General features: G+C 35.6%; 13 protein-coding genes and 3 pseudogenes across 36 annotated transcripts in view; 11 read left to right on the top strand and 5 right to left on the bottom strand.

The window, feature by feature from the left end:
- The window catches only part of LOC122289043 (BES1/BZR1 homolog protein 4-like), a 10124-nt gene extending 177 nt beyond the window's left edge, over positions 1-9947 (bottom strand). Inside the window, exons 1-3 of one of the 3 annotated variants that reach the window (XM_043095948.1) lie at positions 9085-9947; positions 514-1294; positions 1-105 (exon numbers count right to left, since the gene is read on the bottom strand). The exon at positions 1-105 is cut by the window's left edge and continues 177 nt beyond it. In XM_043095948.1, coding sequence (XP_042951882.1) covers positions 518-1294; positions 9085-9300 — 993 coding nt within the window. In that variant the 5' untranslated portion in view covers positions 9301-9947 and the 3' untranslated portion in view covers positions 1-105; positions 514-517. Of the gene's footprint in view, positions 106-141; positions 454-513; positions 1295-9084 lie in introns of those variants that run through there. The other 2 variants (XM_043095947.1, XM_043095949.1) reach the window with 2 other exon arrangements.
- A 15758-nt stretch (positions 9948-25705) lies between these two features.
- LOC122289041 (trifunctional UDP-glucose 4,6-dehydratase/UDP-4-keto-6-deoxy-D-glucose 3,5-epimerase/UDP-4-keto-L-rhamnose-reductase RHM1-like) lies at positions 25706-29314 on the top strand. Of its 2 annotated transcripts, none has more exons than XM_043095942.1 (3): positions 25706-25854; positions 26876-28468; positions 28556-29314. In XM_043095942.1, exons 2-3 carry the CDS (start codon positions 26900-26902, stop codon positions 29006-29008), a joined length of 2022 nt encoding a protein of 673 aa, XP_042951876.1. In that variant the 5' UTR covers positions 25706-25854; positions 26876-26899; the 3' UTR covers positions 29009-29314. The 2 variants fall into 2 exon arrangements, with proteins under 2 accessions (XP_042951876.1, XP_042951877.1); XM_043095943.1 differs by having other exon boundaries at positions 25714-25854; positions 26880-28468.
- Positions 29315-45054: 15740 nt separating this feature from the next.
- On the top strand, positions 45055-57550 carry LOC122289044 (bifunctional dTDP-4-dehydrorhamnose 3,5-epimerase/dTDP-4-dehydrorhamnose reductase-like). 2 transcript variants are annotated; one of them, XM_043095950.1, is made up of 4 exons: positions 45055-45203; positions 45911-46043; positions 55322-55847; positions 55936-57550. In XM_043095950.1, the coding sequence occupies exons 3-4, from the start codon at positions 55335-55337 to the stop codon at positions 56386-56388; spliced, it is 966 nt and encodes a 321-aa protein (XP_042951884.1). In that variant the 5' UTR covers positions 45055-45203; positions 45911-46043; positions 55322-55334; the 3' UTR covers positions 56389-57550. The 2 variants fall into 2 exon arrangements, with proteins under 2 accessions (XP_042951884.1, XP_042951885.1); XM_043095951.1 differs by lacking the exon at positions 45911-46043 and having other exon boundaries at positions 45058-45203.
- Positions 57551-57843: 293 nt separating this feature from the next.
- LOC122289040 (zinc finger BED domain-containing protein RICESLEEPER 1-like) lies at positions 57844-63055 on the bottom strand. 4 transcript variants are annotated; one of them, XM_043095938.1, is made up of 5 exons: positions 62894-63055; positions 62521-62740; positions 58430-60432; positions 58269-58331; positions 57844-58148 (listed from the first exon to the last, which is right to left on the bottom strand). In XM_043095938.1, exons 2-4 carry the CDS (start codon positions 62565-62567, stop codon positions 58279-58281), a joined length of 2103 nt encoding a protein of 700 aa, XP_042951872.1. In that variant the 5' UTR covers positions 62568-62740; positions 62894-63055; the 3' UTR covers positions 57844-58148; positions 58269-58278. The 4 variants fall into 4 exon arrangements, with proteins under 4 accessions (XP_042951872.1, XP_042951875.1, XP_042951874.1 ...); XM_043095941.1 differs by lacking the exon at positions 62894-63055 and having other exon boundaries at positions 58430-60427; positions 62521-62656; XM_043095940.1 differs by lacking the exons at positions 62521-62740; positions 62894-63055 and adding an exon at positions 61992-62328 and having other exon boundaries at positions 58430-60427.
- LOC122289045 (E3 ubiquitin-protein ligase CCNB1IP1 homolog) lies at positions 62853-66745 on the bottom strand. Of its 12 annotated transcripts, XM_043095953.1 has the most exons (11): positions 66539-66743; positions 66246-66374; positions 66053-66129; positions 65213-65336; positions 65046-65118; positions 64602-64647; positions 64394-64424; positions 63973-64228; positions 63703-63866; positions 63233-63518; positions 62853-63085 (listed from the first exon to the last, which is right to left on the bottom strand). In XM_043095953.1, the coding sequence occupies exons 4-11, from the start codon at positions 65280-65282 to the stop codon at positions 63079-63081; spliced, it is 933 nt and encodes a 310-aa protein (XP_042951887.1). In that variant the 5' UTR covers positions 65283-65336; positions 66053-66129; positions 66246-66374; positions 66539-66743; the 3' UTR covers positions 62853-63078. The 12 variants fall into 12 exon arrangements, with proteins under 12 accessions (XP_042951887.1, XP_042951889.1, XP_042951886.1 ...); XM_043095955.1 differs by having other exon boundaries at positions 65046-65112; positions 66246-66744; XM_043095952.1 differs by having other exon boundaries at positions 66246-66743.
- Positions 66746-67924: 1179 nt separating this feature from the next.
- LOC122290385 (B-box zinc finger protein 22-like) lies at positions 67925-70754 on the top strand. The gene is made up of 3 exons (XM_043098032.1): positions 67925-68334; positions 68878-69306; positions 70150-70754. Exons 1-3 carry the CDS (start codon positions 68152-68154, stop codon positions 70402-70404), a joined length of 867 nt encoding a protein of 288 aa, XP_042953966.1. The 5' UTR covers positions 67925-68151; the 3' UTR covers positions 70405-70754.
- A 6606-nt stretch (positions 70755-77360) lies between these two features.
- Positions 77361-80497, bottom strand: LOC122290388 (protein VTE6, chloroplastic-like). 2 transcript variants are annotated; one of them, XM_043098034.1, is made up of 5 exons: positions 80014-80495; positions 79589-79842; positions 79264-79387; positions 78246-78350; positions 77361-78032 (listed from the first exon to the last, which is right to left on the bottom strand). In XM_043098034.1, the coding sequence occupies exons 1-5, from the start codon at positions 80410-80412 to the stop codon at positions 77946-77948; spliced, it is 969 nt and encodes a 322-aa protein (XP_042953968.1). In that variant the 5' UTR covers positions 80413-80495; the 3' UTR covers positions 77361-77945. The 2 variants fall into 2 exon arrangements, 1 of the variants encoding a protein (XP_042953968.1); XR_006236373.1 differs by having other exon boundaries at positions 78008-78032; positions 79269-79387; positions 80014-80497.
- A 7206-nt stretch (positions 80498-87703) lies between these two features.
- LOC122290291 (50S ribosomal protein L13, chloroplastic-like) lies at positions 87704-91802 on the top strand. The gene is made up of 4 exons (XM_043097921.1): positions 87704-88057; positions 88602-88787; positions 90075-90245; positions 91331-91802. Exons 1-4 carry the CDS (start codon positions 87797-87799, stop codon positions 91445-91447), a joined length of 735 nt encoding a protein of 244 aa, XP_042953855.1. The 5' UTR covers positions 87704-87796; the 3' UTR covers positions 91448-91802.
- A 3314-nt stretch (positions 91803-95116) lies between these two features.
- Positions 95117-98472, top strand: LOC122290316 (bidirectional sugar transporter SWEET2). Of its 2 annotated transcripts, XM_043097950.1 has the most exons (7): positions 95124-95485; positions 96646-96682; positions 96813-97029; positions 97122-97280; positions 97364-97483; positions 97827-97962; positions 98259-98472. In XM_043097950.1, exons 1-6 carry the CDS (start codon positions 95425-95427, stop codon positions 97938-97940), a joined length of 708 nt encoding a protein of 235 aa, XP_042953884.1. In that variant the 5' UTR covers positions 95124-95424; the 3' UTR covers positions 97941-97962; positions 98259-98472. The 2 variants fall into 2 exon arrangements, with proteins under 2 accessions (XP_042953885.1, XP_042953884.1); XM_043097951.1 differs by lacking the exon at positions 97364-97483 and having other exon boundaries at positions 95117-95485.
- Positions 98473-98744: 272 nt separating this feature from the next.
- LOC122290317 lies at positions 98745-100064 on the bottom strand. Its single transcript, XM_043097952.1, has 2 exons — positions 99421-100064; positions 98745-98919 (listed from the first exon to the last, which is right to left on the bottom strand). The coding sequence occupies exons 1-2, from the start codon at positions 99952-99954 to the stop codon at positions 98872-98874; spliced, it is 582 nt and encodes a 193-aa protein (XP_042953886.1). The 5' UTR covers positions 99955-100064; the 3' UTR covers positions 98745-98871.
- A 1099-nt stretch (positions 100065-101163) lies between these two features.
- LOC122289958 (protein FLX-like 1) lies at positions 101164-104810 on the top strand. Of its 4 annotated transcripts, none has more exons than XM_043097422.1 (6): positions 101164-101322; positions 101846-102468; positions 102582-102745; positions 103051-103127; positions 103285-103408; positions 104363-104810. In XM_043097422.1, the coding sequence occupies exons 2-5, from the start codon at positions 101867-101869 to the stop codon at positions 103369-103371; spliced, it is 930 nt and encodes a 309-aa protein (XP_042953356.1). In that variant the 5' UTR covers positions 101164-101322; positions 101846-101866; the 3' UTR covers positions 103372-103408; positions 104363-104810. The 4 variants fall into 4 exon arrangements, with proteins under 4 accessions (XP_042953356.1, XP_042953354.1, XP_042953357.1 ...); XM_043097420.1 differs by having other exon boundaries at positions 103045-103127; XM_043097421.1 differs by having other exon boundaries at positions 101183-102468; positions 103045-103127.
- A 205-nt stretch (positions 104811-105015) lies between these two features.
- Positions 105016-108999, top strand: LOC122289389 (annotated as a pseudogene).
- Positions 109000-109589: 590 nt separating this feature from the next.
- Positions 109590-111698, top strand: LOC122289126 (annotated as a pseudogene).
- A 935-nt stretch (positions 111699-112633) lies between these two features.
- LOC122289127 lies at positions 112634-113854 on the top strand (annotated as a pseudogene).
- A 13887-nt stretch (positions 113855-127741) lies between these two features.
- Positions 127742-130889, top strand: LOC122290044 (bifunctional adenosine 5'-phosphosulfate phosphorylase/adenylylsulfatase HINT4-like). Its single transcript, XM_043097561.1, has 6 exons — positions 127742-127963; positions 128070-128116; positions 129356-129432; positions 129552-129618; positions 130304-130381; positions 130486-130889. The coding sequence occupies exons 1-6, from the start codon at positions 127886-127888 to the stop codon at positions 130589-130591; spliced, it is 453 nt and encodes a 150-aa protein (XP_042953495.1). The 5' UTR covers positions 127742-127885; the 3' UTR covers positions 130592-130889.
- Positions 130890-132469: 1580 nt separating this feature from the next.
- On the top strand, positions 132470-134491 carry LOC122290043 (probable aspartyl protease At4g16563). The gene has a single exon (XM_043097560.1). It carries the CDS (start codon positions 132761-132763, stop codon positions 134207-134209), a length of 1449 nt encoding a protein of 482 aa, XP_042953494.1. The 5' UTR covers positions 132470-132760; the 3' UTR covers positions 134210-134491.
- The last annotated feature ends 6839 nt before the right edge of the window (positions 134492-141330 follow it).

Below are 141330 nucleotides of genomic sequence, written 5' to 3'. Positions count from 1 at the left end.
ATATTTGATCCTTTCAATGGTATCAGTTTAAACAGAGAATCACCACATCGAAGGGTTGTAAAAGCACCCGACACTTCTAAGAACTGCCTATATATAGAACAATATCTGAAAGGAAAAGGAAATAATAGTAACTCATCCAAGTGCAAACCAAATCAATAGCAACTCATCCATACATGTATATCGATCATTTCAACGGCATCAGTTTAAACAGAGAACCACCACATTGAAGGGTTGTAAAAGCACCCGACACTTCGAAGAACTACCTATATGTAAATGACAAAAAAATAATATCTGAAAAGAAATGAAATAAACAATATAAAAACACCTACTGTTGTGCTCGCTTAGATCTTAGAAAAAAGAAAAGAAAAAGGGGAAAAAAAAAAAAACATTTTCTTAAACAGCTCAGAGTTTATACAAGCGACCGCTGATTGTTTCACTTGTGCAATCATTTACCTGCAATATAACATGTTTGAAGTAAGTAACGAAAGAGTCCAAGCAATCCAATTAACGTACCTTATCACATGTCCACGGCAACACACCTGGTCTTTGAGCTTCCAAGAGTGAGCTCCAGATCATCTCCACATTCTTCATGAATCCTCTCTCCTTCCCATGGCTTCACCAGCCCTGTTGTGTGGCTCCCAAATGCAAACTCGTCTGAAACTGCCTCAGACATAGGAATATCAGCAGTGTGATCATACCCTGCAGCCATGGCAGGAGAGCATGTCCCACTTTGTCCAGGAGTCCACATACGAGATCCACCACCAGCTAAAGCCTCTTCCTTGAAGCCAAATGGATTTGAAGAGACAAGGCTGAATGTTGGAGAATTTGGCCCACCCTGGGGGATTTGAATTCCAGCAAACCATTCTGGATCAGGAAGAATTTGGCGTCCAGGGCTTGGTGGAGTGGAAGATGGAAGGAATGAGTAATGCTGCCCAACCCAGCCTGGACGGGCAGATTGGTCATCCCAATCAGATCTGAATCGGGGTGTACAAGCAGGTGGGGAGCTCAATGGAGGGGTAACAGGAGCACTAATTGAACCACTATGAATGTAGAGATGAGGGAACTTGGAAGAGGAGGCTGAAGGTGATGCAGAAGAGAGATTTTTCAGCCATGGGATGAGCGAACTGCCATCAGCATTCGGATTAGCAGCATAGGAAGAGGATGATGGGCTCGGGAAAGAAGAGGAGCCTGGGCTTGGGTTGAATGAAGCACGGGGACTTGGTTGGTAAGACGAACATGGGCTTGATGCCGCAGATCCAACAATCACGTCCATGCGATCAACAGGCTTGCATCCCTACATGTATTTAACATGATTAGTGGCAATAAAGTATCAAAGATAATTGAAGGATAAACCCGAATACTTGATTGGCATTTCACATGAAGCCATGAAAAAAGAACAAACATTAAAGCAATCAGAATGATTATACACAAGGACAAAAGAGCCATGACTTTCAGCCTTGTAAGTATGACAACTCTCAGTTGACCCGACTCATCCTGACTTTGTAAAACTAGTATGTGTTTACTACAAAGTCTTGGCTCTTACTCTGCTAACCTCCTTGATAGCTGTCCTGTAAATATTGTGGGTTCTTATAAGATTTGGACAATAATCACGGAAGTCCAGTATAAGGCCAACAATTTCCTTAGCCACTAGTCTTTTTTTTTTTTTTTTTTAATTGGCACCGGGAATCCAGAAACAACAACCTGACTAATCTTGGGAGTGCACAGGCCCTCGGTAAGAAGTTTCCTGCAAGTGTACTTCAGGTAATTCAATGAGAAAATCCTTCAATCCGATGGCCCCTAGAGATTGTATGAACCCAAGGGGATTTGAACCTTAGACTTGGGGGAAGCATACCCCCAAGCCCTTGAGCCAACCCCTAGGGGTTAATCAGCCATTTGTCTTAAAAAGATAGCGATCAAGATTTTTCTATTTACAATGATGAGATTATGTTAATATAAAACTACAAAAAGAATTCATCCATGAGTTTTTTTTTTATAAGTAGAATTTATCCATGAGTTATCCATTACTATCCTTACAATTACATAAAAGAGGTTCAAAATAGTTGGTAGCAACGAGGGCAAATGGCAAACAATTACCGTCAATTGCTCAATATTTTAGCGGCAACCAAAACAGCTCAGTTGCCAATCCCGTTCTAGCATGAGCCAAAAAGACATTTATATCCTAAACGAAGAACCAGGTCCCTGGGGCGGGGAAAAAAGAAATATATGAAAATATCAAGAACCCTTTAAAACTTCCCACAGCCGGTAGTAATGGATGATTTGTTAGTTGAGTTAAACTGCTTAAGCTACAATAAAAACGTAAAAAGGGCTCAAGGGAAGTCCAGGGACAGACATGTCCAAAGTACATTAATGAGCAGATACTGCACAAAAGGTTCACTTTTATTGCAATTGCATAGAGTGGACAATGGCCAGTAGGAACTTTAGGAAGCCGAGTGCTACGAAAACCGCTAAAAAAGACTACGAAAACCGAAAGTGCAAGTGCTTGCTCGTTACCTCGAGATCTATGCAGCTCCAGAGTCTCTCAGGTATTAGTCATCAAAAGCCCAGGGAAGCAGAGAGAATCTAATGGCTCTATACACCGCTTCACGCGTAAAAGTGATTAGGAAGAAAAAGAGCAAAAAAAACACTCCCCTGCCCACTGCTAACGTGCGCCACCGACCCTGTTAGACTGTTAGTCCCACTGGTAACGCGAGCCGCTGACACAAGCACAGTTGGTAAAATCCCGAAGAAATGGTTTTGCTACCGTTCCACATGTCATATATATATACATATATATATTTTTTTTTAAATTTGCTTTTATTAATTTTAAATAAATTAAAATTTTCTATTAATCATCTATATAATATATATTTAGCAATAGGAAAGAATAAAAAATTAAAAAATTAATTGTGAATTGCGGAGATGATTCTCTCCTAAAATGTGCTCTAGGTGGTCCAGTGCGACGCAAACAACACGAGACGTGAACTCCGGTCCGACCAGTTCATGTCTGTTAAACAATAAACGCACGACCCGGTTAGGCGACACGCCTGTTAGGGGTGTGCATCCGGACCGGTTTTTTTCCGGATCCGGTCCGGAAATCCGGATCCGGGTGAATCCGGGCGGTTATCCGCCCGGATTACACCCGGGCGGTTGTTATAAATCCGGATCCGGTTACGGATCCGGTTTTATAACCCGGTAATCCGTAACCGGGTTATAGACCCGGTTACTATGTTTTTTCCCCGAAACGACACCGTTTCTCCTTACCATTTAGATTTTCCGGAAACGTAACCCGGTCTCTCACTCGTCTCATCGTCTGAATCTCTCACTCGTCTTCTCTCACGCTCGTCTCTCAAGAACCCTAGGGCCCGTGGCGATTGCATAGCAAATCTTCTCTCTGTGTAATCTAGCTAAGGTATGTTAATCTCTCTCTCTCTCTCTCTCTCTCTCCCTCTCTCTCTCGATTTGGGTGGATTCCTTTTTCTGGTTTATGTTTGATTTTCGCGTGATTTTGCATTTGGGTTTACATTTGTGTAATCTGTTTAGGGTTTGCCATTTGGGTTTGCGATTTTGCATTTGTATTTTTGATTTTGCTGGTTGTGAGTTTTCTGATTCTTTTTGATTCTGTTGGTCTAGGGTTTTAATTTGATTTCACATTGATGCATTCATTATTTGGGTCTGTGAGTTTGCACTTGAAATTTTCATGCTTCCATTTTCACATTGATTTCACATTGATGCATTCATCATTTTTCATGCTTTCATTTTCACTTGAAATACTTCATATTTGGGTCTGTGAGTTTGCATTTGTACTTGTGAGTTTGCAGGCTATGATTTTGCATTTGTCTTTGTGATTCTGGTAATGTATTTGTTTTTTTGAATAATGGTAGATAGAGTTGGTAGCTAGCCTGAAATTCTCCATGCACAACCCACAAAAAAAAGGTCATTTTATTAGACTCTTGTTAATTAGGGGGGTCATTTCTGGATTTTCCTTTCAGAATTGATAGAGTTTCAATTCAAAAAATCTGTCATGATGTTTTCTTATATAAACATCATGACATATGATAAAGGGAATGAAACCTACCTACCTACCTTAATATATAATAAAATTCCAAGTATGTTACAAGTCAAGGTTGATGCATAAATCAGTGGGAACCATTATGTTGATTAATTTGAACTTGGGAAAAATTTCGTAATCAACTGATTCCAATACCCCAAAACAATCAGATGGATCAATTTGAAGTAAATGTGGTGTATGATAGTGATATTTGAAGAGAACATAAAATAAGTTGCATTTGGATACAAGAGCTAGAGGGAGGAGATTTGAATCTAAATGATTATCAAAACACATCCATATTAGTTACTAATTCCCTCTCAATTTAAAACCTCTATTGTGATGGGAGACTAATCCAATTACAAAACCACTAACAACTCACACTCACACATACTACCTTGTTACAGTTCAGCCGTATTGTTGTTTCAAAATAGTGATGACTGCACATAAATTCTGAGAATAAGCACTTGAGAAGGGTTAGTAATTACAATTTTCACATAAATTCTTTTTTGAAATTTATGTTTGTCATCTTTTCTTTCTTGCTTTTGCAATTAAAAATTCTGTAATCTATTTTTATTTTCAAATCTCTTTCTTTCCCATCGATTTGCATTTGCATTTGGAAAGTTGACTTCTCTCATCGACTTGAGCCACAAACTAAATACAAATCGGAATATTTTGACTGAAAAAATATTTTTGACCAATAGTACAGTTTGACCAAAAGTAAGCACATTGTGCAGTAAAAAGTTAAAAATGCTTGAGATAATGTTTGCTTGTAATTATTTCCATGCATGCATGCACATTCCCATGCCCTGCATATATATATTTGTATTGTTGCTGATTTGATTTTTATTATATTTCCTTTTCTTTTCTTATGCTTAAAACAGATGGAAGGTAGTTTAAGTGATAGTATTGGTGGTTCTAGTTCAGTTCATATTTCATTAGACATGGAGGAAGACACTAGTCCTTTAGTGCCTTCCTCCATAAATACCCCAAACCCCGGGCCCGCACCATCTCTCCCCCCAAAGCCAAAAAGAGCCAAGAAGGCTACCAACCAATCTCATGTATGGGATCATTTTACAAAGATTGAACCCGTTGATCCCATTGCACCAAAAGCTCAATGCAATTATTGTTTCAAGATTTATGGATGCCATTATAAAAATGGTACTTCATCAATGTCGCACCACCTAGGATATTCTTGTCCGGCGTCTCCCATTAGACGGGATAAAAATCTTGAGAAGGATAAATCACCATCACACACTGGAGTTAGAATGGATGGTAGAGGATCTAGTCCTCAAATGTTAGGACAATATGACCGTGAAAAATTAAAGGGGATGATTTCTAATTTGTTTATCCAGTGTGAATTGCCATTCAAGGTTATAGAGCATCCGGCATTTGTTAAACTCTTGGGTTATTTAGAGCCTAGACACAACTTGCCATCCCGAACCACTTTCCAAAAAGAGTGTATTGGTTTATATAAGGAGGAGAAGCAAAAGTTGAAGGCTTTGTTGAGTAATCAAAGAGTTTGTTTGACCACCGATATATGGACATCGGTGCAAAACAAGAATTATATTTGTGTCACATGTCATTATGTTGATCAAAATTGGGTACTACACAAGAAAATCATAATGTTTTTCAAGATTCCTAATCATAGAGGTGAGACCATTGCTTGGATGTTAGAGTCTTGCTTAATGGATTGGGAGATTAACCGCCTTTGTACGATCACTGTGGATAATGCCACATCTAATGATGTCGCTATTGATCATGTGAGGAGGAGCATAAGAGAGAAGGAGTTTACAATTTTGGAAGGCGAGTTTATACATGTGCGATGTGCTGCACATATTTTAAACCTCATTGTTTGTGATGGTTTAAAAATTATATATGATGCTATAAATAATATTAGAGAAGCAGTAAGATTTGTGAGGTCCTCACCGGCAAGGCTTGATATGTTTAGAGCATGTGCAAAGGAGCTGAATATTGTGTGTGGAAAAATGGTGTGTCTAGATGTTCCCACTAGATGGAACTCCACATACCTAATGCTTAGTATTGCTGAAAAATATGAAAAAGCTTTTGTGCTAATGAGAATGAGGGAGTCACAGCTTGCAGCACCTCCATTTGAAGATTGGCAAAGGGCTCGTGTTTTTATTAAGTTTCTTAAAGTTTTTTATGATGCCACTTTGAAAATATCCGGCTCATCTTACGTGACATCTAATATGTTATTTCAACAAATTTCTACAATTGAGCATAATTTGAACAAAATGGGTCAGAGTGAGGATGATTTGTTGAGGAAGATGGCGTCTAATATGAAACTTAAGTTTGATAAATATTGGGGGAATATGAATAAAATGAACATGATTGTTTATGTAGCTTTTGTCCTTGACCCTCGATATAAGATCACAGCCTTGTCATATTGGTTAAAAAAGTGCAAAGGGGATGAATGTGGAGATAGAATTGAGGCCAATGTAAGATTGCTCATGAATCGTTTGATTGAGCAATATCACAAGCTTTATGGGCTAGATAGTGGAAGATCAAATATGGCACAAGTTTCAAGTTCCTCAAGTATCATTGGTGACGACTTGGAATATGAAGATTTTGATACATCTCTAGATCAATATCTTGAGGGGCAAAACAGTTCGGTATTTAGCTCAGACTTAGAGAGGTATTTGTCGGATGTGATTGAACCAAAAGTACTTGAATTTGATATTTTGGATTGGTGGAAGAGGAACTCATTTAGATATCCCATCCTTGCGGAGATTGCACGTGATATATTGGTCATCCCTATTTCGACCGTCGCATCCGAGTCCGCATTTAGCACTGGTGGACGTGTAATAGACCCATACCGAAGCTCATTAGCGCCGGAAACTGTCCAAGCACTAATTTGCACACAAAATTGGTTGAGTTGTGAACCACTTAGTTCTTGGGAGGTGGAGGAACATGTAGAAGACGTTGCCATCGAAGGTAAATGCTTTTATTTGTTAATTTTGATTTTTTATTGCTAGTTTATCCATTTAACTTAACCTCTAAATTCTTTTCTTCTTAAGGTAACCCTCTTCCTTCAACTTCAGCAACTTAATTTTTTGTTATTGATGGTGTGAACTTTGGAGCTTCTTTGCATACACTGCATATTTAATCATGGTATGAGACTTTACTTTGTATACTTTTTTTTCTTGCGGGATTTTAATTTATATAAGTTGACTGATCATGTACACTGCATTTTCCTACATATGCAGTGTTTATTGTGCTTCCACTTAGAAAATAAAGAAACAACAAGAGGGCATTGTTAATTTGGGTGAAAGTAAGGTTTCTTTTAGAATTCATTAATTTGGATACTACTGTTAGACTCATAGCAGTCCAATAAGAGAAAAAGTAAATAGAAGGCATTTCAGTAACTTCTTCTTGTTTCTAGAGCAGGCATCATTTGGTTACACGAGGAAGGATGTTTTACTAATTGGACTTGGAGTTATTGTCCTAGGCATTGGCTTGAAAACTGGATTGGAGGTATTAGCCTCTCTTATGTAATCATTTAAACTTTTTGGTACACTTGATATGCCTATTTCTTTTTGTTTTACACTTTCTGATGGAGGGATTCGACCTCTTTCCTGTTTTTAATTTGCCTTTTTTCCACTTACAAATGTTTGCTGGAAATAGAGACTTCAAACTTGCCAATATTTAATATACTTATGTCAGTTCAAAGGTGGTACTATTTCATCTACCTTGTTGCTTCATCTAGTGTTTAAGAAGCATGCCACATCCTTGCATTTGAAGCTTAGTTGGAATTTTTAGTAGTAGAATTAATACTGCCCATCACAAAAGTCATGATTTCATGTGCAGTTTATAGGAGTTGATCCTCTGCAAGCGGGGAATGTAGTTCAGCTGGTACTGGTTTTGGGCCTAACAGTTGGTTGGATTTCAACATATATATTTAGAGTTTCAAACAAAGAAATGACATATAATTCTGTGCTTAAGCCCTTGACAAAGTCATGTATCGCAGCAATTGATGGAGCTTGATGGATATTTGGAAGATTTTAATTAGCTGAATGCTCAGTAGGGACATTGATGGAGCTTTTATGATATTTGGAGCTTTTCCCCCAAATTCAAGATTCAAGATTCAATATTTGGAGTTTTTATGTATTATTATTTATTTTATTCTTTGTAAATTTATGTTTTGCATTGTGATGTAAATTATGTAATAACAATATTATCTAGTTTGTATTTTTATTTTTTTTTTGTTCGATTAATTTTTTTAGAAAATTCTTTTAAAGTGTTTTGATTATTTTTTTAAAAAAATCTGGGCAATTTAGATATGAGATCATATTTTATTTTTTTTTTTAAAAAGTGTTATAATTCTTTTTAAAGTTATAAAGATTTTTATAGAATTTTTTTTTTTTTCAAAACCCGGATTGAACCCGGGTATAACCCGGATAGAACCCCCGGGTATAACCCGGATATCCGGGATCAAAGCCAAAAAAAAAAAATTCCGGATATCCGGTTACAATCCGGGTATCCGGATTGAATCCGGTTATCCGCCCGGATTGAGTCCGGATTCAATCCGGGCGGATAACCGCCCGGATTTTGAAACACGGATCCGGATCCGGTTATGGCCGGATATCCGGATCCGGATCCGGATGCACACTCCTAACGCCTGTTATAATAAGTATTGCCCACATGAGCCGCAAATGTGGCGCATGGTAGCAGACACCAACGAATCAAAATTTTTCCTCATTCCTATCTCTATTGACGGACTACTAATGATAAGGTGCACCCCCCCGGGACAGTGCACGTTAGCATAAATCAACCGAAAAAAAAAAAAAAAAAAGGTTCAGGCTCAACCGATCTATGGTGCTAAGTCAAGTTTTAGAGATCTACGGAGCCTCGTGATTCTGTAAATCTATAGTTCCACTCCTATCCTACCAGGCACAAGACAACACAAGCAAAAGCAGTAACTACTGCTGGAAGCATTTCATTTGCTTTGACAATAAAGAAAAAGATGACCATTATTTTGGCTCCCAAAAAGAATTGTAAAGAAATAACAGTAATATTACCTTACGGTAGGTGGTGCCGTCGGTTTCGACGGTCCAGCCGGCCTCGTTGCAGAGGGCCTTGAGGACCTCGTTGTTGTCACAGTGTTTAGGGAGCTTGTAGTTTCCGTACATTCTCAACCCGGAGAAGATCTTCGCCGCAATAGCCCGTCGCCGCCTCTCTCTCCTCTTGTTGTTCTCCCTCTCCTTCCATGTAGGCAGCCGGCTGCCTGACGTCATCTCTCTCCCTCTCTCTTCTCTAACAATGAATGTGGGAATCAAAAAGCTATTAAACTCAGAAGCAATTTTCAGTACAACTGATTTCGGAAGAGATTAAGTAAACCCGCTTTTCGCTTCTGACTTGATGAAGGAGAAGAAGCCTTGATACTCCACCTCTCAGCTCCAGACCCCGATCGCGACTGCGCTGTTTCGGATAGAATGGGTATTAATCTGACAAAAAATGATCGAGGAAAACTGGTTTTCAGCCCTGGGCCGATGAATCGGTGTGAATCGAGTGAAGGACTTAGGAAATGAGGGAAAATACGACGTTTAGGAATAAATTTGAGCTAAGAGCCAGCTCTGAAAAAAGAATCGCAGAATGAATCGGAGACGGAGACTGATTGTTTCATTTTGACTTGAGGCTTTGGGTCAGTGCTCAGATCGGATCTGAGAGAGTAGGCTTTAGATTTGGCCAGTATATACCAGAAACTGGCTCGATCAGAGGGGCCGGTTAGCCGGGAAACCGCAAGCTGAATCGAAAGTGTTGTTCAGCTGGATGAATGGGCGTGTGAATGGAAGGAGGTTTTGGGGGAGATGGGCTAAAAATGCGTTTGCAGGCTTCAGCTGGCCAAGATTTTCATCCAATTTACTATTTTGCCACTATGTTTTTTTTTCGGCGATGGGAAATAATCAAATAAGAATTCGAAAAATTTTACTTTTATTTTAAAATTAATTTATTGGCAAACTCCCTCTTTTAACTAGAGAAAATCTCCGGACAGGTCGGGTGTTAAACCTCAAATAACACCTTCCAATGAGGTGGTGCCACGCCGTCATCCCATTTGGACTAAGAATGGATTGCACATACACTGAATTGCAGCATAAAAACTCTCTCCCAAGACCATCGTCCAAGACCCTTCCATCTCCAAGACCCTCTCTACCAAGACCTTCAAAACCCCTCAAAGCCGAATCCGCAATGGTCCAAATCCACATTAATTTGCAATGAATGCTCAAATTTGCAATGTCCAAATTCAGAATAAAAATTGAATAGATTAAATTACAATTCCGTTACATCGACAAACCCATTAGCCAAAAATAAAAATAAAAATCATACAAAAAAATTGTATTGTAGGGATTTTTGAATCATTGTAACTTGTTGATAACATTTGCAAGGGCCAGATTTTCGGCATGGAATTCGAAATAGCAGCGCTACTTCCCAAACACAACGTTTAAAAATATTCAGATCTTGAGATAAATGCCCATATCTCTTTTCGTTAAATGCTCACAGATAAAATCAGAGAAAACATACAAAAATTTCTAGACACGTACGTTTTTCTATGCTATTTTTATACGTTGTGTAAATAATGCCTTGAGAGTGTAAGACACTGCTTGTCTCCTTCCACCAAATGCCCAGATCTTAATTTGCAAGGAAATAAATAAAAAAACACATTTTCTTGCACACATTTGCAATAGAAAGTCTGTCAAATTTAACCGTTTTATTTTTTTGAAAGGCCGAACAGGCTTGAGTAGAGAGAGAGAGAGGGGCTAGAGGAGAGAGAGAGTGTGAGGAGAGATATATAGAGAGTGAAGGAGGGGGGAGAGGTGAAGCAGGGGGGTTGGGTGGTAACGACGATGGGTGTGTCGAACAAAGTGAAGATCGGTTTTTTTTTTTTTGGGGAGGGATACACTACATGCACCTTCATTTTCTGTTTTCCTGTCATTATTCTAATGGTTTATTTTATTTTTAAGTCTATATAATTTATATATATAGACATGAAAATACAATTTCTCTTCTTTTATTTATGTCAAAATAATTTTGTGCACGGTCTGAAATTACGTTTTTATTTTAAAGTATATTATTACGAGCTTTTAAAATTATTTTTGATAAATGGCGTAAGCATATTTGTAATGTAAGGCTTTGTTTAGATATTGAATTAAGTTATTTATAAATAGTAATGAATTGAAATAATAGAATGATTTTTATAAAGTCCATTTAAGAAGAATTTTGATGTATTTAGATATTAAAATGAGTGTATATATATAAAGTTAAAAAAAATTATGGATCTCACGTGTAAAGAGGCGTTGAGTTGAAAAATATTACTTATAAAAAGATTTTGAATTAATATGAGTTTAATAATTTAAGAGTTATGTGTTTAGATATTAGATTTAATTTAAAATTAAATTGAATTGAGTTGATCTCAGTTAAGTCTAACTTTGAAGCTGGGCTTAAATAATCAACTGTGAGGTATTTAGCACTTAGCAGGTGGATTAGGGTTGGACTTTTAAGAAGATTATTACTATTATTATGATAGATAAAATGTACCAATTAATGAATTTTTAAAATATTTTTGTATATTTATTTTCCTTTTTTTAAAGAAACTAACACAAGTGATTTTTAAAAAAAAAAAATTTAAAAATACACTATCCTTTTATATGGATCTACCACCGTCCTATTATAATTATAAATGATGCTCTTATATTATCATTTATTTTCTATTGAAAATAATAATTATGTGTTTAATTAATATTTCAGGATGATGCATAACCCCTGTTTTCCTGCGGACTCATAAAATTTGACCTCTCACATTAATAATACTCGCAACTCAGATAGACGTTAGTGGTATAGTATAAGGTGAGTTCGGAAATATTTTATAGTACTAAAATTCTTATGATTTTAATGGTTAAAGGTTTAACTAAATTAACATTCGACGGTTTTAAACCATTTGTATCAGAACAAGAACCACATCACGGATTTAAGTCACGAAGGGAGCGACCTATTGATTGAATTAAAATGCCTTGAAATTATGTAGAGGCATAGTTTAAAATATTGAATACTAATAAAATGAGTGAAGCATCTAAAAAAGAAATAGATATCATCAAGTCAGTATTAATAGAGTGGACCGTCATGGATGTCAAATTTGAAAGCATGGTGAATTGTTATGATCATGAGGGTTGTTAACGTGTGATTTTCGTCAACAGATCGGAAATGGAGAAGAACCCCCCGGTGAGCTAAGATGGTCTTTGGACCCAGGTTGGTGATATCTGGGCCCTGAGGTGTTGGGCTTGAAAGAGGTAATGTGGGCCCCTCAGTTGGTTTGGTGTGGCTGTACAAAGTCCATGTGTATGGACATTGTGGTGAACAGTAGATGAATGCAAGAAAAATATAAAGAAATAGATATACAGATTTACGTGGTTCGGTACTAGGCCTATGTCCACGGGATTTAGGGAGGGGAGAACCTACTATATAAGCTTGATTTATAGTCTCTCAGGATCTCTCATCCTCACTGTACAATAGATTTATAGATCATTCTTTTTGGTTCGAACATTATTGTAAGATGCCAAGTCTGGAGATTGAAGAAACCTTCCCAAGAAGCTTCTTAGAAGTTTGGCCCAGAGTTTATCCGAATAGTCCATCCCAAGACCCCCCTCAGTTGTCTATCCCTCTTCATTTAATCTATTTATTTCTCTTCTTTTATGTCAAGTCACTTTACCTCACATCTTTTCTCTCATTCTCTGCCTGTAAGTCAGACATTGCTTCATTTCCTTTTTTTCCTTATCCCCCACCCCATCCTTTCTCCCCTATCTTGTCCTTTAGTGAAGCTCCCTTGGTGGGTTTGGGCTTTGAGGGCTCTTGTCGGCCTATGACAAAAATTCCTTCTAACAAGGGTTAAAGTAAATAATTAGTATCCAAAAGTCCTAGAACTTTTGGATTGATAGTTGAGTCTTTAATATAAACATCAATTATCATGTTACAAAATGAGCTTAATCCACATATTTTTTCTTTTATAGGCAATCAAGAGGTTTTGTTCTTGAGAAGAGAGAGCATCGACGTGAATCATACATGAAAAGTACCTAATTAAGATTTAAGAACAATGTTTTAAAATAGAAAACATTAAGTACATCCATTGTCCTCTTATGGTCATCGAATCTTTTATCATTTATCTCATGCCAAATGCACTAACACATAAATATGGTAGTTAGGTTGTTGCCACTTGTGGATTATCTTAGAGGTCTTTCCATTTTGCTAGGAAATTCACCAGCCTATGAGGCATGACCTATAATAGCCCAATTCCTGCAAAAAGAAAATCATTTTACATGGTCCTAACCACCTCATAATGTAAAAGAAGTAATATACTGATTCATCATTCTTCTTACACATGCAACATCGGTCTAACGTCATTGCACGACATTTCCTCAATTTCTTTTGTAGTAAGAATCTTGTCTAATGAGGTTGTCAAACAAAATAAACTTCTTTTACAAGAGCTTTCGTCTTCCATATATTCATCCATGAAAAATTGGTCATACCTTGACTAGTTAGAATTTGGTAAAACTCTCTGATTGTGAATCTACCTTCCTTAGAGAGGCTCCAGCTGATTTTGTCTATGGCATCCCCAAGCACTCTTACGGAATACACCAAAGCAAAGAATTTGATTACAATCTCTAATTCTCAATCTTATGCTACCCTAATAAAATTTATATTCCATTGAGAGGAGCTACGAGAGAAAGCCAAGAGATTAGGTACAACTACAATTGCATTATTCGGGTGTACAAGCTCAAAAATTATAGGGAATGAGTCTTTAAAGCTTTGTTCACCACACCATTTGTCGTGTCAAAATTTAACACAAGAACCATCACCCACTACAATACGTGGATGTCTTAGAAATATCTCCTAGCCTTTTCTAATATTTATCCACAAACCCACCCCTATGTACTCCATTCAAACATCATCCTCCCCAAAAATTCCCAAACTTTTAATCTATAATTATCTTCCATAGAGCCTCATTTCTTGTTGGTACTGCCACAATCATATACTCAAAAAAGTATGGTTAAATTTTATCAAGTTACGAATCCGCAATATACTCTCAATATTGGTATGCAAACAATTGATTAATTCACCATGTGAAAATATATTCATTGTAATATTGAGTATTTATTATCATTTGTGCTAAGTTCTTAAATTTAATTTATTTTACATGTTGTGTCGTTGTTTCTCCAATTATATTCTGCCACTGATTATGAATGATAAAATTCTTATTTTACGGGCCGGGCTTGTCCTTCACCCGTCCACCAAATAAGTCCCGATCAAATGCGCAACGACAAGCAATTTGTGAGTTAATGGTATTTAGCCCATTTATTTGGCCCCCAAATTCCGTTTGGGATTGGACGGACATTTGAAGCGTCGAGACATGCAACACAAGGTTACCTGCCCCCGTTCATGACATATAAGATGCAATAATCCTAACATGCATCTAACATTATGCAATATTCGCAGCGGATAATTTTTTTTTTCTTTAGCAATACTATGCACCAAACTGAAAATATTCCAATACTTAAAACATACTTCATACATAAAGATCCATTGAATAACTAAGATCACAGCACTATTCCAAAATAGTTATGATCCAATAGTACTGGAGATGCAACTCCATCGTACAAGTAGTAATTTAACTACTATATTAACATTAACGACGCACCGTCGTTCAGTCGACTGTGTCTAGTTGGTCAGCTCCTGATCCTCCTTCAGGTCCTGTAACAAGATCTACCATTCGGGGGGAATGGTAGTTGGGACTACCACAGTGAGATTTGATTACAAATCTCAGCAAGTTAACAAAAAACTTCCATACAGACTAATGATGCATGGATGACAGTAAAAGCATAAATGCATAATCAAATTCATAAATAATTAAAGCATAACTTAGTGTACAACATAGCATAATTGACATAGCTTAAATTGAATCATGAAGTGAACTTGACTTAGCATGAACTTGCTCTGAAACTTGACTTAGCATGAACTTGCTCTGAAACTTGAATTAACATGAAAAATACATATTCCACAGTTGTTGTGGCCCAATGTATTCTACGTGTAAATACATACTCCACAGTTGTTGTGGCCCCATGTATTCTTCACAAACTTGACTTAACATTAAAAATACATACTCCACAGTTGTTGTGGCCCCATGTATTCTACACAAACTTGACTTAACATGAAAAATACATACTCCACAGTTGTTGTGGCCCCATGTATTTTATGCATCACAATTGTAGTTAAATACATACTCCACAGTTGTTGTGGCCCCATGTATTCTACACAACTTGACTTAACATTTAAAAATACATACTCCACAATTGTTGTGGCCCCATGTATTCTACACAAACTTGACTTAACATGAAAAATACATACTCCACAGTTGTTGTGGCCCCATGTATTTTACGCATCACAATTGTAGTTAAATACATACTCCACAGTTGTTGTGGCCCCATGTATTCTACATAAACTTGACTTAACATGAAAAATACATACTCCACAGTTGTTGTGGCCCCATGTATTCTATGTGTAAATACATACTCCACAGTTGTTGTGGCCCCATGTATTCTACACATCACTATGTAGTTAAATACATACTCCACAGTTGTTGTGGCCCCATGTATTCTACATAAACTTGACTTAACATAACTTGAAATACATGACCAACTTGAGAGAGAAACATTTCGTAACATGGCATAACATATAATAAACAACATATTTAACATGACATACTTGCAACAATGAATATTACATGACTTGACATACATGTAATAGATGGCATACTTAGCATGACGTACTTGTAACGTACAATAATACATGACAGAATATATTATGTAACAGATAAAAACTGATGACAGAATAATTCTGTATAACAGACAATTACGTGATAACTTAGCATGGCATGACATATATAATAACACATATACATATACTGTAGTTCCTTTACTTAGCACACATACACAGTAGACTGCTAGTAAGTTAAAAGCTAACTTACCTCGATCTCCGCGTTTCTTATAAAACCTCAAGCGCGATCACGAGGAACTGTAATTAGTGATTCTAAAAGTTAGTACTAAATCACTAATAATTTGAAATATGGAAAAATACTAACTTAAAGAGTAAAATTTCCATTTTACTTTCTACATGTAGGAAAATGACCGTTTTACCCATAACTTAATGATTTTGCATACTAACTCCAAAGGTCACCAAAATTTACATGCCTCATGTAAATTTTATCCTCAACTCAAATATCAATTTAGAAAAATTTAAAACTAATCACAACTATTAAAACTCCATAGGGCCGAAATTCTCATATGCTATTTCTATTGATTTTTGTTTCCAACTTGTTTTGATCAACCTTTTGATCTATGACTTATAAATATGTGATCTTCAAACCAAACCATCACATGGTTTAAAAAGATGTCCTAAAACATATATAAGCTTCTAATTCAAGATCACATGGTTAAAAATTAACCAAAACATAAATTTAGCCAAGAACATCCACACTTTGGCTTATCTGAATATCTCTTTGCATAAAATTTCATATCTTTGAAACTAACATCAAATATCTTCAAAATAATAATATAACATGTATATAAGATGCTTAGGATCCTCCAATAAAATTATCAAAGTCATTAGAATAGGTTTAGACTACCAAAGAGTTAAACTTTCTCAAAATAGAAACTGTTTTTCTTCTTCCAGTTTCTAAGTTTCTAAATCTAAGCAAATATTTCATCAAAACCTTCAATCATGCAAAAATCCTCAACCAATAGTCATATATACATGTTAACAATACTCCATAAAAATTTCGGACCAATATCTATCCATTAGCTTGGTCAAAAACTCCAAACTATAACATATTCTCCAGTTTATCTCCCAGAATGACCTTTCTATAGTTTATACAATATTTTACTGACCAAATGATCTTCAAATGGGGCAAATAAGATATCCATGTAAACTAGACTAAAAAAGGAACAACTTATATGAAGGAGACTTTATGATAAAACACTTACAACAGCTTCGAAATGGGCATGCAAAAGAACTCCTAAAAGCTGTCCGAGAGAGAATGTTTGATATTCTTTTAAAGAAACGTGTAAATGAAGATAAGTTCGTGGGTGATGGCTGGAGATGCTTATGGAAGAGATAAGGGAGATGATAAGGCTGGAGTTGAGAGTTGAGTGTGGTTTTCTCCTACCCAAAATATCTATAAAATATTATCTTAAAATATTCTATCCAATAATATCTATAAAAATCAGCTCAATATATTTTCTAAATGTGGAGTAGACTTGGAAGAGTAAGGTGGCTAAAATATTTCTATGTGTATTTTAAATCTCTATTCTTAAGATATTTTCCAAATGTGTATTTTGCTTAGGTGTCATGATCTCACATCTTGATTTCCTTCACAATTCCATCTAATGGTTTCTCTTTGTGCCAAGTATCTAATACTATTCATTATGTGTGGTTAAGATCTTGCCAAGTGTCCAAATAAAATATCGCTATCCTAATTTGGACATTTCACACTATGATTTTGAAAACACTGCGCTCAGTACATTTACCGAGGTTACTATTCACTCCAAAAATAAACGTAATAAACTTAGTACTGAAAAATTCTAAATATTCAATTAAGCCTAGTGGTGTAGACTATAATGTATTTTGACACTTTTAACTATCTCAAATAATTAAAATCGCATTTCTGGCACCATAGTGAGTGATAACACTAACTATGTTGACAGGCTAAAATTTATGCGATTAGTTGATTCGTGTAAACTTACAGAGTTTTCACGAGGTTCCTAAAGTCAATAGAAATTCCTTAATTGAATTTCTAGCGGGCTGTTACAATCTCCCCTCCTAAAAAAAAGATTTCGTCCTCGAAATCGAATTAAATAAGAAATAGAAATTTAATAAGGAGGTGTTGCTTACCAACCTACTGTCTATCCCGTATATATTTGCCTTTGAGATTATGTCATTCCTTAACTCTCTTACTTTAATCAACAATTAGATTATACTTCTTTGTACAAGGTTGGCCAAGTTGTAACGACATACTCTCCAAACCTAAAACTTTAAGTAAATAATCTTCCGAAACTCTTCTTTAGAAAAGCATAGGTGATATACTTTAAATGTTCTTGTAAATACCATAGTTAGTAAAGAATTCATCAAAATTAAACCGTTAACCTCTCTCTTTTTAACAAAATCGGTGGCACTCTGTTTTAGGCCAGACAACTCTGATCCGCGTGATTTTTATAGGTCTTCTGTAGTTGTCAGGCGCCGCATAGCTACGACACTACTTTGTTCTTCTGTAATTGTCAGGCACCGCAGCTATGATACTACATTGCTCTTGTCTCTTGTAGAGAAATGATTCACGAGAGGTGATTCGTCATAATTTTCTCTATAAAAGAATTATTCAGTTCATCTTCTTTCTCATCTCATCTTCTTCACTTTTCTGAAATTAATCTGCATTCTTACTCTGCAATCTCTTTCTGCTTACTTACTTTGCAATGGCTCAGCAATCTTCTCATTGCCAAAACATGAGGTATTCTGCACCTCGTTCTCCAGTTGTTTCTGCTTCTTCCATAGGTGCTATTATGCAATCAAATAATGATCTGACTAATAAGTCAGAAAATGAACTTATCTACGAGCTTGTGAGTCTCGGTACTCGATACTCATCAGCCATTGTCGCATATTCTCAGAGACTGCAATCCAGAACTGGTGGGGTTGACAAACTCCACGAGAGTATTTCTCTGCTTCAGAGGCTTCTTATGGAATCCAACATGAAGATAGAAGCAGTAAAGCGAGAGAACAGAGATTTAAAATCTTTGCTTAACTCTTCTTTTCGAGTGGCTACTCCTTTAGATAGGAGAGGTATGCAGATTTTTGAAGAGCAAGAACGTTTAAAGATTGAGGCAAAGAGCCTCAAATTTCTGTAATTTTGCTTTATGATAATAAAATAATACTTCACAAATATTCATATTTGTGTTTATATCTTCTGGTATATGTTTTATGTACTCCATTTTATTTCTTTCAGGGATTTTCATATATATGACATGATCCAATGACTTATATAAATATGCATTTAATCATGCATATTCAAACTCTCAGTAATCTTCAAGTTAATAAAAACCTCAAGGAGTTCTACTGGTCTAGGACTAACTTACTTCTTTATAATCGCAACAATCAGTCATCTTCCTAGGTGGTACTTTGATAACTGACCAGTTAATAACTTAAACTTGAAACTTTCTCTCTTATGATTGTCATAACTCTTCTATCCATCATAAGTTATCAATTATTCTAACTCTAAATGATTTGTTCCTAATGTTCACATAAATCCTCAAGACCAATATTTTACTCTCCATATAATAGTCTTCAAAAGAAGATCGATCTATGTATCCATAAAGATAGTGTTTTGCCAGAAATCATTAACTGGCGACGTGGTAATACTATTATCATAAATAAATTCTACTAAGGCTAAAGTTTCTCCTAATCAAATTACTCTTCCAAACACAATTTCTATCGTATTCTCCGAATCAAAACAATTCTCCAAATATGTGGAATACCATTTATCAATCCTACATATCCTTTCTCATATTACTAAAAGGTATTCTATATCTACATTGGTATGAACAATAATACTTCTAATGAAAATTGTTACTCTTACCACTAGGGTAACAATTTAGCTTCCAAACTGAATTCTCAAGCACTATCACAATTAATAGAAACAATGACTCGTTTGAATCAAATAATGTACAATTTACCAACCCCAATGACTTGACTTACTCCAAAATAATAATAATGCAATACTACCATCAATTGCAATCAGATCAACGTTAACTATGTTTAGCTCAACTAATTCTTTATCCATCGGAAAATTCTGATCTTTTTGATTGTTATCTCCCTTAGGATTCCGAGGTATTCTATCACGAGTCATGTGTCCCTTCTTGAAACACACGAGCATATATATTAAAACCACATACTACCCTTCATACCTTAAGAAATTCAAGCCTAATGTTTGGTGCATTTCCTAAGGACATGTGGATTTACTGCCCAGAGACGTATTGCTCTGATACCACCCTGTGACGCCCCCAAATTCCGTTTGGGATTGGACGGACATTTGAAGCGTCGAGACATGCAACACAAGGTTACCTGCCCCCGTTCATGACATATAAGATGCAATAATCCTAACATGCATCTAACATTATGCAATATTCGCAGCGGATAATTTTTTTTTTCTTTAGCAATACTATGCACCAAACTGAAAATATTCCAATACTTAAAACATACTTCATACATAAAGATCCATTGAATAACTAAGATCACAGCACTATTCCAAAATAGTTATGATCCAATAGTACTGGAGATGCAACTCCATCGTACAAGTAGTAATTTAACTACTATATTAACATTAACGACGCACCGTCGTTCAGTCGACTGTGTCTAGTTGGTCAGCTCCTGATCCTCCTTCAGGTCCTGTAACAAGATCTACCATTCGGGGGGAATGGTAGTTGGGACTACCACAGTGAGATTTGATTACAAATCTCAGCAAGTTAACAAAAAACTTCCATACAGACTAATGATGCATGGATGACAGTAAAAGCATAAATGCATAATCAAATTCATAAATAATTAAAGCATAACTTAGTGTACAACATAGCATAATTGACATAGCTTAAATTGAATCATGAAGTGAACTTGACTTAGCATGAACTTGCTCTGAAACTTGACTTAGCATGAACTTGCTCTGAAACTTGAATTAACATGAAAAATACATATTCCACAGTTGTTGTGGCCCAATGTATTCTACGTGTAAATACATACTCCACAGTTGTTGTGGCCCCATGTATTCTTCACAAACTTGACTTAACATTAAAAATACATACTCCACAGTTGTTGTGGCCCCATGTATTCTACACAAACTTGACTTAACATGAAAAATACATACTCCACAGTTGTTGTGGCCCCATGTATTTTATGCATCACAATTGTAGTTAAATACATACTCCACAGTTGTTGTGGCCCCATGTATTCTACACAACTTGACTTAACATTTAAAAATACATACACCACAATTGTTGTGGCCCCATGTATTCTACACAAACTTGACTTAACATGAAAAATACATACTCCACAGTTGTTGTGGCCCCATGTATTTTACGCATCACAATTGTAGTTAAATACATACTCCACAGTTGTTGTGGCCCCATGTATTCTACATAAACTTGACTTAACATGAAAAATACATACTCCACAGTTGTTGTGGCCCCATGTATTCTATGTGTAAATACATACTCCACAGTTGTTGTGGCCCCATGTATTCTACACATCACTATGTAGTTAAATACATACTCCACAGTTGTTGTGGCCCCATGTATTCTACATAAACTTGACTTAACATAACTTGAAATACATGACCAACTTGAGAGAGAAACATTTCGTAACATGGCATAACATATAATAAACAACATATTTAACATGACATACTTGCAACAATGAATATTACATGACTTGACATACATGTAATAGATGGCATACTTAGCATGACGTACTTGTAACGTACAATAATACATGACAGAATATATTATGTAACAGATAAAAACTGATGACAGAATAAATTCTGTATAACAGACAATTACGTGATAACTTAGCATGGCATGACATATATAATAACACATATACATATACTGTAGTTCCTTTACTTAGCACACATACACAGTAGACTGCTAGTAAGTTAAAAGCTAACTTACCTCGATCTCCGCGTTTCTTATAAAACCTCAAGCGCGATCACGAGGAACTGTAATTAGTGATTCTAAAAGTTAGTACTAAATCACTAATAATTTGAAATATGGAAAAATACTAACTTAAAGAGTAAAATTTCCATTTTACTTTCTACATGTAGGAAAATGACCGTTTTACCCATAACTTAATGATTTTGCATACTAACTCCAAAGGTCACCAAAATTTACATGCCTCATGTAAATTTTATCCTCAACTCAAATATCAATTTAGAAAAATTTAAAACTAATCACAACTATTAAAACTCCATAGGGCCGAAATTCTCATATGCTATTTCTATTGATTTTTGTTTCCAACTTGTTTTGATCAACCTTTTGATCTATGACTTATAAATATGTGATCTTCAAACCAAACCATCACATGGTTTAAAAAGATGTCCTAAAACATATATAAGCTTCTAATTCAAGATCACATGGTTAAAAATTAACCAAAACATAAATTTAGCCAAGAACATCCACACTTTGGCTTATCTGAATATCTCTTTGCATAAAATTTCATATCTTTGAAACTAACATCAAATATCTTCAAAATAATAATATAACATGTATATAAGATGCTTAGGATCCTCCAATAAAATTATCAAAGTCATTAGAATAGGTTTAGACTACCAAAGAGTTAAACTTTCTCAAAATAGAAACTGTTTTTCTTCTTCCAGTTTCTAAGTTTCTAAATCTAAGCAAATATTTCATCAAAACCTTCAATCATGCAAAAATCCTCAACCAATAGTCATATATACATGTTAACAATACTCCATAAAAATTTCGGACCAATATCTATCCATTAGCTTGGTCAAAAACTCCAAACTATAACATATTCTCCAGTTTATCTCCCAGAATGACATTTCTATAGTTTATACAATATTTTACTGACCAAATGATCTTCAAATGGGGCAAATAAGATATCCATGTAAACTAGACTAAAAAAGGAACAACTTATATGAAGGAGACTTTATGATAAAACACTTACAACAGCTTCGAAATGGGCATGCAAAAGAACTCCTAAAAGCTGTCCGAGAGAGAATGTTTGATATTCTTTTAAAGAAACGTGTAAATGAAGATAAGTTCGTGGGTGATGGCTGGAGATGCTTATGGAAGAGATAAGGGAGATGATAAGGCTGGAGTTGAGAGTTGAGTGTGGTTTTCTCCTACCCAAAATATCTATAAAATATTATCTCAAAATATTCTATCCAATAATATCTATAAAAATCAGCTCAATATATTTTCTAAATGTGGAGTAGACTTGGAAGAGTAAGGTGGCTAAAATCTTTCTATGTGTATTTTAAATCTCTATTCTTAAGATATTTTCCAAATGTGTATTTTGCTTAGGTGTCATGATCTCACATCTTGATTTCCTTCACAATTCCATCTAATGGTTTCTCTTTGTGCCAAGTATCTAATACTATTCATTATGTGTGGTTAAGATCTTGCCAAGTGTCCAAATAAAATATCGCTATCTTAATTTGGACATTTCACACTATGATTTTGAAAACACTGCGCTCAGTACATTTACCGAGGTTACTATTCACTCCAAAAATAAACGTAATAAACTTAGTACTGAAAAATTCTAAATATTCAATTAAGCCTAGTGGTGTAGACTATAATGTATTTTGACACTTTTAACTATCTCAAATAATTAAAATCGCATTTCTGGCACCATAGTGAGTGATAACACTAACTATGTTGACAGACTAAAATTTATGCGATTAGTTGATTCGTGTAAACTTACAGAGTTTTCACGAGGTTCCTAAAGTCAATAGAAATTCCTTAATTGAATTTCTAGCGGGCTGTTACATTAAATCTTGTACTTTTTTTTTTTTTTAAAAGAAGATAACGGTATTTCATTTTTATTAATTAATCATCGCTTATAACGGACAAATATCTTATACAAAAAGAAATAAGGGATTATAGAAATTCCAAAACTAAGCTCCTATAAAAAGCCATAATCTTTAATAAATGACAATAGAATGAATTAAAAAAATAATAAATAAATAATAAATTCTATGGCAACGCCCCCCTCCCCCCTCTCTCTCGTAAAAGAGTACGATAGCTCACAAATTTGAATGTAATTCATCAAAGAAATTCGGCTATCCAAATCTAATTAATTAGTTTGTAACCTTATATACATATAGTAAGTAGTTCATGGTCTGTGCCTCTCATTAATTTATAACGAAAAAATTAGTAGGTAGCTCAACTAGCTCTGCAGCTCACAAACTTAATTCGGCACAACTAGCCGTTTAATCACATGCATGCACATTAAAATCAAGTAGTTTTACAATGAAGCTAGCTAGTCCTTACAAGGAAAAAACTATAACAACAAAACAAACCAACAATTAAAACTGTAAATTTACATATTAGGATAAGGCCGCCGAGGAAAATACAAACCTACAATATATATATATATAGCAACTATCCAAGGTGGCAAAATCGTCAACTTCATTGTAACTCTCAACTTGGATTAACAAAACGCAACTTGAGCTTCCAGTACGTTTCTGTCAATTTTGGTTGTAAAATTTTATTTTATTTTTGTAGTGTTAACGGGTAATTGTCTATATGGGGAAAACAACACCTACCCAAGGTCCCAAATCAACATTCAATTCATGAGCGATCACGAGGACTTGGAGGAATAAGAGCAACCATCGAGTCACAACCCAACTACATTTTATTTCCAATTTATCAATAAAATATTATTTTTTTAAACAAAAAATCAAATACATCAAATCAAAATTAAAATAAATATTTCAAAAAATATATATTTTATTTAAAAATTGTATAAAAATTGTAAAGGAATATAATTATTGTTTTATCATTTCTATATCGAGGAGTTAATGGGATGATAGAATGCCTAGATGCTTCAAGACACCTGGATTTTTGCTCAAGCTATAACAGAATAATGATTTATGAATTAAAAGATCAATTTTCAAAAATTGCAAACGAAGTTACAGCATAATTAAACACATCAATTCATGAACGGAGTTCATGCTAGACTCCATGTTATGACTTTATAATAAGAGGAGTGATAAATTTACAAAAGAGATTTGACAAAAATAAATTTATAAATTAATATAACTTCAAATAATATCTAAAATCTAGTTTATAATAAAAATAATTTTATAATATAATAAACTGCATGATTAATTTTTAAATTTACTCTATAAAATTACTTTGTAACTAAAATATTTCTTTTTCTCGTAACATAAACTACTCACTTCCTCAACTAGCGTCTCTTGATCGATGTGAAACAACATTTTCGACGATTTCAAGATGGAGGGATTATCTCATTTTGACAAGCATTTGGGATTATATTTATATGAATAATTGTACTTATTATCCCTATACATAATACTTATTTTAATTTTTTATATAATAAGTATGTAGTGTATGGATGATAAGTAGAACAATTTAATTAATTTGATAAGAATAAAATAAAATAAAAAATAATTTTAAAATATATAAAATATGTTGTGTGAGATGATGAGTAACATGCTTCTATTTATATATATTGCTTGTCATATAAAAATATTTATTTACTAATTTTTAACTATAATAATAATAACACCTAACTTCCGCCAACAAAAATGAAAAAAAGGGGAGCCACGCAGTTTGTGATCCCCGTAATGTGATGACTGATGAGGCTATGGTCCAGGGGAGGGCATTTTCGCCAGTTCTGCTCCTTCTAGGACTACCCCTTAACTGTCCCGCTTATGTAGATTTGGGAATACATGTAACATATGCGCCGGGGGGGCGGGGGGTTGTGGGGGGACAGCCACATGGCGTGTAGTCCCCGTAATGTGATGACTGATGAGGCTATGGTCCAGTGGAGAGCATTTTCGTCCGTTCAACAACTTCTAGGACTCCCCCTTAACTGTCTCGCTGATGTAGATTTGGGTATATATATGGGCCTCCGCGAACTTCTCTACCAGTACCATATATATCTTCGAGCTCTGTCTCTCCGTAACACACTCTATTTCTCTCGTTCTTTTGCTTTCCTCACTGGTAAGTCAATTGGATGCTTTTTTTTTTTTTTTTTTTTTCTTTTTTCCCCTCTCTCAAACTGCGTGTTTCATGTCATTGTTTATAGCAGGAAGTGCTAGTTTCTTAAGCATGATTATTTCTAATTGCAAATTAAAGCGGAGGATACATCTTATTCTGTGATATATGACATGATCATATGATTTTGATTTATAAGAGAAACTTAAAAATTATTCTTGCAAGTCAAATATTCCAATATCAATAATGTAGATGGCACTATTGGGTGGTTTTGGGCATCTCTAAACTTTAAAAACTAGTTCAAGAGGTGAGACTTTTTCTCACATTTATAAATTGACCACCTTCCCCTTCCACCACCGATGTGGAACAATCCCAACAGGTAGTAGAATCATCACTTGTTATATTAATTATAGCGTTTGCTTTTATTTAATAACATACATAATTTTCTTACTATGATTTGGGTGCTTGTGTGTGTGTGTGTCCCCTATATATGGGAGTTTTATTGGGATATGGTGGTAGGTATAAGATGTATTTGCGTTTTTAGCAGTGGGATTAATTCTTAGTTTAACTACATATGGGTATGTGAGTATATATACATGGAAACTGATTAATTTTGATTCTAGCTTGATTTGTTCTCGGCATTTTATTTTGATTTGGGTATGTTTGGTTGCATGGAAAAAGCGGAAGCAAAAGAAAATTTGAAGCTTATATCTTTTGCAGTTTAGTAAATTCTAAAAAGCTAGCAAGAACCAATTTTTTCGACTAAGTAATTGTACAAGATGTATACTGCTCTTTACCTTCAGTTTGTAAGCAACCAAATGAAGACTGGGAGTATCCTTACTGTGAGATGAGATCTTCCTTCTATTTTATTTTATTTCTTTAAAATGGGTGATTTTTTATTCATTGTGGGAATTATATGTTTCTATGTATCTGCCTTGCGCCTTTTTCTTTCTTTCTTTCTTTCTTTTTGCTAAAAATTTAATCAAATCATGGTAAAGTACTTAGTTGTAATGTTTTTTTTTGGTAGGCAGTGCTGGTTTGAGTCTTTGAGATGGCCAATTATACCCCAAAGAACATCCTCGTTACTGGGGCTGCTGGTTTCATTGCATCCCATGTTGTCAACCGACTCATTCGTAACTACTCTGACTACAAAATCATCGTGCTTGATAAGCTTGATTACTGCTCAAATATTAAAAACCTTCTTCCCTCTAAATCATCTCCCAATATGAAGTTTGTCAAGGGGGACATTGCCAGTGCTGACCTTGTCAACTACCTCCTCGTCGCCGAATCTATTGACACCATAATGCACTTTGCAGCCCAGACCCATGTTGACAACTCGTTTGGTAACAGCATTAAGTTTACCAAAAGCAATATCGCGGGTACCCATGTCCTTTTAGAAGCCTGCAAGGCCACTGGCAAGATCAAGAGGTTCATCCATGTCAGCACGGACGAGGTCTATGGGGAGACAGATGGAGATGCTATTGTCGGAAACCACGAGGCCTCTCAACTCCTCCCAACAAATCCATACTCTGCATCAAAAGCTGGAGCAGAAATGCTTATTATGGCATATCATAGATCATATGGGTTACCTGTGATAACGACACGTGGGAATAATGTTTATGGGCCCAACCAGTTTCCTGAGAAATTAATACCAAAGTTCATCCTCTTGGCTATGCAAGGGAAGCATCTTCCAATTCACGGCGATGGGTCTCATGTAAGGAGTTATTTATATTGCGAGGATGTTGCTGAGGCTTTTGAAGTCATTCTTCATAAGGGAGAGGTAGGTCATGTTTACAATATTGGGACAACGGAGGAAATGAGAGTTACTGATGTGGCCAAAGATATATGCAAACTTTTCTCAAAGGACCCAGCGACAAACATCAAGTTTGTTGAGAACAGACCATTTAACGACCAAAGGTACTTTCTAGATGATCTGAAGCTACGTAAATTGGGATGGTCTGCGCGGACTACTTGGGAAGAAGGGCTGAAGAAGACCATGGAATGGTACGTCAACAATCCTGATTGGTGGGGTGACGTTTCCGGAGCACTGCTACCTCATCCAAGAATGCTGATGATGCCTGGTCAGACAGATCGGGGACAATTAAATGGTCCAGAAGATGGCAAGTTTGCATCTCATGATGTCTCAAGTAATACCTTGTTGCGGGATCCATCTTCCAAACGAAGTGGCTTTCCTAAAAAACATTCCTTGAAGTTCTTGATCTACGGTAGAACTGGTTGGCTTGGAGGTCAGCTAGGAAAGTTATGTGAAAAACAAGGAATTCCATTTGAATACGGAAGAGGGCGTCTAGAGGATCGGTCATCACTTTTGGCAGATATTCGTAATGTTAAGCCAACCCACGTTTTTAATGCTGCTGGTCTGACTGGTAAACCTAATGCAGATTGGTGCGAGTCTCACAAGGCAGAAACAATTCGCACGAATGTTGCTGGAGCCTTAACCTTAGCGGAAGTTTGCAGAGAGCATGGACTCTTGATGATGCATTTTTCTTCAGGGTGTATATACGAGTATGATGCTGCACATCCTGAAGGATCTGGCATTGGATTTACAGAGAATGACAAACCCAATTTCGCCGGTTCTTTCTTTTCCAAAACCAGGGCCATGGTAATTTATTAAGAATCATTGTCTATTTCTGTATCTTTTTTGAGATTATGTGTTTGCCCTAATAAGTTCATTTTGTTTTTTAACCAGGCTGAAGAGTTGTTGAAAGAATATGACAATGTCTGCATTTTAAGAGGTCGGATGGCAATATCATCTGACCTAAAACATCCGAGCAACTTCATAATTAAGATTTCTCGTTATAGCAAAGTGGTTAACATCCTAAATAGCATGACTGTCTTGGATGAGCTTCTACCCATTTCAATTGAGATGGCAAAGCGAAATTTGAAGGGTATATGGAACTTCACAAACCCCGGGGTATTGAGCCACAATGATGTTCTCGAGATGTACAAGCGATACATTAACCCTGAATTCAAGTGGGCAAACTTCACACTTGAAGAACAGGCCAAGGTCCTCGCATCTGCTCGAAGCAACACCGAGTTGGATGCAACGAAGTTGAAAACAGAGTTCCCCGAGTTGCTATCTATCAAGGAGTCGCTAATTAAATATGTCTTTGGACCCAACATGAAAAACTTCACAGAATAATCAACACTTCTCTGTCTTAGACCTCGTGACTATCCTCTACGTTCTGCACTAGGTGATATGGTTTCAGCTTCCCCTCTGACGTTTGTCAGCTCTTCCAATAATTATTCATCCTTAGCTTCATGCCATTATTATTTCCACTAATATTGCATAAGATCCTGACGAAGAGGGTAATCCTATTAGATTGGCTTCTTCCATTTTTCTCTACTTGTTGTATTTAATAATTGATAATGACCATGGCTGTGAAAAAACAGAAGCCTTGGTATTCTCTTCAAGATAAATTCAGACGATGAAAACTTTTTTTGATCATTAGAGAAGAATTTTTAACATCTAGTGAATTCAAACTGAATGCAATTTCTAAAGATGGACTTGAGCCAATATATAATAATTCGCGTAAGTCTTATCTTTTTAGCATGGTTCCATGCTACTTGAAAAAATCATGATATCCCATCCACCAAACCACATGTGAGTCCGCCTCTTATCATGCACCAAGCTAGCCAACACCCTCGCGCGACAGTCTTGAGGACTTTCATCTATATTCCATACCAATTGATATGAGCTTGAAGTCTGAAACCTCTTTAGGCATAACCAAAAGGGAGTATAAAGGATGAGTGAGAACATCATTATGTTAGCTCCATTTCCAGTTAAAAGGGATAAAGTGAAATTATTGTCATTAATTTATTAATCTAAAATTATAAGAAGTTATACACTCACAATCAATTCATAACTATTTCACAACTTGTTAATAAAATAAAATAATATATATATTTTTTTTATAAAAAAAATTAAGCACATCAAGTTTTAAAAAAAAATTAAAATTAATATTTTATTAGATATTTATGTAAAAGTTAATGTATAATAGTCAGATCTTTATATTTTCTTTTATCCAAAACTCCAAATGCCTTGTACAAATCAATAAGAAAAATTATATTTATAAGTAGGTGTGAATAACACATCTAGTAGAATGCTTACATGACATAATTTGATTTTAAATAGAAATTTTAAAATTTGAAGTTTATAAATCAAATCTTACCATTTAAATTCGTGCAATGCTATACAACCTCCAAACCTCTACATACCATTTTTTTTTTTAAATTTTCAAATTTTTAATATTTTTAATTTTTTTGAGTTTATTTTTCTTAAATTAATTCAATTCTTCTATTCATTATTCATATATTAAATATTTGAGAAAAGAAAAAAAAATTAAAAATAAAAAAAAATGTGATGTACGAAAGTTGTGTGAATAGTAAAAAGTTGTGTAGATTTTTTCTTTAAATTCTGTAAATTACATACTAACTTAACAACAGAATAATTATGTCAATAATAAGTAGGATAATTATGTCAAAACGGACTGGACCTGCATCGGCAATCGACGCCGGACGGACTATCTTCGGCCGGTTTGGTATGCAGAGGGGTCGCATGTATGATGTATGCATGCCGCCCACAGATGACCAAGCTTTGCGACTTTTCAAGGTTATCTAGGCAGATCCAAAAATACACAACACATGAGCCTACCAAACCAGATTTGTTTGACTAAGGCCGGGCTTGAAGCATGCGATCAGATATAAAATCCTCATTTTATTATTATAAATTTTTTAAAATTTTATATTAAATATAATAAATAATTAATTTTTTTTAAATTTTAAAATAATAATAATATTAAAAAATAATATTTTAAATTTTTATCTAAAATAAAAAATTCTCGTCTCATTCACCAAAACTACCCGCCAATGCCATTATTATAGGAGTACACTCTTGGTTTAGATTAAGCTAATTAAGGTCTATACAAATCAATGGGCCGGGTCTCTTTATAAATTACATAGCCCACGCCTTCATATCAAATATTCTTTCAAGTTTTTATTTAGTTTTAAAATTTTTAAATAAAAACATAGAGACGTAAAGTAATTCATACCTTAAAATTGGCTAATAAACTAACCATTCCTTTTGTGTTAAAAGTACAATCGAATTTCAACAATAAAATCATGGGTGGTCGTGAAAGAGTATAGCTCACAAATTTGATTGTTCTTCATTAAGGTTGTCCATAGTCATTTATGATAGGGAATTAAGAAATTCAGCTAGTGACCCACTTTTTTACAAATAGTTTGTATAGAATTTGTTTGTTGGACGTTAATACCTAACATTACTTCCTAAAAAATGACTAGCTTATAAATTCAGCACAACTAGCTCACAAACTTAAATGGCATTAAATTTTTTTTGCCTAATTAATAGAGGTGTAAAAAAAATTGGTGAATTGGTAAACCAGATTAGACGGTACGGGTTCGGTCTAGTCCCGAATTTGGTTCGGTCTGGTACAGGTTTTATTTTTCTTAAAATTGGTCAAAATCGATCCTGTTTCGATTTTTCTTTTTCTAAAATCGAACCAGACCGGTTCATATATATATTTTAATTTTTTCTATTTTATATAATTTTTATATGTAATATGTAATTATATATAAAATAGTTTTGTATTATATGATAAATTACTAATCAATATAATATTAAATTTTAAAATCTTATATCATTATAGTTTATTGTATTAATAGTTATACTGATATTATATCAATATATATTATAATATACTACAATATATTATCATTATAGTATTATATACTACATTAAAATTGAAAAATTGTACCAAATCGGATTGAAAACTGGTAAAATCAGAGTAGCGGTTTAGAAAGACAACCGGTGCGTAATCAATTTTGAAAAATATAAAACTAGTACATACTAGTTCTCTCCTAACTTTTGTTCAAAACTAGACCGGATCAGACCAGTTACACCTCTACTAATTAAGAAGACGGTGCCATTTCATCACACGCACATTAATAAATCAAGTTTTACAATGAAGCTAATCCTTCAATGATAATAAAGTACAATGATCTACACAGAATATTACAAGAAGCCAACAATTACAGCTGTGAATTTACATATTAGGATAGGCCCTCAAGGAAAACAAACAATTACAATAGCAACTATCCAAGGCAGTTTCGTCAACTTCATTACAACCCTCCACCTGGATTTAGAAATTAAGCGTAACTTGAGCTTCCAACGTGAACGTATAATTGTCTAAGCTATTAGGAGAAATTTACACCAAATATTATTTACATAACATGATTTCCTTTGTAATATTCAAATTTTAAAATTTATTTTTTTAAATTAAATTATATCACATATGGGTCTGATATAAAAGTTTTCAAATAAAATTATTCAATTATCTATATAAAAGTACACCCAAATTAACATACGAAACAACATCCGAAGCAACAATTCAGATGTACAAATTACAATGAGGACTAGAAGTAGTGGCGGAACCAGAAATTTTTCTTGGGAGCAACTTTTCTACAGCATAAGATATTTATGTAAAATGAAAAATATTACAAGGTCATAAAACATAACTGTATATAAAATTAAAGCTAGATAATTTGCCAAATAATATAGAAATAAAATTTTAAAAACACAACTTAATGTCTATTTCAGATTTTTTAAGAAAATATTTCTTAGAATAATATTCATCCATTATTATTTTTGTAAATATCAAGTATTTAGAAATGATTTTCTTCATAAAAACTATCAAGTGATATTTTAAAATGTCATATTTTATTCTAATATTTAAACTAGTTTATCAAATTTCATGTAAAATATATCTATTTTGTTGTCACATTAAGTACTATAGGATACTACAATTGAGACCTTAAATAAAATTTTCCTTACTCAATGAAGTTTAGGGGATAAATCATCTTCATTATTTTTTTTATAAATAATCAATCTCAAATGGTTTTTCTTATGTTCTCACTTTGGATTCTATATTAAGAAACTTAATATTATATGATAAAAAATTTTGGAGATCAATGTTAATAGTTTATTGTTATCCTAATCTTAGCTTTAATTGAATTTTAGTAGAGTCACATCCTTAAAAATAGATAATATATAGAAATTATACAAAATTTAGGGGTTATAGGAAAAAATTAGAGAGAGACATTTATATGTATATTGAAATTTTAAAAAATTTTAAAAAGCATATGGAATTAAAGAAATTATAAATTTTTTTGTGGGGGATAATTTTTATATACATGAATTTATAAATAAAATTTAGAGACTATTTTAGATTTTGAAAAAAAATATTGAAAGGCCATATATGTGCCCAGCCCCTTCAAACTCGACGTAAATCCGCCACTGACTAGATGGAATAAATGGGATAATAGAAACCCTAGATTTGCAAACTCCTCAAGTCTCCTAGGTTTTTGCCCAAGACTACAAGAGAATAAAGATTTATTAATTAAAAGATTTTATAAAATTATTCAAAAACTCTAGATATAGGCTCAGGCTGTACCTTAACCAGTTCACAGAGGGGCCGGAAAACTGTCATGATTAGATGTTGATCATGGAGAGTGGTAGAGGCGTCGATAGAAGACCATGTTAATTTGGACATGATCAAGCCCTATGCATACAGAAATCTAGAGAAATCAACTTCAAATCAGAGGTGTCATGACGGAGATGGTGACAACGACAAAAAAATATGCTTGACCTAGCTTTGGACGAAGATAGAAAAATGGCGGAGTACTGTGACCCACTGACAGAGTTCGACACACATGAAGGTTTGATCTGAGAGAGGGTGACGGAAAAACTGAGATTTTGGGATGAAAAGTGATGTCTGAAATGCGGGTGAAAGAGACAAAAGGGAGGGTACTTGAAAAAAATTGAAATATTTTTTCAAGATTTCAAACGAAGTTACAGTACAATTAACACATCAGTTCATGCTCGAAGTTCATGCTGGACTTCATTTCCATAACTTTATAATAAGGCAAGTGTTATAATTACAATTAATTTACAAATAAATTTTATAAAAATAAATTTATAAATTGATGAAATTTCTTACGATATCTAAAATTTATGTTATAATTAAAATAATTTTATAATGTGATATATCACACATTAGTTTATAAATTTACTTTTATAACATCTTTTTATAGTTAAAATATTTCCCTTAGATAAAGGCAACAATCTGCTCTACTAGTGTCTCTTGGTCGATGCGTAACAACATTTTCTACGATTTCATGATGGAGCACATAATTTCATTTCCTTTGATTGATTGTCAAGCATTTGGGATTATATTTAGAGAATTACTACAATCATAAAGACGTCTTACAAAAATAAATTTACAAACTAACATAGTTTTATATAATACATTATATTTACATTATAAAAAAAATAATTATATAATCTAACACATTATACATCTAGTCACATTAATTTGTAAGTTTATTTTTATAAAATATTTTATGATTAAAGCATTTTTCTTATATTTATATTATTTGTTTTGATAAAAGTAAAAATTCAATATAAAAATACTTACTATTTTTTTAACTATAATTCTAAAGTTAACGACTCTTTTTTTAACTATAATTCTAAAATTAACGATCCCTTGATATAATATCTCATTAGAGGTTTGCTACGGATCAGCCACTATTCACAGCTGATCCATAGCACACTTTACGTGTAAATTTATTTATTTATTTTTAAACACAGAGCCGACGTCTTTTATCCCTTCCCCTACCGGATTCCCTCTCTCAACTCATGCACCCAACCCCGCCGTGCGCCACCTGCAGCTCCACCGACCACTTCATCGGCTCTCCCTCACACCGGCGACCTTCCAATTACCTTTGACAGTCCACGGCAGCCCCCACGCGCAGGCTCCCCTCTCCTCTCCTGAAATGGGTCTTACATGAATTTAGCCACCATGCCGCCGTCGTACGCCAGCCCAGCCACCACCACCGAGCCCCACGACCTCCCAGCAACCCCCACCGTCGAACCCAAGTCACAACAACCCTCTCCTCCCTCTCCATCGCATCTCACAATCCGAAATGGGTCTCTCCCTTTCTCGCCACCATGCTGCCGCCGTACGCCAACCCAGTCACCACTACCGCGCCCCGTGACCTCCCAACAACCCCCACCGTCAAACCTAAGTCCCTCCAACTCCACCGCCCTCTCTCAGCCCCCTCCATGCTCAGCCATCCCTCTCATTTGGCCTAGATGGAGGTCGGGTGGGGGTGGGGGAGAGGATGTCGACGCCTGGTGGTGGGGGTGGGGGTAGAGGAGAGGCAGGGGCAGGGGGCTTGGGTGACACACGGGGTAGAGAGAGGGAGAAAAAAGACTTGGTTTTGTTGTGGGGTATTTTTGGTCATGAGTAATACTACGGAGCCACAACTGTAGCAGGAGCACACCTGCACACCATACGTGGTGTCATTTTTATTGTTTTTTTTCAAAACGTGTGTTTTGTTTTGCCCGGTTTAATTTTCTTCTCCCATTTGAATTACCCTCGCGAAAAACCTCATCCCTCGCCCGCGTCGTGTCATGCCGTCACCTTCCTCTGCCCAACACCACCGGCGACGCTATCGGTACCGGTGGAATCAGCCACATCGCGTATTCCTCTGTCGCCAAGCATTCCGCATCACGTACTCCTCCCTTGCCAAGCCAGCAGCACATCGCGTACAAAACGTGCATTTGACCTCTGTCGGCCACCCAGCAGCGCCATCGACCACCTCGCCGGTGACCCTCTAGCCACCTTCGAGCCTCCACTAACCTGACCAAAAGCGGTGTAAAAATAACACCTCCCCTGCATCTGTGGTCGAGCCCTCCTCTTCCAATGTGTTTTTGGTTGCTGATTTTCCTGTTCTTTAGATGTGCTTTTGGTTGCTGATTTTCGTGGGTCTTGATTGTTGATTTTTGTGAACTTTGGTTGTTATTTTCATGGATTTTGGTTGCAGTTTTTGTGGATTTCGTGGGTTGGGGACAGCCAAAGCTTTGTTTATTTATGCTGAAGATATTTGCCCGTGAATATCAACAGCGAAGTGTATGTGCATGGGGGATAAAGCGGGGGAATTGGTTTGAAATTATTTGGTTTGTGTACTTGTGGTGATCTTTGGCCTAGACAGCTAGCTGATGTGAGCATATTTGAGTATATATATACCAAAAATAAATTAAACTGTGATAATCTTCTTCTTCTCTTTTTTTTTTTTTTTTTTTTTTGTTGACAAGTAAAACAGAAATGGGCATATTGGATGGTTTTATTTTCAAGCACGTATTGATTTCTACCGTTAAAGTGAGGATGCAGGAAGCTAAATTGGCCAAGGAGAAGATGCATGGGCTTATGAAATTAGCTTGTGGTCGCCCATTGGTAGTCAAACAAAACAAGTCTTTGGAGGATGAGGAGAGCTCAGGTGGAAAGAAGCAGAAGCTAGTTGAGTTTAATGTTGATTATTGATCCGAGTTGGTAGCATCAGTTTTGAGTCAAAATTCGGTGCATGCCTACACCGAAAGTATATCTATAGCTGAATTTTTTTCATCTTGAGGTAGTATTCTTAGTTCAAAAAATATTATTGGGTGCTGATGTTAAATTGCATGGCTGTGTTCAAAGTTCTGCTATTTTCGGTGTATTGAATTTTTTTTTTTGTATCATCTGTATTTTTTACCACAGATAAACTCATCACCCATTTTATGGGAAGTGAAAATTTGTGAGAAAGGATTCAGTCTGTTGGGCTGGTATGAGCTGCCAAGTTCAAGGTTCCTTGATTTAATGTGCAGACACTATGTTCAAGACAGTTTGAAGAGGCTGCACGTTGGTGAAGATTTGTTGACTTTAGAACGATGGCTTTTGTATTTGTTTGTAGAGTATTTCATATCCATTTGGTTATGTATTAACAGCCATAATTTGTATATATGGAATATGGTGACAAGTTTGATGGCCGGGAATTGTATACGTCCAATATCCAGTCTGCATTATTTCTTAAAGCAAGAATATGTATAGCAGGAATTTCCAGTTGACAAAGTCTCACGGCTTCAGTTCTGTGGTTGTATTAAGTATGGGTTCTGACTTACCATACTAACATTGCCTTTTTATATCCAAAAAGATAACTCCAGCTTCAGTTCATTACCAGATGAGGATCATAAGCACTCAAAATCCAACAATACTTAAAGTGCATAAACATATAAAGGGGAATTAATTACATCCCTGTTTTGAGCAATGTCACTAAAGTAGACTTTGCTAAAGGCTACAAAGTCAATTTCATTGACAAAATTTCTTCTTTACACGGATGGGTACAATTTACATGGTCGGGGTTCAGACCATGTGAACTTCAAAATAACAATGCATAACCAAAAAGAGTACATACACTGTACTTTACATAGAATTTAGACAAACCAAAAAGAGTACATAGAATTTCTTCTGTTTGGAGCATTTGCAGTTCTTGCAAAGAAAATGACAGAAGAAGCTCTGTTAGTTTCTTTCATGCTTGATAAATTTATACACAGAAAAATGTATGCCATGAGAGTCAACATCGGCAACATCTACACCCCAATGCCATTAGTTTCTAGCAAATACAGTGAGCAAAAAAAAATAAAAGTAAATAGACAAAAAAAAAATTGCAAAAAAAAATTTGCCCAAACCCTAGAATCACTGATTTTTTACCTTCCCACAGATTTGAAGGATCGATGTTGGTGGACTGAGGGTGGCTTCGCGTCGGTGGACTCCCCCCTCCCTCGCGTCGGTGGATTGTGGTCGGGCTAGCCTCGGTGGACTGAGGTCAGCTTCGGCTCGATGGACTCACGGCGACTTCGCGAAGAATAGACTGAGGGCTTCTCGTCGAATGGACTGAGGGAGGGCTTCGGGACTGATCTCCTCGAGAGAAATGAGGTCCAGAATGTGGGGAGGGTTCAGGCCGCTACTAGCTTCGAGGGATGAGATCAGAGAAGACACAGAGCTTTAGAGGAGATTCGAGAGGGGGAGGTTGTGGGAGATGACGAGCGAGACGAGGGGGAGACTAGGGCTGCGCTACCCGGTGGGGGGATGGGTGACGGGAAGCTGTTGAAATCGAGAGAAGGGAGAGAGGAGCCAATACGAGAGAAACTCAAATGTTTGCCATCGTGAGAGGGAACGGGAAGCTGGGAGCCAAGGGGGACAATTTCGTCTTTTACCTTAGTGCCACGTCAGGTGTGCGCCGGCTGCTCCCAAATAGGGGCTGCTCCCAATAATATTTCTTTGGTCATTTTACTCTATGACACGTAAGGTGTGCAGGGGCTGATGCCAATACTTTTTCATCTCGTTAAGAGTCATTCTATAGAGCATCCTACACCGCATATGTGACGTGGCTTTTTCTTCTTCTTCTTCTTCTTCTTCTTTTTTTTTTTTTTGTCAAATACTAAAACGAGCGTTTTTGTTCCACCCTCATTCGAAATTTTCTTCAGCTCTCCCAGTTTGAAATTTTCCCCAGCTCCACGCGCGTCAAATGCATGTTCGTGTGTGCTCAACCGTGCCAGCGTCCTCTTTCGTATTCTCTCTGAACCACCGACGAAAGCTTCATCGCCACCAACAAGTTGTTCTTTATTCACTTTTTACAGATCGATAATGCATCTAGCTCAGCTTTCTCTCGCAAGGTATTGTCCAAAATCTGCTTTTGGTAGCTTTTGCTTCAAAATCTGTTTTTTTTTTTCCCTTTTGTAAGATGCCTTGGCTCTCTAAATGGAAATGTTTCAGATTTTTCTTTTTCTTTTTTTTTTTTGTTTTTGTTTTTAAAGAACTCATTTTTATGTTAGCCAATTGCCACAAGCCAATGGGATCTTTCGGGTAAATGATTTACATGAAAAACCCAGTGAAATTTCCTAACTTGATTTGCTTGAGGTGATAGGACTTTTGGTTGCATTTTATCGCATGGAAGCAAGCTATTTTGCCTTCGTACTTCGTTATTAACATATGCTGCGAATTTATTCCTGCATCTATATTACAGTTTCTAGCAGTGTATAAAGAGAAGCCTCAAAGATCTGTAATGTTAACTGAAAAAATTGCAATGTTATGATTCATTGCCATGTTATTACAGTTTGGTCTGCAATGTTTAACTACAACAAACATTGCGGTGAAGCCTTAGTATGGATTCACTTGTTAGTTAACAATGCAGTTAAAAATTGCATAAAGAGAAGCCTCTAAGGTAGAAGATGATTGCCATCATTGTTAGAAATCATGATCAGAAATATCTCAAGGTAGAAGATGATTGTTGTTTGGTTATAGCGCTAAATTATCCTGAATAAGGTTATCCTTGCTCTATTTCAGGACTAGTTAAACGTACTCAGGCCCATTTGCAAGTTGTACAAATCTATCTAGTCAATTATTTCTGATATCTACAATATCAGCAATTTGTTTTTTACCTGTTTTGAGAATTTTCTTTCTTGATGCCACTAAAATGTGTCTAGCTAGCTAGCCTTGTGACACATGCATGAGAATTTATAACTCTTTCAGTGTATCGACTTTGACTAAATTGCTTGTACATGGGAATGTCAGAATTCACTCTTTTTTCTCCCCTCTTAAATGCCTGATTTCCCTCCAAGTCATATGGTCCTTTACTTTCCTGGCGCAAGTTATCATACTTGCCAATTTGCCTGCATCAAGTTCCTGGATCTAGATGTTTTCAAAGGCATGCTCCAAAGTCCCAAAATTGGGTCTAAGATAGGTGGTCAGCATGTGTTATCACGTGCATGTAATCCAAGATTCGAGACTTTCACTTATTAAGAGAGAGAGAGAGAGATCTGCAGGGACAGAAATACCATTGATAGAAGATACAAGAGGAATGAGTGGTTATTCATGGATGATTATCTTTTACTTTTAGGGCTCTGCAGAAAAAAAGCTTTTACTTTGGTCATGGGTTGCTGTGCTTACTCATTAGTCATTCTTCTCTTTGAGATTTCTTTTAAAAATTGGCAGGGAAAAAAGTTTTTTTAACGAATTCCTTTGTATATAAAGAATATTTGTGGTGCTTGTTCTCCAGTTCAAATATATTTATAATATTTATATATATACACACACTACCACACAGCTGAATAGAGGTTCCCCCACTACTGCAGCATGAATTACTATATCACATAAACCTAAGCTAGGCTAGAAGAATGCATGCTTGGGGCATTCTCGAGACATGATTCTGATTATTCTTATACATACATCTATCTAATTACTTTTACAATAATTGGTTGGCTTTGCAGACATGCAAATTTGGTAAATCTTCCCGACTCTTCCTTTCCAAACTTTCTTCTTTAGATCAAATAAAGGATTTTTTATCGAAGTGGGTTCTTTACTTGTCTTAATCCACGATGCATTTGCCTAACAGTCTAGCAAGAGCATTAGTTCAGACCTTGCCTTTGCTAAAAAATTAAAGAAAGAGATCATGAAATGTCCATGATTATAATAGAGCAGTAGCTATAGCTAACAGGCTTGTGAGGAGAGAGCTAACATGATGATCTCAACTTTCAAGAAAGGAAATATATTAAGCAATATCTATGACTTTTGACCACTGATGATGCTATAATACTAGACTCACTACACATTTTTTATGGGTTGATTGACTTTTGAGAAGAAGTAGTACGTACTACGCAAACAAACACATTACACGTTTTTTTACGGGGTTATTGCTAAAATAGCTTGTTTTTGTTTTTGTTTTTAGACAAGTGGTGTTGCTAAAATGGTTTTTGGCATCGTTCTAGGTATTGAAAACAATCCTACTAGTATGGAAACAAGTTCTCTCTCATTCAAAATCTTGACCAGCTTACCTCATACGGGAATGCCTTAGTGTGCATAGCTACAACATTACACTTCCTTTTCTTTATGGTAAGAAATCCTCACCTTATATCACCTTCTTCTTACAACTAAGAGATCTTGAATTTGTGTATGTGTCATTCTTAGTTGTAATAGCTTGATGGGTGAAGAGGAAGATAATTGGCCACCCAAGCCTTCTACATCGACATCACCAACCCAAGTATGATACGCATTGGTCATTTGGATATCTCGGAGTGTACGTTTGATATTTCCATTTAGTTAACATATTTTTTTATTGTTGTATTATAGGGCTATCATGGTCCCATAAATCCATACTACCCGACAATTATGATGACACCAAATACAAATTCAAATCCATATCTGTACCATTGGACTAGCCAGGTAGATGCCCTCTTTTATATATATTTTTTAAAATTTGTATTTATATTTGAGGCTTTTTAACACAGGACCTAATTGCAGCATCCGTCGATGCCACTTGTTGGACCGACTATGTCATACCCTCATTCAAGTAATCCTAAGGAATTGAGAAGATTTCAAGAGACTGGCCATGTAGATATCCTATTTAATTTTTTTTTTTTAATTTTGCGTATGTGCATTTGAGTCATTCTAACACTGTGCATAAATACAACATCCATATATGCCACATCTAGGAATGATTATGCCATACCCTCCGTTGAGTAATCCAGAGGAGTTGAGGAGATTTCAAGAGACTGGCCAGGTAGATGTCATTTTTATTTTTATTTTTTATTTTTTAAATTTCTTGTATGTGCATTTGAGGCTCTCTACCAATGTAATTACGTAGAGATAGGTGTTTATATCAGACAACGTATGAAAATCTTAATCATTAGTATGCTGGTCAACTATTAGTGTGATATGTTATTGACTAGACTATGCCCATGTTTCTTGGCAGCATTGTGTGGCTAGACAGGCGATCGCTAGATTTTTTGGCAGCATCGTGCGATTGGACTTGTACAGAATTTTTTGTGGATATAAATATTGGCAGCTTCTATAGATAAACTTGGCTAGATGATTTTTTGGCAACATCGTTTGACTGGACTTATATAGAATTTGTTGTGGATATAAATATTGGCAACTTCTGTAGATAAACTTGGCTAGATGATTTTTTGGCAACATTGTGTGACTGGACTTGTATAGAATTTGTTGTGAATATAAATATTGGGCGCTTGTGTAGATAAACCTAGCTAGCTGATTTTTTGGCAGCATCATATGACTGGACTTGAATTTTTTGTGGATATAAATATTGGCAGCTCGTGTAGATAAACTTGGCTAGAATGTTTATAATGTTTTTGTGGATGAGGATTATATCTATAGCAACTCTTTTCCTTGGATAATTTATCTCCTTTTAATGTAACGTTGCTTTCAATGGATCATTTTGTGGCTGGAGTCCAAACATTTGTTTCTTAAAGTTTAGAGAGGCCAAAAAGTAATCATATTGAAGCTTAGTTTGACATTATGTTCATATCTAGAAAAGAAGATGGACTGATTATCCAATATCATGGGATGGATGAGGCTGGAATGGTAATTTACGTGTGCCTAGGGACTTCAGATTTCAGAATAATAGACTTGGGTAAGAGTAATCTTTGATGCAACTTGTACAGATGCAGATCAGATATAGGGGTGTGAATGCTAAATGATTGCTTTCTTTCATGAACTCTATTTGCAGTATCATGATTGATACTACAGTGTACTTAGAGGCACAAAGCTTAAAACATGTTCAACTACTTCAATCACTTGATCATCGTAAGCAAGTCTCTTACTATTACAATACAAGCAAAAATGTTTGTACGTACCTTTTTCAACCCCTTGGTTATTAGAATTTCTATAAGCACTTGTCCCATATATACCTGTGTTATGAACGGAAAATTAAGAAGAATTGTTACAAATTACAAAATAAGAAAATTAAGATACAGAAAAAGAAGACAGATGGTTATATAAGAAGAATTGTTATTGATTACAAATGTAACTCCTCCTTGGGGGCTGAAAGCTATCCTTTATGTGCCACCAACTTGCGATTAAAGGCAACAGGTCAAAATGGACTTGAGTCCTTTTGGGATCATTGTTGTAAAAATAAAAATAGAACAGCTTAGCTAACCTAAATACAAGTTCGAATCTCCCCATATGCTCTTGCTTATACTGAGGGTAAAGGGACCCACTCTCATTTTCTCAAAAAAAGGGGGAGTAAAGAACCCCTCATGACATGCTCCTTCAAGCGCTTGCTTTTTTCTGATGATTGGACAGCTGACTTGGGTGATCATAAAACTTCGTATGAGCAGCGTTTGCACTCTAGACCTGTACTGAGCCCGACCAAAGGAACAAATTGGTTGTAAGCTGGTTAAGATCCACAAAATATAAACAGTTCACCGCAGTTTCTATGGTATAGCATAAAAATATACCCCATAAAATGCTTTACACTTCTAGATGAGAAGACGGATTATACAAAACGATCGATATGCATAAGCACATTCTAATAGCCATTAGAAAGTTTCTGATTTGGTCATGTAGTGGTGAGACAGTAAAAAAGAATTCACACTTCGTCATCATTGCATGTATCATCAGCTTCATTTATAAACTCCTAATTGGAACAATTGCTTATGACAAATAACATAAAATATAACAGCTATAGTAATTCTCAAGGCCAACACATATCAAAGCCACCTGAAAATATCACAAGACAAATGTAAATAAACTTTAACAAGTCATGACTGGAAAAAGGGTACCAGCCAGATCAAGATGTGGAATGTGGCTATATATTACCAAACAGCTTCTTGCAAAAATCCCAAACACTCTGAGATGCAAAAGGGTAATATTTACCATTTTATCATGTAACTTGCAGTAGGCACGACACAAGTTATCATTGTAAAACAAGAATTTTCACTGTAATTTTTTGATATTTAGTGTCTACTAAATATTTTTTGAAGAATAAATATGCTGCAAGGATATCATGTAACTTATGTAAAATAGTAAATATAAAAAAGTATGCTGCAAATATTGTAACCAGTGGCATTTTTACACATAAAAGAAAGTAAGCAATTTTCAAACTATTTTTCCACACATTACATGAGAAATAACATTTGGTCATGCAGCGGTGAGAGTAAAAAAGAATTTGCACTTCGTCATCATTGCATGTATCATCAACTTCATTTTATAAGCTCCTAATTGGAATAGTTGCTTATGACAGATAATAGTGGGTGGACTCTCAGTAACTTATTCCCAAGGCAAAGAATGCTGAGTCAATGACGGTTCCATAGTTCTAGATTTATAGAAATAGCACAACTGGGTACCTGTTTATTTGGTTGAAACAATTTTATTCAGTAGTATAATGAACTGACTTGAGAAATACTATTCATAGATTCTTTAAATCAGCCTTCAGTTTGAGGATGAAAGACCACAAAGTTAACTTGCTGGTGTTGAGGGACCTGACATCTATATGACGACCATAATCTACCACAGAGAGGTCCAACTCCAAGGTGATTGTCATGGCTAACCCAGAGGTGCTCCAAATTCAGTTTACTTGATTTAGAATCCAATCTTGTAAGCCTTTCTAAAAGGTAAAGATGATGCGGAAATAAATTAACACATTTGTCCACTTTCTTGCTAGCTTATACACGGGATCATCCATGCTCACATGAGTTCTCCAATAAGGCCCTCGGCTTACATATATCCACGATCTTCTGCCATCCAATAACTTCCAACACCACTTGCGTGCAAAAATTCATACAAAAAGATAAACATTGCTGAATATCAGAAATTAATTATGAAAAATAATGTCATTGTTTCCTAGCTTGAACACCTCCCACCACAAAAATTGCCGTGTTAAATAAAGCCCACAAGTTGACTACAAGGAAGTAGGCTATATGTTCTATATTCTGTCAATTTTTGTAGTGTTTGGTCACACATTACAGACACTCACATATGCAACTTTTCAACTGTCCAGAAGAAGAGGAAATGGTATTCACTTACCGGTGGCTTAAGCAGTTCTTGTTACCAACCTCTCCCGTTCATCTAGTTTTTTTACCTTTATAATGCCAAATAGAACTTGAAACCCAAAAAATGCACAGAAGACGTGCTATAGTTGCAGGAACCCAAAAAGAAACAATTTAAGCAAAGCACTGAATAAAAAAGAATGAATAAAAAAAAAGTAAACAATTTAGCACAGGACATTTTTGTTAATTGATATTACCCAAGAGCTCCCAGGACTGCTTTAAAAAAGAAAGAATAAAAAGCTCCATATTCATTATATAATGATAAAATCATTTTAATTTTTAGTTTATTTAATTTTATCTTATTTTATTATTCTACCAATTATATGTTAATTAGTAAGGAAACACTTCAGGTCGGATGAGTGTGAAAAAATTTTTCACACCGGCCAATAAAAAACAGCCACATAGGCTATTATTATTAAGGAGCTAAAATGTACCTGCATGTAAAAGAAACTCTCCCTCTCCTTCTCTCCCTCTCTCTCTCCCTACCCCGTCTGCGTATATCATGTTGCCCTAGCCCTCTCATTTCTCTCCCTCTCCAACTCCCATCGGCACTCCTCCATACCTGCACTCGATGCTGACGAAAGTCCCAAAACATCTTTGAGTATGAATCGATACCCATCTCTCATTCATTATCTCTCTCTCTACCCAACGTGTGCAAACGCCCTATGTTAGTTATTCTATTGTTGGATATGAAAATTTATAATCTGGGCCAATGTCCCAACTAAGAGAAGAAGCTTTTCTGTACAAAGATTATATTTTGAGTTTTCGCTACTATTTTTGCCACTATGAATAGACTTGTCTGGAAATTGTAGAGTTAGTAGCTCATTGACAGCAAAGAATTTGGCAAGTGTTTTTTTATTGTTTCCTATTGACGATTTTCTTGATGTGCCCTTCTTATGATATATACTCATTTTCATCTCCCTCTCTACTCATTTTCATCTCTCTTTCTCTATCTTCATTGTTTAACCCTTTAGTTTTTTAATAATTCTTTCTATTGGTTGGTTATTGTTTCAATTCTTGATTTACCTCCAATCTCCAGTTTTACTTGGCTTCAATATTCGGTTCTGATTCAATAGTTATATATTTTTTTGAAGTCCAAAATCTGAAATATTTTTAAAGAGGTTAGTGATCTAGATGATTGTTAATGGAGATGGGATAAGCAAATGGGGGAGGGAGATGGGGGGAGAGAAGAAGAGGGAGAGCGTGTTCTATATGTGGGTGCATTTTAGTTCCTCAAATATAGCTTACGTGGTTGTTTTCTATTGGCCTCTACGACTCACCTAACGTTCAACTCTCTCGCTGATGTAGATTTTAGGGAGTGTATATATGGGACTCCTCCAACTTCTCCCAAACTACCATATCTTCGAGCTCTCTCTCATCTTTCATTACCTTATCCGTAACTCTCTCTCTCTCTCTCTCTCTCTTGCTGTCCTGATTGCAGGTAAGTTCAATATTAGGACTTTTTTCCTTCTCTCAAATTTGCGTGTACTCATTGTTTATAGCAAAAAGTGCTAATTTCGTAAGCATGAACATTTCTACTTCACTTGTAAATAGAAGCGGATGATACATCTTACACCGATGACATGTAATGTTTTTGATTTGCAAGATAAATTAAAAAATTGAATCTTATAAATTAAATATTCTCACATCAATAACATATATATATAGATGGTACATTGTCTACGTTAGCTCTAGCCTCTAGTTTCCTAAAAGAATCAAGGATGATTCATTTTAGTATTGTTTTTGGAGCTCTCCTTAACATGCATCATTCTCACTATAGTTAGATTTGTGATCAATGTAAACATTTTTTATATTTATTACGCTATTTGCTTTTTATTTAAAGACATTACATATTTGCGTACTATGATTTGGGTGCTTGGGTACTGTGTGTCTCCTATGGGAGTTTTATTGGGATATGGTGGTAGAAATAAGATGTATATGCGATTTTTTAGCAATGGGATTCTGCTTGTTTGGATAGTGAGATGAGATGATATGATTTTAGATGAAAGTTAAAAAAAATATTGCTAGAATATTATTTTTTAATTAATATTATTATTATTTTAGGATTTAAAAAAAGTTGAATTGTTTATTATATTTTGTGTAAAATTTAAAAAAATCATAATGATTAAATAAGATGAAACAAAATAATTTCTAAATCCGAACAACCCCTTAGTTTAAGTATGGGTGGGTATATGAATATACATGGATCGTGTATAATTCATATACCCACCCATACTGGATCTGGTAACTTGTGTTGGGGCTTGATGAACGTTGAACTGATTAATTTTGATTCTAACTTGTTTTGTTGTTTGTATTTTATTTTGAGAAATGATACATACACAAAAAGATTATACAGAATAAATTTACAAACTGTTGTGATTTCATGAAATTCATTAGATCTATTTTATAATAAAAGTAACTTTACAATTTGACGTATAATATCAAACTACATTAGTTTGTGGGTTTACTTTTGTATAATTCATTTGTGGTTAAAGTACTTTCCTTTTATTTTTATTTGCCTCTAGAAAGAGAGGAGGCAAAAGAAAAAGTGATGCTTATGTCTTCTGTTGTTTAGTTTTTAAAAAGTTTGTTTGGCTACATAAAACCAAACTATTTCATCTCATCTCATCTCGTATAATTATTACAACTTTTTTAAATTTTCACACAAAATATAATAAACAATTCAATTTATTCAAATTTCAAAACAAAACTAATATTAAAAAATTATTTTATTTAACTTTTAAAAAAATCACATCTCATTTGAACTGTGTAACTAAATAAGTCGAGAACCACCTTTTCTGACAAGTAATTCTATGAGGTGTAGAGAGTAGTTCGTAATAAAACAATAACTAAAAATAATATTTTGGATGAATACTTTGCTCTCTCATAATGGTATGGAGGCGTCCTGCCTTATATTTATAAACAATACAGTTGATTACAAGATAACAACCGAATGATCCTCACTTAGTTTGAATTACATTTATCATATCTCTCTCAATATTTGAATATATAAATTGTATATCTCTAGGAGTGATCTTCTCAGATTTATGTTTATCTTTGTGTTTGACTTGGTTTGGAGCATTATCACTTACACACCCCCTCAAGCAAAGCAAGGCAGCAGCCACATGAAGCTTGTCTTTGAGTAAAGTAAACCGTAATGAAGGTAAAGGCATTGTCAACACATCTGCCACTTGATCCTTCCCGGAGATGAATCGGACATCCAACAATTTCTTTGATGCATGTTCACATACAAAATGATAGTCCAATTCTATATGCTTGGTACAGGCATGAAAAACCGAATTAGCTGTCAAATAGGTGGCGCCAATATTATCACACCAGAGTATAGGAGCGTGGGGCTGGGAGATGCAAGCTCACGACAAAGAGATTGTAACCATATGATCTCAACTATAGTATTTGCAATAGCTCGATACTCGACTTCCGTACTAGACTGAGCCACTGTGGTTTGTTTCTTGGAACTTCAAGTCACAATATTATGACCAAAAAAGATGCAATAGCCGCTGGTTGATCGACGATCATCAGGGGAACCTGCTCAATCCACATCGAAATAGGCGATAAGTTGTGAGGTATGACTTGGTCGGATAAGGATGCCATGATCGATCGTGTGTTTCAGATAACATAATATGCATTTTACTGCTGTCCAATGAACTGTCGTTGGTCGATGCATAAATTGATAGACTCAGTTAACGGCAAATGAAAGATATTGAAGTGCTCCAACTATGCTTCTGTCCAGTGTTTCATCTTCAAAGGCATCCCCGGTAAACATGGTCAGATTATGAGTAGTGGACATTGGAGAAGCAACCGGTTTAGCATGAGTCATGTTTGTACGATGCAAGAGGTTGACAATATATCTATGTTGAGAGAGGAAGAGGCCTTCGGGTACACAGTGAGTCTTAACACCAAGAAAATAATGAAGAACTTCAAGATCTTTGAGAGCAACTTCCATGCCAAGAGACTGAATAACCGAGGACACCACAAGTGGAGAAGAGCCGGTGATTAATATGTCATCCACATATACCAGAATGTAGATCATTATTTGTGCACTTTGATAAACAAAAAGTGAAGCATATGACTTTGCATTGGTAAAGTCGAGAGATAGAAGCTTATCGTTGAGGCGTGAATACCAGGCCCTGGGTGCCTGTTTTAGTCCATAAAAGGGCCTTATGACGCCTACATACATGGTTTGGATATTGAGGATGTATAGAGCTAGGAGGTTATTGCATATATACCTCCTCATTAAGAAATCCACAAAGGAAGGCATTGGTGATGTCAAGCTGTTTGATGCACCATTGTTGACTCACGACATGAGAGAGCACCAGGCGAATAGTTGTGGGTTTGACCACTGGACTAAATGTGTCTTGAAAATCCAGTCCTTCTTGTTGATGATACCCTTTAGCCACAAGACGGGCTTTATATCGATCAAGTGTGCCATCCGGCTTCGTTTTGATTTTATAGACCCAACGACATCCCACCACATTCATGTTGTTGTGTGGTTTAAAAAGTGACCAAGTGCCATTTTTAAGCAATGCATTGAACTCGGTATTCATGGCCTACCGCCACTCCACATGTTTAGAAGCATGAGTGAAGGAGGTTGGTTTAACCAGAGATAAGTCACCAATAGCCATTAACGCTTTCGGCAGAGGATAGCGCACACAACCATCATGATACTGCTTGGGTTTTGCAATGTTATTCTGGAGTTGAGTTTGCATCGGATGAGCTAGAACGCAATGGAGGATTGACTGTTGCATTAGGTTGAATTGACTCTGGCGTTGAAAGTATTGGTGAGGTAGTCGTATGTGAAGGTTCACTTGAGACATGTGAGGGTGGGCTAGGAGGGTCGGGTGGAGGTGAAGAGGGTGTTTCAACTGGTTGTGACACACGAGGAGAGGAGTTAGACACTTGGAGTGTGGATGGTAAAAGGATTGGACGATCTGGAACGATGATAGACTCGTGTATGGTTTCTTTAAAGGGGGAAATTAATTCATTAAATATGACATATCAGGAGAGGAACACTCGGCCAGATTTGGATTCAAGACATTTGTACCCACGGTGATATATCCAAGAAAGATGCAATGTTGAGAATGAAACTATATTTTGTGACGATTATAGGGATGGAGATAGGACCAACACTCACACCCAAAGACACGTAGAAACGAGTAATTTGGTTGTTGTTGAAATAATTTTTCCAACGAAGATATGTGGGACAAGATGGGAGTGGGCAAACGATTTATAAGGTAGCAAGCCATTTGAAAGGCTGAGTCCCAATATTTATATGGTACAGACGCATGAGAGAGGAGGGCAAGACCAGTTTCTACGATAAGCCGATGACGTCGTTCAATGGAGCCATGTTGTTAGTGAGTGTGAGGACAAGTAATGCGATGGTGAATCCCAAGTGTATTAAAAAAATTTATGAAGGCTTCGGAATTCACCACCCCATTCAGTTTGAACCATTTTAATTTTTGTGTTAAAGAGACGCTCGACATGTAGATGAAAGGAGCGGAAAAGGGGTAAAACATCATATTTATTGGAGATAGGAAATAACCATGAACATTTACTGAAATGATCAACAAAAATAACATAATATTTATTTCCTTCAGAAGATAAATAAGGAGATGGTCCCCATACATCACTGAAAGAAGATCTAAAGGGCCTTTGGAAGTGGCCGTGGACATAGAAAAAGGTAATTGATGGCTTTTGCCTTGTTGGCAAGCAGCACATACACCATCAACTTTATTTGGTGACAAAGGTAACGAGAATTTTGAAACAATGCTATGAACTAATTTCATGGAGGGGTGACCAAAGCGAGCATGCCAAGTGGTGAGTGGAGCGCTGGTGGTAAGGAGTGCTTGGGACTTGAGATGAGCATACACGGTGGAAGGGAAAGGATATAAACCAGATTCAGCCTTGCCGCACAACAGTGTTCTCCTCGTAGCCTCATCCTTGATGCAAAAATGATCCCCATGAAATTCAATGAAAACACCATTGTCAGTAGTGAATTTACTTACTAAAATTAAATTCTTTGCAACTAAAGGCACATGCAAAAGATTTTTCAATAAGAAGGAATTATGAGTGGAAGGCAATTTAGATGAGCCAACATGAGTGATATTTAAACCTGTACCATCACCAATTTGAATTTGGTCTGGACCATGATATGGCTCAGCATTTAGGTTGAGGTTCTGAAAGTCATTAGTGAGGTGATGAGTGGCTCCAGAGTCAGCATACCAAGTTGCCTCATTGTTGGAAGGAGCAGTAGCCATGAATGCAATAGGTGTGTGTTAAGTGCTCTGAAAATATTTATCAAAGCGATACCAGCAAGATAGTGTAGAGTGACCAGATTTACTACATACTTGACATTGGACGCGAGACGACTGAGAATTGTTGGTGGAGTTACCTTGACCTCGACTGCATCCACGGTTACGATTGTTGGAGGGATAACGTCTGCGGTTGCCATTGTTGCGGTTATTGGATTGGTTTCCTCGAGATGTTGCAAAATTGGCAAATGCTACTGCCATGTCAACAACAAAGGTCTACTGCTCAAGCCGCACCTCATAATTCAATAGGTGGTCGAAGACATCATCAAGTGTCATAAGATTTACCCTTGTCGTAATGGACATAATAAGGGGATCATAGGCTGTGTTAAGACCAGCCAGAAGATAGGGGACAATCTCACATTCCTCCAATGGTTTGCCAATGGCTGCAAGAGTATCAGATAGGTTCTTTGCCTTCTGAAAATAATCTGTGATTGAGAAGTCACCTTTTTTAAGAGTAGAGAGCTGCAACCTGATGCGAGTAATCCGAGCTTGGGAGTGAGCAGAGAACATGCGCTCCAAAGCTAACCAGACTTTACGAGATGTGGAAAGGCCAACGATTTGAGTGAGGACGCCTTCGAATAGAGAGGATACCAGCAAACTTAGTATGACTTGATCTTGCTGAAACCATCGTGTGAACAATGAGTTGGGTAGTGAAACACCCCTATTGACAAATCACTTTCCAAATCAAGCAACAATCTTCTCTATTTTTGTAACAACATGATTTTAGGAAATTAACATTTACTTTGTAATTACCATATTCAATTAGTTACCTTAGATAGACTTATTCTTGTATCTATTTATTCAAATAATGTCTCAATGTAAAAATCAAGTGAATGAAATACAAAAGTTTGCATTCTTGACATGGTATCAGCCTAAAACCGATCCTCCCTCTCTCGTGTTCATGGCTTTCCCTTCCAACCCTTCTTCATCTCCATACCTTCTCCATACCTTCTCCACCCCTCCGATTCTCCTAGCCTTATTCTTGTATCCGGTCTCCTCACCGGTGACAACTTTCCCAAATGGCAAAAAGTCATGACCCGTGCCCTTAATGCCAAAAACAAATTAGCCTTTGTTGATGGCACTCTTTCCCCACCCGAACCCACCTCCACAGATTACCCACAATGGAACCAAACTAAAGATATGGTTCTTACCTGGCTCCTCAATTCCATCAGCCCCTCCATCACCAACTCCCTTGAATTTCATACCGACCCACGAGCAGTGTGGCTTGATCTTCAGTCACGCTTTTGCCACGGTAATAATGCGCGAATTTATCATCTTAAGCGAGAGCTCTCTTCCCTACAACAGCACACCCATTCGGTTCATGAGTATTACAACCAAATCAAGCAAATTTGGGATGAACTCAGCCACTTACAACAGACCAATGATCTCAAAGAAATGCAACAACAAGCTGAAGATGAGAGAGTTTACCAATTTCTACTGGGCATAAATGACTCTTTATCCTAACTCAGAACCCAAATCCTAGCCATGGAAACCCTTCCTCCTATCACCAAAATTTTTTCTATTCTTTTTTAGGAGGAACAACAGCGTCTCCTCCATGTACAGCTTGCGACAGCACCGGAAACCCACATCTTCGCCGCTCACTCCAGTGCTCCTCCACGGAAACCCCTGCACTGCACCGAGTGTGGAAAACACGGTCACACCCATGATCGATGCTGGTGTCTTGTGGGATATCCAACTGGACGAGAGCCTCGAGGCAAACAGCAGCCCTTTCTTCTCGGAAAACCCCCTTCCCCTTTCGCAGTCGATGGCTCACCAAGCCTCTCTTTCCTCTCCGATTCCTAGTCTAACACCGGACCTCTACCTCAAACTTCTTGATCTGCTCAAACCAACTCCTCCTGCTGCAAATTTTGTTGGTAACGTTTCCTCTCTCCCTCCCTTTGACAGCCATCGTGACTGGGTGGTGGACAGTCGTGCCACCGATCACCTCTGCCATGATCGAAGATTGTTCTCTTCATGCCCTTGAAGCCAATTCCACTTGGACACTTGAGTCACTTCCTCCTGACAAGAAACCCATTGGATGCAAATGGGTGTTCAAAACTAAACTCAAAGCCGATGGTTCTGTCGAACGATACAAAGCTCGGTTAGTCGCCAAAGGCTATACTCAAGTTGAAGGCCTCGACTATCATGAGACTTTTGCTCCTATGGCAAAATGACTACCGTTCGGTCTTTGTTGGCTGTCGCTACTTCTCGCCAATGGATTATTCATCAACTTGATGTTAATAATGCCTTCTTGCATGGGGACCTTGATGAGGAAGTTTACATAACCCCCCCTCCTGGTTATTGTTCGAAAGAGGAGACTCGTGTCTGTCGTCTCCGCAAATCCCTCTACGGCCTCAAACAAGCCTCCTGCAATTGGTTTTTTAAACTAACCACTATGCTTCTTCATGTAGGTTTTTCTCAATCTCAGGCGGATCATTCTTTATTCACCCTGGTTACTTCTACCAGTATCACTCTTGTTCTTGTTTATGTCGATGATGGTTGCTGGCAATGATCGCTCCCAAATCGAGGTCTTCAAAAGTGTTCTCTCTACACACTTCAAAACTAAAGACCTTGGTCCTCTTAAATATTTTCTTGGTTTAGAAGTTGCTCGCTCACCTCAAAGCATCTTTCTCAACTAACGCAAATATACTCTTGACATCCTCTCTGATAGTGGTCAACTAAGTGCTCGGACTGCTTCCTTCCCGATAGAATAGAACTTAAAGCTTACCAACCACAACGGCTCTCTTCTTCCAGATCCTGCGCCTTATCGTCGACTTGTTGGTCGTCTAATATACTTGACTATCACTCGTCCTGACATTGTTTTTGCAGTGAACATTCTCAGTCAATTCATGCATGCTCCTCGTGCCCCCCACATGCAAGCTGCCACTCGCGTCCTTCGCTATCTCAAAGGTAGTCCCGGCCAAGGCATATTTTTCGCTTCCTCCAAATCTCATCATGTTACTGCCTACACTGATTCCGATTGGGCCAGTTGTCCCACCACTTGTTGCTCCACCACCGGCTACTTTATTCAACTTGGATCCAGTCCCATCTCCTGGCGTATAAAAAAACATACTACAGTGGCCCGTTCCTCTGCTGAAGCCGAATATCGTGCCATGGCCATTACCACTTGTGAACTTACTTGATTGAAACAGTTTCTCATTGATCTTGGTGTCTCTCACTCAGCACCTTTCAATCTCCATTGTGACAACCAATCTGCTCTACATATTGCTCATAATCCTGTGTTCCATGAGCGTACTAAACATATTGAGATTGACTGCCACATTGTTCGTGATAAAATCCGGTCCGACCTCCATACCGCCATTCACACATCCTCTCATGAGCAAGTTGCCGACATATTCACCAAAGCATTAGGTCGGGATCTCTTCCATCACTTTCTATCTAAGTTGGGCATTACGGATCTCCATGCGCCAACTTGAGGGGGCATATTGACAGATCATTTTCCAAATCAAGCAACAATCTTCTCTATTTTTGTAACAACATGATTTTAGGAAATTAACATTTACTTTGTAATTACCATATTCAATTAGTTACCTTAGATAGACTTATTCTTGTATCTATTTATTCAAATAATGTCTCAATGTAAAAATCAAGTGAATGAAATACAAAAGTTTGCATTCTTGACAACCCCCAACAGAGGGCAAGAAAGATGATGGAGGAGTGATACTGCCATCAACGAAGCCAAACAATTGCTGACCACGAAGATACGGCATGATTTGTGCCTTCCATAATAAATAATTGTCTTCGTTGGGTTTAATAGTGATAAAATTGGAGAGATTTGAAGGGATGGCATGTGGGAAGATTGGTCCGGTGGGGGGTTTACTGAAGAAATTGAAGAATCTAAGGCCATGGACCACAAACGTTGGTCTTTAATGGCTCTTGATACCATAAAACAATAAATAAAACTAATATATTTTTGGATGAATACTTTGCTCTCCCGTAATTGTATGGAGGCGTCCTGCCTTATATTTATAAACAATATAGTTGATTACAATATAACAAGATAACAACCGAATAATCCTCACTTTGTTTGAATTACATTTATCCATATCTCTCTCAATATTTGAATTGACAAATTGTATATCTCTAGGAGTGATCTTCTCAGATTTATGTTTATCTTTGTGGTTGACTTGGTCTGGGGCATTATCACTTACAGTAAGCAACCAAATGCAGACAGGGAGTATCCATGCATACCATGCGTTGAGATCTTCCTTTTATTTTATTTTCTTTACAATGGGAGCTTTTCTATTTATCGTGGGGATCTCCAACCTGTTTCAATGGATCTGTCTTGCGTGTGTTCATTTTTTTGCTAAAAATTTAATCAAATCATGGTAAAGTACTTAGTTGTAATGTTTTTTTTTTTTTTTCGTAGGCACTGGTTTGAGATGGCTAATTATACCCCAAAGGACATTCTCGTTACTGGGGCTGATGGTTTCGCTGCATCCCATGTTGTCAACCGAAGTGGCTTTCCTAAAAAACATTCCTTGAAGTTCTTGATCTATGGTAGAACTGGTTGGGTTGGGGGCCTGCTTGGAAAGCTATGTGAGATACAAGGAATTCCTTACGAATACGGAAGAGGGCGTCTAGAGGATCGGTCATCACTTTTGGCAGATATTCGTGACGTTAAGCCATCCCATGTTTTTAATGCTGCTGGTCTGACTGGTAAACCTAATGCAGATTGGTGCGAGTTTCACAAAGTAGAAACAATTCGCACGAATGTTGTTGGAGCCTTAACCTTAGCAGAAGTTTGCAGAGAGCATGGACTCTTGATGATGCATTTTTCTTCAGGGTGTATATACCAGTATGATGCTGCACATCCTGAAGGCTCTGGCATTGGATTTACAGAGAATGACAAATCCAATTACGCCGATTCTTTCTTTTCCAAAACTAGGGCTATGGTAATTTGTTAAGAATCATTGTCTGTTTATATATCTTTTCTGAGATTATGTGTTTGCCCTAATAAGTTCATTTTGATTTTTTAATTAGGTTCAAGAGCTGCTGGAAGAATATGACAATGTCTGCGTTTTAAGAGGTCGGATGCCAATATTATCTGACCTAAACAATCCAGGCAACTTCATATATAAGATTACTCATTATAGCAAAGTGGTTAACATCCCAAATAGCATGACTCTCTTGGATGAGCTTCTACCCATTTCAATTGAGATGGCAAAGCGAAATTTGAAGGGTATATGGAACTTCACAAACCCTGGGGTTGTGAGCCACAATGAGGTTCTTGAGCTGTACAAGCAATGCATTGACCCTGACTTCAAGTGGGAAAACTTCACACTTGAAGAACAGGCCAAGGTCCTTGCGGCCCCTCGATGCAACAACGAGTTGGATGTAACGAAGTTGAAAACAGAGTTCCCCGAGTTGCTATCTATCAAGGAGTCGCTAATTAAATATGTCTTTGGACCCAACATGAAAAACTTCACAGAATAATCAACACTTCTCTGTCTCAGACCTCGTGACTGACCTCTGCGTTTTGCACTAGGTTCTGTGTTCAGCTTCCCCTCTTAACGTTTGTCAGCTCTCCCAATAATTATTCATCCTTAGCTTCATGTCATTATTTCCACTGTTGTATAAGGTCATGAGGATAAAATTCTATTAGCTAGGCCGTCCTCTTCCATTTTTCTCTACTAGTTGTATTTAATAATTGATAATGACCATGCTTGCGAAAAACCAGAAGCCTTGATATCTCATTATCTCTGTAGCTTTTAGAGAAAAGCTCTACCTCTGTCTTCTTTCAGCCTCCACCATCCACCTATTCCCCAACAAAACATCCTCCTCAGCTCTCCTTAAATAATAAGCTTTCTTATAGAGTTTTCTCCCCTCTCCTTCTATCCCTCTTCTTCTCTTCATCTCTCTTTCCTCTCTCTCCTTCCCTTCTAACCTACCACCACTTCTCTTTCTGCTTTTTTATGGCCACCACCCTCTAGTGCATCCATGACTATTACCATTACCGCCAACCTCTAAATCTTCAACTTCCATTTCACAGCTGGGCATCCAGCAGAATGTCTATCCCCTCGGATCTAATTATGCAAATCCAAGCCTTTTGGATCCAAATCTTGCTGCTTGAATTCTCCTCTGTGAGTAGCCTTTCATTGACAGGGAGCTTAGATCTTATTTTGCTCAGGACGAAAGTTGGAGTGGAGATCTCCTTCAGTGACTCCAGTTCAGTCAACCACAGTGCACCTCATTATCATCCTAGTGCATTTTAGATTCACATTGCTCTGATCTTTTCTACGTGTTGTAGCATATCTGTTGTAGCATATCCGTATCCGGACCGCTTAGGTCCGGATTTTACCATCCGGATTTCGGCCCGGATTTAATCCGGGCTGGATTCCGGACCGGGCCGGATAAAATCCGGCCCGTATGAACAGTCCTAGTCAAAGACCGCAAACAAAAAATAATAATGATTTCTCTATTTGTTGTAGCGGCCCTTCTTTTGGTTATGAATAAAGTCACTACGCCAGGAGCTACGAAATTGGGACCCCTTTGGTTGTCCAATGTCTACACTGTACCGAACCATTATGGAATAATTGTTGAGACCCCAACCATTTATACCTTGTTGGTTTTTAATTTATCTGCAATATTATTTTTACCCTGCCAGCTCTTTATTATATCTGTCTAAAAAGTAAAAGCTGTTGGGCTTGCCACATTAATCAAATTAATTATGGCCGTGAGAACCAGAGTGAGAGACAGCAGATCATGATTTTCGGTTTTCTTTTTTTTTTTCAAAATATTTTTTTATAATTTAGAAAGTTAGATACAACATATAAACCATACTACATTAAAAATTGCTAAGAGTTCATATTGCCCACGAGCATTTAATGCATTGAAAGCCAAGAAAATAAAACATAAAAGAAACCAAAAAAAAAAAAAAAAAACCCATAATAATAAAGAAAACTGAAATCATTATTAAAAGAAAGTGGATCAGATTTTCCTTGGAGAGAGAGAGAGAGAGAGAGAGAGAGAGAGAGGGTCCCTCTAATTTAGCATAATTGTCAGAATCTAAGTCTTCCAAAATGTACACTGCTTCTTGATACATAACTCCAAGCTGTAATGACAAATTTAGCTGCGACATATGAACATGCAGAATAGACAGGGGTAAAGTAAGCAGCAAGACAGCAGCTTCTAGGATACTGCCCGAGTGTAAAAAACAATTAGACATTATCATATGAGCCGATGTGTCCGTCAACCTGCACAAAAAACACCATCAAAACAAAAATAAGTTAATTGGCTGTTGGCACATATATATACTTCACAGAATCCAGACATTTTGAGAAGAATGCATCATAAAAGAACCAACAAAGATATACCCTAGACAAATTAATTTGATTCAATGGCAAGTGGTAGGATATAACTCGAGGATGGACTGAAATCTGATACAGAAGAGTAGAAATAATTAGATATGTTTTACCGATCAATAGATTAAGTAATTCAAATATATTTATATATGAAAAAAATTTAATGCACATACCTCTTGATTCAATCCGCAACCAATCTTGTGTGCATATCAAAGCCTGTAGAGTATCTGCATTCAGTGAGCTTCTACAATGATCAAGCACTCTGCCTCCAGTGTTAAATGCAGACCCCGGTGCAATAGTTGACATGGGAGTCCCAAGAACATCACGAGCCATCATGGACAAGATAGGGTACCTTGGCATATGAACTTTCCACCAATTCAAGATGTTGAAATCACAATTACGAGGAAATACTGGTTCCTCTAAATATTTGTCTAAGTCTGATGTTGCATTTTGACTTTGAGAAGTCTCGTGAAGAAATTTGTCAAAGCCCCTTAGTCTATCCCTGGTGTCATTACCTGTACTGGGTAAGCTGCTACCGGGCAAAGCAGAACCTTGATCAACCATGGTTGAGCAGATAGAATACGCATTGAAAAGTTCTTTTATACCATCAGAAACCTCCTTGATGCGATCCAAAGCAGTGCTACCATAAATCTGAGAATAATAATACTCCACTAACTTCATTTTGAATCGAGGATCTAAGATGGCTGCTACTGCCAAAGCTAAACTGCACTTGCTCCAATATTTATCGAACTTAGCTTTCATCTTCAATGCCATGGAACTGAGAAAATTATCTGGACTCTTGCACCATTCTATTAATTGGATGTGAACATCACAAATCTCAGGAAAATACATATTCGCAGTTGGGAATTTGTTGCTAGAAAAGACATTTATGATTTCAACAAAAAGTTTTAAATAACCAGTTACAGAACTGGTCCATTCCCACTCTGCATCTGTTAGAGCTACTGTGTAGGCAGGATCATGCTCTTGCAGAAGAGAAAACACACCCCTGTATTCTAAGGCCGTTTCAAGCATGATATACGTTGAGTTCCATCGAACTGGACAATCAAGAAGCAAGTTCTTCTTACTGCTGATTCCCACTTGTTGGGCAAACTCATTAAACTTTCCTTGTGTTACTTGTGAACTTCTAACATATTTGACACTTCCTCGAATCTTTTGGGTCACCTCTCGCAATGCTTCCAGAGCATCTTGAACAATCAAATTTAAAACGTGTGCAGCAGATCGCACATCAAATAACTGACCATTACTCAAAAGAGGCCTTTTATGAGACATCTGTTCTTTAATTCTCAGGACAATGTCATCATCCGTGGAGCAATCATCAAATGTCAAGGCAAACAACTTATGGTCAACATCCCAATCCATTAGACACTTATTAATCACTTCAGAAAGCATGTCTTCAGTATGCGAAGAATCAAGTGTGACAAAATTCAGAATCTTCTTCTGTAATTTCCAATCCTCATCAATATAATGTGCTGTCAAACACAAATACTCAACATTTTCGAGTGAAGACCACATTTCAACACAAAGGTTAATTCTGCCATGCAATTGATTTATTGCCTCATACATTTTTAGTTTCTCTTTCTCATAAATTTCCATACAAGCTTGTTCAACAGCATTGTTCGGCACAACATCAAATGTCGGCTGAAGATTCTTGACAAATACTTTGAATCCAACGTGGTCAACCATGGCCAATGGATAACCATGTAATATAATCATGCGAGCAAGATCAAGCCGACTTCTCTCCTGATCGAACTTACTACTTCCAAGGTTAATGATTTCATCCTTTTTCTGATCCTGATCAAACTTCAAAATTGTTGGCTTAATATAATCATCTTTTCTCTGTCCGTCATCAAAACTGATATTTGCAAGGGCCAGGGGAGCATCTTTTTTCCTCCTCTTTGCTGCAAGTAGTTGAGACACATCAATAGTGGATGATCTTTTCAGACATCGCATTAGGTGGTTTCTCAGATGTGTTGTTCCGCTATTGCTTGATCCACTGAGTTTCTTGTTACAATGTATACAAACAGCATAACAACTGTCAGCCTTTCTGACCCTCTCAAAATGATTCCAAACCACAGATGTCAACCGCTTTGGTTTCTTACCAGCCAAGTCATTTGATAATTCCATTTCATAGGCTTGAAATTTACAAAGGTCTGCACTGAAGAAATGTGGATACAAAATAAGTAAACAACCCTAGCACAGAAATATTATAAACCTTGATCATTGAAAACACAACAAAGCCATAAGAGTTATGATAAACCATCAATTACTACAAACATAAACCCATTAATGGCCCCTCAAGTATCAATATTTCATACTACTATAGCAGAGGTCTCTTAACCACATCCATTAGAATACTATAATGCCAATATACAAACAGATGCAAATGGCAGAACCACCCAAATTACTCTATAACATCACTTCTGAAGAAATTACAAGTGTAATCATATCACACAAGAAAATTCTGCCCTAAATCCATATTTTTTAATCCAGTTGGAAAAAATCCATACACCGGCTAGTAACAGGAGCAAAATAAAAACCAAACCCACCTAGAAGTTCTCTCTCTACTAATCTTCACTAAATATTTTGCCAACTGCCAAATTACATTCAAAATCAAGGAAATAAGCATTAATCATCATTTAAGACTGGTTGCCTTACATGAGATCTCTTGAAAAATATATTTAAAAAAAAAAATCTAAAATAAGTATCAAAATAGTCAAAAAGTGAATTTTTTATTTTCGATAAATAACAGGTAAAAACCTTAATGGTTGGTCTCTTACTTGAATGAAACACAGAAATGCCAAATAAAAAACAAGAATCAAGCAACAAACAAATTAGATGAATAGACCAATTCCACACCATGAGAAATCTGACGGTATATTATTCAGTTATATTAAATAGAAACAAACAACATAATCCCAAAAATTAATCTCAATATTTCATCAAGAAGCACCAAATCCAAAGGGCAAGAAACCTGAAATAAATCAAAAGAAAATTACAAATTCAGAAGCAGAGCAGGGCGCCGCCCCCCCCCTCCCCCCCCCAAAAAAAAAAACACCAACAACAAAATAAAAAAAAACAAAAACAAAAAAAGTTCCCAACACACTGACAAAGTAGACAGAAAGACCCTAAACTCTGCAAGTGCGATAATTTAACATACTTCAAAATCGAGATTTTGGGTCCTAATCAACCCTAGCGTCGAAAACCACCAAAAAAATTCAGATTGTGAAGAATAAAAGTAAAAAAAGAATAAAGGGCACAAATTTGGATCATCAAAATGAGATAGTAATTTTGAGTTTAGGTTTCCCAATAATCAACCATTGTATAACAAACACTTCTCAAGTGAAACAAGTGGCTCTCCATTGAACCAACCAGTGTGCTTGCCTGCCGGCTGGCTGCACGCTTAATCGAACATAATCATGAAATAACGGGACAATCAAACCTATATGGAACAACACTCTCATAAACAACAAAAACCCAGATAAAAAAAAAAACAGATGTTACATCAAAGTTACAACTCCAATCACAGAAAAAGATAATTTTAGGCCCCAATTCCTCTACAGCCATTAATTCAACACCAAAATCTTAAAAAAAAAAAAAAAAAAAAAAGGATCATCCCAATATCTACCCAACAAGCATCCAATTACGTGAACAAATCTCAATTGATATGAAAACCCAACAAAGAGAGATATAAAATGGAAATAATTAGGGTCTTACAGAGGTTGTCGCGGAAGCTCAATGCGGAGCTTCAGGGGCAGTCCGATCGGAGGGTCCGGGGAGGTTTAGGGTTGGACTGCGAGCCGTAACCCTGAAAAGAGACTAAACCCGTTGTCCCTAAGAAAGAAAATATGGGTTAGCTCCGAAAAGGCTATAACCCAGATCGATTCGGCCGTGACTTGGGCAGTTGGGCTTGGTCTGGGATAATTGGAGTGGGTGGGTCATTTGCCTAATTTGGATATTATATTGAATTATAGAGAGTCGAGGTTGGATAGGTTTGGACCCTTTTGAACTAACCCAAAACTTGGGTCCGATTTGGGTCGAACCGCCCTTAGCCGTAGACTCACCTAATGGAATACCGAATATGGCCGATAATTTTAATCTCAGCAATGTTAATTTTTCCATTTATAAAATCAGTTAGAATAAGTCATATCAACCGTTGTAATTAGTAATTGTATAAAAAATTAAATTAAATTTTATAAATTTCCTAACTGATTGAACAATCCGTGAATCAAGTTTGTTTTTGCACCTGACCCGAATGATATTTGCTACATGTAGGGGATTTGCTGATTGCATTGACTTGGATTGAGACAAGACAAATCTTGAATATCTCTGATTATTGAAGCATCAAGTCTGTACCCGAGATCCGAACCTGTGCACACCCAGTTAAAACGTTCCAGACCACCCTGGGGTTTCTTCTTCTTTGTGCGTCACATAATAATAATCGTCCGCATCTTTCCACTCCATAGCTAAAAATAAGAAAGACAAATGATACAAAGTCGACCCAGTAATGGCGTGTGATGCATTGCATGACATGAGGAACTGTGGATTAGCAACTGCTTCTTACCATCCAAAAACAGGTAATCATAAAAGCAATAGCATTTCCATATCTTTGTAATTACCAGTTGGCAGCTCTTCACCCCAAAGATGGTCAATTTGGGAGAGTAGAAAAGGAAACAAAACCTATAATAGAGCTTCATCAATACTTGTGGTTCGCGTGCACGAGGAAAGAAACATTACATCAAGAATACAAGTATCAAGCATCACTAGGATCGATCTGGCAAATGGCAAGCCCTCAACTCCAGGCTTAAAATCTGTAAAATAATAATAATAATAATAATAATAATAATAATAATTCAGGAAACTTCTACTTATCAAAAAAATAATAATAATAATTCAGGAAACTTCAGAAATAGGTAGCAAAGTGGAACTTTCCGCAGACTTTTAAGCTAGCCACTTACGTAAACATCTGAGGGCGGTTACGAGAGAGCTGAGGTCTCTTAATGGGAGAGAGTATCAAGTTTCTTAAAGTCGTTGAGGGATTACTAGCTCCAGCTCCAAAAACAGGGTGACCACCTGTCCTTCTGTTACCAGCATCGGCAGGGATGACTGGTTGTTTCGCTGGTGAGCCAACAGATATATCAAAGGTGCCAGAGTTTGGGCTATTCTGTCTCGCTGGCCATACATCCTCTCTAGGCCCTGGAGTGTCAGGAGTAAAAAGCGGCCAACCTGCTATAAATAAGTCATCTAGTTTTCGAGAGGTTTAGCAGTGTGTTGTCGACCTAACCTCAGTCTCATTGATGGCCTTGAAAAGCCTAACATTCCGACTATTACAAGAAAACTTGGTATATAAAAACTTCTTTTCTGATGACAATAGGCGATAGCTTACACTCTTGACGGAAATTGTTAATAAAAGGGTAAAAAGGCTTACCTTTTCTAATGTTGTCTCTGTTATCCATCATGTTAGCTGGGTTGGCGAACAAGTCAGGCCCATTTCTTGGATAAAAGCTGCCTGCAGGTTGGATGGCTGATCGTTTCATTGAATCATACTCGCTTCTCAATTGGTCGTACATTTCATCAAGTTTTCTCTTCTGTCTGGCATTGGAATAATATTTTGTATCGAAGCCCAATAAGCAAATTACCAAAATACGCTATCAATAATTGGCATCAATGAGCAGATACAACGATAATAGAGGCTGACCTGGATTTCTCAGAGAATTTTTCCTGGAGCTCCTGCTTATCCTTGGACAAGCTCTCAATCTCTTGCTCCATCATTTGGCATCTCTTGGACATTTTCTGATATGCAGTATGCACCTGCTCAAGTTTTTCTGTGAATTTTTCTTGCATTGCTTCACATTTTTGCCGACATTGAGCAAATATTCTGTTCATCTTGAACTGCATTTCCAATTCCTTTTGCCCGATGTAGAACATCACACTTCTGTATGCACTCTTCATCACTGAGTTTATCAAGGAAAGATATGTAGCCAAGCCAACATACTGTCTTACAATATTTAACCAGACATAAACCATTAAGCTTATAGCAACTTAAGAGTGACATGCCAGATGTTTGACATTTATTTTACTATTCTTTGTCAGTGTCGGGAAATTGAATAGAAGGATACATATCTGTGGAGACACTCCAGCCAAGGCCATCTGCAAAAGAATTTTTTGCAAAGATTAACAAGGAGCAAGTGGTAGAAAAGGAAAAGCAGGAGTAGGGAACATGGATGGAATTCATTGCATAAAGAAATTCAGGAGTATAGAATAGCTGTATAATATTATTCAGAGATAACTAAGAAAAAAAAGTATTCCAGAGATATGCTTGCTTACGTTTATCCATTCATCATTTGGATTGATATCTACAGGTTTCATCAGACTGACAAGTGGCAAACCAGACAGAGTAAGAGGAAATGAGATCATACAATTGATGTATATAAGTTAAAAGAGAAGAATAAGTAGTGCAACATACTCCAATGATTGGCTAGTTACTGAAGATCGATGACAAGTATAATGATATGGCGGCATGCAAGTTGTCTTAGTTTCCAAAGAATCCCTCAAACAGGTGACTAGGGGGAAATAAATCTAGATGAGCCACTAATGTCAAGCGATGATTATCCATTTTGTCTCTACAGTAATTGTTATCCACAGGACCACAATGCCAAATTAAAATAACATTTTCTTTTTAATCCATTCTACACGTGCACTCCAGCACATTTAAGCAATTGACTGCTTCAAGAAAAATAAAATATTCACAACTCATCAAAAACCAATGACCTCTTAGAGAGAATTTGGTCACAAATGGGACATGCTCCATCGTTACTGAGGATCTTGCTAGCATCATCTGTGCCTTTTCACAATGCTAAGGAAAACTTTATGCAGAAGCACCAACAAACACAATTCATTGGAAAAATTGTACGAAAGACAAATTATACTTCGGATACACAAGAGGTGACCACAGGTGGTGGAAATGGCTTGCCCTTCCAGTTCTCGCCAGCACGCATTGCATCTCATTTCATTCGTCAGAAATAATCTTCAACTTCATGGCATACATGGGGCTCATAGGACCTGTTAATCAAAACCATACGTTTGGGAAGAGACCTTCAAATCAAGTTCAACCCCCGTATTCTGAATTTCATAAGACGGTGCAGCAAGCTCTTTGGTGCAATAAGTAAAGAAAAGCAATAGCTTTGTCCCACTAGAGGTAAATTCTTGTCATCTTTGCTTTGACTACAAAATGCAAACTAGAAAACAGCATAAAACAGTCCTTGGGGAAACTAAGAAAATGTATCATCTAATTAAAGGCTCATCATAGAAGCACACACATTAACACTTTTAAAAGCCATACATGTTTCTACTAGACAGCTGGACACGATGAAGTGAATAGATACGAGAGTCCTTTTTCCTTTCAAATTGATGCAAAGCATTGGGGGTGAAAAATTCAGCTGTAACAATTGGAAATTATATTGATCAAAGACCATTTTGGTAAAAAAGTATGTCATTGGATTTTGTCTGAAAGGTGCCCAAATTACAAGTTTTAGATGTAAACCTCTCAAAGTAAGGAATCAGTTCAGAAATGCGTTACTTCAGGAAAAAACTTGAGTAACTGAGTTAACTAAGCCGTAGAGCTGCGCATTCTGTTGGATCCGGAATGTATCACTTTCTCAGGTCCAAGCCATAAATAATCTATACTTCAGAACTTAAAAGTCTTTTCTTTTCCCCACGTTTTCTGAGCAACCAAGCAAAGGAAAGTAAACCTTTTTTATGCCATTTTAGAGACATACCTAAAGACTTCAGAAAATTCTTTACCGAAACTTCAATGCCCTTGCCTTGTTTCTCGATCAGACATCAACGACAAATCCTGGAAATCCCAACGAAAATCGAAACCGAGAGATCCATCAACTCGCAGAAAAACGACGAACAACTAGCAAAAAACAAAAAAAAAGCTCAAAATGATTAAACTACGAATAAACCGACTCTGTTTTCAACCAGTCTCGAACTCGAGCTCTATTTGTTACTACAAAACATCAGGAAGAAAAGGTCAGGAAACCCCGAGGAAGCTTCGAAATTCTCAGATCGTGTCAGACATGTAAGCACTGGAACTTCCTGTACAGATCAAAACAATAAATAAATAAATAAAACAAAATTAAGAAAAAAAAAAAAAAAAAAGACAGAAAGAGAGGAAATTATCCTAATGAGCATAAATATAAAAAGGAAACACAGAGAGCAAAATGCGTAATAGGTATGATTGCGCCAGTGAGATTCGAAACCCTAGGATCGAAGACTTGGCGCGAAAAGCAGTCGGTCGGTTATGCGGCTTTCACAACGGTTGAGTGGATTCCAAGTAGTAAACGCCACTTTCTCAGGTCGGTGTTCTCTTGAGGTTGGTGTGTATTGGGCCCTCCCCAGTATTCACTATTCAGGAGATATGTGTTCCAGGCCACATTCACTTAGCTCAGGGCTCCCGGACTTAGATTTAATTTATATTAAAAGATGAGAAATGATATATATAGTTTTATATTAATCAAATGTTATTTATTTTTTTTAAATGAATATACACAGGACTCTTATAAAAAAAATTAACTTTAATAAGAGATATTATTCTTTTTTTAAGCTATCGTTTGATAATTACACATCCTACAATTATATATAGTAATATTAAACTTTGTTACTCATTATTATACACACTATATACTATATTTATTTTTATTTTTTAAAAATAAAATTGATATTATTCCTTTTTTTAGAAAAAAATAAATTTTTTTACTTATTATCTATATATCACATATTTAATAAGGAAAAATACAAAAAATAAGAAATTATGTATAATTTATCTTGTAAGATGATAAGTAAAATTTTTCTATACGATAACTATTTTGTATAAACATGGTTTTCTATTTATGAAAAATATAATACATGATAATTTAACAAAGACAATGCCAATCTTGACTAAAAAAAGTTAATATAAACTCTTCTGCAGAAAAAATAATTTGGTAAAGTTGCATTTGGATAAATAAATTTTAATTTTGATTTTAATTCAAAAGACTAAAATGTCTTAATTTTAAAATCTTTTTATTTAGATAAACTTTAGGAATAAAGGGATTCGAAAGTCATTGTTACGTTACGCTAATTTGTAATTCATTTTTATTAAATAGAATTTGGAGCTTAAGATAAATTATATATTAAAAATAAAATAGTATCCAACCTAATCTGGTAGGTTTGATAAGTGAGATGAGAATTTTTTATTTTAGATAAAAGTTTAAAATATTATTTTTTTAATATTATTATTATTTTAAGATTTGAAAATGTTAAATTATTTATTATATTTTATGTAAAAATTTAAAAAAATTATAATGATGAGATAAGATAATATAAAAATTCTGTGTTTTATCTTATTTGTCAAACTTAAATTTTAGATTCCTTAAATTTTTTTAAAAATTGTATTAATATTTATATTTTATTTTAAAATTTTTAAAATCATGATGAGATAATAATTAAAAATAGAGAGAAATTTTGAGAAATTTTATCCCGTCTCGTTGACAAACATACCACAAATTCAAAAAATCTCTTTTAAATCCATTTATCCGATAAATGAATATCAATATAAACGAAATCCTGATTAAAATCTTCCAAGCCATAACAATGTCCAGAGAGGACGCCACGTAGACAGAGTCCCCAACACGCAGCCTTCAGAAAATCTTTCCAAGGAACACGACCTCTACCCATCTTAAACCCTCTTATCTCCCTCCCTCTCCAGAGGAAAATACCAAATTCCCAATTTTTAGGACTTTCAATTCCTCCATCGCTGGAATTGATTTCGCTAGATTCCAGCTCGCAGGGATAGAGAGAGAGTTATAGAAGTGGAAAAGGGACTGAGGAAGCGATGAAGATACAGTGCAACGTGTGCGAGGCGGCAGAGGCGGCGGTGCTGTGCTGCGCGGACGAGGCGGCGCTGTGTTGGGCCTGTGACGAGAAGATTCACTCGGCCAACAAGCTTGCCATCATGCACCAGAGGGTCCCTCTCTCGAGCTCCTCGTCTCAGATTCCCAAATGTGACATCTGCCAGGTATATATTTATCTCTATATTGCTTATCAAAAATATATATATATATTTATCTCTTATTTCCACCTAACACTTCTGAATATTTCTAAGCCTGCTTTTTAAGGATTTTTGAAGGGAGAGCGCCTCGTGTTTGATTCACCTATTTAGAAGCATGTACGAAAAAGGACAGATGCTTTACTGTAATTGTTCCTGTTAGAAGTTGGTATTAGAAACATCTTGGTTTCTAAAAAGCTAGTTCAGATGACACAATTATAATATGAGCACCTGTCTTATTTTGTTTTTGTGAATTTTATTTATACATCTTCAGCTTGTCAGAAATATCTATTTCCAGCTTATTTCTGGAAATTGTGATCTTTATTTGTCGAAAATAGAAATTTATTAGTATTGAACTTAGCTCTTGAAAATATCTAATGTGCATGCTTAATGAATTTGTTCTCATCTTCTTTAAAAATATGACTGAGGAAGTGGTCATCCCTTATAATCTTTTTTTTTTTTTTTTCCCCGTGTTTTTAATCAACTTTTGCTTTTATTTCACACCCGTTACAGGAGACAGTTGGCTACTTCTTTTGTCTAGAGGATCGAGCTTTACTCTGCAGAAAATGTGATGTTGCCATACATACAGCGAATGCTTATGTGTCCACGCATCAGAGATTTTTGCTAACTGGTGTTAAAGTTGGTCTTGAATTTACCAAACCTGTTGCTTCGTCTTCCTCAGTGAAGGCAAGTTCGAGGGAAAAAGTCCTGGAAACTAAAGCGCATTCTGGTTCTAGAAGAGACTCATTGTCTCCATCGGCTGGGCAATCCAATGAAGTATTACCCAGCCATGTTGGTGGAGTTGGGGACTTTGCAGCACCAAACGTACCCTATACTGGGGGTTCTGTTGCTGGAGTCATTCCCCAATGGCCTATAGATGAATATCTTGGGCTTCCTGAATTCAATCAGATTTATGGCTGCATGGACAACGGATCATCTAAGGTATGCTTATATCTATCCCATGAACATCCGAGTAAAGCCATATTTTAGCATTGTAGTGTCTTTCCTTTGATTGAATCTTTTGCTTTGGGACTTGAATTTTTTTCTCTACTAGGATGGCCATTAACTATTTCTATATCCGACTGGTTGATGGGCAAGTATGTCTTGCTTGTGGGTTTATATATAGTGATGGTGTGGTAAATTTTGTTGGCTTGAAACGGATCGTGGATCAAACACTCAGGAGTGATGTACTTATAACAAAAAAATCAAGGTTGATGTAGTGCCCTTAAGTTTTTTAGTTACGCTTTGCAATAGCTGATCAGAGCTGAAGGATAAATTTCTCATGGAAATGTCATTGCAGATTATTCTCTATAACTAGGAAGGACACGGAAATGGTAGCACTCGTTCTCAATGAGACAAATTACATATTGATAAGTATATATTTATTTTAAAGTATGCACTTATTCTGTTCGTTTATTGTTAATATAGAGGAATACACGTCTTCTACTGTATATGGCATGTTGAATCAGAATGGCTATCGTGTATTATGTTAGCATAACTCTATTTCAGTATTTTTTTTTTTTTTTTTTTTTTGAAATACCTCTATTTCAGTATTAAGGTCAAAGGGAGTTGGAGGAATGTGATGTGCCTGCCGCTCTCCTCTTGAGAAGTATCTATGCCAGCTGATTTTGCTAGCTCCATGTTGTATACAGCTGTATGCAAATTACCATAGAGTTTTAAGCTTTTTCATAGATTTGGTGTTGCATGATGGTTGTTGTGTCACCTGCGTGTACAATAATTATGGTCCACAGGTTTGCCTTTTTTAATAAATGATTTTTGCTCCAGGCTGATCGTGACACACTCGGGGACTCTGATTCCCCATTTTTAAGAGCTTGTGAAGAACTGGAGGATGAAGAGTGTTTGGGTCAGGTGCCGGAGGCCTCATGGGCAGTGCCGCAGGTCCCTTCTCCACCTACTGCCTCAGGATTACACCAGCCGAAAAACTCTCAGAATTTGTCGGAAGGTGCAGTTTTTGTTCCTGATATGAGCCACTTGCGTGTTCAGAATCCCATGCATTGCCAACATAATCACGCACTCTAAAAAAGGCGGAGGCAAATCTAATTTCTGGTCCCTAAATTCCATAATTTGGATGTCTCTGGGTTTGGACTGCGCCTGGTTTGGGCCGTGTGTGCCAATAGCATTTTTAGGTATTTCCTTCTCCTTCAGGGTCCATAATAAGCAGCTTAAAGTTAGAAATGTGTGTTTGTAATTCCAACTGAACTGGCACTTTCCTCTGTAAGTATATCTCCCTCTCTCCTTTTTCCTTTCCCTTTTCATTGGTTTTGTGAATAGGTCTCTTTCATATGCATTTGGTTGTTTGGCTTTTATTGTCCATGTGAAAGCAAACAGTTGTTGGTTGGGATTTTAATTTTTATGTTCCTTTTGCCGTATCGCAAGTCCATCTACCCCCAAACTTCTCTACGCGACGTGTACGTTGTTTTTCGCAAAGAACATAGCAGTCTCTGACCAACAACCTATGGGATAACGTAATGTCGTCTGTGGCCTATCATTGTGTGGCATTTGAGATTGAACTTCATATTCTCCATTTTTCATAGCTTCAACTTTCAAGCTTAGGCTCTTGGCTTCTCAATACGATGAAATGTAAACTTGCCCCTACTTTTTACTCTTTATAACCCGTTTGTTAGTGGTAACTTAGGCATCTCCCGAAAATACATCCCGGGCCATGCATTTCATTTTTTTTTTCTTTTTTTATACATTTTTTTAATAATCATAAATATTTTTAAAAAAAATTAAAAAAACAACATTATTTAAAAAAAGTTCCTTAATTACTTGGTAAAAAAAAAAAAAACCTGCACACGAGACACTTTTCAGATAGAAATAATATTTCTCTTACTTCTTATGTCGATCGTCCAGTAAAAAAAAAAAAACTGCAGTATCAATATATAAAAATGCAGTATTAATGCATTTAATGGCCTTAAATGCCCCTTCTTACACTATAGGTTGTCCTGCTATACAAAACTGACTGGTGGGAGTCAGATATGCACGCCAACTTCGAAATATAAATAGAGTCTGCATTGAAAGATCTTAATGGCGGTGGTTCAAATGCTTGAAGGAGCAGATCATACGTTACATCATCTGTAATTTAATGCAGAACGGTTACATACTTCCGGGAAATAACCCTCCGCATCCGGGATTGATGTGGTAATTAAAATATTAATAAAAAAATAATAATTAAAAAAAAAATTAGAAGTTTCTCAACTTCTCACTGTCTTTATCTCTCCAGCCATACGATTTCTTTGCTCCTCATTTCCTCAAGCGATTTTCGGACATATGAAAAAGAAAATCACTCAGATTTATTTATTTGCCTACACTTTTTTAAGAAACAAACATATATTTTTCTAGCTTTTCAATTCTTTCCTGATGGAGTATACATTCGTTTCTCCACTGTTTCTCACATATTTGATTGTCACTCGATATTTTCTTATGGCCATGTCCAACGAGCTCTGCAAAAGCATCAATTTTGATGAGGACGTTGCCTATGGTTTTGCAGTCCAGGTGGCTATCTTGAGTGGTGCAGGTAAAGAGAAGGTGTAGGGGAGATTAAGGACTTGGACAATCTTTGGTTTTAAATCTCATACGGCTTACATAGCTATTATTTACTTTGATCAGTTTCTTTCAAAGCGAGTCTTTCAAGGAAATGTTTGGGTCAAAGTAATTTTTCAGGATAGAATGTTGATTCTTCACTTTCATGTTTCCTTTGCTCCAAAACCGAAACCAACCAACTGCAACGGCCAACCAAGTAATCGGTACAATCTTCGAAGCTACAGAAGCAAAATCAGGAACATGTTTTGGATTCTCAGAAGCAACACAAACAGAACCGAAACCATGTTACCAAAAATTTTTTAAAACGAAATTTGAAGAAATATGTAAAGAATGTCAAACTAGGAGAACAACATGAAGGGAAAAAAAAAAGGCACTCCTTGAAGAATCGAATCACATTGGACCTCTCATGGTGATCGTAGACCTCTCTCTCACCAACGACAACAACCGCGACTTAGATATCTACTAGCCATAGATGCGCAGGCTGAAGCGACCGTCTGGCAGGGACACGGCCCCGGCGGCTTGGAGGTTTGGGGGAGAGGGAGAACGACAGGGATGGAGCTTCACGAGTTTCATGGAGAAGAGAGAAGAAGACGGGCTTCGCAGATTTGAGGGATGAGAAAGGGGAATTCGAAGGAGAGAGAGAGAGAGAGAGAGAGAGAGAGAGAGAGAGAGAGAGAGAGAGAGAGAGAGAGAGAGAGAGAGGTCTGAGACTCTGAAGGAAGCACGAAGGCACGATTTCAGAATAAAGAGAGAATTACAAAAGAGAAAACGACGCTGTATTATTTTTAAGCCATGTAGGATACGAGGCTGCGGCGGGGTTATAACCCGGTTGTACATAGCATTTTTCAATTTCGTGGGGCATGAAACATTGAATAGAAAACTTGTGTTGCCCTCTGAGAAAGGCGAGAGATCCGAGTTTACAAAAGATAAATATTCCAGTTATAAAATAATTATATAAAAATAATTTTATAAATTAATATGATATGAATTAATCTGTCAAATTATAAAATAAAACTAATATATCATATAAAATTATATCAATTTATATAATTTTTTTATGACTGTAGCAGTCTTTATGAAATATTATTGAATTCTTAAAAGAAAAATTTTATTTAGCAGCTACTCACTACATTTTTTTATTTTTATTTTTTCTTAATAATTGTATAGTGTGAGTATAATAATTTTTTTAAAAAGAATAGGTTGATAACTTGAGTTCTCTCTCCGGAACACTAGCGAGAACTCTAGTCTTCTTCAACTTATACCTAATTTGTTTGCCAGTTAAAAAATTCTATTTTTAAATGAGCAACACTACATACAGTCGTAAAATTGTAAACGTCACGCAATCGCTTTGAAAAAAAGTGAGATTCACGACTAAAAAGTTAGTTTTTTTTTTTCATGTGAGTCTCATATTAATTCATTTTTTTCAAAAAGACTGTACGTTGTTTGTATAATTACGACTGTAAATATCATTTTTCTTTTGATGTAAAGCATATTTTATAAAAGCGACATAACCTGATTGTAATTTTTTTAATTTAAATGACATAGATAACGTGCTTTATATACTAATTTGATAATAAAATAGTTCTGACAGTTTTGTGATCTGAGTCACCTGACTCCATAGCCATCAGTCATTTATGTGAATGAATAATGCTACTTTGTCGCTTGAAGATACCCGCTCCAATTGACCGCTTGACGTGGCCTATGCCACGTCGTCACGTGAAAACAAAAAATAAAGAAAAACACGATTCGTCCGTTCAACTCCATTCTGCAAGTGTATCCAAACCCTAGCCCCCATCTCGCAGCAACCTGCTCCCCTGCCTCACAGCGCCGACGACCATTATCGACCCTATCTGTGGTGAGTTTTTCATCCTCAATATTTTCAGACCACCATTTTTTACTCCACACAGAAACTCCAGACCACCATTTTCGACTCCACACAGTACTTCATCCTCACCACGATTCTACGCCTCCCGATTCGAATCCACGTAGTATTTCGTCCTCACTAAGATTCGAGGCGATTCGAAGCCTTCATCTCTCTCCATTCCACCCTCACGAGTCACACCACGCCGGAAGCAAATGGTAAAAATTGTAGGTGCTTTTAAAAAACAATTTCTTCATCTCTGTTAGGTAGCCGTGACCTTGTCTCTGTGTATTGAGCTTGCCTAGACTCACCGATAGCTTCTAGATGGTTGTCTCTGTGTATTGGTACTTCTCTAATCTTGACCCACCGACTTTGTATTTGTTGCTTTTAGTGACGTACTTTTAGTCATACAAATTTCCAATACAGAATATTTTTGCTTGAATGTTGGGCCTATGTTTGTAGTTATTAAATTACTTTTCCATTTGCTATTACTAAATTGATGTGTATTGGGTGGATGATGATATGTTTTTGCTGGGATTTTAGGTGGATAGTGCTCTATGTTTGCTTGAATTTTGGGCTTATAATGCTCAGTTTTTACTTTTATTTTGGGCTTATAGTGATCTTGGTGATGTTGCTACCATACTAAATGTTTTCTTTGTTTATTTTTATTTTTGGGTTTAAATCTCTCTGGTTTCTTTGTACACTTGCTTGTTTGATTTCTTTGATTGTATTTAAAAGTGAACAACTTTGCAAGGGATGGGGATGATGTTGAAGAGATTGTTATGACTTGCTAGTTTTGAAGCACGAACCTTCCATTTTTTGATAATTGTTATGGCCTGCTATTTTCATTGAAAAACTATCACTATTTAGTGCACCTATAAAAGACTTTATTCCCACTACATGTTCTTTTCTCTTTTATATTTCTATAATAAAAGTTTGAACTGAAAGGCTAGCATTATTCAATTGATTTTAGTTGGGTGGATAGTGCTCTGCTTTTGCTGTGATTTTGGGTGGATAGTGCTATGTTTTTGCTTGGATTTTGGACTTATGTTTTTAGTATTTTAATTTCTTATCCATTTGCTGTTCTTTTCTTTTGTATATATACAAAACCCATAAAATTCTCCTATATTTTTCCTAGGTATCTTGGCTACAAGATCAAGAAAGTCAAGTTTGGACACATGCGCGAGATAATTTTTCTACTCCCTCAACTGCTCCTCCACCTCCATTACAAGTGCAACCTTCGTGATTGCATCTCTCGAGTCAAGATGATGATCTACACCAGCATAGATGGTGGCAGCCATGAATGCATTGTTGTATTTATGATGTACCACCAGCCTTGCTGTTGGTTGTTTCTTGAAAAAGATTTTGTTTGAACCCTTCTTGTTGTACATCTTTTGTAATGAAAGTGTTTTGAACCCTTGCTATTGAGTGTTTGTTGTAAATGAGTCGAGTTTGAACCCTTGCCTGTTGTATTTAGGACGTGCTTTTGTAATGAAAGTGTTTTGAACCCTTGTTGTTGGGTGTTTGTTGGTGGCATCTATGTGCTCTAATGATACTGACATTAATATGTTCTTTTGACTCATTTAATTAACTTATATTATGTTCTCTGGCATCTGTTGTTTTGCAGTACATTTTCAAAAGAAAAATTCTGCACATTTTCCATCCATCCTTGCCCCTTGGTAGAAAAACAAACACTTAAAAACAGCACTTGGAAATTTATTCATGAGAAGATTCAAAGTCTCAACAAATACAAAGAGCTTCCATATACATATAGACTTTCCAAGTTTCCATATACAAACAAACTTAGCTCTACTCATCGATTCTATTCATCATTTCATTGTTAACACTTATTGCTTCAATACACCGCCCCTATGCACTGCAACATGATAGTGAAGATCATTTCCAGTTCAGCATCTGCCATCCAAATTAAAATTGCCAAAATCTGTAGAAAAATTAGAGCAGTCAAAACCATATTCTAGGACGGAAACAAAATTGTTCAGAACAAAGCGTATAATGCATATGGATAACTCAATTAGCATATAATTTTCTCCAAGCAAATGGATGAGAAATTAAAATACTACAAACATAAGCCCAAAAATATTAATAAGAACATTGTTAAGGAAACACATTTTCAGACTAGTGGAGATAACAACAAATGCTTCAAAAATACTATTTTTTCTCATTTTACATGTACTACTTTAGTAAAGGCAGAAACTAATTGGGACGGCATTCCAAGATGCCATAGGCATCTCCACTTGAAATCTTCACTTCACCAAGCATCATTCATAAGTTAATAAAATTAACTGCTTCATGAGTTAATAAAATTAATAAAATGAGCATGAGCTGCCTATTCTAAAGTTAATCAAATTAATTGCTTTTGGTATGACCTGAGAACCATCCACCCAAAATCCCAGCTAAAACAGAGCAGAAGAAAAAGTTTTTGCCATGCGTTAAAAACAGAGCCTTCACCAAAATGACAACAATGCAAAAACAAATCCTAAGGAATCATACAAAAGTGACAAAAATGATGATTAGAAGCTCTTCAACACTAGTACTGGGATCTCTCCTCTCATCCTTCCCAGAAAAGCCCCAAAAACAATTACTATGAAACCAAAAAAAAATTACCATCAAACACCCACCAACCGCCATCCCCCAAAGCCACCACAAGTTCTCAAAGTATACAAGCACCAATCTTTATCATCCTCGTTGCCATAAAAATCACAAAAAATAAAAAATTTAATAATTTGTAAATGGTGGTGAGTTCGCTTACAAATCTACCAGATGACAAAGTGGAACCTTCGATGGTTGCTAGGGTCTTCTACTCTTGTGACGACCAGGTGACTTTCAGCGCTGGGCAACTTTGAGGTTTGACGAGATAAAAACTGTAAAATGCAATAGAAATTATCAGCATCAAAATCCAGTTAAAAAATTGGAAAATGGAGATAATCCTTGCAGCGGCAAATGCTAGTTTGGCCGGTTCTGTCTTCACAACATGGTTGTGCTAGGGTTCTCTATTCTCAACAAGTTCTGCTAGTCTTCACAAACTCGGTTTTGTATTTTATTTACCGCTCGTTGTTTTTAATTTACGTGACGGAAGGCTCTTGGGGAGGAGGGTAGAAGATCTATGCTATGGGCCCGTTCTCGTGGAGGAGGGAACTGGTGGTTGGCGACGGAACCACTCATGACGGTGTTCTGCGAAGGGATGGCCACGGGGACGGCGAGGGAGGACACAACGACTGGACGAAGGGTTCTTAACGTGATTTTCAGCCGTTCGTTCGAATTCGTTTCCGTTTTTTTTTTTTTTTTTTTTTAAATACCACATGGCATGCCACGTCATGCGGTCAGCTGCAGCGGTCACCGGGAGGCGGCACAGTAGCACCACCCTTATGTGAAGTAATGATGATGCATGTATTATCAACGTACATATATTGGCAGAATGGGATATCCATTCTGTAAAAAGATTCTCTCCATTTCGCGTGTAGTAAAAACTAAAAATTATCATGAGCAGGAAGTGATGGGAATAAGTTTTCATGGCAACGAAAAAACAGCAACCACGGAAGAAGAACGTGAGTTTATCAATCAGATGCTTGCTTTCATCGACCAAGTCTCTGTAAAACTAAGATGAGCTTAATACGAGAAAATTAAGCAATGTTGTGGCAATCATCGTATAGATTTTTGCCTTTCCTGAATAACTACACCAAGTACAAGCTTCTATACAATCTATGCAGTAAGACACGTGATATAGCAGCGAGTATCATATTAGCATCGCTAGCATTGAAACTGTTGTCATTAGCAATAAGAATGCGAAATGCTCGTTGGAAACAAATGGGGTTCTATGAGAGAGAATTAAATAATTCTCCCTATGCGCTGATCGCATTGTTTTGCTAGTTAGATTTGTACACTTCCTGAGCAGATTTGGTGCACCTTGGCGGAGCTACTTCTTGTGTGCTCCGAATCGAAAGCCGAGTCTTTGACCATTACTAACTTATTGGTTGATGGGGGATATAGCAGGAAATTGTTCTGCTCTGGAAAGGTAGGAGGTTGGGAAGGAAAAGAGAGGGAGGCTTTTCGAGGATAGCAACAAAAAGGAGAAGGGAAGTAATAAGGTCCGCATTCCCTGTATGCTGAATAGGCGTGTTGAGTGAATTCACACCGATCAGTTTCGGAATGCAACCTGCTGCATCAGAACGGCTATAATGCTACCCATTGATATGTTGATAATATTGACAACATCGTTGTTGAGCTGCAAAACAGAGCAGAAAGACAACCATAAGAAATCCTTTTAGCCAAGCCTAGCCACAACAGAACCCATCAAAAACCACGCCTTCAAAACTTCTACATGAATTTGCCTATATCGTTAATTAGTCCAAAGTTCAAACTGACTAATGGTCTCTTTACTATAACATACAAAACCCAGCATCTCATGAACCAAGTAATAATCTGAAGGGCTGCCTACCCATCGAAATCCTTCCTTCTCTTGAAGTACAGCACCTATTATGCTTTCTCCAACATTAGCAATCTGGGAAGCTATTACGCATATAATTGCTTCAGCTGCACCTAGCTGTTTCACCAAATAGTACCAAAAAAAAGTTTACACATCTCACAATAACCAAAAGCTTAATTGTTTGAGCTGATTAATTATAAACCCGTTCACTAATGAAGCGACAACACATAAATGACAGATATTGAGCTAATTTAGTACAAAAACAAAAGAACAACTTTTTGCTTAGTTGCATGGTTTATATTTTTTAGTTAAAGAGATATATCACGAGTAAAGAGGGCTAACTTCTGTAGAAAAGATATACCATTAATATTTATAAAACAAAGTGCTTTGTTTATAAGCTTTATTAAAAGGAATACCGCATATTACTATATTAACGTGTCATTATTCATTAATCCTTGAATTTGCTATTCTAAAAAATAAGAGCTTATATAATAGTTGATAGAAAATGCCACATGAGCATAACGTGATGGGAGTGGAATGGAAGTGTAGAACATAGCATGCCTCTTATTAAAATCAACTGCTTATCTTGCAGTCATGAGCTGTTAAAAGTCTTGAAACATGAATGCTAGTTTCAGTCTTCGATGAACATTGAACTGGTTCACCCCAAATATTTACTTGATTTTAAAGGATATTATGGGTTTAAGATTTCCATTTACAAAATTCTTATACATCATTTATATTGTGGGCACGGACAAAAATCCACCTAATTGGATGAAAGAGGTGATTAAAAACTTCTACAAAAACAACATATTTCAGTTTTTCCTAGAAATAGAGAAGAGTTTAGATTGCCAATATTCGTCAAGTTTGGCTTACAATGGAGACGAGGTAAACAAACAAATGGGAAAGGAAGGAGATGAAGTATAAAACGAAGAAAGGGAAATTCCCGAGGAAATTAAAAAATAATAATAATAAATAAATTAAAAAAAAAAAAAACGTATTCCTAATTGAGTGAGAAGATGGTAAAGAGTACCTCACCCATGAGACAACTAACGAAGGCAAGAAGAAATGAAGCTAAAAGTCCAGCAATCGTTCCCTCGACACTCACAGCCCCTTCTGTTCCCCTTGGGACTACCTTAAGTGTGGTAACTAAATACCTGATCAGAAGCACCAATTTGGTGATTGGCAACAAAGAGTGAGCTGTTGTAGAAGCAAATATCAAAATACACGAGGGAAAAAGTATCAAACAAGAAATATAAGGGCTCTGAAATTCCACCAAAATCTATTTCCAAATTCATTGGAGAACGGACAACAGTAAACAAAAGTGCCCAAACCACACCAGAAGATGCCTTACTTACGTTGTTTTGCCATATGCCTTCCCTACCTCACTCGATACAGTATCACTCAACTTTGTACAAAAGCTGGCAATAAATCCGAGTTTCCAAACCCGATAAAAGGCCTCTCCCCCTAATCCAAATATTGAAAGAACAGCACAGACGCAACCAGCAGCACTGGAACCGATAACACTGGCTGGTCCTCTTCTTCCTTTTCTCTTCTCGGCAACCCCCTGAGCCTCCTTCTGTGCCATTTTCAGTTTTGTTGCTGCGGTTCCCTACGAGTATAAAAAAATAAAAAATAATCGAACCCCATTAAATAGAAGAATAAAAAAATAACATTACTAAGAAATAGTCACTATAAAGAGACAAATCAAATCTCAGACACAAGTGGTGAGTAAGAGGAGAAATTTCTTTTCTTTTCTTTTCATGTTTTTTGTTGAGCTTACAATGATGAAGTAGGTGGCAACGAGAATGAAGCCAGGGGGACCAAATGCGCGCCAAGTGAGAGTGCCCAGAAGGAAAGCGGCCCCAATGCCTGGGAGAGAGAGCCCGGAGACCAGAATCGGGGAACCCAGAACAAAGATGACGAGGTTGGTGAGGAGGGCGGACGGCCAGGTGGGAGGGGACGATTGCATCAACTTCATTGCCTCCGATACTGCGCTATGTACGCTGCCTGCATGGGCCACCACCATCTTCAGAGGTCTACTAGGGTTGGGGTTAGGGTTTTGGAAGGGAATTAGGGCCCTTCTGCTGGGGAAGGAAGTGGAGTGGTGGAACCGGGACTGGAATGGAGAGACTGAAATGGGTCTGTGGTGAAGAAGAGGAGCTGAAATTGACACAGCCATCGTTTCTTGCGGCTTTTTTTCTGTGAACCAAAGCCGAAGGAAAAGGGAAAAGTTGGAGGGCCTTAATCCCTCGGCAACTTTTTAGTTGATATTTTGAAGCAAAATCTGAACGTAATTAAGAAAATTTTATAAACTTTTTAAATATATTGGAATTTTTAAAATTTAAAATTTTATAAATAAAAAGTATAACTACATGTAAATATGTAATACTACTCCATTTTAAATTAGAAAATCTTATATATGCTACATTATTATTTTATTTTCATTTCATAATAAAAGATGTAACATATTTATTACCATTAAATATTTTTTTATTATCATATATTAAATATATCACATCTTATATAATGGAATAAAAATGAGATATGGACGTGGTGTATAATATTATTATTTTAAATTATGTATTTTGTTTAATTACATGAAATAGTCTTCTTGAATATTTGATGTTTTAATTCATTTTTTAAGGGAAATGATTTATGCGTTTAAGTTGTTCAAATCTAACTCTCTCTTAAACTCATATGAAAATACTTACTTTTTAATAGTGAGTTTCATTTTTTTAAAATAAAATGTATAAAACCTCACGCTTTAAAATTATATCTAGTATTTCTTTTTCTTTTTTAAATAAGTCATTCTCACTTAAGTAGGAAGTCATCTTTCATTAAAATTATTCTAATTTTTTCATAACAAGAATTTAGGTCCGTTTAAATATTTAGAATATTTTATAATTACGTTAAATAGTAGTTGAAGGGATATTCCCATCCTTGCCCTTGGGTTGGGTCTGAGCATGACATTGAAGCTCATATCAGCCCAAATCACTCCCCCTCCTATGGACCCAAGAATCACCAATAGTTTCAGCTCACGAACTATACTAGAGCATACCCTTGCATGGGAAACAAGTTTTTTTTTGGGGGGGGGGGGGGGGGGTAACACCGACCATTTAAAAATCTAAGCTATCAAGTGAATGGAGATCGCGGACAACCCTTCATTGCCTGATAATGGGAATGGAAAGTGACCACACCGATCATCTATGGTTAAGATGCCAGATTGGGTGTCACGTCACGTTAGTGCCACCTCAGAAACAATATCGCATTTGAGATAATGGCTTGACAACTGTGAGCAAGACCAAGAGTATAATCAGTCCAATTCGGTTCTATTTTCTATATATTTTACAACGAATCGGTATATACCGATTTTGAGATTTAAAAAATCAATACCGCACCGATTACATCCATAAGTTGGTACTTTTAATTTTACTGGTTCAATTCGATTTTTCCTGTATATTATATAGTATATTGCAATATATAATAATATATTGTGATATAGTATATTGCAATATATAATATAGATAGTGATATAGTATTAATATAACTATTAATACAATAAACTATAGTGGTATAGGATTTTAAAATTTAATATTATATTAATTAGTAATTTATCATATAATACAAAATTATTTTATATATAATTATATAAATTATATATAATATAAAAAGTCATATAAAAATATTTTATATAATATAAAAAATAAAAATATATATATGAATTGGTCTGATCCAGTGTTAGAAAAAGGAAAATCGAAACTGAACCGATTTTGACCAATTGTGATAAAAATGAAACTAGTACTAAAATAGACCAACTGGTTCGCACCAATCCGGTTCGGTTTACTGGTTCAACATTTTTTTTTCCAACCCTAAGCAAGACGTTTACCCTTGACACAGGATATAGAATTACTCCTGATATTTCGTATAAAAAACAGATTCTAGGTATGAATAATCTCTCTAAATACTTTGATTTTGTTGTAATTCTACAAGAATAAATATTGACTTTGACATCGGAGAATTCCCAAACTACCATCGAGCTCACCTTTGTCTTTGTGTTGCACGTAGCAAGATCCTGACTTGGTTTGCTAGAACTCAACTAGGGTGTACAAAACACATCGCCAATAGTAGTTGGACTGTGAATAATAGTGAAATGGTTTGAGTTAAAATGTTTTATTGAATTTTGAAAAATAAAAAAATAAAAGTCGAATAAAAATATTAAAAAGTTGCAAAATTATTTGAATATAATTTTAGTTTCAAAAAGTTGTATTAAGTTTTATATTTTATTTGAAAGTAGTAAAAGTTGTAATGATTTTACCTCCCACCTCACTTTTATAAGAAAAATTCTAAAGAATATGTACTAGAGAGACAATTAAGCCTGGTTTGAATAGTGAATAAAGAAGAAATTAAAATTAAAAGTCGAATAAAATATTATTTTTATTTTAAAATTTGAAAAATTTGAATTATTTATTATATTTTATTTGAAAATTTAGAAAAAATTGCAATGATTGGATTAAATGAGTTGAAATGATTTCACTGCATAAATTAGGAATAAAAGGGAATTTATTTTATGAGTAATACTAAGTATAAATATTAAATAGACAAGTTTCATATAAATTATTTATAAAAAATTAGGTCCTTTTAATGAAAAATAGTTTTTATATTTTTTTTAGATGGTATCCATTTTTTTATAAGGATTTATATGAGATTTCTCTTTTCTATAGGGGTGGGCAGTGGGGCCCCGGAACCCGCTGCTCCGCCCCGCACCCGCGAGGCATCCGCACCGTAACGGCAAGATACGGGGGACCCCGCCCGTATGGAACACCCCCAGCAGAAGCTAGGGACGGATACGCCACGACCCCGGTCTGGTTTTCCCCCGTCTCGCCTCGTTATATATATAATATAATATAAATATATATTATATATATAATAAATACAAATTATAGATAAAACAACATCGTTTTGTATATAACAAAACAACGTCGTTTTATCTATGAAACGGTTTCATTAGGCCACTTAATGAAACGGCGCCGTTTTGTCTATCCCTCCGGGCGTCGCCCCCTCCCTTCAGCAAGCCTCTCTCTCTCTCTCTCTCTCTCTCTCTCCCGACTCTCTCTCTCTCTCTCTCTCTCTCTCTCTCTCTCTCTCTCTCTCTCTCTCTCTCTCTCTCTCTCTCTCTCTCTCTCTCTCTCTCTCTCTCTCCTACCCCAGTACCCCGTTCTCTCCTCCCTCTTACAGTCTCGGTCGGAGACTTGGAGTCGCTCTCGTTCTCTCCTCTCTCTCGCACGACGTCAGACGCACGCCGACGGTACACGGTAAGTTAGCTCGTATGCTTTTTCTCCGTTGTTTTTTATTTTTGTTAAGTTTTGATCAGAAATTAGAGAAATGATGGGTTGAATCGGAGATGGAGAATGAGATTTGTGACTTGTGTGTTGTGGATTCGTGATCATTGTGCACGTGTATTCAGTGTTAGGGTTTTCTTACTATGATTGTTTTGGATTCCGTCTAAATTGATTGTTTTTTTTGTAAATTTAATTGTATTGAAAACCTCTAAATTGATTTAGGGGTTAAGGTTTTGGATTGGAACCCTAAATTAAATTAGGGTTCCAATCCGAAATATTAATTTTAGGAGTTTCAATCAATGAAACCCCTAAATTATTTTAGAATTCAGATTGTTATGGGTATCATTGATTGAAACAACTAAATCAATTTTGGGGTTTCAATCAATGAAACTCCTAAATTGATTTAGGGTTTCAGATTGGAACCCTAATTTAATTTAAGGTTCCAATTCGAAACTTTAATTTTTTTGGGGGTTTCATTGATTGAAACCCCTAAATTAAAAATTATTTTAGGGTTTAGGATTGGAACTCTAATTTAAATTAGGGTTCTAATCTGAAACTCTAATTTTTTTTGTAGTTTGAGAATACAATTTAGTGCCCAAACCCTAAATTAATTGAAAACAAACAAATTAGGGTTTTTTGTTAAGGTAAATTAGTTACTTTTATTATAATCTAACGTATATTATAAATTTATTTAAGTTCATAAATTTTGTTAAAGTATTTTTCTATATATAAACCATACTTAATTTCATTTGGATTGCATATGAACCTTTTTATATAATATACAATCACCTGTGTGCGTGTCTATAAGATAAAATAGTTACTATCATTTTATAATTTATTTATTTATTATTTTATATTTTATACTCTTTTATACATGATATTAAATACTTGAATGACATCATATATGATTTTTAATAATTTTATGCATGCATGTTAATTGAGGGGTTTCTAAAAGGTTTTTGGGGTTTCAATCAATTTAAAGAAAAAATTAAAAAGATGTGTGGGTCTACTATTTGTATGTAGTTTTTTAATGATTGTGTTAAATTGCACTTTGATTTTTTTTTTTTTTTTTTTTGTGTTGGAGAATCAGGAATATCTTCAGATTTTAGTCATAGCTCGCCTTGCCCAGCCAATACCCCTACCCCATAACCTAACCCTATTCCTACTTTTATAAGGAGTACACCTTACCCTGCCCCGAAACCCACACATGGCAATAAACATGTATCCATAGTTTGACAACACTTTACTAAACTAAAGGGTGGTGACCCCAACAACCCACAAGCTAAATGTAATCACTGTGAGAAAATTTATAGATGTCACTATAAGAAATATGGTACATCCTAGCTGAAAGTCCATTTAGAGGAACGATGCAAGAAGAGTCCAATTTTAAGATCCTCAATAGAAAAAGGTCAATCTAGACTAGATATTAAAATGGTGGATGAGAGTAGTGGGGCTGGGGTCCAACATTGAAGGGGTATACGAAGTATAATTCCGATGAGTGTAGAAGGAAGTTAGCTCGTATGATTATCATGGACGAGCTACCTTTTCAGTTTGTGGAGAGTGAAGGGTTCCAAGAATTTGTCCAAGAGTTGGAACTGAAATTTGTATTTCCTTCTCGTCACACTGTGGCAAAGGATATTAAGAAGATGTACTTTCGTGATAAATATGTTTTAAGAGGCCAATTAGCTGGTTTGGTAATTTGCCTCACTACCGATACTTGGACTTCTATCCAAAATATGAATTATATGTCGTTGACTGTGCATTTTGTTGATTCTGATTGGGTTTTGCACAAAAAGATTATTAAATTTTGTCAAATAACTGATCATAAGGGTGGGACGATTGGGAAGGCCTTGAAGGCTGCAATAAAGGAGTGGGGGTTGGAAAAGATTTTGACTATTTCGGTTAATAATGTGTCATCTAATGATGTTGCATTGGGATATTTAAAAAATTATCTTAAAGATGCAAATAAGACATTTTTGGGTGGTGAATATTTACATGTTAGATGTGCTGCACATATTTTAAATTTCATTGTCACTAAGGAGTTGAAAAATGTTGATGATTTAGTTGCACGAGTTAGAATGACTGTGAAATTTGTGAGGTCTTCTCCTTCTAGATTGAAGAAATTCAAAGTTGCTGCAAAGGCTGCAGGCATAACATCGAATAAGGGTCTTTGTACTGATGTTCCTACCAGATGGAACTCAACCTTATTGATGTTGGAGGCAGCCCAAGAATATAAGGCAGCCTTCCAATTATTGGGTGATGAAGACATCCAATATGTCCAATACTTTGATGAGCACGGGGGATTATGAAAGCCTAATGATGATGATTGGGTGATAGTTTATACTTTTGTTAATTTTTTTGGATTATTTTATGATGTCACATTGAATATATCTGGTTCTTTGTACCCTACATCCCATGAGTTTTATCAACAAATATGTAGGATAAAAGAATAATTAGAAGATATGCGCAGGGGTTTCAATGAAAGGATGATGGGGATGACAGTGACTATGATGCTAAAATATGACAAGTATTGGAGAGATTTGACTAGAATGAATATTTTGTTATATGTGGCTATTATTCTTGATCCCCATCTGAAAGTTTCAGGCTTGTTATATGGGTTGAGATTTGCTCACGATTAGGTATGGACTGAACTTATTGATGAATTGGCCCAAGATACCTTGACTAAATTGTATGATAAGTTTAATGCAATTAAGGGTGGTACTACATCCAAGACATATACACCTACCTCTACGCCTTCTACAGACACCATGACCGGGCCTCCTACAAAGAAGCACAAAATGCCGTGGACTAAGACCCTCGCACAGAATTTCACACTAGTCTATCAATCTACGAAGGTGGTTTTCGAGTTAGACAATTATTTGTCAGCGGATATGATCCAAGATGATAATGATAATTTCGATATATTAGGATGGTGGAAGAATGCCTCAAAGAAATATCCCATCATTTCTGAGATTGCCTGCTGTATTTTGGCAATCCTTATTAGCACCATTGCCTCAGAGTCAGCTTTTAGTACCGGAGGTTGTATATTGGATCCTTTCCATAATTTATTGTCTCCTACAACTATAGAGGCATTGATATGTACACAGAGTTAGACGATGAGAAATGATATTCATGTTCCGAATATTTTAGATTTTAAGAAAAACGACGAGGGTGGTGATGAGTTTGGATTTGGACCACCTGGTAATTATATTATATTTTATTATTTTGATTTCATCGTTATTAATTTTAATATTAATTTTTGTAGTAACACATGAGACGACGTCTAGCACCTTTGTAACATAAAAATGTGTTCAAGCCCGGGCCGTCCCAAGTGTCACAGACTCACAGTCAAAGACAAGCCACAGCTGACAGCTCTATCAGTCCCTCTTTAGAATATTCAATTTTTAATTATTTGTACATATTTTGTTTTCAATGATTTGTAATATTGATACAATGTCCATTGGACACTTTTATGTTTATAATTTTGTAATTGTTTAACCTTTCAATTTTGTAATAATTTAGTTATTATTATTAGTTTATTAGTATTAGATTCTTAGACTAGTAATTTTTATTAGCCATAAAATCAATTAACATCCAAGATACTTTTTTTTTTTTTTATTCTGGTTTTTAATTTTTTTTTACTTATAATTTTATGGGCTGAAAATGACTCATAAGCTTTTTTGGACAAAAAAAAAAAACTTGTGGGCCATTTTTGGCCCATTACTAAGATTTTTGGGTTATTTTTTACCCAGAAATTACTTCAAGGCCTAGAAAGGGTGCGGGGAGAGGACGAATTGCCCCCCAATCTGCACCCTATCATACTGGACGGGATATCCTGCCCACGCACACCGGGAGCGGGGGACAGGAAAATTTTCTCCATCTGCCTCATGCAGGGGTGGGGGGATTTATTCCATATTGTATGATGCAGGTAGCACCCTTACTTTTCTAGTGATGATTTGTATAAATTATTTTTATTATTTTATTTAAAAGTTAAATACTTTATCTTAGTCAGAGAAATACCCAATTCTGTAAAATAAATTATTAGAGAGAATAAATATTGAATTGCCTCTGGAAATGGAGAAAATCGTAAAACTGAAAAGACCGAAAAAGAGAAATAAAATCACTCCTTTTGTCCATTCCGTCTTCGCTCACCACTAGCCGAAGACTCTTATCCGCTATATCATCAAACCAGAGAGAACACGAGCGTGAGGGAGAGAGGGAGACATGGCGATGCTGTGCGTTTCATCGCCGGTAGCGGTCTCAACCATATGTACTTCTTCATTTTCATCTTCTCAAAAGAATAAGAACAGTAGCAGCGGCGTTGTGAATAACCCATTCGTTGGGTTCTCCTTGGCTCTATCAAAGCCGTGCTCGTTTCGTCTCAGTAAAAACTCCCATGGGTGTTTCCAGGTTCGGTGCCAGGACCTCTCTCTCGTCCCCACAGATCAGCGATGGATGTTTGAGGACTCCGAAGTCAATGGCGCTGTAAACTCTCTCTCTCTCTCTCTCTCTCTCTCTCTCTCTCTCTCTCTCTCTCTCTCTCTCTCTCTCTCTCTGCGCTTGCGAGGAAAATGTGGGAATGGAAAAGGTTTTAGATGTTCTTTCCTAACATAAGGCACATGCCTGCACCTGACAACCTATGCCGAGTCCATGTAATTTTTGTCTCTTAATAAGGCATTATCGTCCACAATTCGTATTTGTTTTTGTCAAATTCTTTGTTCTCTGATAGGGTTTTGCTGATCTCCCAATTGCTTCTTTTAATGATGAGCATAGCTGCTTCTAATTCTCTTACCGCATGTTTGGAACTTTCACCACTCTTAAGATTGTGAACTGATGTCTACTTTCTAAGGACTCAGACAAGTTATTCCTCTTACCTATACTGTTCAGGTTGGGGATGCATTATATTTTTTCTACCCACTTTAATGTAAATCTGTGATTGTACTTCGCCTTTCCTGCTTGCTTGCTTGCTTGGTATGAAATATGAATACCCGTCAATGAATCCTTTTGTTATTTACTTTTTTTTTTAAAGGACATTTGGAACACGACTTGGTATCCCAAAGCTGCAGATCATGTGAACACGGATAAACCGTGGTACATTGTTGATGCTACGGACAAAATTCTTGGAAGACTGGCGTCGACTATTTCCATTTACATCCGTGGGAAAAATCTGGCTACCTATACTCCCAGCGTGGACATGGGGGCATTCGTGATTGTGGTATGTGGTTTGTATACTTATAACTTATGCATACTTTTCTTCACGATGAAGTGAATAATATAGACCACATTGTCTGCTCTTGGGATTGTCAAGGATTTAATTCTCATGGTCCCCCGGTTTTGTAAAATTCATCTATTTGTTCTTTTAGTCCTCAACTTCGGAGTTTTCTGTCAAGTCTTTTTATTTATTAGTCTAAGCTCATCGTGAAGATGGCTTGTGGTTCACATGAGTTTTGTTACCTTTCTTATCGGACTATTGATCTGTTTTCTAGTGGCTTTGTTGACAATGTCACCTTGTTGTTCTCACTATTGATCTTTATATATTGGCTTGGTTGACAATGTGCATATCACACGTCTAGGTATGAAGGTGTGTATTCATATGTACTTTGATTGGGCCTTTTGCCCTCTTTAATAAAGTTTTATTGGTTATAACAAATTGTCTATGTAATTACACGCATGTCACCTCGTGTTTGTATCAAGGAGAACCAAATGGATTATCATCTTTTGGCTTAGTTTGATCTTGGAGTTGCATGATTTCCATCTGAAGTTAAGCATTGTGCTGGGTAAGGAGTTCTGTAGATACAGCACAAATGTTGCAAAGAGTAGGAGTTAGAGATTTATGTTCTTAAAGGGAAGGCTTTACTTGTAATGCTTCCCGTGCTTCTGGTAGATGCAATTAGGCCTTTTGAAGGCATACCTTCGAGTCATTGTACTTGGCTGGCTTGACAAAGTATGTTTGGCAATTTTGTATCTCTGTAAATTTTCTTACTCGATGTTAGGTCTCTACTATCATGTGAATTACCAGGTTCTATTGCCAATTTTAAGTATCAGATTTTGATGCTGAATTTTTAAACCAGCAGTAGGTAATGTCACCACTGTGTTTTGTTTTATTTTTTGTGGAAATTATTAATCTGCAATGAAGGAATTTTATTTATTTAACCAAGCAAAGGTGATGATGTCTTGTTTTTACACGGTGGGACTTTTTTTTAGTAAAGTAATGAACTGATATACGTGTGTGTGTGTATTTATATATTGACAATTAAGTTAAAATCTTATTAATGAATAAATGAGGTATTGCCTGAGTACAGAGAATGATCTATGCACGCATGAAAAAGAGAAATAAGTCCTGACAACGGGAGATAGAACAACAAACATGTGCACAACTAGAGATATATGTTCTTGCTTACCAATGTCTTGTGTTGATAGTCCTTATGTGCTTTCTTACATAGATTAGTTACATGGTTCATAGACAGAGTCCTAAATGATTTTGTTATACTTGAATTAAAAGATAAATGCAGAAAAAGTAGCTGTATCTGGTAAGAAAAGGACCCAAAAGCTCTACAGGAGGCATTCAGGACGACCAGGTGGTATGAAAGTGGAAACATTTGACCAGCTACAGCAGAGAATTCCAGAAAGAATTATTGAACATGCCGTCCGCGGTATGCTTCCCAAAGGAAGGGTGAGTTTGTTATATACACATGCATGTTTGTGCAATTTCTTTTATTCTTATTATGTGTACTTGCTATGTAAAGCATGGCCCAAAAGGGTGAGTTTGTTCTACTTGTATGCATGTTTGTGGAATTTATTTTATTCTTATTAGGCATAATTGCTACATAAAGTGCTGTCAAAGCTGGGTTTCACTTTGAATCTACTGGATTCGTTAATATGTGTCAACGAGAAACAAGCTGTTAACCAGTCTTGCTGCTCGGTTCTCTGTTAATTTTCCGTTGTTGTGATTTACATTCTATGCTCAAATTTCCTTGTTCTGTATTCTTGTTCTGTATGCATTACTTTGAAACTCCATCCAAAGCCAAAGTTTTATTTTTCTCTCTTTATGCTGGTTCTCAGTATTTAATTAATAAAGATTTTATGTATAGTCACTTTTGCGTACTCTTTTGTGCACTCTAGTAATGTGATTGGTTGTATATTAAAAAAAAAAAAATTAATCTAGCCAATCATATCAGTAGAGTGCGCAGAGAGTACGCAAAAATGACTGTACGTAGCATTACTCATTAAAGGACACTTGTATGTTCTTACGGACAATGTTGACTACTTTGCTTAAGTAGGTCTGATTAACTGGTCTCCTAATGTTATGAAGCTCTTAGTTTGGTTACGAGGCATTGCTATCATTACTATATAAGCGCAAGACAGTTAAAAATGGATCTCAAAAGTACTGAGCCAAGTTACAAGGGGTAAAAATACCAGGTTAAAGAACTTTAGCGGTCAGTGTTGTCGATAGGATAACCTTCAGAATTCCTTTATATATATATAATATATATATATATATATATAGAGAGAGAGAGAGAGAGAGAGAGAGAGAGAGAGAGGTAATAGCCTAGAGAATTATTGCCAGAAACTGAACTATGAAGTACCTCGCACGATCGGGGAAGTCTTGAAATTTGGCAGAGCCCTGTTCAACGACATGGGGATTTAGTAAATTTTCAATTATACATTAAATTTATCAGTTGTCTTTTTTATTATAGTCAACATTTTTTTACTACCGATGTGCCTCAAAAGTGGGTTTTTTTGTTTTTTTGTGTGCAGCTTGGCAGAGCTTTGTTCAACCACCTAAAGGTTTACAAGGGTCCAGATCATCCACATGAAGCTCAGAAGCCCATTGAGCTGCCCATAAGGGACAAAAGGATACAAATAGAGAGATAGATTTAAATCAGTTTTCAGTTCAAGACGCGTTGAGTGATCCTGGTCAGTTCAAGAGGTTAACATACCTTTTCTCCAGTGTTGTTTTCTGGGGTTATAGGTTATGCTTCAGCTCCCATACAGAAGTTCATTTAGTTTTTGCATCGTCGATGTATTTGATTTCGGTCCTCTGTCCTAGGTATGTTGTTTAAAACTAACTAGGAAAAGCCAAAAAACAAAGATTATGTTCTATGTTTCAGTTGCTTGCTTTTTGTATGTATATTAGGCTTATTTGCTGGAAGATTGATATCATTTATTTTCAGAGACGGACCTCTTTAACATGAAGTAGAGCAGGTGCGAGTCACCTTTTGCTCTTCAAGTGCTTTGGCTTTTAGATTACAACTAAATTGCAACTTTTCTTAGGAATGGCGCTGGTATAACAATGGATACTGGGCTCACATTCTCTCGATAATACTTTTGGACATTCCGCTCATCATCAAACATAACCCATTCATACCCAACAATTTTCCTCTTAAATAAATAAAAAATAAAAAATCTTTTTCACGCTGCCCTTTTATCTTAAAATCAAGAAATAATATTTGTAATTTTAAAATGTACAAATCTTATATATTTATTTAAAAAAAAAATTAAGATTTTATACGAAAGAATAATTTTTTAATAATATACTTCGGCATGCGAAAATGAGAATTGTTGATTTAAACTGTGCATGCCCATCATGTCTATTAATAGTTTACATGTGTTTCTTCCGAAAACCCCGATTATCTGTCCATTTTCTTTATTTTAACGAGATTGCATTGTCAGCATGCACATGTTTCTTGAGCAAGAAACGCGCACGTCTCAATCGCTTGCTCAAATAATCTCTACCCCATTGCTCCAACTTTATATCCTGCTATTAATAAGGGCGGCTCTACAGTCCCCGCTAAGGGATCCCTCAAGTTGTTTGTGTTCTTTATTTTCAATTATATATATATATATATATTAAATATTTATTTAATTATTAAATAAAAAAATAAAAAGTCTCAATATTAACTTTTAGCAGAAGCCACAAACAAGAAGACAAACATTTTTCATTAATAAATTATTCGTATCATTCCAACTTTATTTGGTGGTAACAATTGTTTAATTTTATGTTGACAATGACAGCTAATATTAAATCATTTTTAATTTCAGTATATTCTTTATTCGTCCAATTCTTGTGCATCCCGCGTATTTTCACATCCCAACTGAAAAAAAAAAAACCTTTGGAAAAAATATATAATTATTTAGATAATCGGTTGGAGATATTTTTTTAAGATATTTCTTGACTGTTAAATATATAACCAATTAGAAAAATTTTATTCATAAGTCTCATATATTTCATATTATTTATTTATTTATTTTTCTTATCAAATATGTGATATATGAATTATAAGTAAAAGAATTTAATTATTTTAAGAATAATAAAATTAAAATAAATTTAAAAAAATAAAAAATTATATAGTATGTAGTGTATAAAATTTATGAATACACAGTTCAACTGACTATATCTTAGTTTGATTATTTTGTAAATTTCTTTTAAAAAAAAAAAAAAACCTACAATTACTTGCATCTTGTTGCTGCACCGTGTCCCACTGCAGCAATCATCGACCGATATTGTACTACCTCCTTTATATTGTCGAGTTTTGATTAAAGCACGAGATTCGTACAATGTTGCTAGTTGATATCCGACCTTCTCTCGACAACTATCTTATCTAATTTTCTTCTTTGCTCCATTTTCTAATTGTTTTTCGGGCTGTAATAAATGTTGGATGATGTATATTCACAGCAACCCTAAGTTTGACCCCTCAAAAAAAGATTCGTGTCTCCACCGTAAAATGAGATAACTTCTTTTATATTATTGCTTGTAATTTATACATGCACTTGAATTCATAATCTCATATTGTACTCTATTATTATTATAAAAAAAAAATCATTACAGATAGAGGTCAACGAAAGGTGACATGATTTTCCAACTCATTGAGTATTGGGCAAGAATAATTATTTGATAACGTCCAAATCAAGTACTGACCAAGTTGGAATTGGATAACAAAAGAAGAGAGAAGTGTTTATTACTCATCCACAACATTACAAAAAGGAAAAAGGAAAAAGGCCACGTTTTTTGTATAGTTAATAAACCAAAGAAGCGAGAAGTGTTTATTACTCATCCAAGTGTATAAGACACGTTCTAGCAAAAAATAAAAATGATTGAACATGGGTATTAGATCTCGTTTTGTTACGCCGTTCAAATGAGATGAGTGGGATATTTTGAATAGTAATAAAATTTTTAAATTAAAATGAAATGAAATAATTTGTAAAATATGTGTGTTTAGATAATAAGATAAGATGAGATTGTTTTAACTTTTTAGAAATTTAATAAATTGGTTAATCTCCCAAATTATTGAAAAGTATTTTTAATTATTGAATAGAAAATATTATGAATATATTAAAAATAAGTAATATATATTATTAATTTAAAAACCCATAAATATTTTGACTTTTCCAAAATATCTTTTTTTTTTAGTAGTTAGCAGTAATTATTTCTATATTCTTAAATATGAACGCATTTCTTCGTTAAACAAAATTATTTTAATCGTGACGTATTTATTATACTGTATTTTATGAAATTTGAAATATGTTTTTCTAAATATATATTACAATAAAATAAAAAATTATATATATTAAAAATGTGGTACTTATATTTTTCTCATTTCATTAGTTTCGAATTTTAAAATGAAACCCCAAAGTGCAGCCATCTTCAATACTCCAAAAAATATCAATAGCATTGTTAATTTTTATTGTTCTAATTATGACCTATTGGTTATTCTATATATCAGAAAAAGCGAAATTTTCTTATTGTAATTATGTATAACAATAAAATTGATTATTGTAATATATAATTATATTTATTCAAAATCTCCTAGTGTTGAAAGGGCAAAGTATAGGCGTTACTGTAATTTCAGCACTCAATAATCATCCCGATCAAAACCTTTCCTTGTCTTTTAACTTTTACGGTCTTACTTGTACAAAGAGACCATGGAAACATGTTTTTTTATTAGGATAATATTAATTACAGTTTTAAAGGAAGTAAGTTTTTATATTTTTGGTTGAAAAAACATGATACAACAAAGCTCTAAAAAGCATGTTATTTTCATATAAATCTATTGGTCCTTGATTTATTTGTTTAATTTTCCAAAATTAGGTAAAGGAGAGATGGGATGACAATGATATATATTTGTTGAAAAGTTTTTTCAAAGGAATCTTAGGAATAAAAAACAGAATATAGTCAATTAAAACAGATTTGAAAGATCTTATCTGACTGCATTCTGAGAAGGATTGGACAATGGATAAGAATGAACGAAGAACAAGGTTTATAAAATGTCTACGTGTATTTTTAGTACTCTTTTATACATTCTAATAATATAATTAATTATATATTAAAAAATTAATTTAATTAATTATATCAATAACATAGGTAAAAAATACATAAAAATACTGTACGTATGCTCGTTAGTTTATACTCCCACGCATCTCTGCATTTTCCAGCGGACAAACACGTTAGAAACAGCCATCGCTGTCAAACCAGCTCAGCACCTATCATCCGAAGAAAGACCGTCCATGTATAATTTTGTTTTGTTTCTTCTGTTTTTACTGGTTTTTGTTTTTTTGGGAGCGTTGATGAATGAATTTCACACATGGGAAATAGCCCATCCTCACCAAAAAAATCTTTAAATAAAGAGAACAAGACCCTTCTTCGCGGAACTCCAGGAGACCCTGATCTTTTTCAATATAGAGTGTTTTATCTTCTCGGACAGACGGCGGCCTATCGAGTTGCTTTTCTGTGAGAGAAAACACAAATGTTTTGGGTGCTGTGACTGCGATATAAAGACTTGGTTTGGAACTTTGGTTTCGTTGTTTTTCCTGTGTTGATTTACGAAGAGTTGGTGCTGAAGCATTCCTTCTTGATGATTCATTCTATTTCGTATTCTGTTCTTACAATCTGTAAGGATGCAGCTGGAGTCGCCGGTATATTCTCTCTCTGTCTCTGTCTGTTTTTATTTTCTGGGACTTCGTTCGTTAATTTTGTTGAATATATGAAGCAAGTCCATGTCATCATTTTTAAATTCGAAATTCCCGTGAGTCCGTGCAATAAATTCGCTGATTTGATTGATTCGATTCTGGTTGTTCTTGCATTCTTAGCTTAGATCAAAGATAACCCATATGCCGTTTTTTTAAAGAAAAAGGGACATTCATGATTACCGTTGGGTGAGAAACTCATCGCTTCCTGGGGTTATGATCAATGATGGACGAAGAGCTTGATAATTTCTGAAAAGTTGATTAAGAGTCGCCCATATTTCTGGGGAAGCATGATATATTTTCTTTTATTAGCCTAGTTCATTTGTAAATCTTGCTTTTAATTAGTGAAAGCGAAACGTGACTAGTCTTTGTACCTTTTCATCAGAGATTCTGAAGTTTCTGCACTTTTCATGATCTGGATGCTTCAATCTAGAGTTGTTGCCTTCTATATGGAAGAAGTAGTTTTGATGTGCTGATAAAAAGTAGTTTAATCAAGAGATAGTAAAAGTAGTACCAAATGTGGGTCTTTATTTCTCTAGCTTACTATGACTATTTCGATCTTTGTTCTTTTGGTTATGAAGGAGTTGAATTTGGGGATTAGCCCAGATCTCTGCTATTGAACCCGCTGTTAACACAAGGAACGTTTTTCCCCAACCTTTACCATGGTTTCACCTCAAAATATTATGTTTTAAAGGAAATGCTGCATTGAGATTGCTTTCATTGGCACGGTTTGTAAACGCTAACAGGAATCAATGAATCATGTTCAGAGTTTTCAGACACTGCTAAAGAAACTTGGGGCTTCTATGGCTTGTTTAATGTTAAAACTAATTTAAAAAGAAGAAAATAAAATTACACTGAAAACTTGAGTGTATCCATAAATTAACAGGGGACTGGGAGTGCAATCATTTCAGGAAAAAAGGAAATGAAAAATGCCATTACTTTGTAAAAACCGGGAATCTCAAGGGCGCACTAAATGGCTATATTCCAGATAGTGATAAAGACCGAATTACATGAAAAATATTTTTGTATTACTTGTCTTCGTAAGAGAGTTGGAAAATGAGGATTAATACTTAGAATGTCATGTTGATATGCATACTTCTTTGTTGCAGGGAATTTGTTTGCTTTTGGGCTGTTTGTGTCCCCGATGTAAGTTTCACATCTGAATATTCCTCCCATTTTATAAGACTTTTTGAAGGATAAACAGGACAATATAGATTATACTATATTTCATTCCCTAATTAGTTTCGTTGGTTCCTTCCCCCCTTTATATTTCCAGACCCACTTTTAGGAGAATTCTCAGAAACCGATCGACTGAACAGTTCTCAGGGTTGCCGTATATATATGCTCTTTTGAATTGCTTGCTCTGTACGTGGTATGGTACGCCCCTCATATCTTCTAACAATATATTGGTGATGACTGTCAATTCAGCCGGTGCAGTTTTTCAGTTGATCTACATAATACTCTTCATAACATATGCTGAGAAAGGAAGGAAGGTTGTTTATCCTGTAAAATATACATGCACTTTGATAAAATCTCTCAAAGCTTTATGTCCAGTTCTAAGCTTTCCCTTTGCTGTTTCTGGCAGATTAGGATGCTTATATTGTTGCTGGTAGTTTTTGGGCTACTTGCAATCGTAGTGGCTGGGAGCTTGCAAATACTTGACCGTACTATGCGGTGGATATTTGTTGGATTACTAAGTGGAGCTTCTCTCATATCAATGTTTGCTTCACCGTTGTTTATAATTGTAAGTATATCTCAGGCATTTGCATACCTGTTATAATAAATGGTTCATTTTTCAGTTTTTTCAATTGCAAATGTTATTTTCAGAATTTGGTGATCCGGACAAAAAGTGTTGAATTTATGCCATTCTATCTCTCCCTTTCCACCTTCCTGATGAGCACGTGTTTCTTCCTATATGGACTATTTAATGATGACATCTTCATTTATGTGAGCTCCTCTCAGCAAATTGATTGCATATCTCTCTCTCTCTCTCTCTCTCTCTCTCTCTCTATATATATATATATATATGAGTAATGCTATACACCACACCACTATCTCACTTACATTCTACTATAAATGATGTGGCGCATTTATCATCATTGGATGATAAAGAAGCATGCAATAAATTATCATTCAATGGTGGTAAATATGCAACATCTTACTTAGTGGGATGCAAGTGGGATGATAGTATGGCGTATAGAATTTTCCTATCTATATATATAAGCCTCAGTTTCTTATGTGTAGGTCTTTGTATTTTCTCACATATATTTTCTTTCTGTTTGAACTTCAGGTTCCAAATGGGATGGGAACCATTTTAGGGATTGTACAATTGGTATTGTATTTCTTCTATAGCAGAAGACAGAGAGAAGACTCTGCAGAACCTTTGATAGTGTCGTATGCATGAATAGCGATGCTGGCAAGCAAAGGTACAGACACTTTTGGTTCACTTATTAGCTCATAGTTTTTTCTCTCTTTTTTTCTTTCCCTTTTCTCTTTTTTATGTGAGGTGATTGCATTTTCTGAGGCATCTAGTGATGGATCTTTCAGATTGATCAAATTTTCTGTCTAAATAAATGGGTGCTGTACTCCCATATTCCACCCTGAGAAATCTGTGATTGTTTTGGCTTTCTTTGCACTGGTGTGTGCTTGTAAATTATTTTCATGGGTTATAATATTTCATTGATGGGATCTGTGTTGTTTTTACTTCTTTTTGTGGCAATAGGTGAAGACCATTCTTGTGCACAAAATAAGAATGCAGACTGCTCGAAGAATGGTAAGAAGTTGCCAAGTTACCTCAAGCCGTCTCTTGAGCCGTTCTCAGCCTCATTGCTCTCTCCCTTGCCTTACATGTTGCTCTTAGATCTCTGAGAATTTGAAGTATGTATGCAATTTTTTAGAAAAACAAAAAATCATGGATATTCGAAGCATTTGTCACCTATCTTTTGTTTTCCTCATTCTTTTTCTTTTGAAGCGTCTAAGGATATAAGATCATCAATCAGCGAGTTTCATATTACACTGCTTGTAATTTCCCTAGAAATGACAAAACCTGTAAAGCCATTTTTTGAATGGCTCTATCATCTGGCACTTTTATATGGATGAAAAAAATGCGCTTTCAGAGATCACAGATCTAAGTTGTGGACTGGAAATCCACCTTGCCTGCTTGCCAAATACTTCTATAATCATTCTAACTTACTGGTACTTCTTTATGTAATTGTAACTCTCATCTCAAAACATCCCACTCTCTTAAGATCTTGGAACAGCTCGCTGTATTACAGCATTGCTTAGAGCAACATTGGGAAAGCCAACAAAGACAAAAAAAATCCAAAAAAAGAAGATCACAGCAAATCCCTGAGAGTATTTCTCACAACAGCTGCTGTTTTTACCTACACAAAAGCAGAAACAAGGGAATTAGCAAGAAAAATCCTCCAAGTCCTCCCTCAGCATGAAAAGTTTTTCCAATTCCTCTCCTCCCCCCTTCCAACCCACAACACCCCCCCCCCCCCCCCCGCCCCCAAAGAGGGACAGCGACAAAACAAAGAAATCACCTAAATGCTTAAGATGGAAGTGGATGTGAAAGTTGAAACTAAGCGTGGTCCATTCCTAAACATATCCTGTCAATCAAACGGCAACGAGGCCTCTTTTGCTCAACGTAAAAGTAATTTCAACTGTATATATGATTGTGCCATTTCAATTATCATTTCTCTTATCCTTTACTAACAATGTTAAATAATTATTCCATACCTAAAATATAATAAACTATTTTTTAATTATTCAATGCCACATCAGAAAATAAATAATAATAATAATAACTAGGAATGTAACAATTTGTTGTCAATTAAGCAGCACTTCTATAAGGTGTTTTTATTTTTATTCTCTCTATTTACCTGGGGATGAATGTTCTCTTTGCAAGATATTTCTTGATGAGACTGATCACTAAGCTGCCTGCCTCGTTCATCGTAGAGAATAAGCCCACTGAACCTCGGCAACTCACACTTCTCCCCCATAAGTATAGGCCTTTGCCACACTGGTGACTCCGAGTTATGGCTTTGCCAACCCACATCAAATTCACTCCCTTCCATCATTCTAAGCAATGGTGTAGGCCTTTCTCTCCAACCTGATCCAACTCTTTTTTCCTCCCATTTTTTTGCTCTACTCCACCTCACCGACCCCATCAACACCCTCTTTATCGAAAACCAACCACACCTTGCCTCGGATTCGGAACATTTTGCTCTCATCAACTCATCGCAGCTGGTGACCATGCCATCATGGTTGGGAAGTTGTTTTTTCATTCCCTTCTTCTTCTTCAGTATTGTCGCCGCACAAATACCAACGAAGGCGAAACCAGCACATACTAATAGAACAAGTGCTTCTTGGGTTGAAAGCTTGAGTTTGTCCTCCAAATTCCACAAAGCTTCCATGCCTTGCTTATTCTAGTAAGGAGCAAAGTGAGGAGCATGCAGAAGTAGTGTTGCCTTCGATATATTTGGAAAGATGAGATAAATATTCATGAGTTTGTTGAATTGGTGAACTTCACGTGAGGTCCACCGCTAGTTGGGCCTCCACCGTGGGCTATACATTTTGTGGTGGGCTACAGTGGTTATAACCGTTGGAACATCAAACCGTTGGAAACTAATAAAAGCTCCTCACGAGGTACTCAAGGTAGTTGTAAATGAAACTATGAAACATGATCAGGAAGTTAAAAGCATTTATTATATTAGGATTCCTATAATCCATATAAAATATCAAAGGATTCATGTTTGTTGCTGGACAAAAATAGCCGCATGCTGTACACAAATTGGCGTTGAAAGTTTGAAACTGCTAACTTGTGGGCAGCATGTTAGTCATGCAGCTATTATTAAGATGATAACTCTTATAGCCAAAAAATAAAAAATAAATAAAAAGTAAAAAATAAAAAAATTCTATGTATAGTTATTTTTGTATATTATTTTATGCATTCTATTGATGTAATTTATTGTGTATTAAAAAAATTAATGCAACTAATCACATCAGTGGAGTGTATAAAAAATACGTAAAAGTGACTGTATGTAACATTATTAAAAAAATATTATACTGAATAAATTTTTGTGGTTTCATGTAATACGTTAGATATATATTTTATAATAAAAATAATTTTATAATCTGACTTATCAGTCAATTTATTTACTTTTGTGGTAACTTTTGACTAAAATATTTCGCTATCAAAATTTGATATTACAATATAAATCATTTGAATTTACAACAATATTAAATGAATTAAATATAAATATTAAATATTTACTTATTATGAAATAAAATTTTCTATATAGGAAAGTTAATATTTTTTTTCATTTTTGAATCTATATCTATAAATTATTAAAATTGATAATTTGCATAATTTGATAACTTGTATTCATGGGATTAATTTTAATCCAATAAATGTTCTTAACTAAATTAATTATTCAACGGAAATTGATCGCACGTGTGCTGTTGGCTGTGCGCTTAGTGTAAATTATCTATATTTTTAAATATTAAAAAATAAAAATACATCAATTTATTAATAATTACTCTCTTAATTATTAAATAAAATTAAAAATAAAACAATAATACAAAAGCTGGCGACAAAACCATGAGCATACTATCATTTTCTATACTAATAAATAACAATAATAAAACATTTTATCTTCCATATTTTCCCAAACCTGGCGAGAAAAACCCAGGGCTAGGGTTTTGAGCTCACACCAGCCCGAGAAATCTTTGTTTCTGAATCTCTCAATCCACCTGGACTTTAAAACTCTCACTTCCCTGGGGTCTGTTATCTTGCTCCTAAAATTTTTCTTCTATCACATTTGTCCGCTTTTTTCATAATTATTCGTTGGAGTAGCATCTCTGCCTAGAAACTTTGGAAAAATTGAAAGAGGAATTCCACATTTTTTTTGTTCATGCTGACTTTTGCCTGTGGTTTGTGCTAGTGGAACTCACTCAGTTTGTTATTTTGTTTTCCGGCCGTCTCTACGTAATCAAACCTTATTCGGAAAGGGAAATCTTTTTTCTATTTTCGTTTCCACTGTCTTCTCGGCTACCAATCGGACGGTTAAGGCTTTGGGCTTTCCTGAATTTTTATTTTTATTTTATTTTATTTTGTGTATTCTTCAATGATTTTGTGGTCGAATTGTTCTAACGAAGTTTAGGTCTGAAATTATGATTTTTTATTTATTTTTATCAATTTTCTGGATTATTTTTATTGGGTTCATTTTTTATAATTGATTGAACTCAGTTTAGTGAGTGTCGCTTTCCAAACTCTGAATTTGCTGTCTTTTCTCTTCTGGGTAGCCAAATCTCTAGCAAGAAATAATGTCTGGAAGAAATCGCGGACCCCCGCTTCCAATGAAAGGGGCTCCTCACGCGGGACTACCCCCCTCAGTCCGTGAAGTACCGTTTGGCAGAGGGGTTGGGCCAATACCCCATCCAGCTCTACTCGAGGAGATGAGAGAATCCCACTTCGGAATGGGTCCCAGATCACTCCCTCCTCATCCTGCAGTAATTCAGGAGGGTCTTGATGCTCAGTATCAAGAAATTCAGGGGCTCTTAGTCGATAACCAGAGGCTAGCTGCGACCCATGTTGCCCTTAAGCAGGAACTAGAAGCTACGCAACATGAGTTGCAAAAGATGGGTCACTTGGCAGATTCCTTGCGGGCGGAGAAGGATGGTCAGATGAGAGGATTATATGAGAAGTCTGTTCATTTGGAGGCGGATCTTCGTGGGGTTGAGGGCATGCGTGCCGAGCTTGTTCAAGTTCGTGCTGATATTAAAGAGCTTAGTGGCTCAAGGCAGGGGCTCACGGGTCAGGTACAAGCGATGACACAAGATTTGGCTAGACTTACGGCAGATTTGCAACAGGCACCAGCATTAAGGGCGGAAATTGAGACTATGAAGCAGGAGTTGCAACGTGCAAAGTAGTAATTTACATCAGATTATTATTATTATTTTTTCTTGTGATATCGAGTCTATGTTTCGAGTACGATTGTGTTCATTTCTGAAGATTTCTATATTCTTTGTTTGCATTTAGATCGGCCATCGAGTATGAGAAGAAAGGATATGCCGATAATTATGAGCATGGGCAAGTGATGGAGAAGAAGTTGCTCTCAATGGCTCGAGAGTTGGAGAAGCTTCGTGCGGAGATTGCCAATGCAGAGAAGAGAGCTCGTGCTGCTGCTGCTGTTGGGAATCCTGGTATGCAACTGTTATGAGGTTTTTTCCTGGTGATCAAAGAGTCAACACATCATATAAGATGCTGGAAAAAAACGACTCAAATCACTTCTTCAACTCGCTTGTGTTTGTAGGTGAATAATGGGTCAATTTAGGCCAGTGTGGGTCCAAGTGGTTGTTTCTTAGCTTCACCTAGGGTGGTTTGATTATTGAATTCTTCCTCTCATTTTATATACATAAATCAATTGATCAATTAATTACATGATGCTGATAATATTTCTCTTGGATATTGATTATCACGTGAACATGCATATTATATGTAGGGACAGGCTACAATGTGAACTATGGAAATCCTGAAACAGGTTATGCAGGCAATCCTTATCCTGCTGGCTATGGCATGAATCCTGTGAGTTTTCTGTTTTATGAATTTTCCAAGTTTTGCTTTGTGTTAGATTTCTTTATTACCCTTGTTTAAGCAACTGTAAATATCCTGCTTCTGTTTATATGTCGTCATGCTAACGATTGGGCATATGTTGTTCTTTCCTTGCAACTTTCCGGTTCAGGCGGGTGCAGAAAATTTCCCTCATTATGGACCTGGTCCTGCTTCCTGGAGTGCCTATGAAATGCAACGAGCTCAAGGACACAGATAGGCTTTTCTCACAAGCAAACCAAGCTGTGTTCTAACTGGTATCTTGACCTATTACTCATTAGATACTTAAGTCAGGAATGGACATGTTGTGTCATGATAATTTTTGAGACATTTGATCATATATAGGGGTTTTTGTTTGGTCGAAATTGTTCCCAAAAAATTTGAAAATTCGTCTTAACTTGATGGTACAGTAAAGTAATCTTTATGCGAATGTTTTAACCTACCTCTATCTCTAATGTCTCAAGGTAATTTTTCCAGTTATATTTTGTATTCGTTAACTATAATACACCCACCTTTGATCTAAAGTAGTTTATCATTATCTGCATCTGTCAGTACGGTTCCATAACCCCACACCATGAGCATGTATTATACAATTAGATGTCCATTGATCCTACTCTTCTCTATATTCAAGTGCTATAGGACGTCTCCTAAGATGATCTGTTTCTCATGTAAAACATCATAACTTTCTTTGTCTAGTGTTGATTCCTATTTAATATTTACAAAAGTTGTTTGCCTCATCATAAGTTAATACAATATATAAGAAAGTGGGAATGCATGTATTCAATGCATTGTGACGTTAACCAATCAGTTGTGCAAGAGAAAAATGTCGTTATTAGTCTCTTCATATTTTCTTCCCAAAATTTAATAGATATAAACATCTCAACCAATTGTAAAATCACTATTGTGGGTATCAATCTAAGAAATCACGTGAGCATAAGTTGCAAAAATACATTCCAATATGAACTTTGGCTAGCCTTAATCGCCTCCACATGGACCTATGTTTTCGCCACACTGGCTAGACAAAGCAAATATAGAAGCTTCTAACGGACTATTTGAGGCTGACCTATGGAAAATATGCTTCCTCTTCAATCTCTCTCTCTCTCTCTCTCTCTCTACTATATGCTTGTACCAACTTCTACTATATGGATTAGGATTCAATTCATATGCATTTCTGCTGATCATCATCCTTACAAGTTGAGTTCTATTTTCAGGTTATCCTGTGAAGTGGCACAAGCTAGAAACCCGAACTGTTTCATTCCCTGTGGGACCCCTCGCCTATTCATAGGGCTGCTTCACTGAGATCAATGGCCTGGCTAGATCAGACCACCTGGTGTATAGAACTTTGTATCCTGAGAAGTAATTTGTCATTTTGATATATATGCTGCAATGGGTTCTGATGATGACCTCACCTCCATGGTTGGGGTGATGGTCTCCAGGTTTATGGAACATTTTATAGAACTTTGATCCACCCTTTTGTGCCTCTTTTTGGGCACAAAGGAAATCATCTCCATTTTTACTCCCTTTATGAAAGCTACTTTGACATGGACATCTGTGGGCTGGTGGCTTGTGAAGGCCCCTGGTGTCAATTGATTGTGATCGAGTGCATACTGATATGATGATGATGAGGAAAAATAAACAGGACCTATGGATTTTGGTTTAGTGTGAAATGCAGTATACACTACCTCTTTGGTAGGGTTAACTAATTACTAAAAGTTCATTTGTACAACATTATTGGTGTAGCCGCTTTGAGATGATTAAATCCATATGAAGGAGCACTGGATATTGTGATTGATTAAATGAACGGTATACATGAACATAAAAAGAAATCCATTCATCAGTAGTCTTGATATGGACTGGTAGTCTGGTATTATGGTCTGCAAAAATGATTTATCATACATGGTTTCTTGTAGCCCTTAGTTTTATGCTGTAAAGTTTCATTCATTCAAGAATCAATATTGGCTTGATTTTTGCTTCTCTAGGATTAGCCGTGTGACTAGATGAGCATGATAGGATGCTTATATTCCCAATTTTTAGTGGCAACTATCTAATAGGAGTTCATAGTACAAGGTTTAATTCATTCATTTTAGTTACCTTGATATTCTCTCACTCCTTCAAGTCTACAATTGCTAACCCCGCAACAAAAAACTACCAAAGCCTTGCCCGCATGCAAAAATACACAGAATATTTTGGTTTTGGTACTGACGGTTTAGCAGGGCTACATTTAATTATTATTTTTATATTAAATAACGGGTTTCTTCTAATAAATTATGAGCCATTGGCAGTGATTGGGCACTAGCTTTTTTTTTTTTTTTAAATATTTCCAGCTGGACACCACACGGACTAGGCTGTCAAATTTTGAAGTCACTACCTATCAAAAAAAAAAATTTTTTGAAGTCACAGTAAAAATAAATATAAATATATTTGCGACTATCGTATTTGTTTTTTAAAAAAATTAATAAATATAAATTTATATAAAAAATTAATTTTTAATAATAGAATTTACTACGTGCATACATAATTACTGATCAATAAAAAATCGTCACTGCTCGGTGTTCACCCAATTATGAAAAGTATTGCTGATTTTTATAACTTCTCAACATTCCACACCCTACATTTTTTTTAATTTTTATTATTTTATCTTTTATCAAATATTTAATATATAAATAATAAATAAAATAATTAAATTAATGTAAAAAAATATGTAAAAAAATAAAAATAAAATGGAATGTTGAGAGGTTGTGTAGCAAAATCTTTTTTTTTTTTTTTTATGTGGAAAGCGTCCAGGGAAATGGGGCATGCTCACTGCACATGCTTCGAGCCATGAATGCACGCAGTCTGTCTACCGGTTGAAACTACTCAGATAGAGACTGAGAGAGAGAATGCAATCTTCACTTTCATACTCTCATCATGGAAGAAGTGGCTTCGATTTTCAACGAAGCACAAAGCCCAGTTTGAGCTATCCTGCGAGAAGAGCTAAATCAACACACTTGCTCATCCCTCGTTCCACAAAGTCTTACACTTTGCCAGGTTTTTCTTCTTCCATTCAACTTGATCTAAGACCCCCTTTTCAATGACAACGACGACCGCCGCCGCCGCTAAACAAACCAACTCGGACCCCATCCACCACTCTCGTTCTACGTACAGAAATCAACGATGCCTCAGCCTCACGACTCCCTCCAATTCGTTGCGGCATGTCATCGAACAACGATAACACTAATGGCGCTCGTAGTTTCGGCGATTGGATTGAGTTCTTTGGGCAAACTGTATGGACTGCGTTCCCCATATGGGTAGCCCTAGGATGCCTATTGGTGCTCGTCAAGCCGAGCTCTTTCAGTTGGGTTCGGCCCAAGTTGACCGTTCTTGACATAACCTTTACCATGCTTGGTGTGGGCGTGACGATTATCGAATAATATTATATATAGTTATTTTTATATATTTTATTAATGTGATTAATTATATTAATTTATTTTTAATATATAATTAATTATATTAATAAAATGTATAAAAAAATACGTTAAAATGACTACGTATAAAATTTTTATTTTAGAAAAATGCATAAGCCACGACATATTCTCCCTACAAATTGTACCAATTAGACTTTTTTCCTTTTTTATTTAATAGTTAATGAAGTATGTTTTAACGAGTTTGCGATTTTTTTAAAAGAAATTATTAAAGTGATTTAAAAAATGCATAAAAAGAAAAACATAAAATAAAAAAGTGTTTATTTTTTATTTTTTGTGACGTGAATTTTGAGATGCATACTAGCCATCCAGATTCCGAACTACTAGATAATTCCCAAAATTTTGGGAAAGTTTTTTTGCAAAAATTTGAAGAGTGAAACCAAGCATGGCCATGGTTACTTCTATATCCAAAGTTCAATTGAATACTCGACAGCATAGAACTTTTTTGTTTCTTTTTTTTTTTTTTTGGGTGAAAGACCAAACCAGAACTCGCCAGTAAGATTATGCTATCTAAAGTTAAATTCGATGTTGGGATTATGTTTATTCACTTTATTACTATGATTGTAAAAGGAAGCACGATGGTAAACTTTTTGCAGGTGATGCCACTATCGGGGTTCCTTGTGAGCAAGCTTTTAAATTTGCCGTCCTATTATGCAGCTGGATTAATACTGGTTGGTTGCTGCCCTGGTGGCATGTATCTATGCTAATCTGTTCACATGTTCCTTTACTTCAATCCTCATTCCCCTTCGTGTAGTACCATATTTTTCTTCTCTGGTTTGCAGGAACAGCAAGTAACATTGTCACTTTTATTGCACGGTTTGTGAATTCTCCAAAGACCTTACATCGTTTTTTCCGCTCTATTTTTTCCCTTTTCCCCCAAAATCATTTGAGCCTTTATCTTTTTCCTTTCTTTTTTTTTTTTTCCTATTTTTCTACCAGTGGAAATGTGGCGCTTTCAGTGTTGATGACAGCAGCTAGCACTTTAGCAGCCGTGATTAGTAAATTAGCATTGCTGTCTTGACCTATGTTTTTTCTTTAAGGTAATTTGTGGATGGCACAATTTAAATTCCTCATTGTACAACCACCATATTAAAATCGTAAGCTTTATTGAAGTTAGCCATATCATATTACAGTAAGACAAAAGGTTGAGTTGGAAATTTGAAGTAAAGCAATATAACTTTTGGTAAATAGCCAATTTAATTCACACCCGGCACCTCCTTAATACCAGTTACCTTTTAAAAGGCAAATTACTGATCATTTTCCCCTTCCATGTTGCAGTTCATGACTCCTTTTCTTACTTTCAAACTTGTGGGAAAAATGTCGCGGTAGATGCAGCTGGACTACTAGTCTCAACACTTCAGGTGAGCTTTCCTGCATTAGTGCTATCCCAAGTTATCATTGTTCTTGTCGGTTTAGTGCCATGAATGCAGGTAGTGCTTCTTCCCGCATTGGCTGGTGCATTTTTAAATCAGTATTTCCAAAGCCTGGTTAAATTTGTTCCCCCTCCCCGCCGCGATGCTATCCATTGCCGTGGCAACTGTAGCTATTCTCTGTGGAAATGCAATTGCACGAGTGCTTCTGCAATACTTATGTCTGGTCAACAAGTGGTCCTAGCTGCATCTCTTCTTCACGCATCTGGATTTTTCTTTAGTTACATACTTTCTAAAACGCTTGGGCTTGATGTTTCTTCGTCAAGGACAGTCTCTATAGAGGTGTCGGCATGCAGGTAAGCAATTCATATACTGTAGGACTGAAGCTCCTCTGCTCCTTCCAGTCATTGTTGACAAAATTCCAAGCATAGACTTCTGAACATCCATCTATTTGTTTCATTCTCAATGGAAAAGGATAGAATCATACATATATTCTACTTGTTTTGTGGCCATTGTTGAAACTTTGGAATGAGCAAGTGCTTTTTTATTTTTAATCTTAAAAAATCTTAGTGTTTCTTGTCTGCCTATTGTGTTTCAGAACTTGGTGCTGGGAGTAGTTCTTGCTACCCAGCACTTTGGAAATCCATTGACAGCAGCACCATGTGCAGTCTCCACTGTCTGTCACTCGATATTTGGTAGTGTCCTGGCAGGGATTTGGAGACTCATGCCCACCTAGATGCAGGATTGAATCTTCACGAAAAAGAAAAAATATCGCATTCGAAGCGTTGGATAAAAAAAAAAGAAAGAACAAAGAACATGGTTTCGTTCTTGGTCTTGCTGTACTGTATTGTTTTCAATTCCAACTGTATTCTTGATCCTACTGAATTGTTCTCTCCTTGTTTTTTGCGTCGAATATTTTTGTTTAAGAAGAATAGAAATAGCCTTGTATTATGAAGTCACCATAATGGTTGTATTTATTGTCTGTTGAATTTGTTCTCTTCAGCTAAATAAAATGAATAATTCTATCTTTTAATTCCTTTTTTCAATTTTCTTGTATTCTTAAATCTTACCAAACAAAAAGATAAAAAGGCCAAAAAATAAATAATTTTGAATATGCTAGATCGAGTTTGATTGATTGAAATCAACAAATTAAATTAGTTTCTAAGAACTCATTTGGATTTAGAGACGAGATAAGATTGTTTAGATAAAAGTTGAAAATTAAATAAAATATTTTTATAATATTATTTTTTAATATTATTCTTATTTTGAGATTTGAAAAAGTTGAATTGAGATTTAGAAAAGTTGAATTGTTTATTATATTTTGTGTAAAAATTTAAAAAAATTATAATGATAAAATGAAATGAAATGAAATAATTTTTTAATTTGAATAGTTGTTAGTGCATAGAGACAAAAAAGGACTTTGTTACATACAGTCGCCACATATAGTCGGTGTGTAGTCGGCTGTACGGAATGAATAAAAAAAAATTATAAAAAATTTTTTTATATTCAAGGGTACCTACATGAATTATAAAAAGTTATAAAAATAATTTTTTTTTTTATGTAGGTCCCGTATTAATTTTTTTTTTACAGCCGACTGCATTTACCGTATGCAAAAAATATTTCTCGACAAAAAAATATTGAAACTGAAATAGTTCGATATCTGGCCACTCAAAACGGCTTGATTTGAATCAAAATGTTTTTATCTTTCTTTTATTTTCTTCTTCTTCTTTTTTGGGAAAGGAGAAACCACACCGCTCAACAAAGCCCAGTTTAGATACCGACGGACATGCCCAGAAGAATTGAAAGGATCCGATTCCTGAGAGTATTCGTCCAAAATTGAACAGAACCGGGCAGCGCGGGTGTTGGCCGCAAAACTACCAAAAAGATATCTGAAAGAAGGACCTTCCCGCCAAAATTACAGTGAAAATCTGAAACACGCAAGACACCAATTTTATAAAACTGACGAAATTTCGGATTTCTCAGGTTTCATTTTCTTGTTCCCGCCGGTGGTTCTCTTCCCACCACTCCACAGCACAACGAACTCATCTCTCTTTCTTCCGTCAACTTCGTTTAGTTTCAATATCTCTACACGCCAAACAAAGCCAAACCAGCTGGAGAAATCAGTAACTCTTCTTTGTCAAAAAACAAATCCTAGAGACCACATGGACTCCAAATTCCAAGGCTTGCCTCCTCTTAAGAGATTCAGGCTCATGCAACTACAAGAAGAAGGACGACAACATCAACAACAACAACAAGGAGACACCGCCGTGTTCTCTTCACGACTTCCTGCCAAGAAAAGAAAGGAGTCTCGGGATTCACCTTTTTTATTCGCTGAGCACGTTGCTACCACCAACTCTCCAACCACCTATTCCTTGCCTGCCAAGAAAAGGTTATGGGCGCTTCAACCAGATTTCATTCTCGAGAAGCCCTTCTCGCCGCCTTTCGACCTCAATGTCGAATACAAGCAAGGTCTGGCTTTCGAGGAAGAGACGGAAGCAGTAAAGAAAGAAGGAACCCCACTCGTAAATGCAACCGCTCGATCTCGTCCAAACACTAGCCAAAAAGAAAACGGGGATGCTGCTGCCGCTGTCGATGCTATTAATGATGGTTGTGGTGCTGACGACGACGATGATGGTATTATATGTGCTATCTGCCAAAGCACAGATGGGGACCCATCAGACCCAATTGTTCTCTGTGATGGCTGCGATGTAATGGTGCACGCCTCCTGCTATGGCAATCCCCTTGTGAAGAGCATTCCCGAAGGCGATTGGTTTTGCGCCCAATGTCTCATCTCTTCCTCTGAAACCGAGAAATATGGAAAGTCTTCTTCTTGCTGCCTATGTCCAACCAACGGAGGTGCATCGAAGCCCACAGTAGACGGCCGCTGGGCTCATATTGTGTGTGCGCTGTTGGTTCCGGAAGTGTTCTTCCGGGACGCTGAAGGTCGAGAGGAGATTGATTGCTCCAATGTTCCTAAGAAGAGATGGGAAGATAAGTGTTATCTTTGCAAGAGTACAAGTGGATGTGCTGTTCAGTGCTCTGAGCCCTGCTGCCATTTAGCTTTCATGTCACTTGCGGATTGAAGGAGGATCTTTGTATTGAGTACAGGGAAGGGAGGAAGAGGGGTGCTATTGTCGCTGGGTTCTGCAAAAACCACACTGAGTTATGGAGAAAGGTCAGTTTCATTTGATTTTCGATTATTTGATGTGTTGATAGCGCGATTGAAGGATGAAGTATTTGATTGCGTATTTCTTCTGTTTGCAGCAACAACAAACTGGGAAATTCAAGATTGTAGCCAGAGAGGAGCACAAGTAGTTTAACTGAGGTAGCCTTCCTGTTTCTTGTGGTAACATATAGTTAGATCTGCTGATTGCTATTTAGAAATGGGTTTTTGCTTTCGGTGGAAATGACAGATTCCTGTAACTTCCAGTTAATTATCTTGGTGCGCATTTCATTGTGATAATTTTTTTATGACCATTCTTAATTAAATGCTGAATCCAGTGACAAAGTTGATCAAATAATTACTGAATTTTGACTAGTCTAAGAAACTTGAGTTCGATCTTGCTTTTAAGGTGACTTGTTGAAAAGATGAAGCTGCAGAGTCTTAAGGTTCACACAGGTGGTTAAAAAAGACAGACCATCGGAAGAGGAGATATGATCTATATGTTTTGTTATTGTCTAATTTGACATGTTCAAAACATTAAACATTTGTTCCACGAGATTTTGTTGAGTTTTGGCTCCTCAGTTCAATTGGGTAACTCTAAACTAGGAATAATTTTATTTGCTTCCTATATAATTATGGATGATGTTCTTATCAAGGCAGATCAATCAAAAGACAATCAACGAGATTCCTAGCGCAAAATCATGCGGATATTCTTACCAAGAATAGTGCTACTGATTTCTATCATTAATGTAAATAGATAGTGCAGCAGGATTCTAGCAAAAACTGATGTATATTCGTCTATATTTAGATTGCTGTAATTCCTTAATTTAGGAATGTACTCTGTATAAATTATATACTCGACACATCAATAGGATTGGGAAATTTTCCGTTGAAACACTCTCTGCATTTCTCTGCAGTTCTATCTTGTTCATTTACAGTTCGCTGGGTAGAGATGTTCTATGGCAGCAAACTGACTCGAATTATAGTTGCTTATCCGAAATAATTTGTATATATGAAAGCCTTTTTTTATTATCATTTCCTTGTATTTCTTTTGGTAAGTTGTACAATCATTTGCATTCTTCGACTGAAACCTGAATTTTTTGTATTTGCTTTCGTGTCCACTGATTCGATGCTTGTCTGATTAATTGTCCTAAATCAGTGTCTACAACTAACACCACGTCAAACCTACTATATTGTGACTTTTAGCTACATATCTTCAGTGCAATCGTTGTGAAATCTCAATTCGTGGTCGATAGTTAGGCGCTGGTTGCCCAATTTTGATCTTCTATTTAAGTCCATATCGCCAACCATTTTTGAGAATCTTAGTGGGCAAGAGATGGATACACGGGAAGGAATCCTTTGCAAATTAGATCGAGAATTTAATTGGTTTTTTTTACGTGAAGTGATCTTTTCCGTATGAGACTAGTTAATAGATGTAAATTTGTAGTGTTTTTGAGGCCTATATGTATGTGAATCGGTAACTTGAACTCAATTCCATGCTTCAAATTAAGTGGCCCAGCTGCATTTATTTGAAGTCCCGAAGCTGTCATGTACGGCTAGGTTTTGACTTATTCTTCCCCTTTTCTTTGTGGGTTCAATTTCTAATAGTGTATCATCATCATCTGCAAATACAATTTTGCTACCCCAGAACTGTATTGTACATAAACGACCATCTCCAACGTAATGGTTGCCACCAGAACTCTTGGCTCTCACCGTTTTAGTCTTATTAATACCACCCGTAAGGTACACGTAATTCTTCTTAGGATAAGACTCTTGGACTTTTTCCATCCATCGTCCTCCCACTACTCATCTCAATACAGCCCCCACCAAATCCTATAAATACAAACACAAATACTAGTTACAAACACAGATATAGAATCCCATACATTTTTCCTTAACTAGCAAATCTACTTTTGTTGCCGGAGACTACTCGAAATGAGGTCGATGAGATTGATTGGCGGCATTGGTTACATATGGCTGGTGATGGCCATATCAGCAGTAGCCCAACCTGATTCCTCTCGCACTCCAGTGCTCGACAGCGCAGGACGTCTGAACGTGGTGTAGAAATACTACATCAATCCCGCTATAACCGACCACGGCAGTCGTTTCACCTTGATTGATCGAAATGGCTCCTGCCCATTGTCGTTGGACAGGCAAATGTTTCAGGATTGAAAGGCCTTCCTGTCGTTTTTACACCTTTCTATGAAGAAGAGTGTGATTACGGAGGCTAGCGACTTCAGAGTTGCATTCTCAGCGGCCACAAAGTGTGTGCAGTCGACTGCATGGTTGGTGAACGAGACAGACCGTGATACTGGAAAGATACTGATTGTCACCGGAGAAAGCCGAAGCGGACTCAGCGTCGGCAATTACTTCCGGTTATCGAAAGGTGGTGTGGGGGATAATGTTTACGAGATTTCATGGTGTCCTACGGATGTTTGTCCCACTTGTAGGTGGACCGACTGTGGGACTGTTGGTGGCTTGGTTGAGAATGGAAAGAGGTTGTTGGCCTTGGGTGCTAATGTTCTCCCTGTCATGTTCGAGAGGGCTTAAATACTTTGAATTTATAATTAGTTTAGCTAAAAGAAATAGTAAATAAATGGAGTAAGATCCTCCCAACAAGAAATAAAGCTCAGGCTCAGGCATGTGTTTTGCTTAGTTCTTTGAAAGTTATATTTTTCTTTGAAAAATAAAATGTTAATAGTTTCCATTGTTCTCTTTGGCATGAAATCATGTGCGACGGTATGAGTGTGATAAGGCCTTAATTTAAAGTTACAAAATGATATCCAGACGAATTCCACATAATGACGCGGTACTGCCAAATTAACTTAAAAGTTTGATTTCGCCCATTTAATAGTACCATGTGTCATCCACGTTAGTACGGTCTATATTGATTGCCCCCATTAGCACTGTCACATCATTTCATCTATCAAGATTCAGCAATAATATTCCTATAATCTTTTTTATAATTCTTTATACAATTTTATTTTTATAAAATAATATTATAATATTATTTTTATCAATTATTTTATAAAATAGGATCTAGCTTACTTACTGTACAAAAATAACAGGACATCTCCTCTTAATTTTTTTAATTTTTCCCTCTTTTGATTTTTTCGGTTCTACCACAAAACCAACACCACCCCCGGGGCGGGGTGTACCATTTCACTCATTTTAATTAAATTCTTCCAAGCTTTCACTGACAATAGATTTATTCTCTTTTTAAGTGCCCATAATATTTTATCCACTCTATCTAACTTCAAAAATGATATTTATAATATTAGTTATAAGGCATAAAACTTTTAATTAATTTTTTTTTAAATAAAGGGTAAATTTCTGGCTCATATAAAAAAATTCTTTTTATAATAGTGAAATTTATTCATTTTTAAAGGAGTACACGTTTGGTTATTCGAGAAGTATATTTAGCATTACTCATAGAAGTTTTTTGTCAAAATCTTATTAAAAATAAATTTGAAGTGATTAATAAGAATGTCATTAATATTTGTTATGTTATCTACGTAATGGTAGGTAATATATTATTTATGATAAATATTAAAACACAAATAAATATAAATATCTATGATGCTAGTTTTATGTTTAATTAATAGGTAAATAGACGATTTTTTAATTACTGGTGTGTTTAACATGTAAGTGGCAGCGTGAAGGATTTTGATTTGATTAAAATGAGTGGCATCAGAATGGTGTGCTACTGTGGGGGGTGGAAAGAAATAAAGAAATACTTTAGGAACTCGACTTATTGATTAACATGTAATATTGGCCATTGATCTCTGTCACAGGAGAGATGTCCTGTTTTATTGCACCGGACGCAAGCCAAATCCTATAAAATATTCCAAACAGAATTTTATAGAGTTGTAAAAATATTTGTATTTATTTAATTTCCCTTCCATCAAATTTATACTGTCATATTATTTATAATTTAATTTGTGAAATTTTAAATTTTAAAATTTATATTTAAATTAAATTATGTCACGTGGATGATGTAGAATGTAAAATTTTTTAAATATAATTATTCTACCAAATAACATTTTCTTTTGAAAAAAAATAAAAGGTAAGCTTTCATGTTACAACAGAAAAATACACGAATGTGTTTCGGAACACAAAGGCACAAAAGAGAAACCATGGTCAAGAAAATACAAAAGAAAATCTCAATTGCCGTACGTTATATGTCAATAATCAAGTTTTTCGATAAAATCAATATTCACCAACTTCTTTCGACAATGTTTTCCATTAGCACAAATTTCGTAGCATCTTTTTTGAAATCATATGTAAAGACTATTCCCCGCGCCCCCCCCCCCCCCCCCCCAAAAGACAACATCAATAGCATATAAGTCTACTTTTCTATGAACTTTACAACAATCTATGCTTTTGAATATATGCTCTTTTCTTTTCTAATGCGTTCACATCGTGAGATGTTATTGGATCAAGAATATCTTACTTTTATATAAATCAGATGTCATTTCATCTCATTTTTGTGGAAAAGATTCTCAATTAATATCACATGCATGAAGTTAAATCTTGCTTTCTTCCTAACTTTTCGACCTTTTTCATTTTAACTCTATTGCTTCACCATGAACAGGTTCTTCTTTTCTTGACTCTCTGTTTAGAACGTGTCTTCCACTTCATTTCCCTTGATTCTCTCTTTTGAAGTGATATAGTTATAAAATTATTGAGTTCTATTATATTCTTTACATACTTTACTTATATAATTGGCTAAACTAATTATTTTATATTAAAAAAATATGATACAGTCAATCACATTAGTAGAATGAATAAGTAAAAATAATTACGTATAAAATTTTTAAAAATTATCTCATAAAATAAATTTTTAAATTAATATGATTTGAATCTTTCATATTGTACGCTCTCCGTGTCTCATATCCATCCCATTCAACTAAAATATGATAAATTTAATCATTGATCATAATGGACATGCAAATATGACCTCCACCGCCGATGCTAATCATTTTATTACTCGTTTACAATTCATTTTATATCTAATCATTATTAAAAGTTATTTACTACTTATGTTGCACTAATATTAATGATTGCTGCGACCATATTATCCTAAACTCCACCATATTTTTACCTTAGCAGGCAAAAAAATGAGCTCTCCAAGTGACATTTGCAGTAATTGCTTTAGGAAGAAGTTCGAAAAAGGTGTTTTGATAAAGGAAAACTCTAAAGACAATCATTTTCGTACACACCTTGCGCACGAAAATGATCTGACAAACCACGATAACAAATGAAACGACATGTTGTGGGGAGTTTATGCCTTACGAAATGGTGTGAGCCATTCCCTTCCCTTTCTCTTCTCTTCTCTTGCATCTGTGAACTATAGCCAAAGCCATTGCTATGGCCATTGCTTATTTAACACTCCACTGATAAAAAAAAACGGAGGTAAACTTGGCCAAAAATGGGAAGAAGAGTTGAAAATGACTTCAACTTTTCAGTTTTCATCAGAATAGGAAAGTTCTGATTGTGCCAAAATCATTTGGGGAAAACTATGGAATTTTAGAGGAAAAAAAATAACAAGAACCACAAACCCAACATCGTTCTTGTGGTAATCATTAATCTATGGAGTATTGATTGTGCCAAAAGTTCATAAACATAGGTAAGGCTGTACACTAATGGGTTCGGCATCGGTTTCGATGCCAAACTGAGACACCACCGATGTCTACCATGAGTCTATTAAACTGACTGAAACAAAGAGTTTGGGGAGAGAAAATCGATCATATCAGTCTCGACGTGCGTCGGTGCGGTCTTCAGTCTATGTTTGGCGTCTTCTATGAAGGAGGAGGAACTGAGAAAGAAGGAAGAAGTGTCGTGCCATCGTCTTCTATGGAAAAATGAGAAAGTTGCAGAGATGAAGAAGACGACTCGAGGAAGAAGAAGAGGGGTAGGGAGTTATTAATTCATTTTAAAACAGTGTTGTGCTGTTCTATTATATTTTTTTAACATCCAGGCTCTAAACAACGTCATTTCACTTATTTAAATTTATTTAAATGAAACAGTGCTGTTTTATATACATATATTTCAAAAAATATATAAATAGATCGGATTGGTCGGTTCAGCAATTTCCCAAGGGTTCAAACTAGCGCTGAACCTTCGATGTCGGTTTTCCCTCAATTCCTTTTGTCTGCCGACCAGTTCTTTGTCAATTTCATACCCCGACGATTGGTCTCATCGGTTCATAGCCGTTTTGATCGGTTCCTGTATACCCATAAACATGGGTTGAAAGAAGAGATGGATTCTGCAGAGAATGTAAGAAAGGAGAGGTTTCTTGATAAATTCTTTGTTTTTCCATTATGTGGATGAAGTGGATTACATGGACACACTTACCTCCGCCCAAACGGCAATAATAGAAATATTTGGTTCACAACTGAAAATGCCATAAAATTAAACTTACATTGTTTTAAACAATTTGTTTGATTTGAGTGCAGTGGAGGAGATTTGGGGTAGTCCATCAAGTTTCCATCGGTGCGAAAATGGTAGAAATTAGGGAGCAAAAGGGTCTTCGTATTTTTGAATTATTTTTTTAAATAAAACAATCGTTGACATCATCAGTGCGCGCAAAGGGTGCACGAGATTGACTGAGCCTAGCAGAATTGATGAGCGGACAATTTGACTGGCTAACATGTAATGTGTGAAGGAAAATTTGCTGAGGTGGAAAGATTATCGAGCTGTACATGATGATGTATCCTATGATATATGTTCCACAACATATATTCTCTCTATGATCTCCAATTTTTATTATCTATAGTTTGTTGAATCTATGAAGGAAATGTATGGACTCATGTATAATGTTTTGAATACTATTTAGGTAACTGTTTCGGTCGAAGTATATATTGAAATGAGATATTTTGATACCGATATCGTTTCGAAATAGTTAATATATAAATAAATTATATACATAAATATATATAAATTATATTTCATAATAATAGTTTATATATAAATAAATTATATATAAATACATATATATATATAAATTATAAATAGCTTAGTCTGAATTGTGAGTCAAAAAATGAACTTAATGTGTTGAAATTCTGACAAGTACAAAACTATATCCTTATTTGTACTGACTAAGTCATGAAAACAAAATATTTCAACCGTACCGGCCGGTATAATATGAAAGTCAAAACTATGCTCATGTATAGCTAGGGAGGAACACATATATAGGAAGTGCATAAAATGTGGAGCAATGACATTTATCTCAGCATTGTTGTGAATAGTTTGAGGAAATATTCCCTCACATGAATACCAATATCTTCATATGACCTCAAGCAAACAAAAAAAATCCATATAGTTTCATTTATATCAAACTTTCTCCATCCTAATCATGGAGATCACATTGACAAATTAAAGCCTTTTAATTACTGAAAAGTCAACTGCAGATCATTTGTAAATCGTATATAATCATATCCCAGCTAAAAAAAGTCTTTGTATAGCAGAAATAGTGAAAGAGACAGTGAGAGTTTTAAGGACTATTCCTTAACTTGGGTATCCACCTTTGCTGCGGAATGGAATTACCAATAGGATTGGTTCCTGAATGTACTTCATGCAAAACTTTTCTTTGGGCTTGATCTCCTCCAGCAAAAGACTGAAATAAAAAGGAAGAGAAAAAGAAGAGATCATCAGACATTGATATTGCAGATAATGAAAAGGTATGAAAGAACTGTAAAGGGCGTTACATGCTGACCATGTCCTTAGCATTTCTTGAAAATTCTCTCATTTTGTTGACTCCAGCATCTAAAAATGATCTTAGAAATCAAGCAATCAGCGGAAAATAAGAGAGAGAGAGAGAGAGAGAGAGAGAGAGAGAGAGAGAGAGATTACGTACCTTCAAGTTTTGCCAAAGCAAAGCCTGAATGCGGGAGGGAGACTAGAAGGATAAAAAGGGACGATATGATAAAGTTCATAGCTTTGTTTCATGAGGAAGAAGAACATTCAGCTTGGATCAAGGAAGATTGATTAAGGGGGGCCTTTGGGGATTTAAAGGAGATATATAGTCTGAGTAGAGTGAAAAGAAAAGGATCGGAGTGAAGTGACATGGATTTTGAGACACAGCAGGAGTGTGTCAGAGAGAGAGAGAGAGAGCAGTGCCCGAGAGGAGGAGATCGTTGTGCCTTGGAAGGTTTTATTAAGGAAAAAGAGAGAAATGGGTGTCTTCCGTTTGAAGCGTTTTGCTTCTTGTTGAATTGGACAAGTGGGTTTTAGTTGATTGTTCTGTTTGTTTGTCTTGGAGGTGCCAATGGTTAGACGGCGAAATTGTCGTTCTCTCATCTTTCTTCGATGTTCCAAATCTGCTATGAGAAAGTGGCCTCTTTTTTCTATGAGTTTTGTTTCTTATTTAAAATTTAAATTAATATTATTTTTAATAAAATTTACTTTTTAATCAATCATATTAAATTGATGTATGTATTAATATATAATTATATTTACAATTAAAATTTTCTTTCGTCTATTTGCAAGTGTGAGCATTTTACAGCCTACAAATTTGGAAAAAATATATATTAAAAAAATTAAAATAAAAACAGTTTTAAATTATTATAAAATAAAAACATTATATTTTTCTCAAAAATATTTCTTGATAAAAGTGGGGACAGTATTGGTAAACACAAATCGCGGGCTTAATTCGATCGGGCCTGTTGGGCCGTTCTCTCTCTCTGGACTCCATTGGTATCATGCAGTCAGGAACAATAAGTTTATCCAAAGTAAACACAAGGTATTTTTTTTTTTTTTTTTCGCCACATAATCACAAATCTAATTTTCAAGAATTTTCATAGAACGGGAATAAAATATTTTAGGTCTAAATAAACTAAGCTCAGCACATCAAAGAGCCTCTACTAGAATATAACATAAGGAGAGAGGAAAAAGTGACAAGAATATGATAAAATTGAGAAAGAGCACAGGAGCAAAAGAAAGGATAGAATATAAAACAAATGAGATGTGATATAAATGACCATAGGCAAAAGATAAAGGAAAGGGAATTAGACGACTTGGACGAGAGACTTCAGCTTCGTTCATTTTTATAAAATTTTTCATCTTATCTCATTTTATCTAATTTAATTATTACAATTTTCTTAAATTTCTATACAAAATAAAATAAATAATTAAACTTCTTTAAATTTCAATAAAAAATAATAATATTAAAATAATATTTTATTCAACTTTCAACTTTAATCTCAACTCATCTTTAAAAACAAACAATCAACTTTCTCTAAAAGTTTCTTCAATCTCACTATCAAAGCACCAACGACAAGGCCACCATGAGGAGACAGACTTCAAATTCTTATTATACAATGAGGACGAAAGATTAAGAGAAACTATAAAATAATTATATTTTATAATAGATTCTCCCTCCTCAAACTCTTATGAATATAGACATTATGTTGAATCACATAAATCTGTATATCTCATCTTTTATATTTTTTTATATTAATTTTTTATTTATTGCTATGGATGTACGTACGTATACCGTATAACCGCATCAGACTATCGTCGGGAGCTCCAAACCACACTAATCAAGGCCTGAATCTCTATAACAGGTTAAAAATGACTTTCTTTTTCTTCCAATCTGTGCTATTTTTAGATATTAACATGTAATATTAATTTTTATTTTTTGTTTTGAAGTTTACAAAGACTATTGATTTTGATAATCTGGCTCTCTCTCTCTCTCTATATGTATAGCATAATGCTACTATGCTGTCCCAGCGGTACCACTCAGTAATTTTATTTTATTTTTTTGTTTTACTTAGTGACTAAATAATTTTAAATATATTAGTATATTTTTATATTTTTAAAAAATATTTAAAAAAACAACTTAACGGCACCAGCACTAAAAAGCTGGCGGCACAGTAACCTCACCTATAATCATTTTATGAATAGAAACATTAGACGTATGACCGCAGCCTATTCTCCCAACTCATCACTGAAGCCCAGATTGGCCAAATCGTCGTTTCTTGAACACGCACAGTTACTGTTGAGTCTTGAATATTCCAATTAATTTCAGCAATTCCTTTTCACAAATTAATAGACCCAGTTCCAAAAAGAGTTGAATTTTCGGTCTCCGATCACTGGCTCATTCAAACACCATCATCATCATGGGTTTGCCTTTGGTGGCATTGGCCAAGCTCAAACTCCTATCCGCCACCTACACTACTCCCAGCCCCTTGGTAACCAGCTTGGTTTGGCCTTTTCTCCTCAAACTCTCCTTCAGTTTCGGGCTGGCTCGTCGAACTTACATAGACGTAGTCTATGCAGCCAGGCTCTTCTTTTTCCAACTGGGTCAGATTGCCTTCGATACTCAGCCGGCTCTGGGCCACAACTCCAGAGTTGAGCGAGCTCTCCGGTTAGTGTACCAGAGGGTGACCCACGCTTCACGATCACAAGCTCGGGAACTGGATGCCGACAACTTCCACACCCTCTCCATGATCGCACTTTGAGTGCTGCATCTCCAGGTAATTGGCGTACTTGGATTTCTACAACCACGAATTCCGTACTTTTAGTTTAGCTTCTTCTTAATTTCTCTCTATTTTCACTTCTTTTTGTCTTATGCTTTGGTTACACTTTCGGATTTGGAGTTTATCGATCTGGCAGTACAGTTCTTGATCGCCTATAAATTTATTCGCATGGTGAAAGAAATTAAGGAAAATCACTTAATTATTGTGGTTCTAATTCCTTGTCTTCTTGATTCGATGGGAGTGATCATATGGCTTGTTCCTACGATGATTTGAGTTCGATCTTTCGGATGTAGATCGATGTATTTCCGTTCAGTTGGGTGTATTACTGTTATAGCACTGCAGCTTTGTTTGTGGGTGTTTTTGTCCCGTTGGTGATCTTTCCTGAAAGTCGCAAAGCATTTAATTTAATGGAAGTGTAATTAAAGTCTCCCGTTCGAGTCGTTCGACAACTTTGCTTCTTGTACTTGTTTGGTAGTTGAAACTATAAAGCCCCTTCAAGTTCTTTCTGGTATATCTTCTGACATTATTCTCTCCAAACGAAGCGCATTGCAGATATTTTTTTTTTGGATACATCGCATTGAAGAGATCTTAGATTCCAATAATGATATATAAAATATAGTCACTAATAAATTCATCTATAAATTCACAAATATTACTTTCTTAACTATTAAATAATTAAAAAGAATTAAAAATATCTGAGCATGCAAAACATATTTGTTAATGTCATTTTCCATTTTTGTTTCTCATTACGTCTTTTTTATGAGCAGAAAAGGACTAATGCCTATCGGAATGGCGCACAGTTTTTCACGTATTATGTCAACATTTTGTTTTATTATTTGGTAAAGGAAAACTATTGGAATGGGAAATTGAGCGATGCTAACAAATGCCAAAATTTGTAAAGAAAAGTATTCATCTTGTTTTGTAGTTCAATTGAAAAACTATTAATTATTTTATCAATTTTGAGGAATTTCTAGTTTTTCAACATTTTGATTCATACTTTTTAGGGAGAAACGGTATAGTTATAAAAGAGTTTAATAAAAGTAAACTCACAAATTAATGTAACTGGATTGCTTGATATTATAAGTTAAATTGTAAAACTATTTTTATTATAAAATGGATCTAAAAAATTTATAAATTTATTTTTAAAAAATATTTTTGTGCCTAGTGCAGTAGAGGTGGGCGGCACAGTCCCCCCGCCCGTTTGCTGCGCCCCAACGGTCCGCACCAGGGCACACAAACGATGACGAGGTCCGGGCTGGGCCTTAGCCCTCCCACATTAGGTCCCGTTTGTCTGCAGTTATATATATATATATATATTTTAAAAAACTATTTTCATTAATAAAATCACATCATTTTAAAAAACTTAACTCTAAATCAAATCCTTTCTCTCTTTCTTTTTCCTCTCTTCTCTTCCATTTTCTCTCTCCTCCTCTGCTATTCTTTTGAGTCTCCTACCTTTGTCATCTTCTTCTACTTTTTCTACTTGAAAGTTAAAACCTGTGCATAGTGATCATTTTGCGAATAGACTCCCGGCCATTTGTAGCCGTGGTCTTGTAGAGCAGTTGCAATTTTTTTAGGTTTGTTTTTTCGATATGTGTGTAACTGTTGAATGATGGATGGATTTGTGGATTTATTGTTGTTTTCGATTGGTTTTGAATATTTTTCCGATTATTTTTCCGGTTTTGGTTTTGGATAAGAGGACTTTTTCACCGTGCTCAGTGCTCACGGATGGACAAGGAGAGAAGGGGGCCCGCCCGCTTGGTACACAGTGCGGGAAGGGGTACCCCATCTGGGGGTTGCGGGTAAAATTTATTGAGATACTAAACGTATTTATGAGCAGGTGATGGCTAGAGTCTAGACACCAGCAAAGGCAAATCACGTCAAACCATGCTGTAAATCTTAACTCGATGCCAAATTAACGCTAACTCGAGTGAAATGAACGAGCCTTTTTACAAAATTATACAGATTATGAATAGATAAAAGACAACGGCTACAAACATCACAAACATATTTTATATAAATAAAATTACAAATTTGATGGGTTTATACAATATATTATATTTACTTTATAATAAAAAAATTTATAATCTAATATATAACATCAAATCATATTAATTTATAAATTTATTTTTTATAAAATTTGTAGCTAAAATATTTTTTATAGATAAATACATAACAATTTGATGACTAGAATGAGATCTTTTGATGAACTTATTGAAAGAAAAACTAGAAAATTCAATCATTAATATTAAATAATTTAATTACAAGATATTCATACAGCTTACAAGACCTTTTGTAATGAATCTACACTTGTTAGAAAAGCGACTCACAGCCTGCGGCCTATTGCCACCGATCTCGATCTGAAACTTCTCCACAATTCATTTTCTATTTAAACCTCCACTATATATTTAGATCTCTCGTGGTTAATTTGATGGTTGAACACAAAATGAAACCTTATAAGAAATGCAATATTTGGGAATATTAATAACATGGGACAATGTACTCAATATGCCAATGTAGAGGACAATGAGATGCATGCGGGGCCAACCATAATGCAGGGAAGGAAGCTTCCTTGAAGCTTCCGCAATGCATGTGGGAATATTGACGTTTGTCGTGTGATCCCATGTGTGAATGACGATGTGCATGATGCATAGACTTTGCATAACTTTGGATTGGTCTTTAAAGAAGAAGTTAAGTTATCCAACTATCTAGTGCTGTTGTGCATCTTAAATTTTGTTTTGTCAATTAGACTTAGATGTGTTGTGACATGTTTTCAGTAACTACCATTTCGCTAATAAATGGACCAAGTTACTTAAAATGCGACACATCAATGAATATGATTCGATATGACAAAGTTTAGGTAGAAGAACATAGCTATTCTACACAATTTTCTTGTTCTTTTTTCTCCTTCCAAAATATATAGCAAAACTGGAAAAGAGAGAATAATTATAACACAATTATCTAATCTCAAGTTCATGAGTTGAAATAAGAAGAATGTCACCTACATATATACATCAACCATGCAAACTCCAGTACTTGTCCCTCAATAATTGAACTTCCATGCATAGGGACTGATGGATGGAACTGCATGCACATGTCGAGATTTGCCTCAAGATCATCAACTACATGCAGACATAATCATAGCAATTCCACCAATAACTGAGCAGCCCATTAATAAATGAGCCTTGATGAGAAAACGCTAAAAGATGCATGCACGTTAACATGGATAGACTCGAAATCCACACAAAAATAAAATAAAAAATTAATTTTAACGTACCATTATAATGAACAGTACTTATCATAAATTGATATTATATTTTTTTATTATATTTAAACACATCAAAACAAAAGAAAAGTCAAAGTAAAATTTAAAATAATATTATTTTATTTATATACAAGCTGTTAATAAAAAATAAATTTATCATTTTTCCGATAAAAGATAGCACTAGCGGTGAAAAATTAAAAAAATTAAAAACTACAAAGATAAAGTATGGTCGACGATTAATCATTAATCAGTGGCAGAATTGGACCAATGACAGTAGAGAGGCAAAGGAATTTGTCATGATCGATGTTGCAAAAGTGATGGGATGGGCCCTGTATATGTTTGTCTCTCTTTTCATCAGATTCGTCGGTTTCTTTATGTTATTTCATCATTATTGTACTCTCAATTTATTGTTATTTGGCATATTTGCTTCAAATTTCTATCACTTTACATGCCATTGAGAAGGCTTCTTAGTCACGTTTAGACGGTACAGTATTTCGTCTCATTTTATTTTATTTTATTTTATTATTATAAATTTTTTAAATTTTTATATAAAATATAATAAATAATTTAATTTTTAAATAATAATAATATTTTTTTAAAATTTTATCTTAATTCATCTAATCTTAACTTACTATTTAAATAACACGTTATGAAGGCCACCTGGTGGAGCGTAGATATTAGAAGGGAAATGCTTTGCAGCAGTCCATCCGAGATTGAGGCATTAACAGCCCTCCAATAAAATTTTGCCACATCAGCAATTTCACAGAAATTACAATAGACTCATCACACTAGATGATAAAACACATCTTCTCCTCATCCCTTTAGAAATCGATTTGAGCCCCATTCAGAAAAACCTTCGCACACAATAGTTCCCGTCGCCCACTACTGCATGATACCATCATCAATCTCACATCACCGATTTCGTCGCCCGTCAAACATGTTCCATGCACCAACCCTCCATCTTCAAATAGTCATCTAAAAAAGCCTTAAATTACCAGAGAAGAGAAAAAGAAATTAAAATACAGTTACAATTTGCTTCAAATAGTCCTCTATAAGCTTTCATGTACAAAATACGATTACAATTTGCTGGTATTAACAAATTTTGTATAATACAAAACATGATATATAGATACTTGCAAGATGATGTTTGTAGAATATATAGAGATTTGCACTCAAACAAGCAGTAGATAATTCTGGACATAAAATACACTTATTGCAATTTTGGGCATAAAATATAATTGCGATAAAACACAAGCAGCGAAGGACATTAATCTTAGGCATCTAAGAATTAGTCAGAAACATACATGTAGTACTTGATTTGGCCAATCACAGACATGCAGAGAAACAGTTTTCTTGCATTGTAGGGGGGGCACGGGGGGGGGGGGGGGGGGGGGGGGGGCGGGGGAGCTTAATGGAGAAAGACGATGATCTGGAGAGGAGGCTTGCAGTGGAGAAGGCTGTGCATTGGTCTGGAGAGAGGATGCTCTGGAGGAGATTTTCTTTCTGTGTGAGAGGAGGCGAATCGATTTGGAAATTTCAAATCTGATGTGCGGCTTCATGAGAATTAATTTGGGATGTCTACGTGTCACTCATTTATTAGGGGCTGTTATTTGGAATATAATGGACTGACCGGTTATTAGATTTTCTCATATTAGAATTGTAGAAGAACCCAACAAGGTGGGCCAATTCCAAACATCAGGATGAGAAATAAATCAATCATGGGCTTTGGCTAGGCCCAAAACAAACGATCCAGTACCAAACTTGAAAAGGGTGCACCTCGTAATTCATTATACAAAGGCCTAAGGTATAAAAGAAATAATTTTAAGAGTTTAGAATGATAAAAATAAAATATTTTTCTTAATTATTATATAAAAATTTTGAAATATTTGAGATTTGTTTTGGTGCCCAGGCCTGTATTCGGAATGGGAACTGTGGAGGCGGCTCGAAAATTTTAAAAAAATGCTTCTAGAATGGAAGAAGTTGGTGTCAAAGTGGAAATGAATTCACTTCAGACTTGAGACGCACATAGTCGGAAGACTTTGAACTTTGTGTTGAGAAGACTTTGAGTTTTGAATGCCCATTGGACACGCCGAGTGAGTCCATTAGTACACCCACTCCCATCATGGATAATATCATACTCATTTCTTCCTCCTTATTTTTATCTATCAACCTAATGTTTTTTAAATATATATATTTATTTATTTGACTAAGAACAATGTAACGACACCTCTTAAAGAAGCAAATCTATCATCTCAACTTATCGATAAATATGCAAATAAATAATTTTCATTAACAATATATGCCATCCTTATTTCATAATCGAGACAGAAATATTTGAGAAAGATGCAGATTATTAGAAGAAATAATAAAAAAAAATTATTTGTAAGTTGGTATACAAAACACATATTGTATACTATTTATATGGTAAAACTTGATTGGTAAGATAATTTTAAATTTTTTATAAATTGAATTTGTGTTATATTCAATAATATAAAAAAGAATAAGTATGATTTATTTTAAATAAAAGAATAAAATTACAAAACATCTATTGATATATAATGTGAAGATAATAAATAGTATTTCTCGTATTTTTTTTTTAAATATATATATAATTTATATAAAAAGAAATTAAAATTTTAATAATATTTTTTTATTTTTTATTTTTAAGAAATACCAGGCGCTTTCCCAATGGTAAAATGGGGTCAAACTGGTAACACCGCGAAGTCAGGTCACCCAATGGTAAAAATGGGGTCAAAGTGGTGACACCGCAAAGTCACGTCACGCTTGAGCTGCTTCCACGAAATTGTCGTACGCCAGAGGAAACTTGATTCTCAAATTTATCCTGCTTTCCAACCAACCCAACTATACCCCAACGGGTGGTTTTCTATACCTCTCTGTCTCTATATTTATTTGAGAAACCCATATATACACAATCCAACCCAAGCATCAGTCATTCGGAAATTCGGGCCAAAAAATAAAGGAAAGAAACTTGAAATGGCGGGAGCAGCTTCGGCATCTTGTATCTTCTGCCAGATCGCCAGCAAATCCAGACCCACTACCATCCTCCACAGCGTACATTTCGCTCTCCTTTTCATTTTTTCCCCTCTATTTTTCATCTGCTCCGTTTGGTTGCGAAGAAAATTGGATGATTCTGATTTGAGTTTTTGGGTTTCTGCAGGATGAGAAGGTCGTTGCGTTTGAAGACATCAGCCCAGCGGCTGTCAGGTTTTGATTTATGAGTTCTAAACCCCCCCTAGTGTTGCATTTGTTTCGTGAATTCATGTTCGAAATATTGATTCGCTTCTCCTTGTGTGCGTTTTCGTGGACTGTTTATTTTGATCGTGTGGTAAAGGAGAGAAGAAATATGGGGACCCATGTGAGAATCCGGGCTTTTCTGGTTGAATTTGGGGATTTTGATTATATTATGCGAAAGCTTTGTTCTAATTAAGATTCAAACAAAGTAATGGAAATAAGCTGCGGATGCGGGACGTCCTAGACGGCGTGATTTTCTATGAAGTGTCTAGAAAGAAGAGTAGTGGGGATTTGGTGGAAAGGAGTTGGCTTGGAATAATGATAGGAGTGATTGAAGAAGTGGAGGTGAAAATTCATGCGCTTGATCCGATGCGCTAGTGCAATTTATTGGGAATATTTCAATTGAAATGAACGTTATTGTTTCCAATCTCTCCCTCTCCCTTTCCTTGGCCCCTTTCGGCTAAAACTCACTCATCCAAAAAAAAAAAAAAAATTCAATGTTTCCCATGAAGAATTTTGATCGAGGGAATGATGGGGAAGGTGGAATCGCTGCAATGTCGATAATAAGCGAAGAGAGTGAAACTTGTATGTGTGTGTGTGAGAGGGAGGGTGGGAGAGAGGATATTTATGAAGGGCTTGGAGCTGTACAAGACTTTTCCGCTACTTCACTTTAAATTCAATTGCGCAAAGCCCCAAATTTAACTCCGTCAAATGTAAATAATTTTGATAACTGGTCCAAGGGTGTACCTCGATTAGCTATCATTAACTGCTCCATCGTTTTTGGTATATGAAGTTCATTTGGCAGAATATGTTATTAGTCAGTTTCTTCAGATAATGTATTGAAATCATATCGATAAGGTAACATATATACCCAAGAAAATCTTCAAGAAAAACCTGAAATGAACGAGAGAACTTAATGTGTAAAGATATCCGTCTTTGATCTTGGCTTGTTCATTTGTATCTGTGCTGCTTGCCGTTAGTGTACTTATGCTTTCTGCGCCTCCTCCAATTCTTATGTAATTGTCTCTACAACATTCTTAAATGCTTGGAAGGGATTCTTCTGCCATGTTTGTCTTGATAAGCATCTTTACCATGTTGATCCCATTTTGGAATTTGGCTATTAGTGCTACGATCATACCACTTACAATGCTTACAATTTCTCTTTTAAGTTTGACTGTGTAAACCATTTGGAATGGGATGATATTTATGTAGGCATTACTTGGTGATTCCTGTGGAGCACATTCCAAATGTAAAGGACCTCCAGAGAAGAACTGAAGACTTCTCCTTAGGTAAAGAAACTTCTACAATAGCCCTCATTTAATAGTTTGAACAAGTGTGGCACACACTTTCTTTTAATATGCCACCCTTTTCTCCCAGTGTAATATTCTGTGTTTGTTATTTTGTCCAGTAACTCACATGTTAGAGGTTGGGCAAACGCTATTACGTCGAGATGCGCCTCAGTGTACACAGTACAGGTAATGTCTCTTGTACATGAAGATAGATGCCTTCAAGATTATCTGATGTTAATTAAAGAAGATAGATTAGTCATCAACTAGAGGCTTCAGAAAATTCTCAGATTTGAAGCTACGTTGTTACCAGTTCATCATATGTTTGTTTAATTGCCTCTGCTATTTAAGTGTTGTTAGTTCTACAAATATTTGAAATGAATCCATAGAATCAATGGTACTGAATGAAAACAGTGGCCAGTGAAGAATGTATATGTCCACGTGATTGCTTGTAATTTGGTCTACGTTAATCACCCTATCCTTCATTTTATGTTCTTTACCTTTTAGATTTCAATGGTCTCTGTTCTAACATGTTATTGAATTGAAAATTTGGTTGTGATCCTTTGTATAACAAATTCTATGCAATAAATGAGGTCAACGGGTTTGATTAAAATTAAAATTAAGCATGCATAATTAATCTGGGAACAAATAGGTCAGAGATAACCTGAATTTTGCTATACCCCATTTTACAAACAAAATGAACTTAGTCGAGTTGAGAATTACATTGCTCATTCTCTACTCATTTATTTCAAGTTTTTTCGTGCAAGCCATTGAATAAGTCTTGTGCTGAGCTCAAGCAAGTCAACATGTTTGTCAGCCGTAATTTTGCATGTAAGTTTGTTTATGAGAACAAGATCCTTTCTCCTCTTGACAGATTTGGCTTTCATCAGCCTCCATTGAACTCTATTAACCATCTACACCTTCACTGTCTGGCGCTACCTTACACACCCAGGTTAGTATGTATATCTTGTCACTGTATACCCATTTTATGTTCTCTATTATTGTTCACAGTTGATATTGTTCTAACACCTTTAAATTCTCTACGAGCTTGACCAGGTGGAAATGTGTGAAATTCTTATCTTTGGGATCAATAGGGTTTCTTGAGGCCGAGAAGTTGTTGGAGAAACTAAAGCCTTTACCACCTGTTATTTCAAAAGTTTGATATCGCTCACATTTAGTTGACATCGTGCATATTAAAGTTTGGGTTTTGCCAATAAGCTTGGGTATACATTCCAATGTAAGATTTTGTCTTGTTGAAATGTTGTGTTAAGTTGAATTTTGTGAGGTGCTGTTGTACCCTAATAGTATGTAATTCATGCTGCTTAATGCCTATGAACATAATCAATTCCCTATGGATATCTCTATTTGATTGGTACTTGTTGTACAAACTATAAAGTTGTATGAACATCAGAAATGCTAAATATCCCCTTGCCAGGGAACGCTTTATGAGTTTTATATTATTTTATTTTGCGCTTGCTTTGCGAGAGATTGCACTAACGATGTTGCACCTCGCAAATGATACATTTGTTAGCTTTTGGAAAACCGTGTTTTTGTTTGACACTTGTTTTCAGCTGGTCTAGTCTCACGCTCACCCCAAGAGTGTTTGGCGCACAGGGTGTTTGGTCTTATCAACATCTGATAAATGGTAATGCTTACCATAATTGTTTGTTCATTTTGTTGCATGACTTCTATGAAATCTGGTTTGTTCATTTTGTCGCATGACTTCTATGAAATCTGGTTTGTTCATTTTGGCGTATGACTTAAATGAAATTAAATTTGTCAGGACTGTCATTTTAATTTTATTTAGCGAACTATATCACCCATCTTTTTATAGACAAACATCTCTACGGAGGCAACCTTGGCCAAAAAGTAATAGGATCTTTAGTGATTGATGTCCAGGCTGTAGGGTAGGGCAGTGATATGTTGGCGCAGGTAGGAAAGCAAGACGTTGCTTTCAGTTGAGCTTAATTCCTCTGGCAGTGCAGATCTTTTCATTTAGGCATTGATATTGCTCTACTCAGATAAGATTAATATGCTACAGAAAAGTTGAGGACCATATGTGGTTAACGTGAGTAAAATTCCATTATCATGCCCAATGCTATATTTGTGCAAAGTGAAGTGAGCCTACATATCAACACGAGAGATCTGGCTCATATGCATCTTGTGTAACCAGATTGCGTAGGAGACAGCTTGCAGGACTCCTACTCTCTCTCATAACTCGTATCCCGATCTTTGATTCTTTGATGAAGGTAAAAGTATTTGACTGGTTATTACCATAAAACGACCTTTCCAGAGTTTAGATGGAGTAAAGAGAATGGAGGGGTTGGTGGTGGACTAGAGCAACTAACTCCTCATAAAAAATGGCACTTCATTTTGGCAAACAAGCAAGGACTCCGCCCCCCAATCTAAAGACTTACCCGCAAATCTTCAATGTCTTCAGAGAATCCCCATCTCTCTTCAATGCATATCATTTGTTTTGTAGGAGTACGCGTATACGTTAGTCCATCACAGTCGTGTGGGTGAAGCAAAAATGCTCTTTCTTGCATGGCATCTGTACTGAATATCCACCTAACCGCATGGAGGGGGCCATTTTAATTGAAAGGGATGGTAGATTTGTCAAGAATCGATCCATATACAAGTTTTGTTTGGGGGGGCTAAGCCAAGTTATCGATCCCATCCGGTTTGCGGAAAATGATGGTTCAAAACTCCTGTCGACTAAGAGAAACGCACCGTTTGTCTTTTTCATAAAAAGGGAATGAGCTCACTTCATATCATAGGTGTTTGAGTTCGGCTCAGGTCCAGCACCAATTGAAACTCAACGCAAAGCTAAATTAAAATAGTCTAATTTTCGATCGTTTATTAAATTGTCAAGGCCAAGCCAAGAGAGCATTTAAAACGATAAGATTCATTTTCTGCATGGTATAGTCTCATCCTAAGCGTCAGTCTTGCCAAGAGTTAAAAACTGTGTTCCCCACAGATTGTTGGAAGTTGAGTAGCTATTAGCCTATTACATCTGTGTTGTCTTCATCGAAAACAAGTAGATCAAGCATGAAAGATTATATCATTTTTACAAAATTATATGAAAATTGATCACTAAAATCTTATTCAAATATTACAAAATTTTGTAATAAGAAAAATGTCAATTCAAACATAATACGCCTACGATGCGCAAGACGCAAGAACTTTAAGTCCTCTCCCAGCCCCGTCTCCGAGCTTCCCCTTATAAGCCCCCTGACCACACACACACTCTCTCTAAGCAAAGTCAAACGCTTTGAAACACCGTGACATTAGATAACTCTGCTCTTGTCTGCCTTGGTTCTAAATCTAATTCATGGCTTCCTCAGACTTCTTTCTCTGTTTCGTACTCTGTTTTTCAGGTCTCTCTGTTTCATTCTCAGATATTGTACTTTTACCTCTAACCCACTCCCTCTCCAAAACCCAATTCAACAGTACCCACCATCTCCTTAAATCCACCTCTGCCCGCTCCGCCACTCGTTTCCACGGCCACCACCAGCGTCGCCGCCAGGACTATCTCACACTGTCTCTTGGCAGCGACTACACCCTCTCCTTTACTGTGGGCTCCTGCCCTCCCCAACCCATCTCCCTATTCATGGACACCGGCTCCGACCTTATCTGGTTCCCCTGTTCCCCTTTCGAATGCATTCTCTGCGAAGGCAAGTACAACCCCTCCACCACCACTCCCCTGCCCAAAATCCACAAGAACGCCACCGTTTCATGTAATTCCCCTGCTTGCTCTGCCGCGCACTCCTCCCTCTCCTCCTCCGACCTCTGCGCCATTTCCCGTTGTCCTTTAGAATCCATTGAAACCTCTGATTGCTCCTCCTTCAACTGCCCACCTTTCTACTATGCCTATGGAGATGGAAGCTTAATCGCTCGCCTTTACAAAGATAGCTTGTCCGCTCCCACCCCAGTCCATCCTCCTCTACTTCTTCCAAATTTCACTTTCGGGTGCGCCCACACGACCCTCGGTGAGCCCATTGGGGTCGCTGGCTTCGGCCGTGGCTTGCTTTCCTTGCCTGCCCAACTCGCCAGTTTCTATCCTCAGCTGGGCAACCAGTTCTCCTACTGCTTGGTTTCTCACTCCTTCGACCATGACCGAGTTCGCCTCCCGAGTCCACTTATTCTCGGTCGCTACGGCAAGAAAGAAAAGGGCTTGGGAAATGATGGAGCTGGGTTCGTGTACACGTCCATGCTGGAGAACCCGAAGCACCCCTACTTCTACTGCGTCGGGCTGGAAGCAATCTCCGTGGGAAAGAATACTATTCCAGCGCCAGAAACTTTGAAACGGGTCAACCGGAGGGGGAACGGTGGGGTGGTGGTGGACTCTGGGACCACTTTTACGATGTTACCGGCGAGTCTGTATGACGCGGTAGTGACCCAGTTCGAACACCGGGTGGGACGAATGAACGAGCGGGCGATTGAGGTGGAAGGCAAGACCGGGCTCGGGCCGTGTTATTACTATGACGAGGTAGTGAACGTGCCAGCCATGGCATTGCACTTTGTGGGGAATGGATCCAGTGTGGTGCTGCCCAGGAGAAATTATTTTTACGAGTTTTTGGACGGCGGTAAGAAGAGGAAGGTGGGGTGTTTGATGTTGATGAACGGTGGGGACGAGGAGGAGTTGAGTGGTGGGCCCGGAGCCACACTTGGGAACTATCAGCAGCAGGGGTTCGAGGTGGTATATGATTTGGAGATGAGGAGAGTCGGGTTCGCCAGGAGACACTGCGCATCCCTCTGGGACAGGCTGAACCGGAGCTAACGTGCGCCGACTTGACCTGGGAGATTTGACCGGAGTTGAAGACATCTCTAAATGGGTCGGGTCACTTGGGATGATATAAAAAAGTGGGTGGGTTTGGCACTGCTTCTTGCGTGTAAAATAATGAGATGTATTTATATATATATATATTTACAAAAAAAATAATTAGTTCATAAGAAGATGAGCGAAGCAAAGGATGAAGTGTGGAAACCTAAATAAATATTTGTAAAGTTTGAAAGTAAAAATAGTCAAAATATGAGATTTTATTCTAACTTTTTAAAATAACTTATTCTTAGCTTCTGGACTGATTTCGGATCAGCTTCTTATTATAGGAGCTTTGTATTAAGGGTTAGTTTGGTATATTTTACTACTATTTATTATTTTATATTATTATTTATTACTATTTAATATTTTATTATTATTTATAAAATATATAAAATTACCTTACTACTCAAACGTAGTCTAAAAAGCGGTCCTTAGAGCCTTGCTAATAGCTATGGACCAGGGATCGTTAAACGCATACCAACAAAAAAGACATGCTTTTAATGGGCTTTTAATGGGTTTATGAGCTTTTGAATTTCTTCCAATTTGTAGGCTATTTATTGGATATTCATATAGAACTACAACCACCCTCTATCATTTAGATTGTTATTTTTATTTTTTTACCAATTTAGGTCACGTTAGAGATAAAATAATAATAATAATAATAATAAATTTAGACAGTTATAAATAATGCTGGATTGATTCTATATATTTATCTTTTTTACACGTTAAGATTTAAACTTTAAATATAAATTTTAAAGAACCAGAATTCTAAGATTTGAAATGTTGTTTGCATAGTGAGATGAGATTAAATAGTTTTAAAATATTATTGAATAAAATATTATTTTTTAATATTATTATTAGTTTAAAATTTGAAAAAGTTGAATTATTTTTTATATTTGTGTAAAAATTTTAAAAAATTATAATGATGAGATGAGATGGTTGACAGTATTTCTCAGTCTAAACAGCTTATTTTGATTTTAATATTTTGGTGTTCATGCTATCCATTATTCTAAAATCAACTTAACCATTTGTAGGGTTTTTATTTAATTTTTCATAATAGCTATGATGTAAAAGCTTGGTTTCTAGTGGTACTCTAAAATGGACCTTATAAATGTATGGTGTGAGCTATAATTTACAAACTGAATTTTTTAAGCTGTATATATTTCTTTTATACAGAACTGCTAGGTACAGTTGCAAGATACAAGCGGCATGTAAACGACCGTACGAAAAGAATAAAAAAAATAAAAACAGACAAGCGGGGCTAGACTCAGAGGACGATGAGAAGCCTGCGCCAGAGCTAGACTCAGAGGAGCTTGAAGTTGAATTGAATAGCACAGAGCTGTGAATGCTCTGCCTCTCCATCCAATCTTTGATGATGACCGACCGATGAAGATTCTTCACCTCCTTGTACTCTTCAACCTTCCTCAACCTTCTTAGAAAACCCATTCTCGAGCTGTGAAGGCCACATAAAAGTTGCTCAGCTGATGAGAGAGAGAGGGAGGAACAGGAAGCTGGCCTCTACCACTTTGATCCTTCTCCAGATCTTTCACACATAAAATAAAAAACAGTTGCTAATCTGAAACACGTGGAAGTGGAAAGCTAACTTGAAACAGAGCATAAAAAGCCATAGGAACTGGTGGAAGGAGATATAATGGTAGAAGGTGGTGGCACGGTAGAGGGAGATGAATCCGGAGATGGCGCTGTGCTTGCCATCTAAATCTCTCGTATTTCGAAATCGTTCATGAATTCACAAAATCCACTTAATTCTCACTCAAAAGCTAAACTGTAATCCAACCTCAGCGATTAATTTCCAATCTTACGCCAAACCCGAGTTTCATAACTTGAAGAAATTTTCAAATCACCGAACTTTTACCAACCAGACCCCAAAGACCACGCACTCTCCACTCTCAACTCATAAACCTCGTCCACTGCAAAACCAACATGTCTGCCTAGGTTTTGAGCACAAGTCCGATTACCAATCACTTCTACAAGCAAAACCAGATGGCCTATTACTTCCAAAAGTTGGGCAGGAAGGGAGAGAGAAAAGTTGGGGGGGAAGGGAGAGAGAAAAGTTGAGCGGGTGAAATAACAAAAGAGAGAGGAGAGAGAATTTTAAAAAAAAAATATTATTAATGGTTGATTGCGTGCCGTTTGTATCTGGCGCTTGCAAAAGGCATTTCTCTTTTTTATAATATGATATATTATAATAAGTCATATAAATTTTATAAAAATTAGATGAGTGTACGGTATACAGTATACTTTTCGCTGCCAAACTCTCATAAATCTCAGAGAAAAAACACCGTTAAAGTCGATAGCGTAGACCCTCAGCCAAGTAAGGAATAAAGCAGCCATCAATGCATTTGTATTTTTCTTCTCATCAACCAATTTAATCCTTTACTTTTAACACTTTTCAGTTGCCTACACTTCTCAGTTTGCTTGTATAAAAATAGGGTAGCAGCGGGTAACGCTGCTCTCACTCTCTCTCATTTACATAATCCATTTTATCTACATGGCACTATAATATTTATTAAAAATAAATAAATAAAATCTATATTCAAAATAAAATAATTCTCAAAAATATAAAAAAATGAAGAAATTTTAAATTCTTTCTGCCTTTATATGTTTATATTTTAATTTTTTTTAATAAACTAATGACACCACATCAATAAACATAATGACAAGTATAAATTAAGGTTTATAGTAAAAAACAATCACTAAATTTTATTGCGGACGGGACATATCCAAAACTATATAACCACCTCTAATGAAGCCTAATATGTTTTAACATTATTTTAAAACCTCGTAAACATGACCTAAATATGTGTGGAAGATAACATATCTGGCATCCCAAACAAACTTTCAACTGTTAGACCTGGTTTGTACAGTGATGATATAAAATGATTTGTTAATAATAGTAAAATGATTTGTAAATAATAGTGAAATGATCTGTAAATAATAATAAAATTATTTATAAATAGTAATAAAATTATTTGAGTTAATATATTTTAAGAAGTGGATACTATGCTAACTGAAACATACTACTGGGCGTATCGCCCATTTGTTTTTTTTTTTTCAATTTTTTTTTACATTTTTTTAATCATTTTCTTAATCATTAAGTAAAAAAAATACATCAATACACTTAAAATCACTTCTTTAATCACTAATTAAAAATATATATATTTTTTACTTAAGCGGTAAACTTAGGCGGTACAGGCGGCATGGGAGTATTTTCCTATATTTTTATGGGATTTTGGAAATGGAGAAAGAAATAATTAGAATAAAAAATTATACAATTATAAAATTACTTTTTGGTATTAAAAAAATTGAATTATTTTTTAGTTTTGTTTGAAAGTTTAGAAAAATTGTAATGATTAGGTAATTATTAAATGAAAAAATTAAAAATTTGAAATTGATAAGTGTTTTTATTTGCAGTTTTTAAATACTGTGATAAGATGTGATGAATTGAGAAGATTTTGCTATCCAAACTAGACCTAAGGTGGAAGTCCATGGAGTTGTGCCTTCCAAAATTGGTAGTACTCGGGGTTGTATACCAATGAGTTTGGCGTCGGTTTTGGCACAAGACCAAGATACTATTGATGTCTGCCATGAGTTTGTTGCATCGGTTGAAATGTAGGTTTGGGGAGAGAAAATCAATCGTGTCGGTCTCGACGTATGTTGGTGTGGTCTCTGGTTTATTGTCAGCGTCTTTGTGAAGGAGGATGAACTAAGGAGGAATGAAGAAGCCTCGTGCCGTCGTTTGCCATGAAATAATAAGAAAGTTGCAAAGAGGAAGAAGATGACACAAAAAAAAAAAAAAAAAAAAAAAAAAAAAAAAAAAAAGAAAAAAGGGGTGGGAGGTTATTATTTCATTTTAAACAGTATCTTTCTATTATTTTTTTTACACTTTCGAGACCTAAAACAACGTCGTTTCACTCATTTAAGTGAAATGACACCGTTTTATATACAAATATTCAAAAATATATATAAATAGATTGGATCGGTCAGTTCAGAAGTTTTCTAGGGGTTCAAATCGATGTCAAACCATCGATATCGGTTTTCTCTAAATTTCTCTACCTGTCGATCGGTTCTCTGCTGTTTTCATGCTCCAGCAATCAGCCTGATCGGTTTATCGCTAGTTCTGGCAATTCCTGTACACCCCTATTAGTACTGTTTCAATTTTAGAAATGCAAAATAGTTGTACATAAAGTGAGAAATAGTAGCTAGCAGATACTATTCTAAAGTGAATACATTTCCTGCACTCACTTTTTTTTTTTAAGTGTGGTATATTATTAAAAAATAATTATTTTTCTCACGTCTCAAATTTACTAATTTTTTTTAAAAACAATGTACAATATTTACATATTTTAATACTGTAAATATAGTTTCTCAATAGATGCATAAATTCAGACATACTCCTTGAAAGTGTACAATTTGCAACCATTAATTATTTAAAGTTGTGCAAAGCCTTTTTTTATCTTCAAAAAAATAAAAAAAGAAGAAGAAAATAATCTTAATTATCATCTTGTAAATTTGGTAGGAACTGGAAGATTATTAGTTTAATACCAAATTAATTATAAAAAAATGTTATTTACATTTATAATGTTACGTAAGTGAGAATTATAAAATTTACTGACAGTCGTGATTTACATTCCGGATAAGAGTAGTGATATGATTACTATTCTATTACTATCCATCTATTATTCAAGTTCATTTCAAGTTTTATATTTTTTTTTATCATTTTTTAAAATATTTTCTTAATATCTTTAATCACTAAAAAAATTAAAAAAATATATATAATTTTACTAATACTCACTTCCTTAATCATTAAATAAAAAAAAATTAAATACAAAAAAAGTAGTAAGATAATAAACCTATCATTATTCTTCTGTATAATTATTTAAATAAAATTTTTATACACTATACTACTATCATATTTTTATTGTATTAAATATGATATAGTATATTTATTATTATTAAATAATTAATTATTAAATATTTTTATTATTATTTAATAATAATAAATATAATATATATTATTTAATAATATAAAAATAAAATAAAAATATGCTGTATGGTATTACTCTTGTTCAAAATTGACGTTGAACAGAGCACACTTGAGAAATACGAGACGCACGCCGCATAGCCTTGTTTGGGAATGGAAACGGCATGACGTCAACGTGTTTACAATTGCGAAGTAGCTATAGCTGTCACCGTACGTGTGCGGAGACAATCTGAACAACGTGTTTTTAGGAGGAGACGCTTCGCCACGTTTTAAATCCCATTGCCTACTCTTCATACTTGAACGTGCACTCATCTCGCTTCAAATTGAAGTCTAATTAGGGGTGGTAATATATTACACGACCCGTTAATCCAACACGAACACGATACGATAATAGCGGGTTAGGATTTAGTCTTAACGGGTTTGGTCAAAACGGGTTGACCCGTTAAGACACGATTGTTTAACGGGTTGATAACGGGTCAACCTATTTTGACCCGTTATGACACGTTAAGAAAGTTAAAGTTATGATTATACCCTTCTACTCAAAAGTAAAATTGTTAGAATTTTAATTTCGATATTTTTATTGTTTAGATTGTAATTTTGGACTTGTAGTTAGTTTTATAATTTTTATAGATATTGTAATTTTAACATTTATAGAAAATTATGTTAAATTTAATCAAGTCAAACAGGTTAATTCAGACATATTCAACCCATTTACATAAACAATTTGAAACGGATCATATTGTTTCGTGTTAATCTATTTAGTAATATTCATTAATGGGTCAAAACGGATTGACACGACACGACACGTTATGTTAATGGGTCGTGTTAGGGTTTGAGATTTTGACACGATAAGTTTAACGGGTCGGGTTAGGGTTTACCTATATAGTATAATATACATTCTTTGACACGACACGAACACGACCTGTTAACATGATTTGACACCCCTAAGTCTAATCCATGCACATCTTTTAAATTATTAAACACCACCCAATTTAAAAAAATTTTATACTTAAAATTTACAATTATTTTTAAGGACCAATTTAAATGCTGAGTTGAGTTGATTTAAATTGAGATAAAAGTTAAAAATTAAATAAAATATTATTTTTTAATATTATTATTATTTTAAGATTTGAAAAAAATTAAATTGTTTATTATATTTTGTGTTAAAAAATTATAATGATTAGATGAGATGGGTTGAGATGAGTTGATGATCCAAATGTAGCCTAATTGAATACCATTTTATATGTGAGATTTATAATTTTTTTCAACTTTTTATAAAAATATCTAAGTTTATCTTAATATTCAAACACATTTAAAATTATCTTGTATGGGCTCCACAAAACTCACTTCACAATCTCAATTACAACTCAATCCATCTTAACTAAGCTCAACATCTAAATGTAGCCTAAGTTATCATTTCGTTACGCGCAATATCTCATTTCATCTAATTATAATTATTTTTTAAAATTTTGATATAAAATATAATAAAAAATTCAATTTTTTAAATTTTAAAATAAAAAATTATATTTTAATAATATTTTATTCAATTTTTAATTTCCATCTCATCTCTTTATCATTGGTACAACCACATGAAACCTAAATTCCATCATTTCTTATTTAAATTTTGGCAATTTTTATTATTTTAACACCATCCAACTAACACCATTATTATTCTTCAAACGTCTTAAATAAATAATTGGTACTATCAGAAAAATTCTATAGATAAGTCGGCATAAATAATATTATATGTAATAAAGTAATTATATAACATAATTTAACCTAAATAATAAATTTGAAAATTTTAATTTTATAAGTCAAATCTTAAACATAGAATAACTCATATAATAATTGTATTTGGACTCAGATTTTGATCATAAACATAGATATACTCCTATTTAAAAATTAAAATTATAAAGATAATAATCCAACCATTTCTGGTTAATTCTTATTGCTCACTTACAATATATTGAACCGGGAAAAAGGGGATAAAAATACAACAGCTTAACCTGATCAACCACCGAACCGGTTAAAAAGAAAGAAATCAAATTCCAAGTTGTGGGGAAGAAAAAAAATAGAG

The sequence above is a fragment of the Carya illinoinensis genome, chromosome 12 (genome assembly GCF_018687715.1).
Source record: "Carya illinoinensis cultivar Pawnee chromosome 12, C.illinoinensisPawnee_v1, whole genome shotgun sequence".
In the NCBI taxonomy this organism is placed as follows: domain Eukaryota; kingdom Viridiplantae; phylum Streptophyta; class Magnoliopsida; order Fagales; family Juglandaceae; genus Carya; species Carya illinoinensis.
The sequence above is the reverse complement of the archived record's forward strand: the minus strand, read 5'-3'. Positions and strand labels throughout refer to the sequence as shown.

What these genes read in the sequence shown, in the direction of transcription:
- LOC122290317 (XM_043097952.1), bottom strand. Translation starts at nt 99,954, where the DNA reads ATGGAAGCTTTGTGGAATTTGGAGGACAAACTCAAGCTTTCAACCCAA. An exon ending in AAGAGAACATTCATCCCCAG is followed by an intron (nt 98,920 to 99,420) that starts GTAAATAGAGAG and finishes GCTTTTGTGTAG; the next exon opens with GTAAAAACAGCAGCTGTTGT.
- LOC122290043 (XM_043097560.1), top strand. Translation starts at nt 132,761, where the DNA reads ATGGCTTCCTCAGACTTCTTTCTCTGTTTCGTACTCTGTTTTTCAGGT.
- LOC122289958 (XM_043097420.1), top strand. Translation starts at nt 101,867, where the DNA reads ATGTCTGGAAGAAATCGCGGACCCCCGCTTCCAATGAAAGGGGCTCCT. An exon ending in CAGGAGTTGCAACGTGCAAA is followed by an intron (nt 102,469 to 102,581) that starts GTAGTAATTTAC and finishes GTTTGCATTTAG; the next exon opens with ATCGGCCATCGAGTATGAGA. An exon ending in TGCTGCTGTTGGGAATCCTG is followed by an intron (nt 102,746 to 103,044) that starts GTATGCAACTGT and finishes TATTATATGTAG; the next exon opens with GGACAGGCTACAATGTGAAC.
- LOC122289045 (XM_043095952.1), bottom strand. Translation starts at nt 65,282, where the DNA reads ATGAGATGCAATGCGTGCTGGCGAGAACTGGAAGGGCAAGCCATTTCC. An exon ending in CAAATGATGAATGGATAAAC is followed by an intron (nt 64,425 to 64,601) that starts GTAAGCAAGCAT and finishes ATTCTTTTGCAG; the next exon opens with ATGGCCTTGGCTGGAGTGTC. An exon ending in TGGAGTGTCTCCACAGATAT is followed by an intron (nt 64,229 to 64,393) that starts GTATCCTTCTAT and finishes TGATAAACTCAG; the next exon opens with TGATGAAGAGTGCATACAGA.
- LOC122290291 (XM_043097921.1), top strand. Translation starts at nt 87,797, where the DNA reads ATGGCGATGCTGTGCGTTTCATCGCCGGTAGCGGTCTCAACCATATGT. An exon ending in TGGGGGCATTCGTGATTGTG is followed by an intron (nt 88,788 to 90,074) that starts GTATGTGGTTTG and finishes TTGAATTAAAAG; the next exon opens with ATAAATGCAGAAAAAGTAGC. An exon ending in GTATGCTTCCCAAAGGAAGG is followed by an intron (nt 90,246 to 91,330) that starts GTGAGTTTGTTA and finishes TTTTGTGTGCAG; the next exon opens with CTTGGCAGAGCTTTGTTCAA.
- LOC122290044 (XM_043097561.1), top strand. Translation starts at nt 127,886, where the DNA reads ATGGCGGGAGCAGCTTCGGCATCTTGTATCTTCTGCCAGATCGCCAGC. An exon ending in AACTGAAGACTTCTCCTTAG is followed by an intron (nt 129,433 to 129,551) that starts GTAAAGAAACTT and finishes TATTTTGTCCAG; the next exon opens with TAACTCACATGTTAGAGGTT. An exon ending in GCGCTACCTTACACACCCAG is followed by an intron (nt 130,382 to 130,485) that starts GTTAGTATGTAT and finishes GAGCTTGACCAG; the next exon opens with GTGGAAATGTGTGAAATTCT.
- LOC122289041 (XM_043095942.1), top strand. Translation starts at nt 26,900, where the DNA reads ATGGCCAATTATACCCCAAAGAACATCCTCGTTACTGGGGCTGCTGGT. An exon ending in TTTCCAAAACCAGGGCCATG is followed by an intron (nt 28,469 to 28,555) that starts GTAATTTATTAA and finishes TTTTTTAACCAG; the next exon opens with GCTGAAGAGTTGTTGAAAGA.
- LOC122290316 (XM_043097950.1), top strand. Translation starts at nt 95,425, where the DNA reads ATGATTCATTCTATTTCGTATTCTGTTCTTACAATCTGTAAGGATGCA. An exon ending in GGGCTGTTTGTGTCCCCGAT is followed by an intron (nt 96,683 to 96,812) that starts GTAAGTTTCACA and finishes TTATATTTCCAG; the next exon opens with ACCCACTTTTAGGAGAATTC. An exon ending in ATGATGACATCTTCATTTAT is followed by an intron (nt 97,484 to 97,826) that starts GTGAGCTCCTCT and finishes TTTGAACTTCAG; the next exon opens with GTTCCAAATGGGATGGGAAC.
- LOC122289040 (XM_043095938.1), bottom strand. Translation starts at nt 62,567, where the DNA reads ATGCAATCAGCAAATCCCCTACATGTAGCAAATATCATTCGGGTCAG. An exon ending in GCAAATATCATTCGGGTCAG is followed by an intron (nt 60,433 to 62,520) that starts GTGCAAAAACAA and finishes ACATTTCTTCAG; the next exon opens with TGCAGACCTTTGTAAATTTC. An exon ending in GTTGCGGATTGAATCAAGAG is followed by an intron (nt 58,332 to 58,429) that starts GTATGTGCATTA and finishes CTTCTGTATCAG; the next exon opens with ATTTCAGTCCATCCTCGAGT.
- LOC122289044 (XM_043095950.1), top strand. Translation starts at nt 55,335, where the DNA reads ATGGCTAATTATACCCCAAAGGACATTCTCGTTACTGGGGCTGATGGT. An exon ending in TTTCCAAAACTAGGGCTATG is followed by an intron (nt 55,848 to 55,935) that starts GTAATTTGTTAA and finishes TTTTTTAATTAG; the next exon opens with GTTCAAGAGCTGCTGGAAGA.
- LOC122290385 (XM_043098032.1), top strand. Translation starts at nt 68,152, where the DNA reads ATGAAGATACAGTGCAACGTGTGCGAGGCGGCAGAGGCGGCGGTGCTG. An exon ending in CCAAATGTGACATCTGCCAG is followed by an intron (nt 68,335 to 68,877) that starts GTATATATTTAT and finishes CACCCGTTACAG; the next exon opens with GAGACAGTTGGCTACTTCTT. An exon ending in TGGACAACGGATCATCTAAG is followed by an intron (nt 69,307 to 70,149) that starts GTATGCTTATAT and finishes TTTTTGCTCCAG; the next exon opens with GCTGATCGTGACACACTCGG.
- LOC122290388 (XM_043098034.1), bottom strand. Translation starts at nt 80,412, where the DNA reads ATGGCTGTGTCAATTTCAGCTCCTCTTCTTCACCACAGACCCATTTCA. An exon ending in TTGCCACCTACTTCATCATT is followed by an intron (nt 79,843 to 80,013) that starts GTAAGCTCAACA and finishes TTATACTCGTAG; the next exon opens with GGAACCGCAGCAACAAAACT. An exon ending in AAGGCATATGGCAAAACAAC is followed by an intron (nt 79,388 to 79,588) that starts GTAAGTAAGGCA and finishes GCTTCTGATCAG; the next exon opens with GTATTTAGTTACCACACTTA.